The sequence below is a fragment of the Ambystoma mexicanum genome, chromosome 1p, assembly GCF_040938575.1.
Source record: "Ambystoma mexicanum isolate Mex_15411 chromosome 1p, UKY_AmexF1_1, whole genome shotgun sequence".
Classification (NCBI taxonomy): Eukaryota; Metazoa; Chordata; class Amphibia; order Caudata; family Ambystomatidae; genus Ambystoma; species Ambystoma mexicanum.
The window spans coordinates 1,375,474,636-1,375,618,814 of NC_090921.1; positions in this window are offsets into that span (position 1 = coordinate 1,375,474,636).

A 144,179-nucleotide genomic window follows, 5' to 3' on the forward strand; every position below is an offset into this window, starting at 1 on the left:
CCCGGTTTGTGATCTAAATCTAGTATTAAAATTCCTTATGTGTGTTCCTTTTGAGTTTCTTCACTCCTGCCGATTGAGGCTTTTGACATTTAAGACAATCTTACTAACCACTTTAATATCTGCCTGCAGGGTGAGCGAATTACAGGCATTATCATGCAAGCCACCATGTACACCTTTTTATGAGTACAACGTTGTGTTGAGAGTTAAGCTCACTTTTCTTCTGAAAGTAGTTTGTGACTTTCACATTCCACAAAAAATTGTTCTGCAATATTCTATCCACCTCCACAACCTAGTAAGGAGTAAGAAAGCCTACACAGAGTAGACCTTAAAATTGCACTTTGTTTTTAAATATCACTCATGACTAAAATAAGACAGGATGACCAACTTTTTGTGGGGTACACTGAATCTAAGTTGGGTCTGGCAGTCACCAAACAGACATTACCTAGATAGATAATCCTGTGTATCACAGAATGCTACAGGCTTGCAGAAAAGGATCCTCCGCAAGGCCGGTGAGCTCAGTCCAAAAGGTGTATGGCCACGTCTTCTGCCTTACAGAAGGGTGCCGATTAATGACATTTGTGCGATAGCCACCTGGTCTTCCATTTATACCTTCACAAACCACTACTGCCTGAACTCTGCTTCAGGTCAGGAGTTGGGGTTTGGGAATGCAGTTCTATATACCATTCATGACAAGACCTGAGAATTAGTATGCTTCTTTGAAAATGTGTTACTCCTCTTCCAAGCCTTATACTGCTTTGGGAGTCTATTTAAAGATGAGGAATTCGTGGGAGGACATAATCCATTTGAAGAACAGGTTACTTACCCTGGGTAACATTTTATCAACTGGATGTTCCTCTCACGTATTCCTTATTGCTCCTCCCAGCCTACCCCGTAGTAGAATTTCTGTGTCCTATACAGTCTTGGTGCAGCAGGTCCATCTTCCTGAGTATTCCAGTTAGGTGCTTAACCCAGAGCAGTTTATTCCCAACACATTCCAATGTTTGCCTCATCACCTTTCTGATACTTGAAAAAGGTAGGTCTTCTAATTTGTTATACGAAGAGCATAGGTGCTATTATGATCTTTGCTGATACGGGGAGTCTAGCAAGTTTATAGCTGCCCTGGGACAAATACTGGTTAGGTGGTTTCTAATGATGCCATTGACAATTCTGAGATGCCTACGGCTCCAAATATTTCCATATGCCAAACAGATGATCCATATAGAGCTGCACCTGCTATTTTCACATTGTAAACCCTCAAAATTCTATGGAGCAAATTTTCCTCCATGCATTTTCACCATGTGAGACATAGTTGCCTGAGCCTTTTTCATTTTACATACAGCATCAATTGCATGTGCTCTTCTCCAAGACCTGCTTTCGGCAAAGTTAAAGCCAAGATAGATTTGCTCAAGGATGCATATGATCAATGCTTGTGATTTATACCCATGATCTACACTCATGATTGTTTTTCAGGATACCGATTCATGATTGTCACAGATGGAACAAGAATTATACCAAGCCTTAGAGATGGTTCAAAGGTTTTAATTGAAATTATAGTGGGCCCTATAGCAGTCCCTCTCTCCCGTCTTGTATAGCACCTGCTCCCTAAGCCAGGTGTCCCTGACCCCAGGTTAGTAGTTACTGAATTCTGACCCCTCCTGTCTAAATCGCTGACTTGTACTGGTTGTAATGACCGATAGCCAGGCTTCCCTTTCTAAATAGACTCCCTTGGGGACTTCCTATGACTGTCCCTACTCTTTTTAGTGATTAGGTTTATTCAGGGGTAGGGACAAACTACTTGATTCTCTCTTGTGCCTACCATGCTCATATTCTTCTCTCCCTCTCTGTACTTCGAACTACTCCGCCCTACTCTAGTCTCATTAATCTCTCCTCTGTCCTTCTGATGACTCTCAGCCCCACCCTTTGATGTTTACTGTTCGCTCATCCTAATTACTACAACTTGTTACTCCCAACTACAACTCCCTCCTCCACACTACAACTCCCACTCCACCCAACTGCTACTCAGTCACCCTCTTTTCATCCAGTCACATCCACTTCACTTTCAGCCATTACACTAATTAATCTAACCACACTTGCCACACTAACACGCACACTCGCACTGCAGTACCACTTGCACTCACTAACCAATACCTCACCATCTCCAGAAATCACCTTCAAAGTCTGCTGCTCCGTCCTTCCTCCTTCTGGTCTCTTGTTCCACCATCTCCACCTCCTCTGATCTCACCCAAACAACCCACAATGTCCTGTTTTCTGTCCTTCCATTCATATTCCCCTTCTTCCTGCCATTGGTTCACTTCCCCTGTACAGTCTATCCCCATCTTTCCCCACTGGGTCGTGACATGATTAACAGAGCGGTTATGCCCCACCCCTTTTATCAGCGTGGGCCTGCTTTGGAATTCTGATTGGCCCTTTTTGTTCAGTGTTCACATCTGTGTTAGGGGGATCAGATCTGCAATCTCCCCAGGTAAGTTTAGTCACTTTATAGGTATAGGTCCTAGTCTGCTTACAATGTTGTGGTGGTCTAGGGTTTGAATTGCAGGTGGTGGCGCTGTGCTGCTAACGCTGCAGAGAATTAGGCAGCTCCGCTCGTTGCTGCATGGTGTTTTTCTGCCGGAGCGCTCTCTGCTGTCTTTCTACTTCAGGGGTGATACGCTTGTCACTACAAGCGTATCACCCCTGAAGGAGGTGGGTTGCTGTTGCTGACTCAGGCCCAGGCTTCCAGTGATGTTTGGAGTGCAGGTGGCACTGGAGGGATTTTTGCTCTCTGCTGCTTACGATCTCGGCAGATGGTCGTTTCTCTACCAACGACAGAGAGTCTGGCGACCCTTTTGTGTGGAGGCATGGTGTGAGACAAATGTGGACTGCATAACAGCATGGTGGTACAAGGGGCAGTAGGAACTTGAACCCTTCCAACTTCCACCGCCCTTCCCAAGGGAAGGACTGGCTGTGGATTGCTCCCTGGTAGGCCTCCCACCGCGGCTCAAAGTGGTTCCCACACCTTCTTCACAGGACCAGCGTACTTCCCTTGTCACAGTATGTGCTGGGTTTTATATGTCTTAAACCAAGCTGTGAAGCAATGTTGCGCTGTACAACAAGAGGGAACAGTGAGAGGGTACAATATATATGGATACAATTGTAAGGCTGGCCTATTAAGGGTACATTTGGAAGGTCATAGAGAGGAGGGACACAGAGGGTTACTGTCAGGGGATACAGGTTAGGGAAGGAAACACATGCTCTCCCTACACAAACTAGAGTAGGGTTTGCCCAAGATCAGACATTCCTTCCACCACTGTTGCACTCACTACTCTGTGATCCTTTTGACGGTAGTGTTCATTTGTGGGTTTGGGTCTAGCCGTCAAGCATGTACTGGCAACTAATTTAGGGAGCGCACACTGGGAATGCTGTTTTCAATGAACTCCACGTGCCATTACATGTAATGAGGGAGCAGGAGCTATGGACATTCACTAGCAGGACACAGAGCCGTACGTGGCATGCGAGGCTAGCACACTGGGTACCAGCACTCGTGACAGCAGCATTTGGTAAAATGGTGAGGCCCAGATGTGATGTGTGTGTGCACAATGAGGACACTTGTTGTGTTGGTGTCCTTGCAAGAGCGATGGTGACGTATCAGTTGCCATTATCCAGCATGAAGGAGCGCAACCTGTGGAGATTCACAAGCTGGCAGACGAATACCAGCATGAGAGGTGCCCACAGCGCATTAGGTGGGTCGCGGGGTCCCAGATGTATGTGCAGGTAGGTCACGTTACAATGCGGATGTGTAACGTTCATATGGCTGGGTTGCCTGTTGTTGCGTAGCAAGCCCAGTTATGTATGCGTGCGCGAGCAGCATTGAGGTTGGCGCATGCGCGTAAGATATTAAAGGCGGTGCCCCGGCAGTTCGCGCCGGCGACCGGAGCAGACACACGTCACCGGCGTCTTCTCTTTGGATGCCTGCCTGCGTGTGCGAGTGTGTATGTGTGTGAGGCCCTGACACGCCCTGTTGCCCATAACACTGGCGACGAGGGCGGACACGGAGCAGCCCTCCGCTCCGAAGGCATCGGAGAGAAAGAACGTCGCTTCGTGTGCATCGATCGTATGCATGCAGACCCGCACGCACGGCTGGCGGCCATTTTATTAATTTACTTCTGCACGCAGATTGCAGTGGTTGCGGCCCGAGAGAGTGCTCGTGCGCCATCTGCTTTCTGCACTGCTCCAGAACAATTTTTGGAACCACCACAGCCCAGATACCACAGGGCTGTGGTAAGGACAAAAAAGACAGTGTGAAAGCACTCTGAAGTTGACTGGTCACCTCGACAACTAACAGACAAGGATCACTGTGAGTACATCATGGGTGAAGAAAGAGAGGAAGATGAAAATGCTGTCGCCCCAATACCTCGCAGAATGCACAGTACTCTAGCCCCCATGCCTGAATTTGATACCACAGGCCCCCCATCTAAGCTAGGACCGAAGTGGATCACATGGGTCAAAAAGCTGGAAATGTTTTTTAGGGCCTCGGGAGAAACGGAGGATGAGGCGAAGATTGCCATCATGGTCTATTCTGCAGGGACTGAGGTTCAACGCATATATGACTCTCTCAACATTCCAGCAGCTAATTACGATGCGGTCAAGCAAGCACTCCGTGACCACTTCCTTCCTATGGTGAACGTTGACTTTGACAGGTTTGTCATGGGTGCTGAGAAACAATTGGAAGAGGAGTCGTTAGACCAGTTTTAAGCTCGTTTGAGACACTTAGCGAGCTCCTGTAGATGGGTTAACGAGGAAGAAATGGTTCGCAACCAGCTGCTGCAGGGTTGCTGCTCAGGGAAACTGAGGAGACAAGTTCTAAGAGAACCTGGACTGACTTTGCAGCAAATTCTGGACATGGGGAGAGCATACGAACTGGCGGAGACAAGAGGGGCGAAAATGGACGCTGCTACACGCTCCAGGAAAGAGGAAGAAGCATATGCAATAGGACGTTCGGCCAGAGGGACGGCAAGATGGACACCAAGGAGAAGTGAAGGGCCCACAACGCAAGGGAATGTCTCCTCGTGTTCATACTGTGGATACGACCTACCACATGCGGGAGAGTGCCCAGCAAAATCAAGAACCTGTGGTCGATGCGGCACATTGGGACACTGTGCGAGGATGTGCAGGGCAACGGCACCAGTAACAGTTTTGAGAGGACCAGAGAGAAGTGGTAGGACTGTCACTGGGAGAGTAAGGGGTGTATCCTCTGTCGAACAAGGAATGCAAGATCTCAATATCGCGGAAGAGGAGGAGGAGGAGGAAGAAATATTTTTCATCTCAAGCATTGCGCAAGGCCCTGGAGCCCGTCGACAACCCAGATGCACCATCAACATTAGCGAGATGCCAACTCCAGTCCTCATAGATACCGGGGCGTCGGTCTGCGTACTTGCAACCAAACATTACAATGCTCTTCCTGGTCCACCAAGGCTGACGAATTCCACAGCGCGAATCTACACATTCGGAGGAGATACACCTCTCCCCATCCAAGGAGTATTCATGGCCCCAGTCTCTCATGGTCAAAACAAAATAAAGGCAAGGTTTTTCATCATCAGCGTAAACCCACACTCCCTCCTAAGCTGTGCCGCGTCAGAAGCGCTAAACATTGTACACTTCACTCTTCCTGTGTACCTCACCGATCTGGACCGCATACTACATCGCTTTGAGAAGATCTTGACTGGTATTGGAAAACTCAAGGCTGAGCCCATACGGCTGCACATAGATGAGTCAGTGAGGCCGACAGCGCTTAAACATCGCTGCATCCCTTTTCATCTAAGGGAACAAGTTGTGAAAGAGCTACAGTCACCGGTGGACAAGGACATTATCGAAAGGGTAGATGGACCCACTCCCTGGGTCTCTCCAATTGTGGTGGCCCCGAAGCCGAAACAACCAGGGGCAGTACGCATCTGCGTAGATATGAGGCTGCCCAATGTGGCGATCAAACGAGAACGCCATCTCACACCGACCCTAGATAACATCGTCGGAGAGCTCCAGGGAGCAAGGGTTTTCTCGAAGCTAGACCTAAGATCAGGTTACCACCAGTTGGAGCTCCATCCCGAGTCCAGATACATTACTACCTTTACGACTCATGAGGGGTTGTATCAATACAAAAGACTTAGTTTCGGGATCTCGTCCGCAGCAGAGGTCTTTCAGAATGCCATCAGGGGGGCACTGTCAGGACTCAAAGGGGTCATCAACATGTCAGATGACATCCTAGTTTTTGCAAAGTCAGAAGCTGAACATTTGAAGCGCCTAGAGAACACCCTTGAGAGATTGTGCAGCGTCGGTTTAACCCTACACAAAGAAAAATGTGAATTTTTAAAGGACAGGCTTGAATTTTTCGGATTTATATTTCATGCTGGAGGAATTTCCCCAGATCTGGAGAAGGTAAAAGACATCCGAGACACTTCCCCACCAGCGTCCCCAGCTGAAGTAAGAAGCTTCCTAGGGATGGTCAATTATTGTGGCCGCTTTATCCGAGATCTAGCCTCTCTATCAGAGCCACTGAGGGCGCTCACCAGAAATGATGTGGCGTGGACATGGACAGGGAAGGAACAAAGGGCGTTCACCGCCATCAAATACGCCGTATCGGAGCAAGAAACAATGGCTTACTTTCACCCCGGTCGCGATTCGGAGATCGTAGTTGATGCTAGCCCAGTGGGGTTGGGAGCAGTCCTCATGCAAGCAGACCAGCAAGGGACCATGAGGCCCATCGCCTATGCCAGCAAAGCACTGACGGACACGGAGAGGCGTTACTCCCAAATAGAGCGAGAAGCCTTGGCCATACTATGGGGGTGTAAACATTTCCGAATATATATTCTAGGGAATCCAGTCGTTGTGGTGACTGACCACAAACCCCTCATCCCGATATTGTCTGGAACGTCGTCCAAACCGCCTCCGCGCATAGAAAGGTGGATGTTGGCCCTCATGGAATATGGGGTCAAATTAATGTATCGACCAGGGACACACAACCCGGCGGACTACCTATCGCGCCATCCGGGCACTGGGAGGCCCAGGGACTCACTGGAGGTGGCAGACTGTGTGGAAGCCGTACGCCTAGTGGTTGAGGCAGCACTGCCTGTTGCCCTGACACGTCAGGAAATCGCGGATGAGTCCAATAGCGATGAAGCATTCCGAAAGATAAAAGGTGCGGTGGACACAGGAGAATGGCGGGAGGTCCTCCTAGACAACTCCCGAAGGACTGCAGAAGCACAAAGGGATCTACAGGCACTCTGGAAGGCACGCCATGAATTATCGGTGGCGGACGATGGTATACTGCTAAGAGGGCACCAGATCGTGATACCAGGGGCGTTCGTTGTGAAAGTCCTACAGCTGGCCCACAAGGGACATCAAGGAATGGCCAAGATGAAAGCTTGTCTCAGATTGAAAGTCTGGTTTCCGGATCTGGAAGGCAGGGTGGAGAAATTTGTGAAGGCCTGCATCCCATGTCAAGCCGCAAGCCCTGTGGAGAGGGCGCCACCCATTCAGGCCATGGAAAGGAGTGACCGCCCATGGGGGACAGTGCACGCGGATTTCGGAGCCACGGGCCGAGGTTTATACTTTCTGGTGGTGACCGACCAGTGGTCACGATACCCAGAGGTGGAGTTGGTCGAATCCACATCCAGTGACCACACCATTCTGGCCATGGACAAAATATTCGCCACACATGGTTTCCCTCTGGAGATCTGCTCGGACAATGGATCACCGTTTCAAGGCCAGCGTTTTGCTCAATACTGTGAGGACAGGGGAATAAAGCATCGCAAAATAACTCCACTATGGCCGAGAGCAAATGGAGAAGTGGAGCGGTTTATGCAAACGCTCAACAAAGTGTTCCGCATATTGGTGAATGGGGGAGAAGATCTCCGGCGAAATCTGGTCGATTTTCTCAGAGAGTATCGCACGACCCCACATCACTCCACCGGAATCGCCCCCGCAGAAGCCCTTTTCAAAAGAATACTAAGAGGTCTACTACCCGAAGTAGAAGGAAGACTACAAGGAGAGATCGACAACCGCAACGTGCGCACCGAGAGGGCCATTCTGAATGAGAAGGAGACTATACGGCAAAAACTACCTGATAGGGCGATCGCAGTAGGTGACACCGTGCTGGTGCGCAACAGAAAGCCAGAGGGGAAGCTAGCGCTGCCGTATGAACCACAACCATTGAGCGTGACCCACGTCAAAGGGTCAATGGTCACGGCTGCCAACGCAAGAGGGACTGGTACCAGAAACATTTCGTTCTTCAAGCGCATAGAAACTGCGAACCCTGAGGCAACGGTCAGAGATGAACCTGATCAGAATACTGGAGTGCCGGTGGAAGAGGATGGGCCGCCAGAAGCTCCCTTGGCACCCAAGGACCCCGACGCAGGAGCACGCAGGTACCCGAGCCGGGCGGGGCGTAAGCCACCGCAGAGGTTCAAAGACTTTATTATGGACCCTACCTCGTAACTAAGGGCACACTCATAGTGAAAGTTGTGAGGGACCCTGTTGGTTCCTAATGTTTGCTAATGTTATTTTGTTTTGGGGGGGAAAAGGAGGGATGTTGCGTAGCAAGCATAGTTATGTACGCGTGCGCGAGCAGCATCGAGGCTCGCGCATGCGTGTAAGATATTAAAGGCTGTGCACCGGCAGTTCGCGCCTGCGACCGGAGCAGACACACGTCTCCGGCGTCTTCTCTTTGGAGGCCTGCCTGCGTGTGCGAGTGTGTATGCGTGTGAGGCCCTGACACGCCCTGAGGCCCATAACACCTGTGATGTTAGGGACATTTGCACAAATCTCCCAATGGCTGTGATTTCACAGTAGACAATAGTATCCAAAGGGACTGCTTTTCAGTTGTTCTTCCATCGCCACGTTGTCGGTACCTTCCTTTCATTCTGGTCACTGTGCATTTTCTGTGGATAACATGCATGCGTTTAGGTTGACGGTATATGAAAAGGACCACATAGCTGCATACCGTTTGGTGGACTTTGTGCTACATGTCGGTGAGGGACAGTTTCTGTGAAAACAGCAAGATCGGAATGGGATAAATTCTTCACAAAACAAGGCAGTTCCTTGTGTTTGGAGCTGGTGCCGTTTTTCCTCTTTTTCCAGGCTTTCATGAAAACGTTTATTCAGAATTCCTGTGTGAAGATTATTGAGAAGGCAACGTAGTCATGGAGAATCTAGCACCAGCACATGTGTTGTGGGTACTGGGCTTCCCTGTTTTCCCATAGGAACATTGGATTGCTTTATAGGAATTTCTAATAGCCACTTGGTGACAGGTTGGAGAATGGGAGCAAAGAAGCGGCACTTGTACATAGTTTGGGTTTGTAAAGTCAACCTATATTCACACATTAATGGATTCAGGTGGCGTTTGTGATGTTGTGGGTGCGGGCAGAGAGAGACTTGAAAGAGCAATTTATTTTTGAGCACTGAGCAAATATTGTTCTGGAATGACAGAATATGTTTTCAGAGTCACAATTAATTGATGAGACTATTGACAGTTGCATCACAGCCCTTAATTAATTTATTTATGTATTGTGCATTTGTAAGGTGCTTATACTTCAAGTAAATTGTGTTTCAAAGTGCCCACAGGGCAAAGAGGAGGGAACATGAGAAATAGGGCAATGCCTGAACCAAAAACATAAAATGCTTTTGTGGACCCATTTTCTGGGTTAAAATGGGCCACATTTTTGGTCAATGTGGGCCAGTTTGCTAAGTTACTTTCTAAGTGCTAAGTGCAAAGCCTATCGATTCCAAGGTTCAAACTCCAAAAAGCGGGGGGCACGAGCTTCCCTGTCCTAGCCTCAAAGCTTTGGAACCCTCTCCTTGTCACCATTAGAACTGAAGACTCATTCAACACCTTCAAGTTGAAAACGAAGTCTTGGCTCTTCGATCAGAACTGAGGCACTCCTGACTTGTGATATACGCCATAGACTGTCAGCCTGATGCCTCCGGCTACTTTGTTAATCTCTTGAACACGGCATATGTAACTATGACTATCGCTCCACTTTGCTACCACACATCTTTCCTTGATCTCTGCTCTTTGTATATTTCTTGTCTCTCATTGCCTCACCTGTTAACTATGTAGGTACCTATGTCTGCTTCTATTCATGTTTATAACTATTCATTCCAAAAAAAACTTTGTTAAGGGGACGTCATGGTTAAGTTGCCGTAACAATAACCTGTACACTTCAATAAAAAAAACTTTTCACACATGCCATTATGGTTGAAAGTAAAACCGGAAAACCCCTGAAATTCGCCAGTTATGGTCGGCTATGCAACCATAACTCACTCCACCTACGTGCATTGCTAAGACTAACACCCAGGACACCAAAATTGACATGACAAATGTCATTGGTGACATCACTGATGACATCACTTGTGCATTTACGTGTCAAGCAGAGCCTCCATGAGGGATTTTCATTATAATATTGCCAGAAAAGTGTTGGCGAACATTGCAGAAGTATCATATGCCAAATAGTTTATTAAGTAATGCATTTATAAAAAATTCCATTGCAATACTGAATTCTTTCAGTACATGAGCAACCTCATGCAGAAACATATGCATTGTCTGCAGCATGCGCTATAGAGGTGCAATATTCTAAATGTTCCCATTTTAACTATTAAATTAATATGTTTCCACTACAAATTTTTGCATACTATGACACATAAGCATCTATGAATGCTTCGCTTAGTGCTTATTTGAACTATTACCCTCAAAACACAAAGAGACCACACTGCATGCAAATACAGGGAACGTAAAGTAAGCAAAAAAAACCTGCAGCACTACCAGAAAGTGTTCATAACCGACCTAATTATCTTCATGCACAGAAAAGATTCTTGTGTTTCAAGATTCCTTCCACGCCTATGTATATGTATGAGATATGATGTAATGTACCGTAAGGACAGTACTGTAAGAACATATGAGAAGGGTTAGGACCACAAACATAGTCGTTTTTACTTTTCTTAATTCCTATGTCAGTAACGAAAAAAAGAGGGAGCTAGACAGGTGATGTTATCAGTGATGTCATCAATGACATTTGTCATGTCAATTTTGATGTCCTGGGTGTTAGTCTTAACAATGCATGTAGGTGGAGCGAGTTATGGTTTCATAGCTTACCATAATTAGCGAATGTCAAGGTTTTTTTTCGGTTTTACTGTGAAGTATAGGGTTCCTTTAAGAAAGGTTTGTTACTGAATATACACATATATATATGGCAGTCAACAAAAACAAAGGGCCTAAACATGTGATGTCATCAGTGATGTCATTAATGACATTTATGATGCCATCTTCAATGTCCTGGGTGTTAGTGTTAGCAGTGCAGAGTGGTGATGGCAGGTATGGGTGCTTAGCCAACCATAACTGGCAGGTTTTTTCGGTTTTACTTTCAACCATAATGGCATGCGTGAAAAGTTTTTTTATTGAAGTGTACAGGTTTTTGTTAGGGCAACTTAACCATAACGTCCCCTTAACAAAGTTGTTTTTGGAGTGAATTTGACAGGTTTTTAGGAGCTCAATTTAAGTAGAACATCTGGGTAATAAAAAAAATGTTGTAGTGAATGACACAGGTTATCAGTAGGGCAACGTAACCATAACTTTCCTTTAGCAAGGGTCTTTTGCTAAACATTATAGACCTTGCGAAGAAGCAACATGACAATATGCGGGCGTACAGCATGGTAACATGTCCCAGAAGTAGTACACACTCAACAGTAACATCTATGCCTCGTGCACAGTGTGGAAATAGATTTAGTATGAATGTAGGAACGCCCACCTTCAACATTTGCCTTACGCAACGTAAACATGTATTGGTATGCAGCGATGTTCCAGATTCAGTACACACTTAAGAGAAAAATCTATGCAGCGTAGACAGTGTGGAAATATATGTTATATTGATGTAGGTACGTCCACCTTCAACAGTTCCCGTACACAATGCCAACATGTATTGGTATACAGCAATTAGCAATCCACTACACATTATGTATCTTTAGCAAAAGTTGTATTTATCTGAAAATGACATCAGCTAAAGTGTAATAAACACTGTCAAGATGAGGACACGGCACAGCGATCTGGCAGTACCTTACCGGGCTCCTTCCGGCGTCCTGGCAAATTGCAGTACTGCAGACAACGGTCTAGTGTTGCAAGCAGCGACCAACCTTTCCATGGCCACGCCCCTCTACGCACGCAACGCTTATCACGAGACGGCGACGGCAGTTCAGTGCGTTGCTACTCTTCAAGGAGTTCGGAGACGCTTCCTTTCGGCAGAAGAATCCCTTCCTCACTTCCGAATCCCTCTGCCTGCACTTCAGGGCGGAGACGCCTCCTTTAACCACCAACGCTCACTGAGCGGGCAAAAGCTTCATCTCATCGCTCGTGATTATATACTCCGACCCACGTTCGGAGCTGAGCCTTACTCACCATCTTATTCCGGGGTTTTCTGGTTAGTTCCTACTAACATCCCGGGTCTGAAGTCGGGGGACACTCCTTTCCTCACTCAATGCTTATCTCTGGCTAGTTTTGGTTCCAGTAGTTCTTACTGATTACACGAAGTTCACTTACTACATTGAGAAGTAACATCCCGATCATCTGGAACCTCCCCGGGGAGCAGCTATCTGGACGCCTCGAACCCCAGCAGCTCTTCTCGGCACAGGGTTTTTTCCCCTACGGGGGTTTTCCCTGGAGGGCTCACCCCTGGCCTGGACTTTTTCGTTCCGGCCAGTGGAGGGACTTCTAGGTATTTCCTCATTTTCGCCATAAATCGCAGGGAAAGGACTCAGGTAGGTGTTTTCTGTCTACTTTCTGGCCGTGTTAGAATATTTATGTGATAATTATTACATAAAGGCATCTTTCCTTCCTAAGAAACAGTCGCATTTCTGTGATGATGAAGCATGAGAAACAGTGGTGCTACCGTACAAATGACAAAGGCACAAAAGTTGGTGCCGTACATCTACCGACCAGGGGAGTTGCTAGGTCTGGAATAGACCCGGGGCTACGCTGATGTTGGAACTGTTGGGACTGGGGGCTAGCTAGTCTTTTGGCTGTAGCTCCTGAGATTCTATCGGGGGCTACAACCAAAAGATCAGGGGCAATAGCCCCCTTAGCCCCCCCTAGCAACACCCCTGCTACCGACCCATATTACCGTTTGTTGCCTCTTTTCTCATTGGCGTTAGCAAATTGCCTTATGACCTGCCGTAACAACAAATGAAGCCTCCCGTAAACAAACGTAATAATGTGGAAATTACGACCGTTCACAGTGCAAGAAACATTTTTTTAAAAAAGTGCATACACTCCAAGTACTGCATATTTCTCAGTAGAATACATAGACGTAATAATTCTTGCCAGTAATAGTCTAAATGTGCAAAGCAGTAACGTGTGCTAATAATAAGGAAGATTACTTGTTGTAATCCGGGGCGGTTTTGGTGGGTCGGATTACAAAAGAAAAATCTTTTTCAAGATGGCCGCCATAGAAAGGGAAGGTGGTTATTTTGTACGTAGTCCTTCTTCACTTTCCATGGTATGCTGCAAAAAGCACAAGAACGTGACGTGACGCAGGACCTGTAAATAAAGATACAGCGAGGTGTACACTAATAATTTACATATCGAAATAATACACTGCACTGTAAAAAACGTGAACATTTTAGATTTCGTAAAGTAGGTTTATTTAACAGCAAACTGTCAAAGACCATGGGAGTAATGCCATTTTCAAAGCAATGTTAACAATGGTTGTAAGGGCGGCATTGCAAATGTTTATGTAGAGGAATACGTGGGTTGTTTCGCAAACAACATTTTTTCGGTTCTTGGTTAAAGTAGCCGCTTTGTTTACACAGTGATTTCCAAGAAGGCGTCATGAACTGCGGCCTACAACACCATAAGTGATGTGATGTTGCTGCGAATAGAGAGTTCAGCGTAGGGACAAAGCGGAATTAGGGTGTCATCCCACATAATTGTTATGGACAGGCAACCGGCCACGAGCAGTTGTACTTGCCGGCTGAAAAAGCCCACACTTGGCAACTGGAAGCCATGGCACAGTCAGTACGGCAATATATACCTAGGGGGGGGGGAAATGTTACAGGAAAGTACGTATCAATAAGCAATCTGGATCAGAAAATTTAAAAAAAGACACAAAAAATGTGCAAAGTCATACACAAATGTTAGTGGCCAAACATAACATTGTACTCAAAACATCTTAATGACCATGTGTAAATGTCGTAACAGGCTACAAAGGCAGAGAATCTGCATGCACCGTAAGAGAGAAAAAAAATGCCAACTGCCAGGAAGGCGATAATGTAGTTAGGGAAGCAAAATGAATGGACAATTAAAATATTATTACATCGCGTGATTTCAAAGAAAACCAAAATAGCGTGCAAATTAATACACAAAGCTATGTGGGCAAACATAACAGTTGAAACAAGAGTATTAGGGGTAAGAAAGGATGAGAGTAGGCATACTGTACAAATGTGGAACATGTGCAATCTCCAATATTGGAGGAAAAATGTAATAGGGCAGAAAGGTAATACATGAGTTATATGGGCACAATTAGATTTTTTGTAAAGTAAAAGTTAAGGGGCGGGACGCTGTAGAGTGGGCAAAAGTAAACTTACATAATATTTATTGTCTCCATTCTGTTTCTGCAAGTCAGACACCAATGTGTTCGCAGCGAAGATTCTTTGTCAACTGCTCTTGCATGTCCCTTACAAACTTTTTTACAACATAACCTTATCAATTGCTATTTTTTTCAACCCATTCATTCCGTGAATTTCTTCAAAGCTTTCCCTTTCGCTCAAGGTCAAAAAACAATTGCCCCTTATACGTTCACTGGGATGAGGGGGCGTATTGTGCGTCCAACCAAAAAAAGCAACTCATGTGACCTTCACTTAGAAGGCAAATACATTCTTACGTTGCATCAACATATTGAAATTCAATTATGAGAACCGCTACTCCCATGCACCTCCAGAATCACTGTTTTTTTAGCAAAGAGTGCAGATGTTGCCTTAGTTTTGAAAACTTTGGACTCCAGTCTGACGGCAATAGTATTCCGAAAACATTTTAACCCACACGCACTATTTGGTAATGGTACTGTGAGGACGAACTTCCATTTAAACGTATGACTTAGGTGACAAGAAAACTTCACTTTTTCAGTTTGTACTCCCAGTAGTGGGCACAAACCTTTTCCCCCATTCAGTCTAAGGTGAAAAGAGACGTTGTGAGGAACGATCCCCCTTATAACTTTCCACCTCCTGCACTAAACATCATCAAAATGTGCAAAGAAAATCAGAGTGTTTGATATATTTGTTTTTCACAACGTTGGTGAGGAATCATCCAAGGGGAACAGATTTGTAAGACACCCAAAAAGTGCTCCTCCTAAGTAAGTAGGAAGCACACCATAAGAACAAAGCCACTAATGTACCTGTGTAATATGCAGTAGTGGTTGTGTGCAGGACCTAGGCATGTGGATATAAGGCCATAAGTATGAGAATGTATGGGGGTACATTGGTTTATGACATCACTGCTTACAATGTTGTTCCTGGGTGCATGGCCTTCGGCCATGCTCCCAAGACTGTACACACTCCCCACAACCATGTAATCGGCAATCAATAGTGCAGGTGTATGCATTTTTCTGGCATGCTGCGGTGGTTGTGGCCAGGGGCTAGAGTCTTGGAAGTATGGCCTTCGGCCCACGGCCATTCATCCAAGACTCTAGCCCCTGGCCACAACCACCGCAGCATGTCACACCCATGGCAGCGTAGTAATCAGTAGCATACTCATAGTGTAATGGAAATGTAGTAACGATATGTACTCAATTGTAGCGGTTGCTAACACCACACGTGTTCTTACATCAGTTTAAAAGTACCTGGCCACAGCATGGACTGAAACACTACCCTTACTAGATCCCTCATTTTCTGCATGTACAAACATCCCAAACAAGGTGCGCATTAGAGAATACATCAGTAACGACTGTTGCCCAAACAAGTACAGTATTTTACCCATTTCTAACTATCTGACCCCCCCCCAAGCACTGTAGGAGATCGAAATAGGTTCCTAAACAGCAATTCTCATGGAAAATAGATCATTAACAACTGTCGGACAAACAAGTGCATTATGTAACCCAACTCTTACGCTGTAAACCTCCCCATGCACTGTAGGACAGTAAAACAGTTTCGGAAACAACATTTCGGCTCTGCTGACGACCGCTCTGTCCTGGGATCCAAGATGTCGGGCGCATCCACACAATCTGATGCACATTACGGCTCTCTGCAGCCAATCGGTGAAGACGTCGCGTGTCCGCGGTCATGACGCCACCCCTTGGCCAATCGGTATCTTGTCCGCGGAGCGAACAGGGAAGTGTGACCGCTGAGCGGACATAGATATCACTAATTTTTTTAGACACATTTTTGGGTCGTTTTAAAGGAAACTACTGGACGGATTGTCACCAAATTTACAAAAGCACGCTTCCCAGACCAAGGCCCTGCAAATTTGGTGAAAATCCGTCTGACGGTTTGACCTGTAGGCGTGCGCAAAGTTTTTCAGTCTATGGGAAAAAAATACATTTTGGGACCCCCCCATAACTTTCACCCCCCTGCACAAACAACACCAAACTTTGCAATTCAGAGTACACTTTTTTTGCAAAGTTTGGTGAGGATTCGTCCAGAGGGAGCGGAGTTATAGGCCGCCCAGAAAGTGCTCTCCCTATGTATATTTTGCTCAAGTTGCGCCCTGATGCCCTTGGGCCGGACGGTGCGGGTTACAATTAAACAAAATACAAATACAAATACAAATCATGCAGCTAGTAGTTTTGACCAGTGTTACTGAATAAATATTTCTTCAAATGCACGATTTGCATCACTTTTTATCAAGAACCTCCCCTTTTTATAGGAGCACCTATACTAACAACGAAGGGGAAGAAAGAGGCATACCTACAAGGCATGCTTGTGAGCATTCAGAACGTGGCGTGCAAGTGCTTTTTTCTATGCTTTTCTTCCACGTCCACACCATCCAGAAAAAAGTGCATGAAGATTGTATATTTTCTTGCTGTTGAAGGTTTTGTGAAATTAGTAATTGTTAATGAAAAGTGTCACCAAAATCAAGGAAGATGGATCGGCCTGGAAAGAAGCAAGAAGAGTACATTGGGTGCAAAGATCATGTGATTGTGTGGCGGTACACTGCAAATGCAAAAGAAAGTTTAGGGGGATTACATCGAATCTATTTGGTCGTAGGAGAATTGGTCGATTTCTTTTGTTGACAGGTTGATTTTGATGCATATATATGTATGCTGAGGAGACCCCCGCCGCCCCTCCCCATTAGCCCCTCTACAATAATTATTTCCGTAATCCCACGCCCCCAAATATATATGCAGCAAAATTCGTCCAAAAATCTGTGACCAATTCTCCTGCGACCAAATAGTCTGTGCACTAATCTGCCAATCCCCAAAGGAAGGCCCTGCAGTGCAGAGTCTATATGAAATGTGTAATTACGGGGCATTTTGTACACTTGTTCACAAGGGAAAAGTACGTTGTGAACTTGGTTTGTGAGTAGGAATTGTCACAGTCGGGATTATCAGATGACTCGAAGCAAGATCTCAAGTACCATGGTCTTTATTTTAAGAAACAGAAAATAGGGGATTAGAGTACGTGAGATTAATTGGTTGGGTTTCAGCACAAAGTAGTCAGGCTTCTCTGTGGTCCTTAGCCCTTCCTTCTCTCCTTTTGGACTCCACCAATCAGGCAGGAAAACAAGTTGATTACAGTCCCTGGGGTTATAGGAAAGGTTGGACTAGAGTATAAAATTGTCCCGGGCACTAGTGAAAAAGTGTCCCTTGTTGCAAATGTGCAAATGGCAATTCATCCTTTTTGTGACAGACTGTTTGAATAGTACTTGTTGTGGGCCGGCCTCCGGTCACCGGGCGGGCCACAGATGCCGTCAGGAGCACCTGACAAGGTAGACATGCTGGGGGCAACCAGCGGATCGAATGTAGGGGGAACACCCTGGGAGTTGTCTTGCCAACAATTTAGATTCAAATCCCCCAATATAATAGTATGAATGATTGACCTATCTAGTGAAATAAGGTGTAACATTTCCAGCAAGCCAGCAAAAAATATGTCATCAGGCATGCTAGCAATATTTCTGTAAACATTAAGTAAGGCAAAAACTCTTTGACCATGAAAGATTTTTACTAGCTGCAGATGTATTCCCACAGAAGCCCATGTAGCAATTGAAAGACCTGCTTTAATATTTACTGCGATGAGAAGGACAGATAAGGGACGACCTCCAGTTGGAATTGCCAGAATAAGTGACAGTACATAGCCGTCCCATACTGGAGGTTTCATTAGCCATGTCTCCTGCAACACTATGATCTGAAAGGATTCACACATCTCTTTAAATGCACTGGATAGATGGTTATGCCCTCGGGAATTCCAACTAATGATACTCATTATGTCAAACGAAATACATTGTAAGGATGATGGTTATTGTTGTGATCTCTAAAAGGCCCAATTTTCTCCGGTTTCGCGCTTAGAACCTTGGTAAATTTTAGGCGCGATGTTAGCTCTTTTCGTTTTTGGTAAGGCATTATGGGGGTCCTCTGCTAATAGAAAACCCATGTCGAATAGGAGCATTTTGCTGCCCCAAATTGAATTCCAAACGACTCCTGATGGAATCCAAAGTCTTACTTCCGAAAGCGGAGAGTCGGTTAGGAATTCAATCTGGTCAATATCAAATGTGGAGATGTTAGACAAATCAGCAATTTCACCAAATATGTTGAGTACACTTTGACGATTAAGATCAGATACCGGGTAGTTACCCTCTCTACATTTTAAAATCAGCGTGTGAAACTTGGCACGCTGAGGATGTAAATGTCGAGAGGGCAACCGAGGGTCATTTCTGCGAGGTGTCCATTTTGGAGAGGCCATAGTACCAGCTGTCTTAGATTGCCACTCATTCCCTTGTCTCTGTGTTGGTCTTGTTTCGCCTAAGAAGGCTTGGTTGGAGCGATCGGCCACGTCAGTTTCCCCTCGTGACACGATATTCGAGTAAGAAGGGTGCTCAGCTACTTGCGAAACTGCCATCGCAAGATTACACGATAGATATTCATCCACTCTTTTTTTCAGTTCTTCAGTCAGTTGCTGGTGTAAAGCAGTATCCAGCGAGCTTGTTTGATGAGGTAATGGTGCAAAGGAAACTGTTTTCGATTGTACTGGGGGAGCTAAGCCCAACTGTGAGGGCACGGGTAGACCCACTGAATCAGAATCCACTACCATCCGGCCATTAGTAGTTAAACTTGGTTTGCCACAGGTGAAGTTAATGGGCACTGAATTAGTTTTAGCAGTGGGCGCTTTTTGAACAGTGGGCGTTTTAGCAGTGGGCGTTTTTTGAACATTACGAAGAGCATGAACTAGCTGGGTGAGTGGAGAATGAATGACTGCTGACAGAATTTTGGTATTGGTATTCAGAATTGGAAGTGTTTTTTGGTTTGGAACCTCAGCCACTTTGACTCGATCAGTAGCAATTAGGGCAGACCCATGAGGCTGGTCTACTTCACACAGAGGTTCAAAAAGAAAGTTTGAAGTACTTTTGGCAATATTATCAGCGATTAGAGGCTGAACCTGGTTGGGAACCCCGGCAGCCTTGGCTTGTTCAATGGGATTTGGAACAGAAACAAGAAGATGGGGCACTGTGGCCACAGTTGATGTTTTGCCAAGTGCTTTAAAAAAAGCATTAAGAGTACTTTTTGGGTTTTTGGAACCAATCCTATTTTTTGATTTCTTGATTGGAATTGTTGATTTTTGTTTTTTCCTTTTAAGCTTGGGATTTTTGGATTTCAATTGTTGTAAGTGACTTTGACCAACCATGCAAGCGGCTTGCTCATTAGATCTCTCCACTTGACTGGAGGGGGTTGGGGGTCTATTACCTACAGTGGTATTTTGTACAGGCAAGCCAATTTCTTCTACATGTGATGTTTCAAGGCCAATAATACCAGGAATTGGCGGAAGAGGGCAAGGGCCACAGTGGCCGGGACCACCACCAGCAATGTTGCTATCGACAATGGTGTGGAGGTAGCGTTTGTACTTGCATCGTCAGCAGGTCTGGGTAACATTATAACAGTCTCCTCAGGGAATTCCTTACTTATGGAGGCTTTGGACAGCTGTTGAGTAGACAACCATTTAATCAATTCCTCAAATTGTAAGGTTTGACGCGTGACTTTAGAATCTAAGGATTCAAAAAGTTTACACAAACTGAACACTGCTGTATTAATTGCTGCATGAGCAGATTGTATCAGTAGCAAAGATTGTGGACTGTGGTCAGTAGGATAGGTTTGCGTGGGACGTGGGGTTGGTAATGCAAATGATTTGAGCATAGGTAAGGCGTTCGCATGCAACGCGTCCAGGGACGCCGAGGTGGCACTGGATATATATTCAATACCCCGAGTAGAGTGACCAGATCCATGTGTACTTGCATGAATTGAACGTGCCATAGAGTCAGATAATAGTTGGGGAAATGCTATTGGAGAAAAGGACAACCTTGCATTGTTTCCCCCTTGGTAATTTTTGGTGGATTCCATCATTGTCATGTCTGATATATGCTGTGTGTTGATAAGCATATATGTCTGATATATGCTGTGTGTTGACTCGATCAGTAGCAATTAGGGCAGACCCATGAGGCTGGTCTACTTCACACAGAGGTTCAAAAAGAAAGTTTGAAGTACTTTTGGCAATATTATCAGCGATTAGAGGCTGAACCTGGTTGGGAACCCCGGCAGCCTTGGCTTGTTCAATGGGATTTGGAACAGAAACAAGAAGATGGGGCACTGTGGCCACAGTTGATGTTTTGCCAAGTGCTTTAAAAAAAGCATTAAGAGTACTTTTGGGGTTTTTGGAACTAATCATATTTTTTGATTTCTTGATTGGAATTGTTGATTTTTGTTTTTTCCTTTTAAGCTTGGGATTTTTGGATTTCAATTGTTGTAAGTGACTTTGACCAACCATGCAAGCGGCTTGCTCATTAGATCTCTCCACTTGACTGGAGGGGGTTGGGGTCTATTACCTACAGTGGCATTTTGTACAGGCAAGCCAATTTCTTCTACATGGGATGTTTCAAGGCCAATAATACCAGGAATTTTCTAGGTGGCGAACCGTGCAGCACATGGACTTTCCCAATGTTCAGGGGGGAGAGAGTGTGTGTCTCACTTGCTGAGCTAGAGACTAGAGACACTGATAAAGGTATATCTGGTCTGGAATTTGAAAAGTTAAAAGGAAATCTTGTTTGCATAGTGCCAGACCGAGGTGTAGCTGATGAGGCAGTAAAAAAGGTTTGCAAAGGCAAAGCAAGTTCAGGGGGACCTTGTGAAGTTGGATTAGACTGACAAGCAAGCGACAATGGTAAGATGGAAGGCATACATGTTGTTAGTTTATAGGAAGTATAGGACGTCATTATATTAGGTGTATTGAGAACACAGTATTATAACACAACAGAAAGAATAATAAAGATGAATAAGTAAAACAGGGTAACGTTCAGCCAAAAAATAAAAAACGAAGAAAAAACAAACCATTCAGAGGTAACCACTCAGCTCTGCGTTGATCAGTCTAAAAACAGAACCCGAAAATAAAACCAACAAGAGAGCCAATAGGTGTTACAGCGGGTACTTCACCCAAACATTTAAATGTTTGTCCAAAAACAAAAAATCAGAAATGCATGTAAAAATAGAGCAAATCTTATCCAAAACTTAGCAAAACTTAGCCGCAACTCCGTGACTACGTGGCTAAGCGGCAAAGCGGTACTTATCTCGAGTACTTGCCCGAGATGCGCGTGCGCGATGCGCGTGTGTTAGAGTTCAAATACAATGTCCAATGGATGAGCCAGGTCAATCCGTGCCAAATGGAGGCGGGCCAATAGCAAGTGTCAATCACACTGATTCCTCAGACCTCTGCTCGTCACGGCTCTTCACAGCTTCACAGCTCACAGACGGCACTCCAAATGAAAAAGCGAACTGGCACCTTTATATCCGCTATGAAGGTGATTAGCCTTCATATCAGATAGTACAAGGAAATCAATCCTGGAACAGCTCTTGTACAGAAAGGAATAATGTACCAAGTACTTCTCTCTGGGGTGCGTAAACCTCCAAGCCTCCACGAAACACAACTCCCTCTGGAATTTATCAAGGACCAAAGCATTTTTGGGAATCTGTGGAGGATGGAGAGAGTTGTGTCTATGTCTGGATCTGAGACCATATTGAAGTCGCCACCAATGATCAATTCTCCCACTGCTATCACGGCTAATTTATGAGTCTTTCGAGGTGGGAAATATTCTTTGTTGTTTGGGATGTTTGTTGAGTAAATTGTGAGTGTGTTTACATATGGTTCCCACCGTATCACTATAAATCTTCCAATGGGGCCCTTCATAAGCCCACTGCACCTGAAGGGAGTAACTTTAGCTGTAAGAATGGCTGAGCTTCCTGATTTTTCCCCATTTGAGGCAAAAAACTGTACTATAAAGGTTCTGTGGCGCAGCCAGAGGTCATTCCAAGGGTAAAAGGTGTGTCTCTTGAATCAAGGCAACCATTGCCTCTGAATCTTGCACTCTCTTCAAGATGGAACCCCTCTTAGTAGGTGAATGTAGGCCCTTAACATTGAGTGTTATCATCATAAAAGTAGACTTCATAGATAAGGTGGGATTATGACTAAAGTAAACATAAGTAACCAAGCTAAGAGGGTCTATGGTTTTTTTCCCACCTGATTATTCCCCTGGATCCTGCAACGAAAACGATTAGACTTTGCAAATGCAACAGCAAAAACACAGTAAATTTCCCTTTTGAAGCAGGGGTGGGGAGGAGGAGGGTGGGAGGTACAGGGTGATACTCCAAACTGCCGCAATATGGAAAGCCAATATACAAATGTAATGCTAAAGGGCACTCCAAACGGGCCCAGAGATCCCAACTCCCACCTCCAACCTATGCTCCGCATTGAACATCTTTTAATAAAAATCCAAATTTTTTTTTGGTTGACTACAAAGGACCTTGAGGACAATTGACCACTGTAATAATACATTCCAGTGATATGTCCGATCAGTGGGTTGAAGTGTCGAAGTAGTATGATCATTTATCCATTGTCATTGACTTTGTCACTTATCCAGAGCCCTCTCCTCCTCTTTTCCTGTCCCCTAAAATACCCCCTCTAAGCCAGAATTTCAGAATGGAGAGTGGAGACCCCAAGGACATGCGCTGAGTCCATGGGGTCAACTGGATCATTTTGGGTGAAGAAAGGATGAGGCCTCCTGAAATGACAATATTGACCAATGCTTGTCTTTCACCAAGAAGTTAAGGGAGTAGGGAAATCCCCACCTATATGTTATCGGTTTAGATGAAGCCATCCAGTGACTTCTCAGAGTGATTTCCTCTTAAGGAGTGCTGATGCTGATGTATCTTGAAACATTTGGATATGAGCGTCTCTGAATTGGAAGTTAGGCTGCTCTCTTGCACGTCTCATGTTCTCTTTCATTGCATAAAAATGAACCCTTGTAATAATATGTGCTGGATTCATCATCTGGATGAGATGAGCTCTCTTAAGTTCCATTGCTGCATCATCAGGGAGCTAGAGCAAGGAGTGGAATACATCTTGTACATATTTGTGTAGGTAAGCACCTGAGACATGCTTGGGATTCCCCTGACCCGTATGTTGTTGCACCGGGCTCTGTTCTCCTGGTTTCTCCTGCTTTTGCTGCAAGGATATGTATTGGGCATCCAGTGCATTAAACCTCTCTGTAGGTTCAGCAAGATCTTCCGCTTCTCTTAGGTGCTTTTCAGCAGCTAGCATTCATTGATACTTTGTGTACATTCTGAAATGCTATCTTTGATATCTTTGTTAATTTCGGAAAGAAACTAAGTAGTTCGCTTTTAGTAGCAAGGGTGTTGTGCTCACCCGAGGTATGCAGTTCTGTGTGCACCTGTGCCATTGCTGCAGTTTTTTAGTGTTTATCTTGGGATCTAATCAGGGAAAGGGTGTCACGTTCCTTTTGTGGCTTGATGGATTTAGCTGCCATGTTTGCACTGGTAGATGGATGAGTGTGCTTATCACATATCCTCATAGACGGTACGTAATTTAGTAGGGTACAGCTTCTCTGTTAACCTCCTCGACTTGGGAGAGGGTCAGTGTGACTCAAATACCAAGTTTGAGCCTCACAGATATCTGAGGTTTGTTGACTTAGTGTGAGTTAGGCAATTTGGGGGAGGAGGTTGGTAGCAAGACAATGATTATTATAATTATAATTGTTCCTGAATAATGCACTTAATACCAGTGAGTCGTTTCTAAGCACGAGATCAGGATTCAAACCTGTGTTGCGTTGCGTTGTCTTGCTTCCAAGACAAACGAGGTGCCCCCGAGCTATCCTTCCTCACCTGATGCAGAGAGTTCTTGGGGTTTGCGTCTAGGGAACATCAATTGGTGCAAAGATGGATCCAAATTAGTCCCTGGAAATCATGGCCCTGGCCATGTGAGTGAGCTAATTCTGAAGCCTGAACCAGAATGGACGGCAATGAAGAACAACCTTCAGGCCACATGGCCCAGGCTTATGCTCAAATTCTGTTTCTTCTTCCCATGTTGGCTACCCCCCTTTGAGACAGCCCCATGCCATTGTCTCCTTCACTGCCTCTGCAGATCTTTTTTTGCTGCCTCCTTCTGGCACTGTTGCAGAATACTACGCAATGGAGCCTGATGTCGGGCAATCAAACATGGCCTCTGTGTCAACGGCACCAGGTTCCACACTCAAGAAGAGCGCCATTGGGGCCTTGGACACTGTGATTCAAACTCTCTGTCTCCATGACAGGATGACTTCATACCCCGGCTCCCTCCTCTGTCTCCTTTAACAGAGGCTAGGGTGCGATTGTCACCCGTCCTTACCATATGGATCTGGGGAGGAGGGCCTTGAGCTGCCAGCTATATCAGGTCAGTAAAAATGGGACCACAGGCAGCCTGGTCTTCATCTTGTGTTCTGATTGGGCGGCAGACATTGCTTTTAATTGTCCACACCTGGGTATTTGGTGCCATCTTCAGAGCCCAAAGCGAATATCATCTGCCACCGGTTCACTCACCTCTGAAATGCTGCCTGTCTCTCTGAGACGCTCAGGTGAGGGTCTGCCAATTCCAAAGCCCCAATCATCGATTTTCTTGCCCCAGACCTCCGTTTTTCATAGGAGGAGGGCAAGGAATGCCCAGGCCTGGTGGAGCAAGCTGGAGCAGTGTCTTACATGCACAGCTAAGCTATGTCCCTTCAGTTCATTTCTTACTCCCTTTGTCTGTTTTTCACAGTGATTGGATGGATGGTATCCTATACCTTTCCTCTGCTTCTCACGTTGAACAGGCTTCAGGGTTTGTCGCGCCCTTCCTCTGTTCCTCCCTCATCAGCCCTATAGTGTAGTTAGCTGTTGTTAGGTCTCTTCCACAAGCTGATGGTAAAGTGGACATTTCTTGCCAGGATTAGATCCTGTCACTGTAGAGGAGCCTGCCCAGACGCCCCTAGGGAGCTTGAAAAAGCTTTGCCATCCCTTTCTTGTAGGATACTTACCTCCACCCTTCTTGTCACTTCTCTACTTGTGAGCTTTAGCCGGCCCTCCTTGATGCCACACATTCAGTCCTCCTCCCAAAGTGTGTCCATCCCTTTCATGAAGTGGTCTTTCCTCGACTCCTCTGCTTTGGCCCAATCCTGCCTGCTGGAACCTTCCTATTCTGACTGTTTTCCTTCTCCTTATACACTTTCCCACCGCCCTCCTCTCTCTCCTCCAACTACTTCTGATGTTCTGCTTACTCCACCTCAGCTTCACCAATCACCTCCATCTGCTGTTTGTCATCCTGGTCCTCTCATTCTCCAACCACCACCTCCTTCTGCTGGTCACCATCTTTTCCTCTGCTTCCCGAACCACCTCCTTCTGCTCCTATCATCTCAAACACCCTCCTTCTCTCCCCAAACATCTCCTTCTGCCATCCCTAACTTTTGCCAAGTTGCACTAACTGCCTGACATATCTGTCTGAAAACACCCACACTCCCTGTGAGCCAACGTTTATCTTGTCCCGTGACCTCTTCCTGTGGACTGAACTCCTTCCAGGATGTGCACCTACTTCACCGAATGAACGAGGCACTGCCATTGATAAGTCTAATCTAGCACATCTGAGTTCAATGGAGGCCCAGCAAGTGGGACCAGCCTTTAAAGGCTGGGTTCCCCATTTTAGGTTATATTTGTGCCCCTTTTGCTGTTTCCATGGGGTTGCAGAGTCTGTAGTATTACGTTTACTGCTGTGCTGTGTTGTGAGATGCTTAAACACCCAGGGTAAGGGATTCATCATTCCAAAAACCTTGTGTGTCTGCTCCATTCTCAGAACAAGCGCAACCAGCCATGTTGGAGCCACATGACTTTACTTCATGAGGCACGCCGGGAATGTTTAATTGTTCTTGAACTTTGCAGTGGCTTTGGGGTGTAGTCATTCAGAAATCCCAATGCAGCTCCCTGAGTGGGCGAGCTAATCCTAGCACACTGCATGATACCTGATTTTCTAAGGGACAGTGTTGGCAACATAGTTTTGCTTGAAAGTGAGATGTTGCTTGTCCCCAGAGGCGTAGCCAGGATTGTCTAGCAAATGGGGCTTGATGCTAATGTACTTGGGCCCACTGCACTGACAAAAATATCTGTAAATACCCACACAGCGCTGCTGAGTGGGCATTTACAGATTTTGGGTGGGCCTTGCACCTCAGGCCCTACCCTGCCTACGCCTCTGCTTGTCCCTGAGGAGGTTTGACAGTTGAGACTGGCTCGCGGGAGGATTTGGTGATAAGACCAAGCAGGGTCGGACTGGGCCATAAAATTGTCTCAGGCATCAATGAAACAGTGGCCGCAGTTGCAAATGGCTATTCATTCCTTTTGTGACACTGTTTGAATAGTAACCATGGGGGAGTTTTTTGATAACATGGGATGCAAATTGTGCATTTTAAATAATATGCTGGTCAAAACTACTAGTCGCAGAGTGAATTAACTTATCAAACTGGCCCAAATTGCCCAAAAAGGAGGGGCTGCTCTGACCCAAAATACTGGCCCACACCAGCATTTTGTGTTTATGGCTCCACCATGAGCCTATTGCCTTATAGGCCAGTCTAGACCAGCATTCTCCAGGTCTCTGTGACTGTCCCCAGACACATGGCAGAACTATGTCAGAGTAACCAGGGCAGCACATTCCTTCTCCGAACCCATCATCTGCTAAATTGGGTGCATGACCACTGTTGGTCACCCCAGTACAATGCCCGTGAGTCATGATGGGGACAGGTTTTCTCCTTCTATCAGCCCCTTCCTCTCATCTGGATCGATCATTCAGTTGTTAGGTTTGATCCTATTTACCTTTGACACTTAATCAGGCCCTCTGGCTTATAGCAATTTAGCGTTCCCACAAAATGCTGCGACAAAGGCTGTTTTTTTTTTAAAAAGGGCAGTTTTTGAAAAAGCACCCACGAAAATTGCTGTTTTTGCAAAAACAACCATTTGAAAAAAAACCTCAAGGGCCCAGTTTCTCAAAACTTTTTTTTGACTCAAGAAATTAAATGCGCAAACACATTGCATCACTTGTGCAAAAAAAAGAGCAGCCCCATCCAAAAAAGGACATCTGAATGGGCGCATCTTATATGCGCCCTTTCAGATGGACTTTTTCACCCCTTTGCGCAAATCTGTCGGCATTTTCTGCGTATTTAAAAGCACATCCAAAATTGACAAGAAGCGCTTTTAAATGTGCAGAAATTGTAGGCAACTCTATGCGCCCGCTTTGAATAGGTTCACAGAGGTGACGGGGTCTTTACTAACTACAGCAATACTTTTAAGTGTGACAGCTGTGGACTCACATTTCTGTTTCTCAAACGAGATAGAAATGTGTTTTTTTTGGGTCACACATTTTGCAGTGCAGGCTATAAGCGCCCGTCACAGTGCAATGTGCAGGGGGCCTATATAACATTGTCGGGAGAGCGCTTTCAACACAAACATATTCCAAGCGGTTGCCCTACAGCTCAGCCCCGTGGAAATGCGCAGGTGACCTTTGAGAATAAGGTGACCTGCCCATTTCCAAAAATGGGTTACCTAAAAATAGCATACCCTCTGCTCTATTTTTAGATGCCCCATTTTTTGTGGATCTGGGCCAAAACCTACAGTTTTCAAAAATTCCAAAAATGTTCACAATATGAGAGGGAAAGTAGAGAAAGGGGGAGTGATGGATGAGCTGTGGAGTGGTATGCAAGAAAGCAGAGGCAGAGCAGTGGGTCAGCAGGGGAAGCGATGGGCAAGAGAGCAGATAAGAAGCTGTGGGGCTGTGGGCCAGAAATCAGAGAGTGAGCAGTGGTACAGAAAGTAGAGAGAGCTTGGGCTCAGGGTCGTCAGGGGGACAAAATCAGAAAGGGGTTGGCTGGAAAGAGGCAGTGAGCTGCAGATTGGGAGAAAGGATGAGGGAAGAGTGCGATAGAATGGGAGAAAGGATGCAAGATGCAGAAGTAGCACAACAGAATGAAGGACTGTATATTGCGTCAGGAATTGGGGAGCGTAAGGTGTGAGTTGGGAGTATTGTTTGGAGTTTGGCAGGGACTGGAGAGTACAAATTGTGACTTGGCAGTGTGACAGAGCATGTGAGTGTGTATGACTGAATGAGATGGTCGGGAATACAAGATTGTGATGGGGAATTGATGGTACGTGTGAGGTGTTTTGGTGAGAGGTGTGTGGGTGTTTGGGGGATTGGAGAACATAGAAGGGGAATATTTTCAGAATTGCAACTTATAATGATCAATACCTTTAATAATATTAAATAGGCATGCACATTACACCAAAAAAAACATAGCCAACACAAAAACCATCTCCCAAGCCAGAAACATCTGGGACTCTTCCTATTTAATTGAAACAAAAGGTACACATAATGACACTCGGCTCTATTGTAGCCTTGCACACTGCCTCTTTCCTGCAATGTACCAACCTTGCACCCTCCAGTCAATAGAAAATGTGCTGCAAAAATGCAGCAATAAAGGTTTGTGTTGTAAAATGTGCCATTTCATGTTGTAAAATGTGCCATTTGATGCTGCAATATTCTGGAGGTTCTGTCCTTTACACATACACGTTAAGGAGATGGGCCGACCCTGGAAAACCTTACCTTGGATGCTATTAAAGAACACTTTAATTTAAGTAATTATTGAGCTGTTAGAGCATTAGCTGGACATCAAATACAATTACATAATAGTCTCAATTTACAGATCATTTTAAAAGTTCTCTCTCTCAATCTAATAAGGACAAAAAGAAATCGGTTCATACTAGACTTATTTCTTATTACAAAATAAAAAGACATGCTTGCTCATCTAATTTTGACCTTGTAGTGAAAGAGAGACTTATACTGTTTACTAGGAAATGTAAAAAGGGATGAAAACAGTATTATTTTACCAATCTGACCTTATCTGAGAGCACTTGTATGAAATTATCCACACATTCTTGTGAGGAGAAACAAAATGAGGAACATGTATACAGATATTACAAATGATGTGGGGAATGTGATTTAGCTATCATTAAACATGGGTATGATGTTTGAGCCCCTTGATCAGTCCCAGTTCATCAAAGTTGTCTGGGCGCTGTCATAAATGTAAAAATAAAAGTGGTCCAACTCAGTAGACTCAGTAGACTCTCTGTTTCCATTTTGGACCCTTGCATTCCCATAGTAATTAAAAGGCTACCCTTAGTGCAATGTCATCAGAGAAATATGAAAACAAACATCCATGATTTCAGAAAATTGACAACACATCTTAAGGTTTGCCGAGGTTACAACCACCTTCTCAAAAAACGATCAGTAGACACCGCATATTTCTCTAATTTCCATTCGATTTCCCACCTCCTATGTGGGCAACATTAATTGGGCAGTGGCAAACTAAGTGCAGAGCATTGTGGAGACTAATCACATATTGGATTCTTTACAAGCTTGGTTTTGGACTTTGCTTGGGGCTTAGGCGGTTGTCATTGTGAGCTTAACTGACATATGACTGCAGGCAGATATACGGGGCACTGGGCTAATGGTGCGCCTCAATTTGTCCACAGCCTTTAACACAGTCACAGAGAAGCTTGAGCTGGCAGTCTAGCAAAAATAGCTCATGGCGGAAGGATCCAGAAATGGATCAGGTTCTTTCTTTTAGGACAACAGAAGATTGTTACATGGCCTTCTTTTAACTCCAAAACATGGCTACCGGAGTGTGGGGTGCCAACGGACTCTGTCCTTTCCCCCTTGTTTAATATATGCATTAGCTCTTTCCTTGGCGTGATTAAGAATTTTGGTTTCATAGTGTATAATTGTGCAGATGACACATTTTTTATTTTTCAGGCAACCTTCTGATAATGTAACAGCAGCCTTCTGGTCACCCATTGGTTGACCGTTGGGAGCAGCATCAAGTTTAAGTTTCTCTGCATTGCATTCAAAGCCTTGACAGGATCTTCACTGAGGACATTTGCAGATGTGTGCAATTTTGGATCAGTCAGAAGGCCTTTGTTTTGTCATGTCTAGCACAAAACTCAGGAGCATTGGGGATTGCCATTTTCAGATTTATGGCACATCTCTGTGTAACTCCCTCCCTACCTCCTTAAGAGGAACTCCCGTTTAGAAGAGCCTCGAAGAATTTTCACTATCCCCTAAATTCTCCTGGAGTCTGATGTTCTATGTTGAGACCTGCTTGCTAGCACCAGGAAGAGGCCACTGGTAGTGTCAGTCTGTGTCATGATCTCTGCTTCCAAAAGGTCAGGACTTACCCAACTCCCTTGGAAGCAGACCCATAACCCAGGTTCCGAGTGCCAACCAGTCCCAATTGGGACCTTTTGGACCCTGTCCTGGCGCCAGTGGCACCAGGCTCATAAATATGCCCAGTCCCAGCGCTGGAAGCGCCGGGCTCATAATGCTTGGGTGGACTTACCTGCAGCAGACCATGCTGCTTACTTACCTGCCAGTTGAGCCTCTAATCCTCTTCTGTTTGGGACTACTTTTCCTGTTGGGTGGGGCAGGAGCCACTCCCTAGGTTCAGAACACTGGAACTCTTCTGGAAAGCAGGAACTCTTTTCTTACCTAGGCGAGGCTGTGGAAGGAGACACCTAAGCACCACAGGAGGCTATTTAAACCACACCCGATGGATGAATCTTGCTTTGCGTTATTCTGCATCCTCTGCAGCAGAACGCTCATCGTGTCTTCTGCATCTGATCCTGGGCCTAAGGGAAAAAGGCTTACCATCCTGAATCCAGTCTTCAGCAACACCTATAAAGACAAGAAAGAACAGGTTAGCATTACGGTCTTCAGTGACAGCGCTTCTCTTACCTGGTCCATCGGCTGTCACCAAGGCCTCGCGCTGCATTCCGGCATCTGAAAGACAAAGGCTTACCTACTCTTCGCGTGCTCCGGAGGTCTTCGCACTGCATTCCGGCATCTGAAAGACAAAAGCTTACCAACTCTTCGCACGCTCCGGAGGCCTTCGGCGCTGCATCCCGCATCTGAAAGACAAAAGAAGGTGCGTTTAAAGACATTGGGTAACTTTATTACTCACGTGCCATTACTCCTTCCCACGCCGAACCCAGTGGGTATTCCGGCACCCTTCAGCAGCTCCGAACTTGTACCTGCAAGATAAATGGACAGTTAGTGCGTATCGTGAAGCAGGCAACAAGCGCTTACTTACGTGCTTCCAAGCGCTTCTATTCCTCACACGGGTTCCATCCTCAACTCACTTCAGCCCGTCATCCGCCATCGCCGGAACCCTGCAAAACAAGAGACATCATTACAAAAGACTTTTAAAGACATTTGAAATACTCGGAACTTACCGTTCGTGCAGTAAACGACGGACAGCAGTCCTCTGAGGTCAAGAGGCCTGCACCCTTATCCAGTGAAGAAACTGGTTACGGCACCCTGCCCCGAGGCAGATGGAGAGCTCGGCGTTCACTTACCTAAGGTGAGAGCGTTAACCTTTGGGGTTCTACAGGAGAAGAGAAGGGGAAGAAGAGAGAGACACCCAATAACCCCAGTTCATTACTCCCATATTTTCTATCTGCAGACATCTTACTCTTCGAGTCAGACATACAGTGCACAGCGGTCCAGCCCAAAGAGCCAACCGTGTGTTACACATCACCTTTGAAGATACGGTATTCGCCCAGTCAAGACCGGCGCCTCTGCGGGAATCAGGTGAGCGTTACAGAACGCAAAGACTACCGCAAAACTCCCGCCCAGGCGCTATGGAAACCTCGGATACCGATCAGCTAGCCCAGTTACTTGGGGAACTAAGAGCAGAAGTGCATGCAGCCCGTCAGGAAACGAACGCTCTAAGAAGGGAACTGATCATTTCCAAGGAGCGAACAGACGATCTCGCTAGACAATTGCTACAGTCACAAGCCGGACAGACCCCATTACCCGCATCAGGGGCAAATCTTCCTTCAACATCCTCTATGAATCCAGTGCAAATCAACCTACCTGGGAATGTACCTCTGGCTCCGCCCGAACGATTTTCTGGTGACCCAAAGAGGTTTGCAGTATTTATTAATCAGTGCCGGTTGCATTTCTTATGCCGGCCAGCAGCCTTTCCAACTGATCAAGCTAAAGTAGCTTTCGTGCTTTCGTACCTTAGTGGCAATGCGGCAGACTGGTCGATCCCTCTAGTTAATCAAGATGATCCGGTTCTCCATGATTTTCAAGCTTTTCAGCTCAGTATGGAAAAACTGTTCGCAAGACATTCACAGGGGCAGGCCTTGGACAATGAGCTTCTTTCGTTGCGACAGGGTAATCAAGACCTTTTGGCTTATATTGCGTCTTTCAACAGACTGATAGTGGAAACTCAATGGCCTGAGGACAAAAGGATTACGCTGTTTTATAGAGGTCTACTTGGAGAGCTCAAAGATGTGTTAGCCCAAGTAGTGAATCCCCCGCAAGAATGTTCGGACTATATAGACTTAGTCGTTCAAATAGATCACAGACTGCAGAACAGGAAGGCCGATCGTTCCAAGTTTGATGCTCGAGTATTTTCCAAACCACCAACTCCTTCCAAAGGAGTAGACTCCGGGGAACCCATGCAAATAGGGGGCCTGAAAGGACCACTCACACAAAAGGAGCGGGAAAGGAGAAAACAGTTGCAATTATGCCTCTATTGCGGAAACTCAGGGCACTTTCTCCGAGACTGTCCGGTGAAACCAGCCAAGAAGGCAGTAGGAGCTGCAGTTACCAAGGTCACAAACTCTGAGCAGGGAAACGACCTCGCCCGACAAGAATAGAGGTCCTCTTGCCGAGCGTTAAAACCAGTTCCGTGACCTCGCATTTCGTGATACCTATGGTCCTCATTAGCCCTGATCATCCGGATCGATTACATGCGATTGAAGCTTACGTCGACAGCGGTGCCATCGGCAATTATGTGGATCATGAAATGGTTTTGAGGATGAATCTAACTCTTTGTCCCAAGGCTGTAAAGGACGTCATTACTACGGTGGATGGTACGGAGATAGCCTCCGGACCAGTAACGCATACCACTCAAGAAGTGACGCTAGTAAGTCAAGATGGACACCATGAGAAGATCGTGTTCGATGTGATCAAGGCCCCTCAGTTCCAGATTATTCTAGGAATACCTTGGTTAGAGAAACACAATCCTCAGATCGATTGGCGAGCAAGAACGGTTCAGTTTCCAGAATGTGTCTCTACTTGTCACCCTCCACCTGGTGTTGCACTGGCAGCAATTTCTTCGGAGACTCCCCAGTTACCTCCCGAATACCTAGAATTCCAAGATGTTTTCCGGAAGGATCAGGCTAACTCTCTACCTCCTCATAGGTCTTATGACTGCCAGAAAGACCTGATACCTGGATCTACTCCTCCTTGTAGTAGAATTTATGCCCTCACCGAGCCTGAGAACCTTCACCTCCGACAATACCTGGATCAATACCTAGCGAATGGGTTTATTCGTCCTTCCAAGTCCCCTGCTTCTTCAGCTTTGTTCTTCGTTCTAAAAAAAGAAGGGGACCTTAGAACTTGTATAGATTATCGTGCCCTGAACCAGATCACCGTTAAGAATAGATATCCGTTACCTTTGATCCCTGAACTCCTGGACCAAGTCAGAAAAGCATGCATATATAAAAAGCTGGATCTTAGAGGAGCCTACCACTTGGTACGAGTAAAAGAGGGCGATGAATGGAAGACGGCCTTCCGCACCAAGTATGGGCTATTTGAATATCAGGTCATGCCCTTCGGACTTTGCAATGCCCCGGCCGCCTTTCAATATTTTATGAACGATGTCCTCAGAGAGCTCATAGATGTGTGTGTTGTTGTTTACATTGACGACATCCTCGTTTATTCTTCATCGGAATCTGAACATCGGAAACACGTGAAAATGGTCCTCGAGAGATTGCGTCAACACAAACTTTTCGCCAAGTTGGAAAAATGTGTTTTCAACGTGACTGAAGTTGAGTTCTTGGGATTCATATTATCACCTAGCGGAGTGCGTATGGATTCAAAGAAGGTCGATGCAATTCTCAAATGGCCATCACCATCCTCCGTAAAAGGTGTTCAAAGCATGTTAGGCTTCGCTAACTTTTACCGCAGGTTTATCCCCGAATTCTCTCGAATAGTCCAGCCCATCACCGCCTTGTTAAAGAAAAACAAAAGTTTTGAATGGTCTACCGAGGCGGAGCAAGCTTTCCAGAATTTGAAGACTAAATTTATCTCTGCACCAATTTTAAAACATCCTCGCCCCGAACGCCCATACATCGTTGAAACTGATGCTTCGAGCCTTGCCATGGGGGCAGTTCTATCACAAAAGGACCCAGTAACCAATCAGTTGCATCCCGTGGCATTTTGGTCCCGCAAATTCTCGCCTCCTGAAATCAATTACACTATTACTGATAAGGAACTTCTGGCTATCAAGTCTGCCTTTAAGGCTTGGCGGCATTATCTTCTGGGGGCCCGACACACCGTTATTGTGATTACGGATCACCGAAACCTGCAATATTTGAAAACCGCAAAAGCCCAATCCTCTAGACAACTCCGTTGGGCACTATTCTTTGCCGAGTTTGACTTCATAATTACCTATCGACCTGGTACAAAAAACGGTAAAGCTGATGCCCTTTCTCGGATGGGAGTGGAAGAACACTTGATCAACCCTAAACCTGTACCTATCATTCCCGAACAAAGAATTCTGGGTGTAATCGCCACACAATCCATAGAGGAAGTTAAGGATAAAGCCAGGCAACTTGTAACTCCAGCAGACATACAGAATTGGCATCTGCAGGGAAAGGACTTTGCAGTGAAGGACAACTTATTGTATTTCCAAGAACGATTATACCTGCCCAGCACAGATTTACAGAAAAAGGTAATCTCTTGTTATCACGATTCCTTAATGGAAGGACATCCCGGTATGGCCAAAACCTCAGAAAAGATCAAGCGCTACTTCTGGTGGCCGTCTTGGAAAAAAGATATCAGAGACTTTATAATGTCCTGTGGAGTATGCGCCCAAAACAAGAGTCAAAAGGAAAAACCAGCCGGCCTCTTACGCCCTATTGACATCCCACCTCGCCCTTGGCATACGCTTTCTATGGACTTCATCACCGATCTACCTCCATGCTCCGGATACAATACGATCCTAGTAATCGTGGACTTATTCTCCAAGATGGTGCATTTCATTCCACTCAAAGGCTTGCCAACAGCAACAACTCTGGCCCGAGAATTTCTCGAAAACATCGTCCGACTGCACGGTTTTCCTTCAGTTCTAATTTCGGATCGAGGTAGTCAATTCATTTCTCATTTTTGGCGAAGTTGCTGTCGGTCGGCTCAAATTGATGTGAGACTATCGACCAGTCACCACCCTCAAACCGACGGACAAACCGAGAGGACCAATCAAACTCTGGAACAGTATTTACGCTGCATGCTGCTTCAAACTGAAAAAACTTGGAAAGATATCCTTTGGATAGCCGAATATGCCTACAATAACTCTGTCCACTCGGGAACTGGGAAAACCCCGTTTTTTCTTCTGTACGGCAGTCACCCTCGAACCTCGGAGTTGGATCCACTCCAAGATCTTGGAACACCAGCAGTAGACTACCTGCATTCTACAATCACCCAAGCCTTTAAGGAAGCCGTTTCTCACCTTCAAAGGGCTAAGGAACAATACAAGAAAGGAGCAGATCAACATCGGAAGGAAGCCCCCCAATATCAAGTAGGAGATCAAGTCTGGTTATCCACCAAATATCTACCTCTAAAAGGAACACGCACATTCAACCCAAGATACCTTGGTCCCTATTCCATCACTACCATAGTAAACCCAGTAGCGGTCAAGTTGGACTTGCCCCCTCACATGAAGATACATCCGGTCTTCCACGTCTCTCTATTAAAACCCGTGCAACCTCAAACCTGACTAACTAAATCTCCAAAACCTATCCTAGTTGATGGAGAACTCGAGTTTGAAGTCAAAAGCATCCTGGACTCCAAGATCTCCAAATCTAAACTATTTTACCTAATTGACTGGAAAGGCTACGGCCCCCAAGAAAGATCCTGGGAACCTGCAGAATATGTCCACGCTCCTCGTCTAATAAAAAGATTCCATCGAACATTTCCTGACAAGCCCAAACCCCCGGAAACGCCCGGTTTTGGAGGGGCCTTGAGGGGGGGTGCTGTCATGATCTCTGCTTCCAAAAGGTCAGGACTTACCCAACTCCCTTGGAAGCAGACCCATAACCCAGGTTCCGAGTGCCAACCAGTCCCAATTGGGACCTTTTGGACCCTGTCCTGGCGCCAGTGGCACCAGGCTCATAAATATGCCCAGTCCCAGCGCTGGAAGCGCCGGGCTCATAATGCTTGGGTGGACTTACCTACAGCAGACCATGCTGCTTACTTACCTGCCAGTTGAGCCTCTAATCCTCTTCTGTTTGGGACTACTTTTCCTGTTGGGTGGGGCAGGAGCCACTCCCTAGGTTCAGAACACTGGAACTCTTCTGGAAAGCAGGAACTCTTTTCTTACCTAGGCGAGGCTGTGGAAGGAGACACCTAAGCACCACAGGAGGCTATTTAAACCACACCCGATGGATGAATCTTGCTTTGCGTTATTCTGCATCCTCTGCAGCAGAACGCTCATCGTGTCTTCTGCATCTGATCCTGGGCCTAAGGGAAAAAGGCTTACCATCCTGAATCCAGTCTTCAGCAACACCTATAAAGACAAGAAAGAACAGGTTAGCATTACGGTCTTCAGTGACAGCGCTTCTCTTACCTGGTCCATCGGCTGTCACCAACGCCTCGCGCTGCATTCCGGCATCTGAAAGACAAAGGCTTACCTACTCTTCGCGTGCTCCGGAGGTCTTCGCACTGCATTCCGGCATCTGAAAGACAAAAGCTTACCAACTCTTCGCACGCTCCAGAGGCCTTCGGCGCTGCATCCCGCATCTGAAAGACAAAAGAAGGTGCGTTTAAAGACATTGGGTAACTTTATTACTCACGTGCCATTACTCCTTCCCACGCCGAACCCAGTGGGTATTCCGGCACCCTTCAGCAGCTCCGAACTTGTACCTGCAAGATAAAAGGACAGTTAGTGCGCATCGTGAAGCAGGCAACAAGAGCTTACTTACGTGCTTCCAGGCGCTTCTATTCCTCATACGGGTTCCATCCTCAACTCACTTCAGCCCGTCATCCGCCATCGCCTGAACCCTGCAAAACAAGAGACATCATTACAAAAGACTTTTAAAGACATTTGAAATACTCGGAACTTACCGTTCGTGCAGTAAACGACGGACAGCAGTCCTCTGAGGTCAAGAGGCCTGCACCCTTATCCAGTGAAGAAACTGGTTACGGCACCCTGCCCCGAGGCAGATGGAGAGCTCGGCGTTCACTTACCTAAGGTGAGAACGTTAACCTTTGGGGTTCTACAGGAGAAGAGAAGGGGAAGAAGAGAGAGACACCCAATAACCCCAGTTCATTAATCCCATATTTTCTATCTGCAGACATCTTACTCTTCGAGTCAGACATACAGTGCACAGCGGTCCAGCCCAAAGAGCCAACCGTGTGTTACACATAGCCTTTGAAGATACGGTATTCGCCCAGTCAAGACCGGCGCCTCTGCGGGAATCAGGTGAGCGTTACAGTCTGCTTGTCAAAACTACATAGAATAATCACATCTATCACATTAGAGGTTTGTTTTGCCTGTCAACTGAACTGAGGATTTCTAGCAAAGACATCCATACTATCCCACCTACAGTATATCTCTGTGAATCACTGTGTGATCTACTCCAAGCCTTGGAAATGACTGCTTTGCTCTAAGTGGTGGAGCCCAGGGGAGGTATGAATTTAGGGCTTACCATTTAAGCATGTCCAGTAGCAAAAAAGGATAACATGCTTTGCGAAATCCAATTGTTTGGGCTTTTGTAGTTGTTCATGGCATTTTACATTTATAGGCATGCACATGTATTGACCTAATAAAAAATGGACTTTGCTCAATGAAAATACAAGCTTGAGTATCAGCCATCACATTACTATTATTCGATTAACTGTAAGGCTCTGCTGGCTAATAAAATACTTCTGGCATTTTAAATAAGCAGCTGAGGGGCAAAAGCCTGGTGCTTAGAGAGCTTGCTATGAAGGGCAATAAAATGTTTGAGATCTCTGTACCATCCAGCATGACAACATCAATGTTACAACACACCTTTTAGTCCACATTACCCAGGCAGTAAACGATGTACAACAGAACGTGTAACCACGAAAAATCAGGTAGCGTCTCACTCTGACTACCTGGGCCTCTGCTTTGATAATAAAACAGATATATTGGTGGCTTTCACGTGGAGTCTCCTGGGTTCCCCCAACCCTGAGGGAGCCCAGGAGACTCAAAGCGAAAGCCGCCGCAGTGAGAAATACAACATTGTTGTATTTGTAAATGCCACAGTATTTACAAATACAACAACGTTGTTATTCTGACTGCAGAGGCTTTCGCTTGGAGTCTCCTGGGCTCCCCCGGGTTCGGGGAGCTCAGCAGATTCCACGCGAAAGCCGCTGCAGTCAGAAATACAACGTTCTTGTATTCATGATTTCCATGGTTTTCCAACCACAGCAATCACAAATACAACAACGTTGTATTTGTAATTGCTGCACCTTTGCTTTTTGCCTTCATTTTACGTTTTCTGTGCTTCCCTGGGCTTGGGGAGCACTGGAAAGGTAAAATGAAAGTCAAGGCAGTCTCCTCAGCTCATGCAGCTCTGCTCTGGCTGCAGTAAGCAAAAGCTCCTAGTAGGGGCTTTTGCTGCTTGTTTAGTGCCGTCAGGGCAGAGCTGATGTGGCTGCCTGAAATGGCAAAATGGATGTTCCCATGTAAACGCTTTGAGCCTTGTTTGCTCAAAGGTTTACATAGGATCTTTCATTAAAAATATGTTTAAAGTATGTTTTAGATTATTGCCCATCTTTTAAGGCAATAATATTTTAGAGCACACTATTCCTTTAAATGCTATGGTAATGCCATAACCGCCGCATTTAAGGGTTGGCCCAATCATGAGCCGGTAAGTAGGAGTTTTACCTTCAGCTTTTTGCTGGAGATAAACATTTCCCCCTACAGCCTGTTTTTGGTTGTATTACCACCAGTGCAATTACCGCCACTGGTAATAGCGCCCCTAACCCAATTGGGAATGGGAACATACTGCTGTACCACAAGTTGTGATCTGGCACTAATAGCGCTGTACCGAATAGTAGTAACGCTATTTGCGCTGGTGGTATCCCGGCTGTATTACCGGCGGGATACCATCAGACTCGTGATGGGGCCCAAAGTGTGAAGAGTGTTGAGGTGCGGTGTGGACTGCTGAATCAGATTATGTGAGAGCTGGACTGAATTTACTGTGGCACTCAAGCGTATTCTATGGAGTGCAGCGCTATAGTAGGAAATGGAGCTAGTATAAATCAGTGTGCAAATACCAAGAGCAAATGTCTAAAGTTGAGGGCTCTACTACATGGTACATGTATGCATGTACAATGAATGAAATGCAGTCACATGCAAATGACATGTACAATTATGGTCTACCTGTATCGGTCTGCACCAAAGTCTTACTTTTAAAACATTCCAGATCAACTCAGACAAATGTATTAGCACTTGGGCTAATGATGCACATTCAGTCAGGTACTTTCATTGTATGATAAAGGGGGAGCACAATGAGTATGAAGACACCAACCCAGTCATGTGCAATACTCAAATGAGGGTACATGCAGCGACAGACTAGCATCCTTCTTTCATGTTATGTTGCTATGCTTTGACTATTAACATGAGGCTACGTGCCACGCTCTGTACAGTGCTTTTCTGCCACAACAAGGGCAACTCACAGAACTGAAGAGCAGGGAGGGAAGCTTTCAGGAACCAAGCCAACAAAGCTGAACACCAGTTCGCCGAAAGATCAGCAGCACTGAGGGGCCCCTCAGCAGCCCACCAGCTAGCCAAAGTAGAGAGAATGGGCATGAAACAGAAGTGAATGTGCCCCATAAAATGGACTTGCAGGCAAGAAAAAGTGTGACCCGGTCAAATTGTACAACTAGAAATCCTTTGAATAACAACATTTGGTAGAGGTTGTTGGTGTTGTAAGTCAGAAATGCAAAGTTGCCATGTTTGCAAATCCCTGAAAAATGAACAAAACAACATTTTTCCTTTTGTTTTTGGTTTCATCATTTATTTCATGGCTACCACAAGGATTTTATACTTGACCAAATCACCACCAAGGTATTCTCTGTCAGATCCCCCCAGGATTGTGCTTTTATGCAAAGTGCTTAAGGGCAAAAAGCCGGATCTGTGGCTCAGTGGACTAATGTATCCACTACCGGGCCCTGTGTTTGACCTCCTGGTCGCAGTTTCGAATCCCGGCAGGTCCACTCACCCCATCATCCTTCTGAGGTCGATAAAATGAGTACCATTAAGTTGGGTAACAATACAAAATCTTGTTATCTGTCAATAGTGCCAGGATGCACCTCTGGTGGTGAACATGCACTCTACAAATACAACTGTAATGTTTCAAGCCCTCTACAGTGTAATGGTGAGCCTGTGTGTGTTGAGACCATTCCCAAGAAAACAGAGGACAAATACCTTCTACTTACTTCCCTATTCCCCAAATGGCCAGGTTCCAGAAACAGGAGAGCTGGAAGGACGTATGGGCATATTCAAATGGTTGTAGGATTCCAACCATGTCTGCCCTAGGAGCAAAAGCCCCATACCAGGCTACCTGGAGGCCTGCTAGGACCTTTATGGGAATGGTTATAGTTGTGTGGGAGGCAGGAATCCTAATAGGCTGAGGAATGGGGTCTATGGGAGTTCATCTTCATAATCCAGTCTTTAAATAGCCTTCTCGACTTGAGCTGCAGTTACCATGTTACCAAATCGTAGGTCAAAACAGGGATGTAGAGAGTGGTTACCAGATTACGTTTTGAGGTCCTACCCTCTGTTCCAGAATGCTCTTTTGTATGTCAAAGCCCTGTGCTCAAGGGCAAGAGGACTCCACCCATCACAGAAATTGCGGTTTCCTTTCATTAAAAGTTGCCATTTCTCAGTGATAAAGGAAAAGTACTGATGAACGACAAAAACTCTGACAAAGAAGAAGAACCTCGATGAAGGACTCTATTTAAGGAAAAGGACTGCAATGAAGTGCCATGATGAAAAAAAAGGATTGTGACACAGGTGATGGAATCTGATGACGAAGCACTGTGATGAAGCAGAAAGAGAAGGGCTCTGACTAGGGATTGATGAAGTAGGAAGGACTGTGTAGGAACAGATCTGGATCAGTGAGAACGACTGTGACATAAGACTGATGAAGCAGAAGAACTGTGATGAAGGATTGACATAAAAGAAATGTGAAGAGGGAGAAGGACTGTCAAAGAACAAGGACTGTGACCAAAGTGAATATCTGCGATGAAGGACTGTGATGAAAGAGAAGGACATCAATAAAGGGCTGTGATGAAGGAATGCTGCAAATTATAAGAACTATGATCAAGGATGATGACAAAAAAGAGCTGTTTGCACAGTGGGCTGACAATGTAGAAGGACTGTGACACAGGGAAAGGATGATGACAAAGATGAAAGTCTGGGATGAATGGACAGAGTTCTACTAATGAAGTAGAGGGTGAACATTTTATCAGAAACTGGGCCTCATTACACGGAAGGCGGTAAGGGTTAACGGTCACTGGTAAGGGTACCGGTGACCGTTAACCCTTACTGCCTTGCTATGAGGTCCCTTTGCGGGACCCGACCTTAACGACTGGTGTAGACCAGCCGTTAAAGTTGGGACCCGCAAAGGGACCATGCGGCTAATTACCTCCTTCCCCATTCCCATTATGCCCTGTGGGGCAAATATGGGAATGGGGAAGGGCCATGGAGAAAGGGGGAATTACCGCCCCGCCAACCTTGGAATGGGCTGGTCATTCCCCTTTTCTCCATGGTGGTGCCGGTATGGTACCGGCGGCAACCACGGTACTAATAGCACCATGGTTTACCGCCGTCCGTGTAATGAGGCCCACTGTGTCATCTCTGAACACTAAGCTGGTGCTTTGGATCCACTGAGTTTCCTATTCAGTCATCACTGGTTGCAGAAAAGAATTTACTCTATCTGCTGTCATGAATTTTGCGAGTAAGGGGAGATCTGACCCACTCCATTATGTATTTCACATATTAGTTGTGAACATTCTAGGTTTTTTCTACTCTGCATGTCTTTGTAATGTGTTTTCATGTAACTTACTTTGGTATTTTGTTAGACCTTAGTCTGATGGGAGGAAAGACATTAACAAGAGTGAAGTAAAAGGGAGGAAAATGAGTTTATAGAGATAGGCTAAATGGGTTTACGAGTATGGATGCATATTTGTCCATTATATCTGGATTCTCCTTCTAAAGAGAGGTGACAGAAGGATATGTTAATGATGTTATTTGGAATTTGTATAGCACCTACTGCCATTGGTATCGCCTCGAAGGTCTTTGAGGATAAACGCCCTTTGGAAGACCGTACTCTGAGTTGAGAAGTAGTGGGGGGCATGGTAAAATGCGTGTGTGCATTTAAAGCCTGATCTAAGGTAGGTAGGGAATGGCTAGTTCCCTAACAGCAGCCCAGAGTATCAGCTTTGGGACCGGTGCTGTGTCAAATTGTGTGTATTCTGGAGCTGTGTCAAATTGTGTGTATTCTATGGGTTGTGCCGCTTGGGCTGAGTGTGATGTATGTTTAAGTTAGGGTATAGTCGAATAGTGTGTATGCCAAGTGTGTGCCCTATAGGGCTCAATTGCATTCCGTTGAGTGCAGTGCATGAGTGTCCGAAAAATATAGCAGTGGAGAGATTCACAGCAGCAAACTCACCTTTGGAACATTGCGAACACAACAGTGTGGCAAAACACAAACAGTGGCCAGCTCCAGAGTAGCAACCTAAATTAGGGGCCCCAGTGAGGCAAAATGCAAGTGTGGCAAAGTTTAGTTTAGTTTAGTTTGTTTATTTATAAAGCGCATCCGAACCCTCAGGTAACTGGGCGCATCGTCATGTGTACAGCAAGGTTACATATAGTTGCACAAACATTGTATAACAACAGATAGAGCGTACATTAGTCCAAGCTCTGAGTGCTTACATACAAGAGTAGAATATACCAAGAAAAGAGAGGTATGTACAAAGAATATGGGATGAGGAATAATAGTTACAGTGGCTAATGCGGACCAGGTTACAGGTTGGTCCTGAGTATGCTGTAGGTAGAGTAAGCATTGCTACGGGTGTAGAGCGGCGGGTAGCAGGTCATGATGGTGTTAATCTGGGTGTTTAGGCTAATAGCCAAGATTTTACCATAGCTCTGAATGGCCAGAATGCGACTTCCGATCTAATTGTAGTGGGGAGGGTGTTCCAACATTGTGCTGCAAGCACTGGAAAACTGGAACCCCCTGCTGTTTTTAGGTTGAAATTCGGGATCTTTAGTTGGTGTAGGTAAGGTGTTCGGGTGGGTCTACTGGGGCAGTGTCTAGAGAATTTGGCAGAAAGATACCGTGGGGCAGTGTGAGATAGGCACTTGTGGGTGAAGACCATTGTTCTTAGTTTAATTCTGTCACGGATCGGGCGCCAGTGGACTTCTTTTCTAGTCGTAGATATGTGCGCCTTGTGCGGGAGATTGAGGGCACATCTAAGTGCATTATTTTGCAGGATCTGGAGTCTATTCAAGTTTTTAGTGGAAGTGCCTAAGTAGAGTGTGTTACAATAGTCTAATTTAGACAATATCAGCGCACTAGAAAGGGTGAGGCAGCTAGAGGTGGAGAGAAAAGGCCTGCAGGCATTGATCAATTTATTGGTGTGTGAGGTAGCTGAGATGGTAGAATTTATTTGTTTCATTAGTGAAAGGGTAGAATCTAGATATACACCTAATGTTTTAACCTCTTTGGAGACTTTTATGATGTTGCCATCAATAGTAAAGGAGTGGTACCTTTGGTCCAGTTTGTTGAGGCGCGCTTGGGAGCCTACGATAAGCAGTTCTGTCTTATCGTCGTTAAGGCAGAGACTGTGTGTGGCCATCCATGTTTGGATTTCTGAGTAGATATCATTAAGCTTGGCAACATCTTCCTCGTAGCTACCAGTGAGCATTATGAGGACCTGGGTGTCGTCATCATAATTAGTGTAGCTGACACCTAGATCGTCAAGACGGTCAAATAGGAGCTTCGTGAAAATGTTGTAAAGTGTGGGAGAAATGCAGGAGCCTTGTGGCACTCCACATGTGATTGGGATGGGGTCCGCAGCCGCGGAGGGGGCGAAGACTCTAGTCGTTCTGTCAGACAGAAATGACTGGATCCACTTAGTGGCATTCTGGGAGAATGCAGCCGCCGAGGAGAGGTGTTGAGTGAGGATCTGGTGGTCGACCAGATCAAAGGCAGCAGAGAGATCCAACAAGAGCAAAATGGCCAGTTTTCCCTTGTCTTTGGCGTCATCCATTTGGATTTTTAGATCCAAGAGGGCAGTTTCAGTCCCGTGCCTTGGTCTGAAGCCGGATTGTCGCAGGCCTAGGAGATTGTTTTCTTCCAAATGTTGTTGTATTTGGAGATAGGCTACCCTGTCCAAAATTTTGAGGAGAAATGGGACTGTGGTGATGGGCCTGTAATTTGTGGGAATGTTGGGATCTAGATTCGGTTTTTTGAGCAGGGGTAGGACCCACGCTTCTTTGAGGTTGTTGGGGACCACTGAGTTCTTGAAGGAGGAGTTGATCAGAGAGGTGATGAGAGGGGCTAACTCATTAGTACCATCTTTGATGACGGATGCTGGGCAAATGTCACCTTTGCAATTGGATGGTTTGAGACTGGCGATTATCTTGATTACTTCCTCTTCTGTGATTGGAGAGAGGTGGAAGGATGGGCAGATAGGGGTTGTGTGGTTAATTTTGCTGCTGGGGTTCTGTAAAGAGGCGAGGCTAGCCTTTTTTGCTTTTATCTTAGTTTGTAGGAGGGCAATTTTGTTAGCAAGGGCGAGCTGGATATTGTTACACCAGGCCTTGTCTTTGATGCAGTCCTCTGTAGGGGGCAGTGGTGATTCAAGTTCTCTTAGTATAGAGAAGAGTTCTTTGGTGCCAGATTTGGCATTTTGTATTCTCAAATTGTAGATCTCTTTCTTGGCATTTAAGATGGCGGATTTGTAGGTGGCGGCATTGAAAGTGAAACAGTCCTGAGATTAAAGTAGAAATGTAAAATGGGAAATCTGGTCACTCAAAATGAAAGTGTGGCAAAACAGAAACAGTTGCGAGATTAAAGTATCCATCTAAAATGGTAAACTTGGTCCTAAAAAATTCAAGTGTGGCAAAATACAAACAGTGGTGAGATTAAATGAAGACGTCCCTTATCTGGAAGTAGCTGTAGTTCAAAGGGCAGTGAAAGTGCGGCCTGGTAAATCTGCAGTGTGCAGCGTCCCAGCCATTTCCATTTGGCTTGGTGACACAACATTATGAGGGGCCATAAATTACATTGCGGCTATTGAGGTAGAAAGAGCACAGGAAGAGAGGTTAACGCTCGAAGGGAAAAGAAAGGCACAGTACGCGCGCATGCACATTACAGTGAAAGAAACAAAAAGACTTTAAGCCTAGCGCACATGCACACATCTGAAAAGGTCTTTTAGGAAATAACGAGCATCAGACAGCATTCCAAACTGGGCCCAGAGAGTTTCTACCAAGACTTAAAAGACTGCAACCTGGAAATGTAACCACAGTAGTAGCAACAAAAATATAAGCAAAGGAGAAAAATACTTTTAATAAGTTGGTGTATCAAAGTTATAGGAAAACATACAGTTAGTAAGGAAATGTTAGATAGATTACAATTAAATAGCAAAAGACTTTAGGAGCAAGAAGAAGAATAAGGAACTACACAATTGACCTCTCAGCAGAATGCAGAGGTAGACAGGGAAAAACTGAAACACATTGTATTATAGGAAAATATTGAAGCTAACAATTTAGTACAGTTTAATAATGAACAAAGAGCCTTTCATTTTGCTGCAGATACCAGATTTCAGGAAATTTAAGAGAGGAGTGTCTATCATTTGTGATTTTATCCACTACTCCTTTCCCCATCCTGGGGTTTCCGACTCAGCTGTAAAGTCTGGGGTTGAGTAGGAAACATATGGTGAGGGTCTGTGGGATCAGCTTCAGCTCCTGCGGATTCCAGTTAACCTGCCCTGACAACCGTGGCACTGTGCCGCGCAGTGTTGACAGTGAAGCAGGTATTTTAACACCCAAATCCTTGACTACAGGGACTGGGGAGTGAAAGGGACATAGAGTAGGAGGCCAGAATGCTGGGGTCCAGAAGGAAGACACAGAAGGCTGGCCCACCACCACCACTTCAGTTTTATTCCCGTTCAACTCAAGCCAATTATTGGCCATCCATTCCCCCACTGCTTCCAGACAACTCCTGAACCTGGCTGATAATTCAGAAGAAGACAGGTCAAGGCGAATCTGGATCTGAGTGTTGTCTGCATAGGAATAGCAGAGAAAGCCCTGGGAGAAGATAAGTTTAGTCAGAGGCTGAATGTACACGTTGAACAGCAAGGGTGAAATGGCGGACCCTTGAGGGACACCACAAGTGAGAGCCATGGGTTTAGAGCAAAGAAAGTGGAGGAGAAAGGGTTTGACATGGGTCTGAAAGAAAAGAGAAAAATCAGGAGAGAACAGTACCCAAGAGACCAACCTCCATCAGATGACTGATCAGGGTGGAAAGGTCGACCGTTTCAAAGGCGGCAGTGCGGTCAAGCCACAGCAGAGCCCCTACGCCACCCTGATCATGAATCCGGGCCAGATTGTCGCTTGGTGGCGGTGATCGAAATCCATCCATTTCCTGCTTCTGCAGCTATCAGGGCGTGAGGGGCATTTACCAGAGCTGTCAGTGCTTCTTCATGCTCCCCGGCCGGGAGACCAAGCTCCACCTCCACCCTCCCACTTCACCCCTTCCGATTGGTGTTCCAAGCCATGAGACCCGGAAAAACATATCTGAAGCTCTCCCTCAGAGCAGCCTGCAAAGGGCACTGGCAAAAGGTGCTTCCTTGGGCACCTACCTTCCCTGTTTGCCTGTTCACCCTGGCGCCCCAGCCCTGGAGGATGCAATGTTATTTTTCATTTCGCATTGAAACATCTATTAACCACTCCAAGCAGTTGTTTAAGACTGTGCGTTCCCTATACTCAGTTCCTCCTGATCCTATCCCACCTTCTCAGGGTCCTTTTGATTCTCTGTCTACTTTTTTTTGTAGATAGGATTGACAACATTTGCACTGTTATCCTTTCCTCTAGAATTAGGTCGCTTCTTCCAGCTACTCTAGTGGCCCCCTCAACATCTACCACTCTATGGTCAACATTCCCCACCTTTTTAACTCATGATATCCTTAATGGCTGCCTCAAAGCTGAAATCCGTATTCCTGATGGACCCCAATCCACTGGGCATTCTGAAGGCTATCCTGCCACAAAGTGTGCCTTTGTTTATGGAAGCAATGAAGGCCTCTTTTCAACCTGTGCAGATCCCAGCCTCCCTCAAACATGCTACTGTGATAACTCTGCTCAATAAGCCATCTTTGGACCCTCCTATCCCAGCCAACCTTTGCCCCATCTCTCGCCTCCATTTTTTAATGAAGCACCTTGAAACCCTGGGTTGCCCACTTCACAATTCCTTCCTTGAAAAATCTAGTTTTAGAACAGGGCGAGGAGCCGAGAGTGTGCTCATCTCCATTGTGCTGTTTAGGGTCTGTGTTGAGCTAATGTGTGCACAGGGATTTCAGTGCAGTTTTTTTGTAATAGAAGACAGATATTGTCTAGTGTTAGGTGTGTGAGGGGTTCGAAAAGCTGCTACAGATATGCTTTTTGTCTGTAACAGCCAAAGCTTTACATTTAATTAATAGACACTGTGCATTGAAGTACAACCAGACATCAACGCATTAAAGTACATTCCAAAAGTTCCGTTAACAGCAAGACAACTGGTACAGTATTTTGACTGGAACTAATACTGGCTGGTTGTGTTTTCATTGTCAAATGAGCCCATTGAATTCCATGGAGAGTTTGATTCTTGCCGTGACTGTAAAATGTGTACAGAGTGCGTTACACTCACCAAATAAGGGTGAGGTATGATGTAAGTTCTATAGATTGTTGGGAGAAAGGAAATGATTTCAGGGTGGGTGAAACCCTGTAAATGAGGGAATGTTGAGAGCACAAGTGACCCAAAGTTATGTGTCAAGCCTTCATCCAGGTTCTGGTTTTGAACACTTTTAAAGCCTCATGACAAGTCTGGCGGTATTTCGGCGGTAATAGCGCTGGGATACTGCCAGAGCAAATAGCGTTACTGGCTGCTACTCGGTCCAGCACAAATGGTGCTGGATTTCGAGTAGCGGTAAGGCAGTAAGTTCCCATTCCCCCCATTGTGTTCAATGGGGTTAGGGGGAGCCATCAGCACCGACACAATTAGCGCAGGGCAAATATTGCAGAAAAACAGGCAGAAAGCAGGATTTTTACCTCTAACAACAATCTGGAGGTAAAACTCAAAATTTTCCTCCCAACTCGTAATACGGCCAGCCCTTAAATGCGGCAGTAATGCTGTTACCACCGCATTTAAGGGCTACTGCCCACCTCGTGATGTGGTCCAGATCTTGTCTACCCATATTTTCAAAGGGAAAAAAAAGAAACTACAAGATACAGCATGCAGTGTGCACTACCATGATTGGATGAAGGTTCCACGCATTTCATGGGGCCACATGGTTGCTACGCTCTGGTAGTAAAGGTCGTTGGAGGTTTGCATCCTTCTGACAGCAACTCCACCCACATTTGTATGCTGTGTTTGTAGTTTAGTGCCACTGAATCGGGCCTTGAATTGCCTAAAAATAAAAATCATGATATCGTCTTGTGGCTAAACTGCCACCTGTGGAACCTGGAGCCTTGAGTTCTACTCCTGTCTGATACACTTAAACAAAAGGTGTACTCCTCTTTAAATAATTTTTAGTAGGAAGTTCATTCCTGCAATTCCTCGTTGGCTGCTCCAGAATATATAGCTGTGCTTCTGCAACACACTTAACATAAATTACAACATAGTTAATACAACCTCCCTCTTAATCTGAAATTGCTTTCTGATTATTTCACATTTAGAAAACAACAAAAAATAAATGTATTTTCTGCCTGAATGTAATATCTTCCATTAGAATGTCATGTTACCGGCCTTAGTGTTAGGAAGCTTCCCAGCAGTTTTTGCACTTTACAAGTGGCATACCACAAAATGACCTTTATAAAATATCAAATTTTCGTGGGAGGTGCTCGTACAGAGTCCTGTTATTTTTTAATTTGCATTCAGGTATTTTGAGTTGTAGATTTCCATTATAAATCCTAGACTGCAAGTCCCAGAATGCATCGAAAACAATTTAACAGAGCAAACCTCTCCTGAAAGAAATTTGGCATGTTGTATAATAAACCAACTTTGAAAATGCACATATTTGCAAATCTACAATCTTCCGAAGCATGAATCTACAAAGAGGACAAATTAAACAGGAACATGCATAATAACTCTGGTGCATTGCTGGAAGATATAGGAATGGTAATGGTAATGGGAATGTTGGACTAATGTAGATAGTAGTTAATTGCATTATTGTATTGCTTTCGTTACTTACATGAAGACATCACTGATTCTCAAAGCACATTTGGACTCTTTATTTCTTTGTGAATTTTATCTGTGCATTACTGAAAAGCTTTAATGGTAAAACCCCACAATTTCCACTTTTTATGCAACCTGGTCCATAGGAAATCCAAAGCTCCTATTCCACCAGTATGGTGTCCATGCCTACCTCACTTTGTGTTGTCATTATGTATAGAATCTTAGCTCTCTAGTTCTCTATTCGACTCTAGTGATGAAGGACTGTGATGAAGGAGAATGATTGTGATGAAGGAGAGACCTGTGGCAGAATACTATGAAAAAGGAGGATTGTGATGAAGAAGGACTGTGCTGGAGGAAGACTATTATGATGGAGGCCTGTTATGATTGAATGTGATAATGCAGAAGGACAGTGACAAAGGGGAAGAGCTGTGAAGAAGGACTGCGATGAAGGAGGACTGTGAAGGACAGTGATGAAGGAGAAGGACTATGACAAAGGGGAATGGCTCTGATGAGGGGCTGATGAAGGAGAGGATCTGTGATGAGCGAGGTGTCACTGTGAACAAGGATTTTGATAAAGGAGAAGTACTGTGACAAAGGACTGGTCAAGGAGAAAGACTCTGAGGAAGGCCTGACAAATGAGAAGAACTGTGATGAGGATTGAAACAGAATGACGTTGATGAAGGATGGTGATGAAGGAAAAGGACTGTGATGAAGGACTATGGCAAAGGAGAAGAACTGTGATGAAGGATTGAAACAGAATGACGTTGATGAAGGATGGTGATGATGGAAAAAGACTGTGATGAAGGATGAAGACAAAGGAGAAGGACTGTGATGAAGGATTGTGACAAAGAAGAACTGTGGTAAAAAAGGACCTACAACGAAGAAGTACTGTGATGAAGGAGAAGGATTGTGGCAAATAAAGACTAGGATGAAGTAGAAGGATTGTAATAAAGGAAAAGGAATGTGAAAAAAGAGAAGCACTGCAGCAGGTAGTTAAACCTTGGGGCCTCGGTAGGAACTTTGCTAACCCAAACAGTTCACTGGAGGTAGCTGCACCCCCTTAATCTGGTGTTGCATGCTTCAAGGTGACGCAAACCCATTTCTTTTGTCAATTCTATTTTCAAGCTTTCTGGGTGCTGTATCCCATCACTGTTTATGACTCCAAGTATTTGTGAGCAGGTGGGTCATGTTAATAGCTGGCAGGGGGAGTTAGAGAGGTATGCCATGCTCCGCCGAAACAGTCACTTGATCCCCCACCCTTTTCCTTTCAGATCTGGCCATAACCTATATGCCCCCATCTTGATTCTCCTCCCACCATCTAGCGTTGTCTAGGGCCAAACTGGCCTGCCAGAACCTACTTACTTTTGCAGTCTATCTACTGGCTTTCCACAATCTCACCTTCACTTCCTGCTCATCTTCTCTCTCCCTCCACCTCCTGGCATGTTGTCTTCTCAAGTTGTCTCTTCCTCGCCATTATATTGTTCCCCTGATCCCTGAACGACTTTCCTTACCACCTTCACTACCACCAACACCTTGTGGTACACCTCCTTCTTCCTATGAACTACTCTCTTCCTCTCATGATGCTGCTTCTGTATGACACCCAGCCTCTGATATTCTCATCCCCTCCTCGCCCCAGGGTTTCACCCCTTCCTATTGGACCCCCTCTGCATATCCGGGCCTTCCTGTTATCTCCTTTTCTTGGACCCAACTGTATGCTGATGTTACAACCTCTTCTTGTCCTGTTTCCTTCTCTGCTGTGACCCCCTATTTCTTCATCTTCCTTCTCACCACCTCATTCTGTGAACTCTCCTCTCATCTGAAGTTACCACCACCTTCACCTTCGTAACTGCATTTTCCTTCTTCTGCCCACACTCACCACCTCAGGTTACAACCTCCATCTTGTCACTCTTTGATCTCAGCACCTCGTCCAGCTCTTCAATATGCCAAATCTCCAGTTTCTTCTGTCACTCAGACTCTGCTTCATCCACACCTCTTCAGTCTCCAGCCGTCTACAAATGTGACATTCCTGCTCCTGCAATCCACATTCAGCAATTGGGGCTGGCTGCATTTGCACTGTCTTCCCTTCTCCCTGCAGTGGGCCTTTCACTCAGACTCTGGACCTGTGAGAGGTAATTGAGTGAGAACTGGGATTGGCTGAATGCTCTGAGTGCCAATCTTGGGCATTTTTTAGTGCACACTTTTCAATAAAGACAATTATAGTTACACAGTTATATTTGTATATGGTTGTCAGGCTGTCATTAGCTTGAAAGGAACAAAGCTTGCAAAACAAACATGGAATGCATATATAGACGCAGCAGAACATCTTTGGGAGGTTTTCACTTTCCCAGTAACCAACCACTTTCATATTAGAGTATAGTGGGTCACTGAAATGCCACTGATGCACCGTGTGAACGCATAATTTGCAGATCCTTGCAAGTAAATATTACAATTGATGATATTTAACTTTGGGGGTCGGTATGGATAAACGTGGCCATTACATCCAGACAACCACCAACGTTAGCACGTATGTGCTGTTCGGTCCCAAGCATGCAATATTCCACTTTTACAAAATGGAGCTGCTAAAGTAAAGAGTAAAACGAGGTGAAATCATCTTTACCCTTCAGCCTTACGCTCTGTTTTTTGTAAACATTTTGAATGCTGTCTGCAAATTATACTTTGCATATGTCATTTAAAATGTAGTCTCTTGTATCAGGGTTTACACATCCAAATGCCTGATTCTGGAGAGAGTTCAGGTCCAGAAAACAGTGTGTTTATTCAAGTTGATTCATAAAAATGGACCCCACAGACAGAGAAGAAGGAAGCCTCTCCAACTGCCTGCACCACTAACCTTCCCAGCTTCTCCGGTTCCTCTATAAAATCCTGTGACCAACAGTTTTATGTTGACATATGAAAGAAAGATAGTGGGGAAAAGGGGTAATATGATAGCCTGAGGGCAGGATAGAAGGGAAGTGATCACCTAAGGCAATTTACCTGACAGAAGAGGTCATGGGTTTATAGGAAGACCCAAAATAGCTTTCCCCTTCTAGGGCAAGATAGAGATAGCATGCTGAAATCAAAACTCAAGATAGTTGGGCGTATTTAACTACTGAAAGTCACAACTTGTGATTTGTACCACACAGATCCATTTTCCAGTGTGACCATATGTGGCTACACATTGACAGTGCCAAATGGGCCAGATGACTCAGACAAACCTTTTTTCAACATATCAAGGGAACTTTAAATGTGCCCTTATCCCTGACACAGAATGTATTTTTTCTTAACAGGCAAACCTCTCATCATAGCTTGATTTGTTCTTCAGATTATGTTTATTGACTCTGTCTCAACATCAACCTTGAATATGAGACCTATTCTGCTCAATCCATCCAGCTCGGACAGAGATGAGCATGGGGCTTCCTCCCATTCAGTACCTCAAAGAAATGTAACCCTGGGCATCATTACGAGGTATGCAGTAGAGGGATAACGGGCCCGGTAGAGATGCCGGCCCCTTTATCCCTCTACCTCTCCATTACGAGGTCTCCTCGCATGACCCGCTAAGGACGCCTGGTTGTACCAGGCGTCCTTAGCGGGTCCCGCGAGAAGACCAGGATGCAAACAACGGGCCTGCCATTAACGGGCCCGTTGTTTGCATCCTCCCCATTCCCATTGAGCCCTATGGGGGTTCGAATGGGAATGGGGATGTACCGGGACCGGGTTCCCAGGAAGGGGAATTACTGGGCCCTCCAAGGTCGAAATGGCCCAGTACTTCCCCATTCCGGGAACCCGGACCCTGTACCCGGTATGGGGGTAGCCATGCCTCTAATAGCGGCATGGCTACCTCCATACTTGTAATGAGGCCCCCTGTGATGGCATATGGTGCCAATCTATATGCATAACCCTTCTGTGCGGCTCATGCTCCCCCTTACCACCAGCCGAAAAGGCCATCTTCAGTCTATTAATAAGTTATGATTTAACCTTTCAATTCCCTATTGGTCTGCTGGTAATGAGGTAATCAAATGCTGTCTTAAAATGTATGCTTCCAGAAAGCCCTAATTCCTTTGGAGATAAGCTGTACGCTGTTGTGAGTAATTAAATTGTAGGGAAACCCCTCATTCCTAAACACCTGCTCCTGAAAACATATCACTGTCTTGATATTGACATTGCTTGGTACCTTCACCTCAGGTCACTTATAGTATAGATCAATGACTGATATTATGTATCTATTTCCAAACCCTGATTTCATAATAAAACCTACAATATCTAGTGCTACCTTTTCCCACAGCCTTTTGGGAATGGTATGCTAGCCTAATGACCCCTAATTATCTTACAATACGTGTTACTATAGTTACACATTGCGCAGTGCTCAATCTGTTCCTCCTCATCGACATTCATGCCAGGCCGCCAATAGTTCTAACTCAAAATGCCCTTTGTTGTATTGATGCCCAAATGTACTTCATGAGCTATTGTAGGGTAGTGGAAAATAACTTCGGAGGGTCCAATCTTGAACCTCTCATGACCGTGTTACCAGCTAATGCTACTTCTGTCTTCATTCTCTTGAACCTGTTAAACCACTGAGAAACTTCAATACACTCATTCTGTATGCAATCCACCAGCAAGCAACAATCCTGATTTTATATGCCAGTCTCATCTACTCATTTGTACTTAGTGATTTCAGAGCCTGAAAGACCTGCTCCTCCCCTTCCATATCTTTCTGGCAGTGATTATTACTCACCTTCACCAAGCGGCGGGATAAAGCATCTGCTACTGTATTATATTTCTCACTGATAAATTGTGTTGACATATTAGAGCCTTGCACAATGAGACCCATCTATCAATCCTCCTTGAAACACCATCCACACCCTTCCCTTCAAACAATCCTTTAAGCGGCTTATGATCCGTTAGAACAATAAATGGCCTTCCCCACACATGCATTCGAAACTGCGGTAAAGCCCACACACATGCCAAGCCCTCTTTCCCTATTTTAGAATATCGAGGTTATGGTCCTTTCAGAGCCTTGGGTGCAAATGCTGCAGTCCTTTCTTCCCCTTCCTGTATCTGACGGTGTACCATTCCAAAACCAACTTCACTAGCATCTGGGTAAATGTTGATTATCTACCTATGGTAAAATCTGGCCAGTACCCTTGATTTCAAGATCTCCTTCTTCACAGCTTGACATTCACACTCACATTCTTCTGCCCGGTCTAAGGCTACACCTTTCGTTAGCCTTAATCTCATGTGCCGAGTTTTATCCATGCACCTTGCAATGCAATATTGGCATCATACTCTAACAATCCCAAAATAGTCATTAACTCCAACCTAGATGTAGGTGTTTTTACATTTTGAATAATCTTAAGCAAACTTTCCTTTGTCCTAATTCCTTCTGCAGACAACAAGTGGCACAGGCATTCTATTTCATGTTTACCAAATCTGAGAGTCAACCCTAAGTCTCTCAACACTCCAAGCACCCTATGCAATCGTACATCATGCCAATCCTTATCAACAACAAATGAAACAAGTCATCCTGATAACAAACCACACCATCTTCCTCCCCAACTATTCATAACATACGTTTTTGGAAAACACTACCTGCTGAGATCATCCCAAAGGCCATGCATCTGAAATTGAAAGACCCAAAAGGTGTAATAAAAACTGTTAGGTGCATAGAGTTCCCATGTAAATTGACCAGGCGGTATGCTGACACTGAGCTAATTGTGGAGAAGATTCTTGCGGCATCCGGCGTGTGCAGCTTTTCAGAGATGTTAGGCAGTTGAAAGCGCTATTCCACCACTTGCCTTTTCAAATTGTGGATGTCCATACGTATTCATACGGCACCAATTAGCTTCCTAACAACTACAATTGGCGCAATACATTCAGCAGTATCTACTGGCTTAATCACTCCTTCTCTCAACATATGCTGCAAGTCCAATCTCATTTCCTTTCTGAGAGTGATGAGAATGTCTGTCACTTTTTATTCAGTTAGCAAATGTATTTCATGGCTAACCTGTTTTAGTACCACCAACTCTCTGATAAATACTTCTGGGAACATGGATTTCAATGCATCATACTCTTTGTGCTGCTCTTGGACTCCCAATACGTAATCTCATCATTCTACAATACATGTTCTGAGTTTTTTGGATCAAGTTTTATTCCCAATTCTCCTTGATGTCCCACCCTAAGAGATTCCCACCACCTTTGTTACAGTAACTGTTGTAAGAATCACTTTGCCTCTGAATATCAACTTAGTTACAAATACTCCCCCACTATCTCAATGCAATGTGCCCCTTTGGTATTAGGACAGCTATCTGTGTGTTTGAGTACACATCCGTTAAATGTTTACCTCCAACATTCACACTTTGTAAGTTTTTAGTCAGAATCTTAGTCATTCAGGAGACAAACATCCTCACTCATCATGAAGTTTGTATAAGGTTTCTTTTCTGTTGGAGCAGCCCCACTTCTGAGATGAGTAAGGTTACATTTTTGCCTTCAAAATTATTTTCTGTCTCGCTGAGCATCTGCTTAGCAAAGTTTTTCACTTTATCAAAACTTGATCACTGATGTGTTCATCATATTCTTCTCTACTGAATGCACTAGAGGCAGCAAGTCCTTGTAACACAGTTATACACTTTTCAATCTATTCTCCTTCGTTTACTTCTCTTATTCCAAACCAATAGCCCTCTAATACCCCGTTAACATTTGGATTACAGTGTAAATCAAGTTCTCTAAGGCAATCCTGATAGCAGTTCACTATCTCGACATCCTGACCTTTATCATTGCCATTTATATCTAAGCCAGGGAGCCTCTTCAGTACTTCTTCAGTACTTCTTGCCCCAGTCGACAAGTAATGAAATAGTAACATTCTCAGTGCTGAAAGATGGACCATGTACTGTAAAAAATGTATTGCTGAAAACCTTCCTTCCAATCCGACTACTTAACTAGTGGTTCTCCTGATTTGGTGAGAGTGCTTCTATATTTTATCTTGATACCACTCAAGACTTCATTGATAGTTACACTTTTCTTATTCAAACCAAACAGTTAAGGGCAATATAAATGTATCTGAACATAGATATAGGACACCCTTCCCTTACAGAAGGACATGCTTAGCCTTGTTCACACCGTGATGTGATGGGTTGAGCTTCACGTTGTGGAGCGTTGTAGAGAGTGCTTTAATCTCTATGTCCTGCAGTGTTAAGTACGTTCTGGCCTTCGTAACTCAATGCTTGTGCCAGCAACGAACCTGCGCTAGTGCAATTGTGGAGTCTGTTCGTTGGGATTTGCTTTGATATCTAAATGTGTATCACGCTCAAAATGCTGGAATGTTTACCTCAAATGTGTTATTCAGTGAAATCTTTGTACAAAATCCAGTCTGTTGGGCCCAGTGAGTTGACTGTGTGACTAGTTGTACCTCGTCGCCAATTCTTGTATCTGGGTCCACCCATCCAAATGATCAAATCTGAAGACAGTTCAGGTTCAGCAATTAGAGGTTTTATTCAAGTTGAACCATACAAATGCACCCTACAGACAGAGAGGAAGGACGCTTCTCAAACAACCTCCACCACCAACCTTCCCAGCTTCTCTAGTCCTCTGTTGAACCTTGCGACCTCACAGTTCTATGGGGGCATGAAGGATAGAGTGAAAAGAAAGCATATGATGGTCCGGGGACAGGATAGAAGGGGAGATGAAGGTAAATTAAGTAAAAGTGACCACTTAAGGGAATATATCTGACAGAAGGGATCACAGATTCATAGGAAGGCCCAACACATTGCTATTGATTTCACCTATTTTTAGCAGGTGCTTAATCCAGGCCGATTCCATAGGCATCCATTCTTTTTTCACCTGCATCAAACTCCCATGCATGCCCAAAATTTTGTGTACTTTGAAGGTGGATGAGGGAAGCAATCAAAAACGTTAATTCTGCTATTTGTCTGCCTTCAAAGGGATTGAAAATGGCCCAGAACCATAAAGCAAGGCATAAACGGACTAGGCCTTGCTTTTACATCTTTGTTTACTTCTCAGCCCATTAGAAAATGACCACCTAAGTGACATGTAATTTGTACATTGAATGGATAATGCAATTTTCATTGTGGAATTTGTGTTCTTGAGCTCTATTGGAGCACATTGCACATAAGTGTAAAACTGCTCAGCAATCTTTGGACAATCCTTCAGGACCATAAAACGGATCTTTATCCTTTGTACATTTGTTTTGGAATCAAATATGTTTCTGTACTATGAAAACATCGAAAACCTGATACTGACCTTTCAAAATGCAGGTTTTTTAAAAAACAACATTTTATTAGATTTTACAGATTAATACAAAAAATCACAGTGCAGCAACAAGTACACGATAATTCATATTGTCATGTTTCCCCAAGGTGGTTGTCGAATACATGGAAATGTTAGAGGCTTCCTGTGTTTGTGGGAGACTGCTTTGGCACCATTCGGACCCCTTCTGTCTCTAGTTATGCTACCATTAGCTTTTCCCCATAGCACCCATTGTTCAGAGAAGCGGGCTATGTTGTAGCCATCTGGTGAGAGGGGGCCTCCTGGTAAGGGCTGGGAATTTAGCCGCAAAGCCGAAAAACGGATCCCAAGTGGTCAGTATTCTATTCAGGGCGCCTGCTCGGATGGCTGAAATGTTCTCACCCACTGCTATGTCCCAACATTTGAACCACCACATCCTGGTTGATGGGCCCCCTTCATCTTTCCATAGCTTGGCCATGGCAATCTTTGCCGCTAAGATCAGGTGGGTGCATAGGCTGGATCTCTGGCCTGACAATGGGTATGCGCCGCCCCCCGTCTCCCCCAGTAGAACAATCCCCGGATCCCAGGGTAAGGAGAGTCCAGTGATGTCTTTGATATGTTTTAATATTTCTCTCCAGTATGATTCTGCCTTTGGGCAGTCCCATACCATGTGGAACAGTGATCCGGGAGCAGGGCAACCGCACCAGGAGCGTCCCGAAGCGGTTGGATCAGCCTTCTGAATCTGGCCTAGGGTCTTATTGTATCTGTAGCAGAATTTATAGCCACCTTCCCTATTTGTGACGCATTGAGAGCTTTTGTGCAATCTCGTCCATATTTTCGCCCACTCTTCAATCTTTATTTCACGGCCTAGATCTTTTTCCCACTCCAACATGAATCTTTCTTTTTTCCCCGGGTCTGACCTGTCAAGGAGGCGATAAACCGCAGAGATCCTACCCTTGCTAGTTGGCGTGGTTAAAGAAAGCTCGAAAGCTGACAGGTCTCTGGCGCATTTTTCTCGGATTAGCCTACCAGACATCCAGTGCCTGATCGGAGCATAGTGGAATCTTTCCCATTCCCCTACTCCAAATTTTACTTTACAACGCTCAAATGTGATGGGGGACCCTTCCTCTAGGAAATCGCTAGTTCTAACCAACCCGCCATCTATCGAGGACTGGAACTCTCGTGGGTGTCTACCTGGTGAGAAGTTAGGGTTATTCCATATAGGGGTCAAAGGACCCAACGACCCCCGGAACCCCCATTTCCAGGAAGCCGTTTTCCAATACTGGCTCGTGACAACGGTGGCCGCCAATGGGCCGCTGTTTGCCTCTAGGTTTATGTTCGGTAGGTGTGGGAGGTCTGCTAATGGCACCGGGCGCCAGAGTTCTTCGATTTGCCTCCATTTGGGGGGGTCCGATTCTTGCACCCAGGTAAATGCATGCGATAGTTGGGCGGCTAGGGTATATCTAGCTAGGTCTGGGGTTCCCAGACCTCCCTGTGCCTTCCCTCTTAGCATGATTCGCTTGTTGATTCTAGGCCTCTTCCCACCCCAGACGAAGTCTAGGATCTTCTTTTGCAGCTCGGCTAGCACCGGGCCTGAATGTGTATGGGCAATGCCGTGCAGTGATAGAGCCATCTGGGAATCAGGTTCATTTTGATCACTGTGATTCGCCCAAACCAGGAGATCTCTTGTTGTTTCCACCTTTTAAGGTCATCCTGCAGGCTGTGTATGAGTTGTGGGATGTTGCTAGTATATAGCTGCAAGGGGTCTCTTGTTATCTGTAACCCCAGGTATTCAATTGAACCTTTAGCCCATGGGATTAACAATAGGGGAACTAGCGATTCTTTCGCTTGAAAGGTGAGATTAATATCTAGGGCAGTAGACTTGGATCAGTTCACCTGAAAACCCCACAGGGTACCAAACTCCCTGAATTCTTCCCACAGCGCTGGCAGGGATTTCTCTAAGGATGATGCAGTGATTAACATATCATCTGCATATAATGCTATTTTTATATTCGTGGTCCCTCACCGATATCCCCTTTATCTCCTCATTTTGTCTAATTCTGGCAGCCAGTGGCTCCATTGAAAGGGCAAAAAACAGAGGAGACAGCGGGCAGCCCTGCCTGGTACCCCTGGATATTTGTATGGGTTCTGACCTTATGCCATTGACCCGTAGCTGTGTTGTGGGATGTTGATAATTAGCCTTAACCCATGTGACAAACGTGGGGCCAAAACCAAAGTGTTCAAGGACTGCCCGAATATAACCCCAACCTACTCGGTCGAAGGCCTTGTGTGCATCTAGTGAGATCACTGCCGAGCCAACCTTTGTTTTGCGAGCACTTTCGATTAGATTTATTGTTCTCCTGATATTGCCATGGGTGCTTCTGTCCGGGATAAACCCCGTTTGGTCTTGATCAATTAAATCCGAAAGGACCGCGCTCAGTCTTTTCGCCAATATCTTCGTAAATATTTTGCTGTCATTATTCAAGAGAGATATTGGTCGGTAGGTGTCAAGAGATTCGGGATTCCTCCCGGGCTTGTATAATAGAATCGTGATCGACTCGGCCATTGGGTCAGTCGCGGAACCTGTAGATGAGAAGGAGTTATATAGCTTAGCTAACTGTGGGGCCAGTAATCTGGCATACTTTTTGTAAAAGTTTGCGGAGGGGCCGTCTGGGCCCGGCGCTGTGGGTTTCAGTGATTTGATAGCCTCGAGGATTTCTTCCACATTAATGGGCTCTTCCAGGGCTTCCAGTTGGGTCGAACTCCGAGTGGGATTGGCTCTTAGGAATTCCGGCAGCCCATCCAGGGCAGCGGGATCACCAGACATAATGGATTTATGGTGCTTCATTAGTTTGTTGATTTTCCCTGCGTCAGTGTAGTACAACTTCCTGTCGTCTCCTCGAATCCTTGAGATGTTGTTGCGGCTCTGCGTCTTCTTCAGTTTCTGCACTAAGACTTTGTTAGCTTTGTTCCCTTTGCTATAATAGAATTGTTTCGTATATGCTAGGGATTTAGTGGTGCGGTCGGCGCAGTGCATTTCTAATGCTAATTTAGCCTTTCTCAGAGCTCTTTCGGACTTCCTGGTGTATCGAGCTTTCAGTTCCGCTTCTCGTTGAGACACTTCTTTTTCTAGCTTGGCCATAGCAATCTTTGATATAGGTCTCTGCTCCGCTCCTGCACCTAATAGGGCTCCCCTGCCCACTGCTTTCATTGTATCCCATATGATGTTAGTAGAGGCTGTTTCCGTGGTGTTTTCTGCAAAATAGTTGGTTATTGTGTTTTCGATTTCCGATCTGATGGCTACGTCTAGCAGCAGGGAATCATTTAATTTCCAGTGATGCCGAGCGGGGGTTCTTTGGCCTGATATAGCTAGATTCGCAGAGACTGGTGCGTGATCCAAAATCATGCATGTGTGTATCTCTACGTTGTTTAGGCATGGGAATAATGTTCCGGATATCAAAATGAGGTCTATTATCGAGAAGCCTTTGTGCACGTTAGAGAAGTGCGTGTAGTCTCTTAAATTGCTGTTAAATAGTCTCCAAACGTCCACAGTCTCCATCTCCCTGAGCAGCTCGGCCAGAGCCAGGGCATGCGTGATATCTGCCGCCGTGGAGGGGAGGGTTTTATCGATCTCCGGGTTTGGCGTGGTGTTAAAGTCCCCCCCCCCGATAAACAGATGGCCTTCACGGAATGCTATGACGGTTGGGATAAGGTTCTTGATGAACTTGTTTTGGGCTGTGTTGGGGCAATAAATTGTGGCGATTGTAATCGGTAGTTCTTCGAACAGCCCCTTGAGCAGGAGGAAGAGGCCCTCCGAGTCTCTCTGTATCGTGATGTTTGTGAGTGGGACATTATCGCTTAACAATATTGCAACCCCTCTTTTTTTCGCTCCCGCGGTGGCGAAGTAGGCTCTTTTATATCGCTTAAATCTTATGCAGTGTTCATCTTCCTGCAGCAAGTGAGTTTCTTGGAGTAATACAATATCTCCAGCTAGATGCTCGAGCCGGTGTTCTATAGAGCAGCGCTTCCTTGGTGAATTCAAGCCTTGTACGTTCCAGGATAGGATTCGTATCTCGTTCAGATCAGCCATCGCCCAAGCGTTCCTGTTGCTTATGCAGGCTAGTCCAGTCCGCCACCGGGATTGCGGAAGTGATACACAAAAACTGCACTTGTGCTGAAACAGGACATGTTTTCGTAATCTCGTTGTGCACTGTGTTGGTACTTTGGGGAACGTGTCTTACTGTGAATGATGTCTGAAGCCGTGGAATCGTCCCACTCAAACCCCCAACTACCCCCCTCCCCCCACCCCCACGCAACAATGAACTGGTAGGAGAACCGGCATCCTACCGCCACTGGGGAACTGGTGGCACCAATGCTCCAACTGTTGGCCAACTGGGCTGCCGAATTCCGGTTTGATGAAGCTCTGCCAAAGTTCTTTCATCTCTCACCTAGAGTACTGTAACTCTCCTCCCTTTGCTGTGTGTCCGTTTCCGCCTCCGAAAGGAGTGGACCTGGCGAACAAGGATGGAGCCCATCAGAGCCCGCCGCGGGGGGGACTCAGCCCAATTCGTTGCTTTTCTTCGGGGGCCCTGGGGTCTGCGCTTCCTGTTGGATCTTGTCCATTCTCCCCACCTGTCAAACCTCCGGATGCGCGTCAGCTCCTTCTTCGGGGTCAGATTCTTCCCCTGCACTCTTTCGGCCCATCAGCCTCTCCGCTTCTTTCATTGAGTAAATTTGCCTCTGGGCCCCCTCCCATCTGAACTTCACTGAGGTGGGGAATTTCCATTGGTATGGGGTTTTCCTCTCCCGCAGCCATTCCGTCAATGGGCGCATCAGCTTCCGCTTTTGGAGGGTCTGCATTGCCAGGTCCTGATATAGAGATAGAATCGCGCCACGAAAGGTGATTTGCTGCAGCTGCCTAGCTTCCCGCATTATATCTTCTTTTATTTGAAAGAAATGTATTCTAGCAAGAACATCCGGGGGGAATTTAGATGCCTTCCTGGGGGTCGTTCTATGCACCCGGTCTAGCTCCAGGGGCGTGTTATCCGGTAGGGTGATGATAAATCGGAACAGCTCCGTCACATAGGATTTCAGGTCTGCGTCAGCGATCGAGGAGGGGATCCCTCTGATACGGATGTTGTTCCTTTGTGAACGGTTTTCCAAGTCCTCCTGCTTTGCTTCAAGGGAGTTGCATCTGGTTTTGAGGGCAGAAATTCTGTCCCTATCCTGTTCACTGTCAAATTTTTGCTCGCAGACCTCAGATTCCAGACCAGCGATTCGTTGTTCCGCTTCCCCCATCCTTTTATCTAAGGCGCTGATTTTCTCCGAAACTTATTCTCTCTAGTTAAAGCTGTTAGCAACTCCTGGAGATCAGACTTGGTGGCTGCCTGTGCTGTGCTGGGGCCTGCGCCTCCTGCGGCGGACTCGCCGCTCTCGGTAGGGATTGCCGGGGGGTCGGCCCTTTTGGCCCTGTCCGCAGCCGCTTTGACCATGAGGGTGGAGATATCGGCTTGCCTGGACGATTTCCCGCTTTTGGGCATGTTGTTGATCTCGGTGATGCTGTATCAATTGGCCCCAGTCTAGGTGGCTCTGCTACTTTTCGAGTGCCGCAGTGAACTCTGTATGAGTTTGCTTTGCTTACCCAAAGGGTGCTTGGCCACTGACGGGCTACCCTCGCTCCGAAGACCGGAGACTACACGGCCGATAACTGGTGCTGGTGCTGATTTCGGGCCCAGGTGGGATCGGAGGTCGGGATCACTATGTGCAGGGCCCGCACACAATGAACTTCATGCTGCTTAACGGGACCCCTACCCCTCCCGACTCTTCACCTCAGTCTTCTGGCCGATGCGGTATTCAGGTCTTTCAGGGAGCGGGCCCCGGGCCGGGGACTTTATTTCGAGCGGGGTTCGCCCTCCCGCCCTCGGTGCTGGGGCCCCCAGTCCCCCAACCGCTGAAGCGTGCGGACGCTCCCAGCGTATGGCGAAGATGTGCTGCTCCGCAGGGTGGTTGCAGGCTCCGGGTCATGTCGAAGGGGGGCGAGAAGGCAGAGTCACGGGAGCCACCCCCGAGCTCAGGACACCCCGCCGTGTTCAGCGGTCCCCCGCCGTCTGGGTGGGAGGGACCCGCGGGTGCTCCGAGGCCTCGGGGGACCTGGCCGACACACTGCACCGCACCGATGGAAAGCACCCACTCCGCTGCTAATACAATGTAAGTGGCACCCGTCGCTGCCCACGACGGGAGCCGGAGGTGCGTCCGGATGTTGCTTCCTCGCTGCGTGGGCTCGGAGTCCCGCCCTGATGTTTTAGCCTGCGCCTCCTCAGCCTGGGCCGTACGGCGGGCGCAGGACGAGCCTCGGGTGCCGAACAGCCACACGTATGTTTGCAGTGTGCGGCTCCAGTTCTCCACTCCACGGAGATATGTGTCTCTGGCGAGTAAGAACCCTCTGAGGATCTCAGCGCTTCTAGGCCAATTGGAAATGCTGATCGGCAGCTTCAGTCCAGGCGCCTTGGCTTACGGCCCCAATTCATGCCGTCAGCGACTCCGCGCGGCAGGAAGATGCGGCGGCCATCTTAGGAGCTGGGGGGAACTTCTCGGCTAAACCAGGCGAAAACCTCATGAATCGGCCACGGATCGAGAAGTCCCCAGCGCGACAGCCGCAGGGGAGCTTCCGACACATCCTGTGTCAGTTGCAGCTATTAACGGGGCCGCTGGCCGGTGTGAATCAGTTACGGAGCATTGGGCCAGCCGGAGCTCTCAGGAAGCCATGCCGTTTGCGCTGGCTCCTAGCCACGCCCCTCTCAAAACGCAGGTTTTTATTACCAGCACCCATTTTAGAGGAACGGTTTGCACAAAAAGACTAAATTGAAAGGCACTTCACAATTGGAGAAACAGTAGTGACTAAGAAAACGCACAGGCAATCGGTTTTCGCTATATTTTACTCTGTAGGTGATGGTTTGGGGCCAACAACATAATCAAAGACATTCTTACAAGGCTTTCATTTTTGTAATTCATTCGCATTTTCCAAACATGCTCCAATATGTAACTGCTTCCACTTACATTTGTCAAACCAATCATGAAAATGTATAGAATAAATAACACACAAAATATGATTCTAAACATATGTCTATTTCTAATGATTCAGCTGGATTACTAACAGAATACAGGGAAACTCATCCAGTAAATGGACGTTCCTGCCAATAAGGTACATCGCTTCTTAATCTCCTGTGAATCCTGTAATTGTTATATGCATTTACACTTAAATTCACAATCTAACAGTCTCGAACATGTATACATTTTTGATATCTCCATAGTGACTAAAGTGCATAGGGACATTTAATTTCCTATAATTGGTGTATCTCAGCCCTGTACATTTTGTACATACAAAACTAACTGGCTCATATCAATTGCCAGCTTAATCTACCGAAAAAGAACCAGATCCCTGTTTCTGAGGTTTTTTCTGAACCATTTTACGAAGTGCAAAGTGAAGAACTACTTATTCTGGCAACTAATTAGATGCATAGTCAAGAACTGTCTGTACACTTGTCTTGCTGGCTCGGTGCTGTACAATATAGGTCCAGTTATTGTCATCAAACAATATACACTATGATTTTGTCTAAAGTGACAAAGGGTTTTTAAGGAAGATCCAAGGGGTTATACTGCATCGAACAATAGCCTTCCTTGGTAGTGTTCATGAGAGAGCAAAGGGAGACAGAAAGTAGCATAGATAGATAGGTGTAACAAGGCATATATTATAATTTCGTATGCAAAAGAAAGCCCATAATGCCAAGATAGTTTACTTTTCAAGATGAAAACTATTTTTTTCAACAAAAGATCCTGCAAATCTGCATCAAACATGTCTTCAACTATCACACATTTTCACACAACTTTTAAAGAGATTTTGGCATTAACAGAAAGCTGTTCTGTTATTTCGATTGCGGGTTAGTTGCTAAGGATGGCTGTAATTAGTGCTGTATCATGTTTTGGAGTTGCACACCACCATGGTTGAGATATTGATTATTTATTAATTGTAATGCTTTATACAAACCCCCACCTGCCTCCAATGTAGATGTCACTGCTTCAGAGCATTAGGAGAAAAAAGGGATGGAGGAATTACCTATCTTCCGGGCAAGGGATTTGTTGGGTGGTTTAGGGCAGGCTGGGGTGCCCTAGGGTTAGTGTGTTAGCTGAGAATGTGTGGTCGCATTCCTCATACCCTGGTGCTAATGTAGATTGTTAGTGCTTGCTGAAGCCTTGGCAATGCTACTTCCGTTGGGGATAGGGAAGGCCCTGTGTCGTAGAGGAGGGGCTCTTTGTTTCAAGATCAGTTTGCAGTCACCGTTTTGTTAAGATAGGCTCAAATAGTTTTTGTGGAGTGTGGTTGCGGGAAAAGCATCCTGTAGTCAAATCACATGGATTCCACTTAGGTATTTCATTAGAAATACAAAAGTGAGGGCAAATTAAAAGATGGGGTTACAATAGAGATTAATCCAGAGGAACATCTAGTTAAGAACTAGGTTCACAAACAGTCCAGGAATTTGGCATTTTAAATTCTCCTTTTACTAATGTACTGTAACTGGATCTTGTATAGGGTGACCGCTGCCATTTGGGTGGTCTCTTTGAGCTCGGTCATGCAAAAAAGAGGGGAGGGGTGGAGTTAGTGTTGAGAAAAGTGAGAGACAAGCTGGGAAACCAGACAAGTTGATTTGATACATGTACATCGGAAGCAGCCATTCAAATGTATTGTGTCCTTCTACGTATTCCTCATCTTTGATATTCAAGTCTGCTTGTAGCTTGCTTCAGAATTTGTTTTTTCATAGGGTCGAGTGTCATGCAGAGCCAAGTCATGGCCCTCGATGGTTCCTTGTGACGTCAACGCTGGTGTATGAAGCACACGCACTGTCCATTACCAAACAAGACTTCTTCTGTTTAAATTCCGTCTCGTCTCAGAGTGGTGGTGCCTTGCTGGAGATGAGCCAATAGACAGAGATTCAAAACACCTTTACTTATAAATATATGATGTACTGAGTAAATGCTGATTGCATCGTAAGAATACTTATATTTCTGACTTTCGTGACCTAAAACCTCTCCGATAGGGAGTGGGATGAGACTCACGAGACTCTACAAAATAACATTGGGGACTCTGTCCCATCAAGAGTGCAGCATAGGGCTACCAGCTGGCAACGGCTGGTGTGTGTCTAATGTTTACTTGACATGCCATTTGATGGGGCTTCCCTGTTTGGTGAGAAGGTTGATAGTAGCCTGGAAAAACTGCAAGCATCTTGAGCTGAAGCAAAATCATTAGGGGCAGCAATCAGACAACCTCAATCTTCAAGTCAAGAATGGAGAGGATGTCCTTTTTGTTTTTATTCCTCCGTCTCTAGAGGAAGAGGCCAATTCTCATAACGGGGCCAGGCCAAAGAAGAGCCCTTCGTGGAGGTAGAGGTAGAGGAGGAAGAACTCCATGTTCAACACCCGCAGAGTTACCCTCAGCCGCAGGTGGTACTGCAAAATGACTCCCTCACCCACAAATCTGTGGTAGGAGGCAGAATGCCATATCGTCTCCGGAGTTGGCAAATCATAACTTCGGACGCATTGATGCTACAAACCAAAGCAGATGGATACTGTCTTCCATTTCTGAAGAGGCATCCCAATTGCCCACCAAAATCCAAATCAACCTTCATTTTAGATCCGCCTCTCCAACAGGAGATTCCCCTCCTTTTGGAGAATGGTGCAGTAGAATCAGTACCTTCTGCAGATAGAAACCAGGGTTGCTACTCTCCTACTTCCTAATACCGAGGAAGGACGGAGGAGTGCGACCCATCTTGGACTTGAGATGCTTGAACAAGTTCCTCAGGAAGGACAAGTTCAAAATGGTAACACTTTTGCAGATCCTTCAGGCCCTTCGACTCCAGGATTGGTTGGTGTCATTGGACCTTCAGGATTCTTACTTTCATGTGCCAATACATCAGAAGCACTGAAAGTTGGCGGTTCTCATCATCAGTTTCGGGTTCTGCCACTTGGCTCACCTCACCCCCGAGGGTCTCCACCAAGCTTATGGCAGTGGTGGCAACAAGTCTAAGAAGGTAATGGATTCACATCTACCCCATCCTAGATGACTGGTTGATCAGGACTATTTCTCCGCAATAGTCTCAGAATGATCTCAGTCCCACCTGCCACTTCCTCCGCGAGCTGGGCTTCTCCCTGAACTTCAAGAAGTAACACTTCTGACATTGTAAGGAAGGCATGGTATTAAACAGTAAGAAAGACACAATTGATCACAGTTCAAGGGAACTTATTGAACTTCAATTGGGTTTGAAAAATGACTAATCCTAAATCTAAAGATGTGAGCAAGCTACAACTATCAAATAATAATATGGCAGTCCTAGTCGTTTCTGTCAAAATAAAAGGGCCTATTCTAATAAACCTATTGCCAATCCTTACTTCTAAATACAAATAGTGTGGGAAACAATGTTATGCAAAATAAAAGTGTTCAAGAAATGATATGTCAGGATATTGAAACTGTTGGCTTCCCTTCCCCATGTTTTCAGCATGGGACAAAGCGGCACACTCAAGCTTAGCACACTCTCCGGTTTCTCTAGCATGAGGATGCAGCTCAAAACCACAACATCAGGGCCTTCTGTGCCAAAGTCTCTTTGTCATTCAAAGTCTCTTATTTCAGAGAGCCTGATGCAACACGACAAACATTAAAGTTCCTTTCTTCTTAGGATTTCACATATACAACTTCTGGGGTGATTTACTGTTTACCCCGGATGCCCCTATGCCGGGCTCAGACCCACTTTGTCACAAAATCTTCAATTGGTCTCCCTCCGCCAGGCTCGGACCACATATTTCACATACACATCTTCTCGGGTGATTTACTTTTCACGCCAGGTTCCACTCTGCCAGGCTCAGACCCACTTTAACACAAAACCTTCAATTGGTCTTCTTCCGCTGGGCTTGGACCACCTTTCTTTACTCCATCAAAACTGAAGACTTTCGACTGTGGGCAGGATTTTGCTTGACCCGTCGCAGGACGATTTTGATTCACAATTACTTGTTCTCTACTTGATATATCCTTTTTCTCACTTTCACTTTTGCCACTTCTCAGCTGGATACCTTACAGAGACCTTCGATTGAGCACCAACGCAGTGCCGGACCACTCTGTCAAAGGTATTGTATCTTGCTTTCATAGTTCTGTCACTCATCAGCAGTTCAACTTTACTTGTATCTCTTATCACATGCGTTTTAACAATATTCGTTTGAGCGCTCGCCATACAATTTTGCTGCTTGCAACCTTGGCTCCAACACAGACCAGTCTTGAATAAGTCTCCCCAACTCACCACCTGTGTTGATTTCACTGACACTGCTTTGTTCTTGGAGCCAAGGACAGTACCACAATGGCTGGTTATTCTCCCCACCTTGATAATTGACGCCTGGTTTCCTGGTCTTACGTCTTCTATTCTCGAGGTCTCTGGAAATTAGCGGTTCTTTGTCAAAAAGGTCAAGGGACTTTCCCTCCTTGCGATCCCCTTCTGTTTTGCTGTCTTTCCGCTCTCATTCTGCTGCCATCTCGAAACTGCTGTTTCCTCGTGTGCTTTGCCTCGCTCAGAGTGTGTTCGTGTGCTCTGTCTTTTATCCATGTGGGGAAGCTTAATGGAAGTCAGGTGTGTGTGATGGTCAGTAATTGCCTGACCTTGCCTGACCATTGTATTGGGACATGTCAGGTATACTGCTGGGGTGTTAGTCTGTTTTCTCTCATAGCGGGCTGTCTCTGAGAAAGTGTTCATGTTGTAAAAGTGGGGGGTAGAGTTCCTAAATATCCTACCTGGTAGGATAGAGTAAATGTGTTACAGGGAAGGGGATACTTTGTCTCACCATCCGGTGTCCCACTCCCACTCCCTGAAGACCCCTCACCCAGGTGATCCTCCCGCACTGGTCCACCCCCAGGAACTGGATCCAAAAGCGATGGCCGTGTCCTGGCCACCTGGATGACAGATCCCCGGGGACTAGTGGGTGAGGCACCTTCTGGTTTCCCACAACACCTGCACAGAAGCTTCAATTCATTAGAGCAGTACTGGATTCATCTTCGGGAAAAGCTTTGCCACCCGAGTTAAGGGCTCAACATCTTTTGCAGATGGTAACAAATAAATCCAGAGTGCCCAACGTCTTCCGGCCTACGACTTCCTAAGGTTGCTCTGCCTCATGGCATCTTGCATTTTTCTGGTGCCAAAAGCCCATCTGAGAATGAGATCCCTTCAGTGGGCTCTCAGATCCCAGTGGTCAAAATTCTCTGGCAGAATGACGGACCTTCTCCAGGTCCCAACAAAGGTCGCCCAGGATCTCCTGTGGTGGGCCAGCCGAGAGAATGTCATGAAAGGAGAACACTTTTGACAAACATGGCCGGAGATAATAGTTGTGACAGACGCCTCCCTCACAGGATGGGGAGCGCACATGAGAGATCTTTCAATAAGCGGACACTGGTCTCAGTCAGAGTCCAGACTCCATATCAAGCATTTGGCGTGGAGGGCAATCAGACTAGCGCTGATGGCCTTCCTGCCCTCAATACAGGGCAATAGTGTCTGCACTACCTCAACAAGAGAGGGGGCCTATGGTCACTGCCCCTATGTAGAGAGGACATGCAGCTCTGGTTCTGGGCACTGAGAGAAGGAATCACTCCTCTGGCAGTTCATCTAGCTGGAGAGAAGAACACAGACGCTCTGAGCAGGCATAGCACAATCTCCCATGAGTGCGAACTCGCTCAGGAATTCCATATGGAGATCTTCACCCTTTGGGGAACTCCTCATGTCATCAGGAGTTTGAGGAGGTTTGGGAAAACCATGATCCTGATTGCTCTGTATTGGGCCAGGAGAACGTGATACCCAGACCTTCTAGAAATGGCCATCTGCCCTCTAATTCGTCTCCCCCAAAGAGAGAACCTACTCTCGTAGGATGGAGGTCGCATTCTTCATACAGAGATCAGAACTCTCAATCTGCAAGCCTGGTATCTGAAAGGGTAAGATATAAGGATTGGGACTTTCCAGAAGACGTAATGGAAGTGTTGCTTTCCGCAAGGACACCAGCAACTAAATTCCTGTACTGCTGCCGTTGGAATCCTTTTTGCAGCTAGTGCAGGGAAAAGAAACGAGATCCTTTCACGTGTAAACTTCCCCATGTTCTGTCTTTCTTGCTCCATCTGACCCATTCTGGGTTGCAAATGGCCACAGTGAAGGGCTACTTAGCGGCACTATCAATCTTCAAAAGATTTCCAGATGAGGGTTAATTTTCAAAGTGATGATTGTGGTACAATTTCTGAAGGGCTTAATGAAGAGTTGATGTATGCAGAACGATGTGGCACGCAAACCATTCTCCTTGTTTGTTTTGTTCGGAGCTTGGTTCGTGTGACACAGTAAGCCGTTAATGTGTTGTTTTCAGTGGACCGGTCTGGCGGGCTCGCTTTAATAAACTTGAAGTTTGTACTCACCGCTGCCTCAGTTAATCTTCACATTGGCGACGAGGATCTGGGGGACCGCCACGGCGGTGAACAAGGAATATGCAGACCGCGATCTGCAGTAGGTGATCGGCCGGCAGAGCAGCAGCAGCCGCAGTGCTGCAGGAGTTCCTCCCACTCACGAGCCTTTCATGCTCTGAAGGACGCAGAGCGGCGGTGCTGCAGGGGGACGTCTCCCCAGCCCACGCCGGGCACCAGAATCAGCCGTGCTCCCTTGGCCCACAACACGGACTGGGTCCCGCCCCTCCCAAATCGGAACGGGGAGCGGCGACGGATCTCAGCTGCATACGAGGTGAGGAGGGGCAGAGGGAGGCAGCTACAAATAGACGTACGACGAGGGGGGCCGTCCATTCGCAGTGTACGTGTGTGCAGCTCCATCCCTCGATCCGCCCACAAGCCAGGAACACATTCTAACAAAACAAGCCCGACATGTACTTAACCAATTTGTTTATGCCCTCTCCCTTCATCTTCCATCATGGGATTTCAATCTTGCATTGAGATGTCTTATGGGAGCTCAATTTGAGCCCTTACATTTGTGTCATTTGAGGATGCTCACTATGAAAACGGCCTTTCTAGTAGCTATTGCGTCTGCCTCTACGGTAAGTGAGCTACATGCCTTATCTTCCAAACAACCTTTTACGCCCTTTCCCAAAGATGAAGTAATTGTAAGAGTTAGGTCATCTTCCTTCCGAAAGTTGTGTAAGAGTTTCATGTAGCACAACGTATTGTACTGACATCTTTTTACCCTTTTTCTCATCCATCAAAAGAGGAGGAGAGACTACATTGTCTAGACTCGAAAAGGGCACTAAGCTACTACATTACAAGAACTGCAAGTATTTGCCAAGATGATCAGCTTTTCATCGATTATGCTGCCCAAAGATTAGGCTTGGCAGCCACAAAACAAACATTCTCTAGATGGATTGTAATGTACATAACAGAGGGTTTTGTTAACAGGCAAAGATTTGCCTGTGGGTTTGAGGGCGCATTCCACTAGAGGGGTGGCTGCTTCTTCAGCTATGGAAAAGGTTGTGCCGGTGTGAGACATTTGTAGACTGGCAACCTGGTCAACCCTTCATATGTTCAGTACATTTTATTGTGTTGATTCTTTTTCAGGAGAGGAAGCCAAATTTGGCAAGGCTGTCCTCCATAATATTACCAAATAAGAACATTCTTGGCACCCACCACCTAACTCAAACTGCTTTGGGAGTCTCAAAGATGAGGAATACGTGGGAGGACACAATCCATTCGAAGAACAAGCTACTTATACGTGGTAACTGTCTTTTGACTGGATGTTTCTCCCACGTATTCCTCATCGCCCACCCATCCATCCCTTCTTGCCTGCCTAGAACTTCCGTGTCTTACACCTTCCTTTCTCACAACGTCAAGATTGTTTCCTCCTATGACACAGCATGCAAGTTAAAGGAGGGAAAAAACTAAGAGCTGAGGTAACGGTCAGTGCGTGTGCTTCATATACCTGCGTCGATGTCACGAGGGATACTACAGAGGCCATCTGGGAGCAAGACTTGATGCTGCATGACGCTCAATCCTATGAAAAGAAAATTCCGAAGCAAGCTGCAAGCAGACTTGAATATCAAAGATTAGGAATATGTGGGAGGCACATCCAGTCGAAAGAACGTTACCACGGGTAGGTAACTTGTTCTTCTATGTGTGCTAGTAAGATTCTAAGTGAGCTGGATTAGGTCGCATTGCGAGTCCAAGAAGTTGTTATGCTGCTTGGCCTCTTGCTAATAAGTACCGGCCTGTGAGCATGTGTGGGCCTGGGTGTATGTGTAGAGTGGACTGTAATCTGTAATCTGGTAAATTGGTGGATGAAGTGTAGAATTTGCAAGGTGTTAGTTCAGTGATGCAAACTGTTCAAGATGTCAATGTCATCACTCTTACAACATCCTAGGCAAAGGGTTGCTGCAAAATCCTTTATACATGGGCAATTCATTTACCCGCAGTCCCCATGTTTGCTTTTTAACCTGTGACAAAGTCAGAAGTATATTTACCATTGTGGGGTTTGGGCAGTGCTATAGCCAGGATTTCTTGACATGTGGATCTAAGGGAGAGATCCTCGCAAGATAGAAAAAAAACCACCTTCTTCAATGGAGTGTTTTCTCTAGCAAGCTCCCATAGACTAGAACAAAGTTTTAGCCTTCATTGTCTATTGTGTACATTTAACTAAACGTTTAGAAGATGCAATTCAACAAAATCCCCCCTTCTATTGTGCCAAAGCATAAAGTGATGGAAGAAGGACCAAAACAACTTCCAAGTTTTCAAGACACACAGCAAAAGAAATTGTGGATGAGGCCACTTGCTTGTAGTCATTGTCTGACATTGACAGGCAGCTTGTTGTGTTTAATGTTAAAAGAAATTGAAGTTCTACCAAACATTTTTGGGAATGTGTAACGAGTAGATATTATGGAAATAAAGCAGAGTAAAAATAAAGGCAAGTTACTTTTTGATTCCGTATGTTAGCTTGGAAGATTAGATAGGTGACAAGTGCTGTGTGGGGCTACGATGATAAGTTCATCTACTGGAATGGCAATCACTTGAAGATCCACAGTTAAAATGAAGACTTCTCACATTAAAATGTCAATCCAATGGTTATTTCTACTTTCATTGTACACAGGCTGGCACAGTGGAGTATCTATAATGGCAAGGGTGAGAGGGAACATTATGTGAAAAGTCCTATTTAAAGGGAATATGGCACACAATCTGTTTAATCAGCGATCCACATGTGCTCCCAAATTCTTTTCCGGCGAAACCTAAACAATCAAAATTCTATCAAGCAATACCTTCACTGCAACACAGTGAGTACAAGTAGCATCACAACATTTTATATGAACCAACAAAATATTATTATTTTATCGACTGAATTTATTTGAAAGAAATAGATGGTCAACTCATATATTCAGAATGCACGAAGATCTCTTCTCAAAATTAAGTATTTATTACAGTGTCCAACCCTGGGAAATGGTGGTCGAGTGGTCAACTGGCTGAACAGCCACCCAGAGATAGTGAATACTGAACCATGAGGAGGTATGCAGGGAATCCTAGCCCAGTCCCCACTGGCTAGGCTACTCACATGAAGGCAGGTTGTATTCAGTTGTTCACCAACCTACCTAAAACCCACCTAAAACCACGTATTACCTTCCTGGTATGCGGGACAGCTTCAAAACCCTTATGAATGCCACTAATCATAACGCTAGTATTCATAGAGAGCTATTCCAAGATCCTAGGACAAAACACCCAAAATAGAAATGAACACCTTCCCCATTATAAAAACAGAGTTGCAGCATTGTGAATTCATCTCAGCACAAATGTCAAAGAACAAATTAATGAGATTGAGTGAGACTTTCATAACCACAGGAAGTCTGCCGATACAAAGTTGCCCTTTACAAAAAAATACAAGAAAGGAAAACTTACACGTTATCTGGGAGAGGAACTGAAAACACCGACATTGCCTTCCCACTCCTGCTAGCTTTGTGGGTATTACCATTTCCCTCTAAAGAATGCTTCACATGAACAATGAACATCCTCCCCTGCTTACCAACATTTTTCCTGACTTTTGATTCGTACGCTGGTGGAAGAGAGGGGCCCTCTTTGAAGAAGGGAATGTCATCAGGGCTTCTCAGGACATCTCATACATGTTCAGGGTTTCTGTACAATCTTAAATGGTGTCAGGATTTAAAATAAGCTCTGGGCACCACCCTTCCAGCTCACATGACTAGCGGCACATGGCACAATCACAGAACAAACCTCCCAACACTATACAGATAGAACACATGTCCATAGGGACCACCGAAGGGTAGACTAGACCATAAAAGCCAGCGTTTTCATTCCGAAAGAAAAGAAGCTAGAGGAAGGTGTTTTTGAGGAGATTCGTAAAAGAGAGGTCTTTTGAGAGGAGAGCTCTGTATAGATTGTTGGAGGTTTGAAAGGAGGAAGGTAAGTGGATGAACAGAGATAATATCAGGAGAGAATTATATTGAGGAGGTTGGAGCGAGAAAGTTACCATCTCTAGACAGTTATATTCAAGAGGTTGGAGGGAGAAAGTTTCCACCTGGAGAGATACATTGGAAGAGGTGAGAGAAAGAGAGAAACGTTCCCATCTGGAGAGCTGTAAAGGATTGACATGTGACGGCCCTGTCAGATGGCCCAGTCCAAATGAAGATCATGATTGTCATAAAATCTTTGCAGTTTTTTTGGAGTGCTTTGGAATTGTAGCACATTCAGTTGTTTTCACTAAGGTCATGTGGCTAGGACCATTGATGTGTGCTCCTAATGCCCTTCCCTCCTTAGCACTAGTGCACTCCTCTTTGACCGGCATTTCCGCCTCCTCGCCTTTCCCCTGCACTTCTAATTACTGCACAAGCACATTCCAAATGATACAAGGCCTATTAGGACCGTTTTTTGTTATTCTTCATCCCTGTTACCCCCCGCCCTCCTCTTTGTCTTGTTGCACCTTGAAACACCATTCTTTTGTATAGGTGTATTATAAATACCCATAAATAAATAAAATAAATAAATAGAATGCAGTAAATACAGTGTCTACAATTCATTTTGGACTACTCTATTGCATTTTTCAGCATATGGCACAGGATCAATGATTTTATGGCAAGCGTGATCTTCATTTGTACTGGTTGTATTCAGCAGATTTTTCACTGATGAAGGACCCCTTGGTCCGAAATGGATTGGCTGTGTTGGCATTTGCTAATTATTATCTTTCACTAAATTGATCACAAATTGATCATTATCTTTCACTAAATTGATCACCTTGCTTTTCAATCGATGTGGAAGTTTCATAGTGTCTTGATAAGCTTGTTCTACCATTAATCAGCAAATTTAGATTCCTTATGGGTGTGCAGCCCTCACCGTAGGCTTTCTAGCCTTGCCCCTTCTTCCCAAACTTTAGAGATCTCTCATACTTATTACAGCCACATCAATTTGGTATCAAATGGAGATCATGATTGTCATGACATTTTTGCATTTTTGACATTTGAAATACTTGTGTATAGGCACGTTACAAATGCCATATCATATCATATCATAGTGCTTTGGACTGCAGTGCATTCCGTTGTTTTCACTAAGGTCACAGCATTAGGATCTTTGATGTGTGCTCCTAATAGAATGCAGTAAATACAGTGTCTACAGTTCCTTTTGGACTTCTTTCTAGCATGTTTCAGCATATGGACAGGATCAGTGATTTCTATGACAGGTGTGATCTTAATTTGGACTGGTTTTATTCAGCAGCTTTGGCCTTGATGAAGGACTTGTTGGTCCGAAATGAATTGGCCATGTTGGCATCTGCTAATTATTAACTTTCATTAAAATGATCACCTTGCTTTTTAAATCAATTCAAAGGTTTCATGGTCTCATGATCAGCCCGTTCTACTATTAATCAACTAATTTAGGTTTCTTAGGGTGTGCAGCCCTCACCACAGGATTTCTAGCCTTAGCCCTTTTGCCCAAACTTTAGATATAAGCTAAACCAGCAACTCTCATTCTTATTAAAGCCACATCAATTTGACATCATACATGTGTCAGCACTGTTAGCTCAGCTCAGCTGTTAAAGGGCTATGTATATTCTGGTCAGGAGACTGTATGGCTGAGCCTCTCCTTTGATCCTTTGTAAGGTTGGGTAAAACCTCTCTCCAGCAAGGCAGCCTTTCATCAGAAGCAGTGCGGGAAACAGGCATCAAAGGGCATACCCATCCCAAAAGGACTAGCTTCCCTCCTGGATGCTGCACACCAAAAGGACCTTTGATGCTAATGACAAGGGAATAGGGCAAAGTTAGTTTAGACATTGAACTCAGCATAGCTGGAGGAGTATTCCACAACCTTGTTTTGTTCTGTATCTCTCTTCCTTCCTGTCTCCTTCACTTCCTTTAGCACAAACTAGTTGGGGTGTGATGTCAGAAAGCAAAGACCATTTGTCTCAAGAACATGGTTTGGACCCAGTGGTAAGCACGATTTAGGACGCAGACAAGAGGTCATGGCAACAACTTATGTTTTTATTTAAACTAAGAATAGAAGGCCTGTTCTAATCCTATCTCTAAAGTGTTTCTTGGTCATATCTGAAAAGTAAATGAAGAAATGGTACTTATAAGTATTACAAACCTAACACAGTGCTCCTAGTCTAACCCAAGTCTGACTCTACCACTAATACAAATGACTAACATAAAGTTCACCTGAACAGTTCTCTAAAGGGCTTCCCTCTCAATAGCTAAAATGGTGGCTGGCTTCTCCCCCCACTAAAATATCTCTCTGAATGTTTCGAGGCCCTGTACCTGGTAGGATAATCAGAGTTCCAATAAGAATGTCATTTAGGTCTTCCTCGTTTTCTCATATAATAGTCTGATTACAGCCATCAAATCGTAATTCCTCCACTCTGGAGTATATCTTCTCTCAATCGACTTTGTAGTCAGTCATATAGCTCTCTCTCTCCACCTTAGTGTATCACTTCTTAACACCTTCTTTTGGTTTTGTTTCTTTCACCCCCTCTTGGGGTCCGGACACTATCCCCCTGCCATGGATTATTGTGTATTGTGTCCCTTACCCTATCCTGGGGTCATTTGGATTTCACCCCCCAGTCCCACTGGTGTTCTCTAGTCTCTTATCTCACCTTGGTGCTTCTTTAGCTGATCTTGTTGTCTGTATGCCTCTCACGTCACCCTGGAGTCCTTTGAATTTCACCCCGCCTACTGCTCTCTGGTTTCTCACCCTACTGTGGGGCACCTTCGGGTCTCTTAGCCCTCCTCCCTGCTCTCTGGAACAGCTGTGCACATTTTTGTTGTGGGGGCACTCCTCAGAGGAGGCATTCTCCTTAGCTGTCGTGGAAACTCTACTCGGCCTCTTCCCCGGTTTCCCACGTTGGTTTGTCGCTTCGGCCTCCCCTTATACCGGACGCTCATCGGTTTGTTGGCACCATGGACTCCGGGCAAACTTCTGGCTTGGGCAGTGCTTCTCCGCTCGCTTGGTTATTTTAGAGGTGGAGCCAAGTACCCCCATCCAAAGCTCCTCCCCCATGTTGCCTATATGTTGGGAGCCAGAGTGTGAGACACGTGCATTGCCAGTAAGAATACCGATACCAAATAAAGTCCTGGAAGTGAGATTCCCATTGAGAAAGTCATAAATGCATACACAACAATATGATGGCCATTTGAAGAAATCCCGGAGGAAGTGTGAAGACTGGTGAAGTCATGAAAAGCAGAGCTTACGCACCCAGAAGAGATGCAGAGACAAGAGAACATAAATATTCTATAAGCTCCAAAGAGGAGGTGTTAAAGATGAGCAACATTTCGGGCTCGAGATGAAGATTCTCATGCTACAGAAATAATGACGAATATATCAAGTCATTTTATAATTGGACAGATGGAGTAACAAAAGTAGACAAAGTATTCTTAAAGGCTTATTATGTAGTGAATAGATTGCAGCGATGCGCCAACGTATATACAGAAGAAACGTAAGGACTATGGATGATTCCACAACGCACTTTAGCAGAGTTGGATTCTCATGAGCAAAAAGACTTGTTCAGTGTGTCGCCATTCGAAATCGGGAAAACTTAACCATGGAGGTAAATCAAAGAAACGCTTGGTTGGATCAACACCAAGAAGTCAAAGCCACCGTGGGCCTGGATGTGCGTACAAACAATTACAGAACGTGTGAAAAGAATAAACCTTCTGTCTTAAATCAGGGCGACAACGTTGAAGACGTCCGAGATTCATAAAATAATAGTATTTGAAATGCATTAAGACTCGAAAACATGGTCTACAGCCACGTGGTCAGATGAAAATAGATACCATGATGAGCTGCATCGAAACCAAGAAGACAGAGTATGCTGTACTCCATCGTATTCTCAAGCATAGAGAACATTTCCAAGGCCTAGTTCAAAGCCTTAATTGACTAGTAGACTGCAAGAGTGATGATGGATGCCAGGGCTAAATTGGTGGGAAGCTATGGTTATGACCAGCCTACCAGCACCTGTGTGCCAGCCTGCGTGCTGCTTGCTTAGGTGGAATGTTGCAGAGGGATACAAGGGTGCCATCAAATTATAGAGGGACACGTAATAGAGAGCCCTATAGTTTGTATAACCAATGGGACGTCGTGCATTTGATGACGTTCGGAAACCTGCACTAGAGGAGGGCTTAGTTGCCCCACCTGATGTTAGACACCCAATCACCTTCCATGACAAGTATGGAACGTACACCTAGATGTTCCCTGTAAGCCTATCACCATCCCAAGTATATTTATGTTATTTGCAACGTAGATTGATGTCAATAATGACGAGTTTTTAGTATATAACTTGCTTTTTTTATGTGTTGCATTGAGTGTGAAGATCGAGCAAACGCGTTGATGTTCGTTGTAACTCCCTGTTTTAGATAATTGCTATTAAAACAGTCGCACTTTGCCAACTTCCTGAGTCAGTTTTGATTATTGATGTTTGAGTAATATTCTGCATCTCCATCTGTCTCTAGGTATTGTTTCCTCGTTTTAAAGGGCTGCGTCAGTAACCCTAGTTCACGTGGTAGCAGAGCTGATGGTTAAAAATCCATCGATCTAGTAAGCTTTAGAGTCCCGGAAATATCAGACGTCCTCCACCATTTAACTGGAAGAACGTGAGGCTCCCTGTAGATAGTGGCCATTTGTTTAAAAACCTTGCAAGTACAGGTGGTTTGGGTCCCTCGTTTTCAAGGGAAATCCCTTCCCGACATCTACAGGAAGCTGAGCGGACTTAAGGTTGAAGTGGCTGGTTTGTGGAGGAGACGATGCCGCGGGTCGGAAGTTGAAAACGTGAATGATGAGTAGGGTGAGTGAGGTGGCAAATTGTATGAGCACTGAGTGGGGAAGAGTGATAACGGGATAGAGTAATGGAGGGTTGGTTGGGTTATTTTATTATTTATTTAAAGACGAAGGGCGTCATAGTGTGAGATGATGAGCGTTACAGTTTAAGGTATATAGACGAGAAGCGATCTATATAGTAAGCCCGGTGACCTACGTCAAGGATGTTTAGAAGGAGCTCGTCCTGAAGTCCCATGAGGATGTATATAGGCTACAAACGATCAAGGCATCGTTAAAGAGGACAGCTCATACTCCATTGGAGTAATTTTTAGGGGCAGACATAATCACGAGGAGCGTGGACTAAGATATATGTGGGCCGGCCAGTCTGTCAAGTATTGTCTGAATATTGTATATGATATATGTGACAAAGAAATGAAATATTGAGAAAAAAGAAAATAAATAGACTATGGTGGAAACGATGATATTTGAAATTTGATTATTTATTTATTAGTTAACTGATGCTGTTCAGGGAATAGGTAGATTGAAGTCAAATGTGATATAGAGGCTTGGAGCTGCAACAATTGGTGCACGCCCATATTGTATTATTTTTCTGGAAAGTATTTATTTGTGTCAAATAACGGTAAGCAGTCACAGTCAATTGTGACTAAGTCATGATGGAGGATATTACTCGGCTCATACACTTGTGCAGACAGCTGCCAAAACACGCACCTAAGCTTAAACAGTACAGTGCAGAATGGGTTAAGGGTATGGCAGATAAGATGTTCATGCTATGGCCACAAGGGGGATCGCTGTCCAAAGCGGTCCTGCAACATATGACAACACAAATTCATGCAGCATATACGGGCAAAAAGTTAGAAAAAAGTTTAGCGAGCTTAGAGCTCTGGAAAATGTAGCAGGAGGAAAGGGAAGACCCGCCCTCTGAGGACTGGATGCCTAATAAGTGTAAAGAGGGGGCTGAAGAGACTTCTGCTCACCCTACCGTGCCTAAAGTAAATGGCGATAGTATAAAAGATGAAGGATTATATCCTTTGAGGGAGCTCAAGGCAGTGATGGAGTATAGTAACCCAACGTATAAGTCACCTCCATGTAGCAGCGACAAGAGTCCCAAAAAGACTCCAGAAAGAGATGTGATTCCTAAAGTCCCACGGGACAAGGAAATAAGAGACTGACCAGGCATGTCTCTAGACATAGAGAGAGAAATAAAAAGATGGAAAGGAGAGAAAGGCATAGCTGATGAGGTAGGGCTCATACAAAATGAATGGATAGGCGGTCAGATATTGCTCAAACCTGAGGAAGTAAGGCAAAAGGAAGATTAGATTGAGCAAGATAGAAAAAATGAAGAAAGAGAGAAACGATTGAAAGAGGATGAGGATAAAAGAAAGTAGACAGAGATGGGAACAACTGTATCAAGATGAGCAGATGAAAAAACAAGAAAGAGCAGAGGAGCAAAGAAAGGATGATAATAGACAAAGAGCAATCGAAGAACGAGATAAGCTAGAAAAGAAAAAGGAGGAAGAAGAAGAACAGAAGTGAAAGGATAGAAGGATACAAAGACAAAGAGATGAAGAAGTGCTTAGGGAAAAGAAGAGAGGAGAGGTGAAAAGACAAGAAGGGGAAAGGGTAAGAGAGGAAGCAAGGAAATGAAGAGAGCTTGACGAGGAAATAGAACTTAAGAGAAGATAAAGGACACGCGACATTGATCGCATAGAGAAAGAGTTATTGGAACCTAATCCAGTAGTCGCATGGGAGAACATAGAAGAATTCTTCCCGACACATGGACCAATGCCAGGTCTGTCTATAGCAAATCTCGAAGATGATTTTGATATAAGAAGCATTGGGGAGAAAATTGATAAGGTTTATCATGACATGAGGACCAAAAGTGAATTAAAAAAAAAGGGGAAAAACGATCGATTTGAAAGTACACAATCGCACGGTAAAGAGGGAAGTTCGCTTAGTCTCGAGCATAGGGCTTTGTCTTTGGACAGGCTGACTCTGAATAGAGATGAGAAAGAGGGAAGTCACACGGGTTGGGGACAGGGTATGTCAGATGAAGATAGAGAAACCTTCCGTGGGGAGGAGGGAACGAATGTATATGGTTCTGAAGGATGTTCTCCGATAGACAGAGAAGTAAGATGGTCAGATTTAGACCTACCTAAATCTCGAGCGTCAGAAAAACTCTGCCGCGGCTAGATCGACCTAAAGGACGGTCCCATATTGTGAGGGGGACTTGCCACCTTATGTGAGTAGACTAAGGTCATTACCAGGAAGAAGACGGTGCAGAAGCATTGTCCCTGCTCTGGACAGACAGACAATGGAGGATGAATGGCAATTTGGGATCTCACAATTCCCATTGTTAGAGAAAGGAGGGGTCAGACCACAGTATATTCCTTGGCCCCAGATGAATACGGGTAATTTAAGGTGTAAACTCTTGAGTTTGATGTCGGATGCCGGAAAATGGATCTATGAATTAGAGAAAATGACCGGAGGAAATACATTAGCAATAGGGGACATTAAGGGTCTACTAGCAGCTATATTTGGAGAGAGAGCTGATGACATTTGGTCGAGAGCAGGATATGCAGGTGTCACTGCTCAGAACACTGCTCACAACGGAGCATCATTTAATAATTGTAGAGCGGCAGTCTGGAAAGCGCTTCGAGTACAGTATCCACACACGTCGGACATGGGAGCTATAATGCCATGCAAGATACAGGAAGAGGAGGATCCCTTTATTTATATTAGGAATTTCCAAGAATTTCCAAGAGCAATGGAGCTTGGAAACACGTGAGCCGTGGGGGAAATCTATACCTGTATTCTATCATATATGATGTCAAATGCTGCCAGACAAGGTGCAGAGACAGCTCATGAAATTGGTGGGTATGGAGGAAAAACCTTGGCCAGAAAAACAGTTGATGATAGCGCATCATTGCTGTTTGTTTCAAGAGAAAAGCCAAAAGAAAGAAGGTAGGAAGCTTAAGGAGGCTAAGTTGGTACAGAAGAAGCTATCAAACTATGCTATATAAGGGGCAATGTTAACTAGTGGAGAAGTGCAGGGATTGCAGCAAGCAGTAGGTATGCCGCAGGTGAATAATCACTGGCAGTTCGATCAAGGACAGAATGGATTTATACCACGAGGTAGAGGAAACTTCAGTGGAAGAGGAGGTTTTCAGAACAATCAAGGGAACTTCCAGAATAACCAAGGTGGGTTTCATCAGAACGATAATCAAGGCATGCAGGGAGGACAAATTAGAAAGTGCCCTCCTGTATGTTGGACATGTGGAATGACAGGGCATATAGCACGAGCATGTGGGAGCCAAGGATATGTACAGAATGGGCAGTTCTCAAGAGGGGGGACTGCTTACCTGCCTGCATATGACACACAAAATAGGGATGGGTTTGCCCAAGATCAAAAAAGTGTATCAAGCTCAAGCGCCGAGAATACAACATGCTTTGCAACCACAGCAAGAACCATTGAGTCTGCCACATGGGCAGTCACAGCATGCACCCATGCAAATACAGCAAAGCACAAACACAGGATAGTTACTGACTCCTAGGATAGAGGGTGTCAGTGTCGAGGGAGGGAATCCTTTCACGGGCACAGGAATAAGCATGTACCCGCAATAGGACAGCTCATTCTGTGACTTGATGTGTTCAGTACTATCAGTAATGCCAAATCCTTAAGAAGAATCAAGGGTTGAGGTCACGAAAGGAGGCAGATCTTTTTCTTTTTTAGTAGACACAGGTGCAACTCACTCATGTATACAAGAGGGAACATTTTTACTCTCAGGTAATGCCATGAATGCTCAAAGTGTTACAGGAGCTACAAGTAGAGTTCCTTTTACTGAAGAATTACCAGTCTCTATAGGAGAATGTGATATGTCTGTACCATTGTTATATTCAACGCAGACATCAGTTAATATACTGGGTCAAGATTTAATGACATAGCTGAATATGACGATTTTGTTTACTGATGAAGGCATAGTGTGTTCAACAGCAGGAATGGAATACACTATTTAAATGTGAGCGAATTCATTATGGCATTTACAGGGTAAATAGCCATACAAGGAGTACCGTTAGAGCCAGAGGTATTTCATTATGGGGTACGTATTCTGTTAACATGGCTGCCTGGGTTAGTTGGTAAGACCATGAGTTTACCTGATGAGTTTCTCTTCAGACCATAGATCCCTATGGACGAAGAGGGGGGACAGATTTTTCCCTTAGAGTTGCAAGCAGCAGTAGTACGAGAGGTTTTGGCTATGCTCAAAGGATTTGATGCCAATGGCAGATCATGGAGCACAGTAATCGCTATCGGAGAAGGCTACAGATTAATTGACGTCACCAATGAGGAAATGTTTAAAGATCACCCATCTGATAATGAAGTGGTGTTCAGGATGACCATTACATATTGGGTTAGAGATCAGAAAAACGTGAGATCCCACAGAGAATGATGATAGTGAGACAGCGTCCTGCATTTTTTGATGAAGACACAGCAAAAGTGCTAGTTTCTTTATGGACTACGGGCCCCTATGATGTAGGCCTATTAAAAGGGGTTGGAGAAGTTAAGATTAAAGTGAAGCCAGGAGCAATTTTGCCTCGAGCATGACAGTATCCTATGGGCCTCATTACACGGATGGCGGTGGACCAAGGTGCTATTAGCTATTAGTAAAATACTGGCACCGCCTTGGTGGAAAGGGGAATTAACGCCCTATTCCAAGGTTGGTGGGGCGGTAATTCCCCCTTCCCCCATTGCCCTTCCCCATTCCCATTTTTGCCCCATAGGGCATAATGGGAATGGGGAAGGTGCTAATTACGGCACCGCAAATTCCGGTACCGTAATTAGCTCCCTGGTCCCTTTGCGGGTTGGTTTTTAATGCCTGCAAAAAGCAGGCGTTAAATTCCCCAACCCGCAAAGGGACCTCGTAGTAAGGCGGTAAGGTTTTACCGGTACCGGTAAAATACCGGTACCGGTAAACCCTTACCGCCGTCCGTGTAATGAGGCCCTATGTCTCGAGAGGCAGATGAGGGTATTTTTAAGACATATCAAACATGATGGAGCTACGTATTTTTGTGACATCAGAGTCACCATGTAATACGGCCGTGTATCCTGTCAAAAAATCGAAGGGGTGTTGTGGCGTTTAATTCAGGACATGCATCCAATTAATCAGATTGTAGAGGCCGAGTTTCCTCTAGTTCCTAATCCAGTAACGATATTATGTAGTATCCTTGTTGAGGTGCGATATTTCACTGTGATTGACTTGAAAAATGCGTTTTTCTCAATCCCATCGGATAAAGGTTTTCAAGATCTGACGTCATTTATGTTCAGACAGGCTAAGTTCAAAAGTACAAGATTACCTCAGAGGTACTGTGAGTCCCAATCGATTTTCAATAAAGTCCTACAGATGGACTTAAGCAATATTGATTTTCCAAGTACCGTGCTGTAATACGTAGATGACATTTTGGTCTGTAGCATGTCAGAAGAAGAGTGTAGACATGATTCAGTTCAGCTAATGGTTATTTTATCTGAGAAAGGATATATGTGGACAAAGAAAAATTGCCGTATTGCCAAGAAGAGAAGTTATACATAGGCCAGTTAATTAAGCATAAAGGAAAGAAGGTTACACCTGAAAGGGCTGAGGTCATTTTGAAGACTGCGAAACCGCACACGGTAAAGCACATGCAGCAATTTTTGGGACTATGCAATTATGTGAGGGCATGGGTATTTGATTATAGTTCATACATGAGGCCATTGTTGCAGGCCCTGAAAAAGTCCGGAAAAGATTGTATGGACTGAGGAAATGGAGGAAGGGTTTGACGAGTTGAAAAAGGCAATTTGCACAGCTCCTTTGGGGATCCTGAATTATTCTGAGGAATTCTTTTTATTCTCGCACACAAATGAAACAGTTACGCTGGAGTACAAGCCTTTAGCGTATTACAGTGAGATTTTGGACACAGTAATGAGTGGTCACTTCCCCTACGAACAATCTTTGGCACCCACCACGTTCGCTATTGAGAAGTCTGCCAGCATAGTAATTGGATGTTCCATGACGATGTTTGTTGAACATGCATTATTTGCTGTTTTGGAATAACCTAAAGGTATACTGACGTCTCAAAGAGCTTCTGCTTATGAGGTGGTCATATCGAAAACAACGGTTTTGTAGGAAAAGAGCAATTCAGCTGTTTCTGTAAATCAGAGAACTGTTTCTAAAGAATGCTCAAACTCAAAAGAGGGAGGGGTTGGGGGTTGGGATATTAGGGGTGTGGAGGGTCACCCAACTCAACGTACCTATCCCTATGGAAGAACACCCTGATCTTAACGGGAGTGCCTATCCCTAGGGAGCGTGTGTGGTAACGCCTATCTAACAGTGATAGAGGAGAGGACTAGCCCTAACCTTCTATACTGGTGGCCTCTGTTTTATTTCAGAGCAAAAATCACACAAAAGTCATCAATTTCTAATGCTCAATCTTCAGTATTGTAGGCAATTCCACTTTGGTGTTTTCAGCAATGTCCAGAACTGTAGATTAGATTCTGTAGCTGCCTGGGTGTAGTTGAAACGACCTGGGAGCAGGTCAACTGTTCGTATTCCGTATCATGTGTCAATTTTTTATATTTGCCCATAGGTCACATAAATAGGAAGTGCGGGCAGTTCAAAGTTTGGAAAAGCCTAAAAACAGGCGAGGTAAAGGGCCATGGGGCCGTGGGGTTTAAGAAAGGCTCTTATAAAACTACACACTCTCTCCATATGAGTGTGCGCGAGAGCGATTATATGTATTTCCTCTTATTGGAGATATTGGTTGTGGGTCATGAGAGCCCTCATGACCTCTGGGGTCGACCGCTTTCAATGGCGTGCGTGGATGGAGCCATCTTCGTCAGGACCTTGATTCCATTTTAAGATCAAATCTGTCAAGGAGTTTCCCCCTTCTCACCTTTGTCCGATGTTTGCCGGCGACTTCGATCGCTGCCTTCTTGCGAACGCTCCTGGTCTTGAACAGCGCTGCTCGAAATTCGTCTGGTTCCAGGTTGCGTTCAGTTCCGGGATCACGGAGTCTTGGAATCCGGGAGACTGGAAAGGCTAGAAAAGCTAGGAACCAGGAAGGGGGAAAGGAAAAGGAGTGGGTAATAGCACTGGGATAAAGGGATCAATACCGCGAGCTACGAACACACGTCTGGGCTACTCTGCAATAGCATTGATATGCGCAGAGCCGCGGAAGGCGTGGTCTATAAATAGACCACGCCGCGTTCAGCGCATGGAGCGAGCAAGGGCTTCAGCTCCGGACAACCATGTTGGGAGTAGTACGGAATGCAAGCCCCGTTGAGACAAGGACCAGGAAGTCCAAAAGGGGTATGATCTGAAGTTCATGACAGCATGCCTCCTCCGAAGGCCTTTCCCTCCAGGTTTGCCTGGGTGTATTAGGTGAAATCTTCTGAGCAACTGAGGAGCCTTGATATTTGAAATAGGTTCCCAGGTCCTTTCGCTAGGAGGATATCCTTTCCACTCCTCTAGATATTGAAGATGGCCCCTCTTATACCTGGAGTCACAAATCCGGGACACCTCATATTCCAGTTGGTTGTCAACCAGTAGAGGAGGTGGTCTGCTGGGATTTCGAGAGGACTGGATGTAGGGTTTCAATAGTGATGTTTGAAAAACTGGATGAATTCTTTTCCAGGAGTCAGGTAGCTTGATTCGGTATGAGACAGGATTGACAATCTCTTTGATGGGAAATGGACCATAGTAGCGGGGAGCCAGCTTGTTTGGTCGTAAGTGTCGGGGGAGTAGATTTGATGACAACCACACTCGGTCACCGACCGTATAGGAAGGACCTGGTCTTCTCTTGGAATCTGCGTAAGTGTTCTTTAGCTTCCCGGTGGATGTTGATAAGAGTTTCGATCCAGGAGTCAACAGTAGGTACTGGTGTAGGGTCAGGAAGAACCGAGAGTAAGATCGATGGGTGGAACCCCTGACTACAATAAAAGGGGCTGGTCTGTAGCGCTGAGTGTTCGGAGTTGTTGTAAGCGAATTCCGCAACGGGTATCAGGAGAGACCAGTCATCCTGGACCTTGGTAGCAAAACATCGGAGATATTGTTCCAGGGTCTGATTTGCACGTTCTGTAGCTCCGTTGGTTTGGGGGTGATATCCTGAAGAGAGGGCACGTTGGATACCTAATACCCGAAAGAGGTGTTTCCAGAATTGTGAAATGTATTGGGGTCCTCGGTCAGATATGATCTTGGAAGGAAGCCCATGTAGTCGGAATATGTGTTCCAGAAATATTCCAGCTAGCTCTGAAGAGGAGGGTAGTTTCATCAGTGGTGTAAAATGGGCCATATGGGTAAACAAATCTATGGTGACCATGATGGTAGTATATCCTCGGGAAGGTGGTATTTACACTATGAAGTCTTTAGCGATGATTTCCCATGGTTTAAAGGGTAGAGTGGGCTGCAGAAGAAGACCCGCCGGTTTCTTGTTATCATGTTTGTTTTGGGCACAGGTTATACAAGTCTGGATGTATTGCTGCACGTCAGACTTCATTTTAGGCCACCAGAACTGTCTCTGTATAAGACGGAGGGTGTTGTTGATACCTCGGTGCCCGGAATGGAGTGTGTCATGACAAAGGATTATTTTCTTTTGCTGTAGCTTCCGTGTAGGTATGAATAGTGCGTTGTCCTTGAATAAGTAGCCTTCCTTGGCTCTTAATTTCCAGAGATTTCGTGTTGAAATGTCCTTCCATAATTCCGAGGATTGGGTTTGCGATTGGACTTCTTCCAGGAGATTAACTGCTTGGGCTACGAATATCGTGGGAGAAAACATTTTAGGAAATGCTTTATCTTCAGTGGTCACGTAGTCAGGACGGCGAGACAAGGCGTCAGCAATCAGGTTCTGTGATCCAGGGACATGGGTAATGTGGAACTGATACTGGGCAAAAAAGTAGGCCCAACGTGCCGGACGACTGTTCCTGCACTCCAGTGAGTGTAGAATCTGAAGGTTTCGATGAACAGTACGGACTTGGACAGGATGTCTGGCTCCTAGAAGTAGGTGTCACCAGTCAGTGAAAGCTTGGCGAATGGCTAAGAGTTCCTTTTCCAGGACGGAGCAGTGCGTTTCACTAGGAGTTAAGGTTCTTGACAGATAAGCAACGGGGTGTTGTTGATACCTCGGTGCCCGGAATGGAGTGTGTCATGACAAAGGATTATTTTCTTTTGCTGTAGCTTCCATGTAGGTATGAATAGTGCGTTGTCCTTGAATAAGTAGCCTTCCTTGGCTCTTAATTTCCAGAGATTTCGTGTTGAAATGTCCTTCCATAATTCCGAGGATTGGGTTTGCGATCGGACTTCTTCCAAGAGATTAACTGCTTGGGCTACGAATATTCTGGGAGAAAACATTTTAGGAAATGTTTTATCTTCAGTGGTCACGTAGTCAGGACGGCGAGACAAGGTGTCAGCGATCAGGTTCTGTGAACCAGGGACATGGGTAATGTGGAACTGATACTGGGCAAAAAAGTAGGCCCAATGTGCCTGACGACTGTTCCTGCACTCCAGTGACTGTAGAATCTGAAGGTTTCGATGATCAGTACGGACTTGGACAGGATGTCTGGCTCCTAGAAGTAGGTGTCGCCAGTCAGTGAAAGCTTGGCGAATGGCTAAGAGTTCCTTTTCCAGGACGGAGCAGTGCGTTTCACTAGGAGTTAAGGTTCTTGACAGATAAGCAACGGGGTGTTCCGAATCGTCCTCCATCTTCTGCTTCAACACTGCTCCTTTGGCGTAGTTAGAGGCATCCGTTTCCACTAAAAAGGGTCAACTTGTATGGGGTTGAGCCAGTATGGGAGCTTGTGTGAACTCAGTCTTTAAACGCTGGAATGAAATTTCTTGTAAAGTTGACCAGACAAATGGGGTGTCCTTCTTTAGCAGAGCCACTATGGGTTGTACAATCTCGGAAAAGGTGGCTATGAACTTCCGGTAGAAATTGTCTAGTCCTAGGAAGGATTGGATTTGTTTCACGGACGTGGGAGTAGGCCAGGCAAGAATGGCCTTTACCTTTGAAGGGTCCATGCCAATCCCCTCTGGACTAAGGATAAATCCCAGATAGTGCACAGAGGTAACGTGAAACAAACATTTTTCAGGCTTGGCTAAAAGGTGATGTTCCCGGAGTCTTTGTAGAACTGCCTTAACATGTCCTTCATGCTTCTGAGGGTCCTTGGAAAAAAATATGTCGTCCAGATAGACAATGATGAAGAGAAACAACATATCAGAGAACACCCTATCCATAAAACATTGGAAAACTGCTGGGGCATTGGCTAGTCCAAAGGGCATGACCAAGTACTCGTAGTGGCCAAAGGGTGTTCTAAAGGTGGTCTTCCACTCGTCTCCTTCCCGGATACGGATCAAATGGTGGGCACCCCTGAGATCCAATTTGGTGAATATTACGGCTCCTCTCAAAGCTTCCAGGATATCCGAGATCAGGGGCAGAGGGTACCGATCCTTGAGAGTGCATTGATTTAAGCCTCTATAGTCGAGGCAAGGTCTGAGTTCCTTGGTATCCTTCTTGGGAACGAAGAACAATGAAGCACCCACTGGAGATTTCGAGGGTCTTATGGTGCCATTTTCAAGATTAGTGTCTAGGTATTCCCAAAGGGCCTTTTTCTCGGGTTCGGAAAGAATGAACATATTTCCGAAAGGAATTACAGCTGAGGGATCAGTCTCTATGGTACAGTCTTTGGGCCTGTGAGGGGCTAGGGCCTGGACTATGGCAGTAGAAAATACATAAGCATATCTCTGATAGGCCTCTGGAACTTGTATGATATTGGAAACCATGAGTGGTGTTTCTTGGTCTCTTGGTGGTTCTTTAGGAGTTACCGAGGAGGGATCCAGGGACAGACAGTGGGACATACAGAACTCTGAGCCCAGGAATAATGATCCTGCCGTCCAATTGATATATGGATTGTGCTTTTGTAACCAGGGCATTCCCAAGACCATGGGATAATGGGCTGACTTGATGATGTCGAATGCAATCCGCTCTTGATGATGGTTTATGGAAAATTGGATCTCTTTAGTCTGCTTATGGGCCCTGAAGAGAGGGGTCTTCCGTCAATTGCTTCCACCGGCTGCATGGTGTTTCGGGTCTCGTACGGAATATGATGACTAACCACCCAGTCTTGATCAATTAAAATTCCCATAGCTCTGCAGTCCACCAAGGCCAGAATGGGATAGGTCTTGTCTTTGGAGGGCGACAGGAAGGCCTGTAGTATCACCAAACTGTTTTGTCCAGGAGAGTTCAAGGATGGAATTGATGTGGAGCAAACATCTCTCTCCCGAATCTCTGCTCCATTTAAGATCGGGAGCTGGCGTTTCCCGAACGACGAGGAGGTGCCAGAGGACATTCCCTGACCAAATGTTTGTCTGAAGCACAATACATACACAAACCCGTATGGATCCTTCTCAGTCTTTCTTGAGGCGATATGGGTCCACGAAAGGCTCCAATTTGCATGGGTTCAGGTTCTGGGGCTGGACTTGGGTTTGCGTCCATTCTGGCTGTGCTCTCAAAGGACGTCTTGGGTGGGTTTCCCTTGGATTTCTTTCTTTCAGCCTTCCTTTCCTGGATGCGAAAGTCTATTTGCAAGGCCAGGTCCTTTAGTGCTTGGAATGAATTTGGTCTGGCCACCCTGGCCAGTTCATCCTTGATCTCTTCGTTTAGGCCTCTCCTGAACAGGGTAAAAGTAGTCTCAGGGACCAGTCTGCTTCCTTGGCCAATTGTTTAAATCTGGTCACACAAGTGAGCATATCTTGGGGGCCCTGTTGAAAGTCCAGCAAGCGTTCTTGGGCAGTATAGACCTGCTCTGGACGGTCAAACATGCCTTTAAGGGCCTGTATGAACCCATCGTAGGCGTCTGCCGGAAAGGTGGGATATGATGAAACCCACCTTGGCCCTAGGAGTCGAAAAATAGTAGGGCTTGAAGGTAAAATGGACCAGGCATGAATCCAGGAATCCGCTGAGTGTTTTTGCCAAACCATCATACTTGTCAACAATACCGCCCAACAGGGCACCCTCCTTTGTAGCAGAATCCCGGGATAAGACCAATTGTTTGAGCGCGGCGTTTTCCGCCTTAAGATTTTGAACCTCGGTTGATAGTTCTTGCATGCGTCGCATTAAGTCCTGCACAGCAGCCTCCATCTCGTCTTTAGGTTCAGTTGGGTGGCGTCTCAAACTGTCAAGGAGTTCCCCCTTCTCACCTGGGTCTGACGTTTGCCGGCGACTTCGATCGCTGCCTTCTTGCGAACGCTCCTGGTCTTGAACATCGCTGCTCGAGATTCGTCTGGTTCCAGGTTGCGTTCAGTTCCGGGATCACAGAGTCCAGGAATCCGGGAGACTGGAAAGGCTAGAAAAGCTAGGAACCAGGAAGGGGGAAAGGAAAAGGAGTGGGTAATAGCACTGGGATAAAGGGATCAATACCGTGAGCTACGAACACACGTCTGGGCTACTCTGCAATAGCATTGAGACGCGCTGAGCCGCGGAAGGCGTGGTCTATAAATAGACCATGTTGCGTTCAGCGCATGGAGCGAGCAAGGGCTTCAGCTCTGGATGGCCATGTTGGGAGTAGTACGGAATGCAAGCCCCGTTGAGACAAGGACCAGGAGGTCCAAAAGGGGCATGATCTGAAGTTCATGACAAAATCAGAAAGTTCAGGATGGCTGAACTTGGTCAGGCGTCTCCTGCAGGGAGACAGAAGGGGAGGCATGGAAGAACAACATATTGTTAGGGGAGTGTAGGCTGAAGCTGCTGGCCTTACGGTATAAGAGGTGGACATTCTTAAGACTCCAAATGAGTAAGAGGACAAATTAACCAAAACTATTGGTCAGAAGTTAGAGGAAGTTACTGGTGCCTGATCACCAGTGAAAAAAGGACTCATCATCAAGGGTAGGTGTGGAAAGTGGGGTGGGCTGATCAAGGGTAGAGCTGGGACCGCTCTCCCTCGTGGAAGCATGCTACATTTTCATGGTATGGCCAAAAAGCAGTTACCTCTGTACAATTGCATGTAGTGGAGGAGGTGCTCTGATCGTATATTGGCAGTCAAAAATGCTGAAAAAAAGAGACAGAAGTGTTTTGAAACTAAACATTAATGCTAGGAAATGGACCTAGGGTGCCAACATCAGCTCCAAAACAGACAAAATCACGCATCGCTTAGATGCCATGGAAGAAAGGCTGGAAGGTGTCGAGAATAACCAAGCTTCCATAGATACCCTAGAGGCACAGCTTGATCAACGGATGATGGAACTAGAACAACGGGAAGAGAATTTCAAACTCAAACTCTACGACTTGGAAAATCAGGAAAGAAGGAACAATCTGAGAATTTTTGGTATCCCGGAAAGAGAAGGGGAGACGGAGAGCGATCTAAGGAATACCCTACACAACATCAACAAACTCCTAGTCTCTGATGACGCGATTGACGAGCCCAAAATGGAGAGAATACATAGAGCCGGAGGTCCCCCAGGCAGACCAAGATCTGTACTCGCCCGATTCCATCACTTTCAGGACAAGACCAGGATCCTTGAAAGGGCGAAGAGCAGCGATTCGATCACTCTGGGAGGTGCCCAGATCTCAATATATAAAGACCTATCGTCCATGACGCTGGCACTCTGACGGATGTGCGGACCCCTTACTAAACACCTGAAGGAAAAGAATATACAATACAGGTGGGGCTACCCCTTCTCCCTCTCCTTCGGATACGATGGCAACAAAATAAAGGTAAGTTCGGAAAGAGAAATTAAGGCATGCATCTCAGATCTCCTTGGGCCACACACAGAAGAAAATGGCCAGGAAGGACCACAACGAGAAGATAGAGGATGGCGTATACAAGGCCCCAGAAGGAAAAGAGTGAAGGGTTTGAGGAAATTCCGAAGAGGTAACACCCCCCCCCCCCCCCCCGGGGGAGATAACTGACGATCCACAGCTTTGGTAAAATGACTTTTATTCCATTACACAAGTTAATGACCTGAATGCAGAAAGATGTACAGGCTTAAAACAAGGTCAGGACATGGACATGAGGAGAGAGATTAAAGGGGGCTCAATCAAGAATAAGATGTTATATTAAGCAAAGGGACGTGTAGTAATGGTCCCCACAGGTGGTTCGATGCAGGACCAGTGTTCTGATCTGGGTTCGATCGAACGCCACCAACTTGGAAAGGGAGGGGGGTGGGAGGGATGGGCGGACAGAAAATGGACGAAGGTTGTAGCAATATTGATGATAATTCAGAACATCCAGGACAATGTGGGACTCAATGAACACTCTACTTACTTGATACGGGTCACAAACATGTACCTAACATGCTCTAACGATGGCACCAGTTGAAGAGCAGAAGGGAAAGGACTCCCTTAGGATAGGAACACTTAACGCGAAAGGACTAAATTCGCTAACCAAAAGGTCACTGGTGGCTAGGGAATTTCAAAGATCGCAAATCGACATTCTTCTCCTACAGAGGACAAAGTTTGCCAAAGGCGAAGAACGATGTATTATCGGGAAACGAGGGGGCATGGAGTTCTGGGGCTCCGGGCCACTTAGGAAAGGAGGCGTGGGTATCCTGATCAAGAAGGGGATCAACCTGGAGGTAGATAAGACATGGTCTGATGTAGGTGGGCGAACCCTCTTGATAACTGGGAAAATCGCAAAGGTAAATGTAATGATTGCAGTGATATATTCCCCCAACATCGGACAAGTCAAATTCCTAGAGAAAACAATCCCCAAAATAATGTTGGAAGCCTCAGGTCAAATTATTCTGGGAGGGGACTTCAACCAATGGGCAGATCTGACCAAAGACTTGAAACCAGGCAATCCCGAAACGAGAAACCAAAATAGAGGTGACCTCAGTGAACTGCTCGACATGATGGATATGTATGATCTGAAGGACGTGTGGAGAATCAAACATCCTAATGAGAGAGGTTACACATTCTATTCTAACCCGCACAAAACATTCACCCGAATTGACTATATATACCTCACTAAGGAGCTCCTCGATATCACAACATACTCAGAAGTTATCCCGATAACATGGTCAGACCACGATATCGTCCTGGCAGACATAAAATGGATAGACCTACCCGTTCCGGGAGGGAAGTGGCGGTGTAATGAGAGTCTATGGAAAGATACAGGGCCTCATTAGGGGTCGGGCGGTCCGGAAATAATAGTGGCGGTTAAATCCGCCGCCACTGTTAATTCCGGACCGCCCCATCCCGAGTCCTGCAGGCGGGAGGTGATGTTCCTGCCAGGTGTGACCTGGCGGGTTTAACACCGCTCGCTTGCAGGCGGACGTGGAAACACCAGCACCATCACAAGATGGTGCCGGTGTTTCCACTTCCCCATTCCCATTGAGTCCTATAGGACTCAATGGGAATGGGGATTTAACGAATTGCGCCTCCGGAATTCCCGGGACACCAGGGTCGTAATGCCCTGGTAATTCCGGGAGTCATGGAGGCGGAATGGTAATACGAGTCCGGCGGTAACCGAGCCGGAAAAACCGGCTGGTTGCCGCCAGACTCGTAATGAGGCCCACAGTCTTTAAGACTGAATTGGAGACTCAAATTACTGAATACTTCAAACTGAATAATAATGGCGAGGTGTCCAAACAAACAATATGGGAAGCGGGTAAAGCTACCTGGAGAGGCATCCTAATAAGCGAAAGGTCTTCTAAGAAGAGAGAGCGAAAGATCATAGAACATAGACTCTGATCTGAAATATGTCAATTGGAGAGCGATATAAGGAGAAATCCAGGCATAGACCAGGATAAAATAAATGCAGCACAGTGCAAAAGGGAGGAACTACGACTGTGAGAACACGAACAAGTAGTGCGCAAACTCTGTTTCGTCAAACAAAAATTTTATGAAAAGGGGGACAAAGCCGATGCACCACTAGCTGCCAGACTCAAAGAGCAAAGGGCAGAGCGAAAACTGAAAGAGATAATTGAAGAAAACCCCTCCACAGCATATGCCCCCCACACCATCCCTGAGAGTTTTGCTAACTTCTTCGAGATGCTATACACCTCGGAAGCGAGTCCAGGCCAATCAAACACAGATCACTACCTATCCTCAATCGATATGCCCAAAATATCATACAGAGAATCTGAACTTTTGGAATCCCCAATCTCTGAAACTGAGGTCCAAGACGCAATTAAAAGATTAACCATGGGTAAATCCCCTGGGGAAGATGGCTACACCGCCGGATTTTACAAAACCTTCAGTGCACAGCTAACACCATTCCTGACAGATCTATTTAATGAGATAATAGAAACAGGAGAAGCCCCAGACTCCTTCACGAGGGCACTAATAACAGTGATTCCCAAGGAAGGGAGAAACCCTAAATATTGTGGATCATACCACCCCATCTCCCTACTCAACCTCAATGCTAAAATCTATACCAGGGTATTGGCCGCCCGTTTGGAAGTACTGATGCCTCACCTCATACATAATGACCAAGTCGGATTTACATTGAGTAGGCAGGGTATACACGCATTTCGCCGACCTATTTTTGGTCGTGGTACTTTTCATCGCCGGATTTTACATCGCCAGAAACCCCGTTTTTTTATTTTTTATTTTGGGGGGTGTTTTGTTGGGGTATTATTATAATAGCAAGTGGGGAGCCTGGTGGGGGAACGCCCCCAGAATAAAAAAAAACAAAAACAGGGTTTCTGGCGATGTAAAATCCGGCGATGAAAAATGCCACGACCAAAAATAGGTCGGCGAAATCACGTAGAAGCGTAGGCAGGGGGCGGATACTATGCGTAAAACACTCCATCTTGTCCACTCATCACACACCCTACCCGGCGACCATGCCCTACTGTTGATAGATGCAGAAAAGGCCTTCGACAGAGTAGAGTGGGAATTCCTGAGGGCAGTCTTGCGAAAGGTGTGAATTGGGCCAAGATTTAGAAAGGGAATTCACGCAGTATATACATCCCTGAAGGCATCAACATTTGTAAATGGAGAATACTCCAGATGGTTCGAAATGGAACGCGGAACCTGACAGGGATGTCCCCTCTCTGCAATCCTCTTTGCGCTCTCCCTGGAACCCCTGGCCCAAAACATGAGATCTGACTCCATGATAGAAGGTATGCAGTTGGGATCAAAAGAATACAAGGTAGCACTCTATGCAGATGACATACTGTTACACATAACCAACCCCTTGGCATCTGTCCCTCGTCCTCTTGATCTATTAGAAGAATATGGCCAACTCTCTGGGTTCAAAGTGAACAAGACCAAATCGATACTATTTCCTTTACAAGGAACGAAAGAGGAAAATGAAACTAAATTCCTACCCTTAGGCCTCAAGCTTGAGCACTGCACACTGAAATATTTAGGTATACAGATCACCAAAACTCTGAAGGACCTATACAAAGCTAACTTCCCTCCCCTCCTCCAGGGGTTCACAGACGATACAAAAAGGTGGTACAAACTTACGATTTCGTGGTTAGGAAGGGTCAACGCAATTTAAATGGTATGTCTTCCTTGATTCCTGTACCCCTTCCAGATTTTGCCCGTCGAGATACCAAATGGGTTCTTTCTAGAAGCTAAAAAAATTATGACCAGGTTCCTCTGGCAGAGGAGGAGGGCGAGGATCTCATACAACACTCTAACACTCCCCAAAGACAAAGGAGGGTTAGGTCTCCCTGACCTAAAAACATACTATAAAGCCTCGCAATTACGCATCCTCATCCCCCACTTACGTGACCACAAACACCTTCAATGGATTCACATGGACAACATTATCTTTCCCAAGCCACCGTATCGGAATGGCTATGGACCCCACACAAAAGAGTTCAACGAAGAATCAAAGGACACCCGATATTGAGTACCATCTGGAACATATGGCGATCAGGTAAAGAGATGCGCAAGATCACCACTTGGCCATCTCCGCTCAGCCATCTATGGTCTCCCGGCATAAACGACCACATACCCTATGTAGGTAGATTCCAATCCTGGTACGAGGCAGGCCTGGAAAGGGTGGGGCAATTGCAGAAAAAAGACACTTTCATTCCACTACCGGAATTAAATGAAGCCCTAGGAATAGGCCCATTATCCACTTTCCAATACATCCCGATAAAAGATGTCCCAACAAAACCTGAATGGAAAGACAAGTTGAAAAGAGAACTCACTCTGTTCGAAAAACTCCTAGACTCAGTCCGAAATGAAAAGTTTTATATCCGCAATGTATAAAGAACTAATTGAAGCCGGAGACGGGTCAACGGAACAACTCAAAAGCAGATGGGAAAGAGACATAGGAGACGAGATAAGCCCCGACCAGTGGGAAATAATGTGTAAAGCCGCATCCAAAACGTCCATATCCAGCCAATATAAATTACACGCCATTAAACTCCTACACAGATGGCAATATGACCCACTCAGACTCTCCAAAATGTTCCAAACAACGAGTCCAAGATGCTGGAGGGAATGCGGCGAGGTAGCCGACTACTGGCATATGTGGTGGAGCTGCCCTTACAAAAGGTATTCTGGGAGGAGGTCCTGGGGTGGATTAAAGAAATAGACAGCATACATAGTGACTCCTACCCCCACCTCATTCTGTTCGGTTTGGAGAAGTATGAAGATGACTGGATCAGACTGAAAGGACTATTCCCACATCTACTGCTAGCGGCCCGTGCGCTGCTGGTAATGAAATGGAAATCCAAAATAGTCCCAAGAAAAAAGGAATGGATTAATGTGGCAACCAACATCTACACAATGGAAATGATCACAGCCTCCCTACACAACAAAGCGTCGCAATGTGAGATCCTATGGTCGGACTTTCGAAATAAACACCTCCCAACGACCACAGACGCCCAACGTGAGGAAGCCCCAAGGACTTAATGCAAGCCACAAAACCTACAAATGGACATAATGAGATGGTTCAGACCCAGCAATCAAGAAAATCCCACAGCAGTAGATATATGACCGCTTTTCCCATACACAAAAAAAGGAAAGATGATTTTAAGATGTTCGCCCAACCAACGGGGGGGAGTTGGGAGGGGTCAGGGTTATGTTCTGTTAACTGTTACAACTAAAGAATGAAGACGCACACAACAACGTTTCAAAGTATAAAAGGAATCAAAACTTTGTTCTTTTAATGTAACCATGAGTCAGTAGTCATGCATTATGTAATGTGAATTTCCTTTGTTTAAAATCAATAAAACCAAATAAAAAAATGTAAAAAAGGAGGAGGTTGGCCGCAGGGCATTGGACCAAGAGTGTGAAATTTAGATAAACATTTATGATGGACTTGAAAGAGTGAAAGGGGGTCAGGAGGGCCTCCTACCGGGGCCACCATTAATGGGTGAAGAGGAGACAAAAGAGAGCATAGAGACCGTATGAGGGTCCGTAGGCCTGGAGAGGGAACGACAAAGAGGATGTCAGTGAGGGTAGAACACTCATGTCGGCTTTGGTCATGATGCCAGTAAAAATATTCACTTATGCAACAACATACACACAGTGCCCTCTCATTCAATAGTGCACTTAAAAGCATTTACATAGACACGACCCCAGGCATGCAATATACATACATGTTTGTGTAGCTTTTCCTTACCTGCATAATACCTCAGTTACTCCACAGCTCAGGACACACATGGCCTTCAGAGGTGCAGAGATTTGAAGGAGCACCTCCTACATTGTTCGGAACATGCAGTACCCTAGCATGCATGCCCAATGAGACTTGCAATGTTGGGGAAGCAACGTACACCTGGCCTTGCATGGCTGCTGGCATGTTCTGGCTGGGGTACTCTAAGCCAAGAGAAACCAGGTTTTCCTAACAACAAAGTCAGCCCAGGAGCTCATCTTCAGCTGAGGTAGAGGTGAGGGTTTTCACTGGGTCCGCTTGGCTCCTCCATAACGGGTGGCAGGTTGGTACCCTGTCGCTCGTTAAGAAAGAGCCACCTCTCAGGAGTGGTAAAGCAGCTGGTATTCTACAATACTGGACGCTATTTCAATATCACCAATCTTGTAATGAGGCACAAAGTTGTCTTGGTGACATATTTTTACATCGATGCATTTGCATTTTATATATCTGCATCAGTGCATTTCCATGTGTGCATTTACTTCTGTTTGGTACATGTTTTAGGGAATAGGCTAAACAAGGGCAAATATACCAGTTTAGTTGCATAAAGATGTAATGACATGGGGCCTCATTACGACCCAGGCGGAGGACCATGGTGCTATTAGCACCATGGTCCATGCCGGTGTCTGCCATGGCGGAATGGGGAATTGCCACCCCATTCCAAGGTTGGCGGGGCGGTAATTCCCCATGCCGCCTTGGCCCTTCCCCAGTCCCATTTTTGCTCCATAGGGCTCAATGGGAATGGGGAAGGCGCTAATAACGGTACCGCAAATTGCGGTACCGTTATTAGCACCAAAGTCCCTTTGCGAGTCCCTACTTTAACGGCTGGAAAAACCAGCTGTTAAGGTTGGGTCCCGCAAAGGGACCTCGTAATCAGGCGTTAAGGGTTTAACGGCGCCGACACCTTTTACGGCGCCATTAAACCCTTAACGCCAGGGTCGTAATGAGGCCCATGGTAATGTTGTCCTAGATAACAGGAATATACCAAACGTTGTGCCCATCATACGTTTGCAGGTAACCCTTTAATTTTTGCATAGAATTACTGCCAAACTTGCTTACCATTGCTCCCATTCAGTCTGTAGTATTTATAGGTGGATTACAAGTGGTGGGAAGGCACTCCTGATCCCCATTTTAAAAGTCCTTAGGACTCCATGGGATTTTTGAAGATTTACCACAAGCTATAATTTTGCTGCAGTAAATCTACCAATTTCTTGAGGTATAGTTGAAGATCTTTGCTGGAGTTGAACACTCCACCTCCAATCTTGAAAATCAGAGGTGCAGTAAAATAAGTGGTAACGCTGCAGGAGCAAGCAACGTTTCTTGGAATGCATTTACCACCAAAAATGTACTACACCGTTGAACCCGTACACGCCACATAACTAATCCCTACTGTTGCCACCCGCTGTACTTGGAAGGGGCAGGTGTGGATCGTTACCTCTAGTCCATATCTATTAGATTTTTGTATCTTCTAATTTGGATGTCAACCCAAGTCCCTGGGATCTTTGGAGCTCACTTCCCTTCCCTTTCTCTACTCTTCAGCTTCTTGTGACTTTTTTCTTTGTTTGGAATATTATTCAATATTGATCCATATCCAGCTCTTTGATATGATAGGGTATTTATAACATGCGTAATACCCACAGGTTTCTAAGCGCAGACCCGGGGATAGAACCTGTATTGATCCATGTCATCTTGCTTCCAAGGCAAGCATGTTGCCCCTGAGCTATCCTCCCGTGGCAATACTGTCCCCAGTGCAGTTTGTCATTGGAGGCAGGAGATCCTCACAAGATGGCATCCCCTTCATGCTTCAACTCGTTCTACTTGGCTGTTCTGTTGTTCATCTAGGACAGCATCATGAAACCTGTGAAGGACAAAAGCACCCCTCCTGGCCTCAATAGTCAGAAGAGTGGTATTTGATGAGGCTTGGCAGGCACATGATATACCATTCCTAAAACACACAGATGGTCATGTAAATGTTGATCTGATTTGGGACACCAACACGATGCCGGCCCACCTGCATTGGAAGGCTGGACCCAAGCACCTTCACCAATGTTCGCATTGCCCACATGATTTTCTAATCAATAGCATTCAAATGTATTGGGAGATTGCAGAGACCAGATTAACAAAGACCCTTGTGTTCGATGCCAAATTAACGTTTGCAATCACAACTACACTTCGCAAGGAAGATAGGCAAACATTTAGCCTGAGCGCCTCTCTGTGTGTCTACTTATTCGGGGACCCTGCCCCTTTATTTCTAATCACTGGTAGTCCCTCATGCTAACTGTCACTGTGGCGTCAATGCTAGCGAGACCACACCTTGTGAAAGCCTGCAGCCTTTCCTGGGTACTGTTGGGATAGGCTCTTTGTTCATAGATGGGGTGCAACTTGCAAGCAGAGGTGTAGGAAGGGTTGGGGCTCAGAAGGAAAAGCACGCCCTAAATCTCTAAATGCTCTCTCAGAAGCAGGTGCGTTAGTGAGATACAGACTCTCTGTCTCCACCGGCAATGCCAGGAACCTGGAAGGCCTCCCTGCTTCCAGGTTCCAGTCTGCGTGAAACGTGGGAGTCCTGCAGAGCAGACAAGGAGGTGCATCACATCGAGTCCATAGCTGAGCATTTTTGTATGTGTATATGCGTCCGTAGGGGATGTGTATGTATGTATGTATGCATGCATGTGAAGCAGTGTCTGCATTCATATCAGTTATTTCTCCTAGTACGAGTACGGTTGTTGAGAGTGCAGTGTGGATGGTGTGTATGGGTGTAAGTGCACGTGTGAATGAGAATATGGTGGATATGTTCAGGGTGCGCCTGTGAATAATTGAGAGAGAAGCTGTGTGGGTGCATGACTGGTGGGCGAATGGGTATGAACATTTCTGTGCGTGCAAAGCCTGGGACATTAGTGCAGGGAGCATGGATGTTTTCTTACATCACAATACCTTGTTTCACTGGCATTTTTGGGCAAAGCCAACTTGAGTGTTTTTGCACGGAGAAGGGGTTGGGATGGTGGGGTACTACATTGGGACAGGCAGCCTAGACTTTGTCTTACCGTGGCATGGCATTTTTACTCTCAAGGGCATAGCCAACATGATGAGGGTTCTCACATGGGCAGCAAGAACATGTTTTCTTACAGTTGCATGGTATTTTCTACTGGTGTGAAAGGCAAATCCAACATGATGAGTGTTCTTAAGGGGGGGCATTTGTGCAGCCAGCAAGGACATGTTTTATTACAGTTGGGTGACATTTTTTTCTGGTATTACATCAACTGGAGTATGTTCTTATTTAGAGGTATTGGCATATATTGGCAGAACGAGCGAGCATGGACATGTTTTCTTATAGTTTCTGTATGGTGTTATGTGGGAATACTCTCATATATTGGTCCATCCATCATGCATGGGCACAGTCAGCATGAACAACATTTTGTTACACTGGCAACATATTGGCATATTTTGTGCAAATTCATGAGAAACATGCCTTGGATAATGCTCCTGTACACTGCTGGTAACCGGGCATCTCATGGATTTGTTGACGTCTTGCCCTGCAAAACCAATGGTAAAGTATGCAGCGTTTTAACCAATTTTTTTGCAGAAAGTGTGCAGTAAAAGGTACAATTTTAACCCATTATTTGAAACATTTTCTTGGGAGGAGAACCCCCAGTCCATCTTGGTTGGTTGGCGTCTCCCGCTACGCGCGGTCGCTCCCACATAGTCATGGCATATAGTTATGCCCCTACAATAAAAAAATGTATCAGCCGCCACTTGCATTCAGTGCGACATTTTGCTCCATATTATTTACCTACGGAGGGCAAAGATTCACAGTTCTACTTAAAGAGGAAATTATCCAATTTCAAAACTTGTTCATCTAATCATTTTTACATGTTGAATTTAATGTTTTAAGGAAATAGGATTTGCTTAGCATAATTTGTTTATACCTGTTGCTAGATATAAGGAATTCATACCGTTTTGAGTCATTATTTTAGCTGAAATTTGCAGTTAAAATGTAGAGGGGAGGAAACCCCCTTTGCTCTCTGGGCTCCCCGTGTGGTAGGCCAAACTACATTAGCTTTAGGCCCCAAATATTTAACAGTCCTGGCTAAGCCTCTGTGCACCACCGTCTGTTTGAGTTTGCCACAAAGTTGTCCTTGGTTAACCCTAGGCCTGGTCTGGCAGCTTTTGTCGTATGAGCCACAGCAGAGTGACATATTGATATAATTCAATTTTCAGTGTAAATATTTCTGCATTAGAGTATCCTAGCTGAAAACCATATGGCCTGTTATAATCCTCTATTCCGGAAACAGCGAATCCTTTGGAAACATAGCAAATGCAAATAAAAGGCCAGATGAACAAAGCGCAAAGTGTGCCCGACACAAAAAACATTCACTGCTAGAGTGCTAATGCTCTCAGAAACGCTACTGCTGTGCTGAAAGCATTAAAACAATTGAAATATATCCGTGCATTTGGAAGCGCGTCATGGAGCAGTTCGGGACTGCTCTCTCCTCGATTAGGGGAACCTGTTAAGGATTTCAATCAGGCAACACACACCTTGGTCTCGGCCTAGTATGCTGCGCATGACTGAAATGCTTATCTTTATATATATATATATATATATAGGTTCAATTTTGAGATGGTACACCACTCATATCACACCCTCTTTTCAAATACCCCAGGTCACAATGGACCATGAACCAGGCTGGTTAGTAAAATACAATATTTATTTGTTTATTTTAAAATTCAAAAGAAAAACTTTAATATGGGGCAGCAAGCACCAATAGGGTGATAATTACAATGAGAATGTGAGCAATGCACTGGGTTTAACCTGCTAGTGGAACATAGCACAGCACAGCAGAATAGGAGCACTTATGATTTAGGAAAAATAGCACCCAAATTAGAATTCCCCCCGGCAATGTTCCCTCAACCCACAAATAATCAATTCTGAGTGGATAAACAGAAGCAGAAGCTAATCAGGACTAAGAAACAGGAAACGGAATGCAAATCTGACCCCCCCCCAAGTAAGAGAGAAAAATGGATTTTAAACCCCTTGCAATGTTATGAAATGACACTCGGAAATGGACAAATAAATAATGAATGTGTGTTAAAAACCTTAAAGCAAATATAATTCCTCAGTAAAGCAACAATGCAAAGACACTAACAATCACAAATAATGGATTACCAAGAGCATACAGTTCAAAAATGAGTGGAAAGTTTAAAACAGATTGCAGCAAAATGACACGTTGGAAACTTTGCAATTTGTCTAATTCCCGCCTGAAATTACCCAAATGGTTTTTAATAAAAACGGGTGAAATACACTGATTTGGAGTGCGATTTTGGTTGGGGGATAGAGGTATATCACAGGAACAATATGGAAGTGAAATTAAGTCTCTAGCTGGTAAATTGGATGAGTTATGCAAGATATAAAAAGGTGCGCTTTGAGTAAAACTGAAATGTGAAATAGGAAAGGAAATCAGTTGTGACAAGAACAGTTTTACTTTACACTATAGTATTCAGGCTAGGCCACCAAAGATGGACACAGTAAGAGCCAGGGTTGATTCACGATTTCAACCCTGTCACCCCAGCGGCCAACCCTGGCGGAAACCAGTCCGATCACTCGAAATAGGACTAATGGTTTAGGATTACACAAGACAAAATTACTAAAGAGATGGCGCAAGCACTAGACATCAAGGGCAGGGTTGCACAGATAATGACAGTTTTACAAGTTACCAGGATAAGGATAGGATGGCTTAGAGAGTGGGATAAGGACAAAGACAAGATATGCTATGGGTTTCTATGGGGTGGCGATTATACTCCCAGTCCACTTTTTAGTTTTGGGATTTTTGGACCGTCAACGGTTCTGGTCACTACACGGAAGCGCGCCTGGCAAACAGCTGGGCAGTTCCGGTCACCGGATGGCACTTCTGGACTGGCAATTCTGGCCACTGGATACTAAAGGTCAGCTGGATGGCAAGATGGCAGGATGGCATGCAGTTAGGGGGCAGCAAGCCAGGCTGGTTCAGGATGCTTCCCAAAAGAATACCACAGCTTTCAGCTTTTTAATGGGAGATTAGTGGGTTTTCAGAATTAAGGCCTTGGTGGAAATAGGATCAGCACTGCTTGGGTTTTGCAGTGGGCCCTGGAGTAGGGTCAGCAATGCTTTGGGCTTGTAGTTGGGATCTGGATGAATAGAACAGGAACGCAGCGCAGGAACGTCAGGAAGAGTGTGTGTTTAGAGTCTTGTCAGGGACTCTTATTTATAATGCATAGTGACATCATAGACTATATTGCTGGGCCGGGTTAGCTAAGCCTGCCTCTAAACAACTGGATTGGCCAATCAATGTTGGTTGCCTCCCCTGGGATGTGACTCAGTTCAGGAGGTTGTATTTTATGATGTAAAAAGACTTCCCACATTTTTTGCCAAAAATCTGTCATACCAGAATTTACACACTTGTACAGTTGTGGCACCTTAATAAATGACATAATCAGGTTACATATTTGATGTAGAACACATCCGTCTAATCCTGTAATCTGTGAGACATTGTTTTGTCCTTTTATACTTTTTTGGTCATTTTCAGTGTGAAATATTCAGCCTAAAATTCCATAACTTTATACATGGGTGTGGATTATCATAAGGGATGTATGTACAAAACTTTGCATTTGCAAAATGGATGCTTTTCTTGTAATCCGCAATACTTTGCCATTTCTGTCCCCAAAGTGTCAGTGAATTCTATCATGTCTTCAATGAAAGCCCATAAAATTATATTTAAACTATAACATGTTCACATTTTTAGAAATTCTTGCTGCAGAGATAAAAAGTCTTTAAAGTTTATTTATAAAATAGTCTTTGGAAGCAAATGGCAGTCCTTTGTCTTGTACTGGACCATTTCTTTTGTTTTTCAGCTGCCACCAACAATCACTTTCTCCACAGCAAGGTGGGGGGTTACAGCTTGATTGACGGTTTATTGCCCCCTTCCCCTCTTCACACTTCCTGGCCCTGGGAGTTCCATTGTCAGTGGGTTCAGCCCAGCCTAAATTCTTTCCAACCTAGTAATTATCAGTGGGGTGTTAGTCTTTGCTGAGAGTTTATGGTGTGGCTCCCTTCCTAGGGGGAAACTTTAACTCTGCCAACCGGAAAAACTTGTTTTTGACAGCTTGCAAATCCAGCCAAGGTGGTTTAAAACCTTTATTTTCTGATATTTGGTTGTGAATTAAAACAAACCTGTGGAATAAAATAGCCCATGTATGTATTTCCACCAGCCACAAACCCCTTCACATTGCTAGGTAATGGCAGGCTTTCCTTCAACAGTCTATTTTTTAGATGGGCATTTTTCTCCTTTAGTTTTGCCAAGCCCATTTTTACACATGTGGTGAAAACTGCTAGCATTTCCTTTCAAATTCGATTTTGCCATCTGACTTCCCAATATTGCCTTGCAGCCATGGTTATTTTCCTGAGTGAAGGGGTTTTGTCTGAAGTACAGATGCATTGAAAGTGACATGGCTCAGATAGCTGGAGTCTCTTTTGAACTACTGAGCTTTGATACATTTGTAAAGAAATGAACAAGTTTTCCCATGCGAGTAAAGGTGAAGTTCCTTGTTGATTTCTCTCAGAGTTGGTTTGACAGGGCCTGTCATTCAGAAATCATGCCTGGTTTTGCTGAGGCACAATGAGATACTGGGCATGGCAGGGTGTAAAGTAGTGAGCCAGAGACAAGGAGGTAAATTACCCAATAGTATTTATTTCTTACAGCTCACCAGAGGTTAAATGGTTGTGCACCCGGATTTCTCTTTATCAATTAACTTCACTTTAGTGTTCATATCAACAAAACCAAACTAAAGCGTCTTCTAAGTTGCTCAAAAGACAAAACTCAATGATTGCAATATTGCTTGTTCACAGATGAATGCAGTTCAAAATATGGATAACACAGCAATGGCAGTCTTTCTTTGTTCAAAGCAGCAATATTCAGCCCCGAGCGTTGTCCAACACTTCCGAATGGTTCCGAGCCTTTCTGTTCAAGCTCTGCGGCCGGTGCTCGGAGCCAGCCGTTCCGCACTGGCCTTCACTAAATAACCAAACTTTCCTTTCTCCGCCGTTGGGACTCAGGCGTCTTCATCTGCTGTGCAGTCGGATTTGACTACAGGTCCGGTACGGTACACTCCAGTGAGTTTTCCTTTTCTCTCTAATACGCCCACCGATATGGGGTACTGTCCTCGTACCATTCTGAGTCCACTCTGTCAGCCTCCTTCCACTCCTGCAAGACGAGAGACCAGTTGAGCTGTTTTCTGATGCTTTTAACCCCGGTGAGTCTCCTCCCCAGTAATTAGCGTTAGGCGTTCCCAGCCCTGGGCCCCTTACACCTGAGGCTAATTCACCTCTTCCCAGCTTCAACTTCACGGAGTTAGCTTTGCATTTAGCCCTCGCCTGCCCGGGGCCCCCATTATATGGAAACGTGGTTTTCCATCTTCCTTGTCTGATTTCTATTACCATTTTCTGGATTTTGTTTTGATTATGTATCCGTTGGGGCATTCTGGGAAATGTAGTTTGTGTCTTTTCTCTTGTATCTCTTATATTTGTATTGTCCGGTGTGATAGTTGATTGGTGGGGCATTCTGGGACATGTAGTCTGGGCTTTTACTTGTTCCTGCGTGTCTTTTAAACTTGTCATTATATGGTCTGGTGTGATCATAGACTCATCCTCCTCCCTCTTGTATTGTTCCATATTGGCCGCTATTGGTTCCTCATTACACAGGGCCTTATTAATCACAGTGATTTAAGGAAGAAAAGATGGAAATAGCGTCAGCAGCATTATTTTAAAGGTGAAAAGTTTTCTTTATAATGAAGATCTTTGGCTTTAAGCAAAGCAGTGCTGACTTTTCACTCCATTTCTTTTGTACAGGTAAGAACACACTGGCACGCTCAATTAGTGTGTCCCCTTGTTCCATCCTGCCCCTGTGTGCTTGGCAAGAAGGTGCAGTCATCTTTTTGTTGCTGCAAAAACGCAGATTTGAGGCCATAGTGCTCACAGGAGCCAGCACAGCCATTTTGCTGTTTCTGCACACATGCAGCTTTGTGATGTGGGGAAATACTGTTGAGTGGTTCAATATATCCCACAAACCCTGGGGACCTTCTTTCTCCCTTGCAAAGCACACTATGGGGTTGTGCTGTACATAGGCACCACATCCTGGGCATCGCACATGCACAGCGCCTGAGTATAAATGTGCATAATCTGGTAATACAAGGCATGCGTACAGTCAATAGTGCGTATAGTCAATAGGATGGTTGTGATAAAATCGTGGTGCATTTTACTGCGGCGGTACAAAACAAAACTGAATTTTTCGTATAATGAACATTTCAAATCCCCCTATCCCCTCTACCCACCACCCTTTTACCCCTTAACATACCGCACTTGCCTGTCTTCACCTCCCTGTGTCGGGCCTCTACCTGCAACGTCAGTTCCATCTCCCAATTATGGGTTGGAACTGACGCTACAGGGTCCCTTTTGTTTTTGTCCCCCCACCCCGCTTTCCATGTACTGGAAAGCGGGGGACAACCATGCAACCCCCACACCCGTAATGTCAAACAAGGGGAACGGGGGACACCCCTGCAACCCCTCCTACCCTCGTTCGACATTATGGGATTTTGTTTATTTTTTACAGCCCGAATTCGGTTTTCTTTCCCATTCCTTTTTTTTCTCTGTATTTTCTGCAATACCCAGTCAATAGTCATTCCCTCATCAGCAGGGCGCGCACACCCTCACACCCTCTGTAATGCTGATCAAACGGCACAATGTTATTTGTGCAGGAACACATATGTGTACTAAGGGGCTTTAGATTCTTATAAGGGCACTATTTTGTATATTTCTCGAACACCCACCAAACCAATAAGCTCAACATTTTATAGCAATCAGATCTCATCGTCCAAACTCGGCGTTCTACATGGATCAGTGCAGATTTATAGATATGATCTATAGTGTTTTAGCTATTTCGAGACAGAAATAGGGAGATGTCTATATACAAATGGCTCACATATATTAATGTCTAATGTTTAGCAACGTGTTCCAGTATACAAAAGATTTGCAAGATGATGGTTTAAAACACCACATGAGTGCAAGATATGCTGAATTTAAATCATGCAGTATCCAACCAGTTGCTCGTGGTGTTAAATGCATAAGAATTATTCCTACTTTGTAATATTTTATTTATAATGTTTCATGAGCTTTCTTTTGCAATAAAGCTATTCCATGTATGAAAATAAATAATCTTTGCATCCAAAATACATAATTTATGGCAAATGCCTTGCCTCCTTTGATTTTCTGTCACCCAGGATGATTTAAAATGTATGTATAAATCTGTGCAGTCTAAGGTCCATTACCTGCTGAGAAACAACAGTAATAATGACAAATGGACCATCCCTTCGTGCCCTCAGGCCAACAGACCTCAAATCCTGTGTTCACTGCTGAATATTTAAGCAACATACTGCTTGTTAGGCAGAAACTTGTGCAGTTCCCTTATGGACCACTGCAAAAGGCTTAGTACTACAGGTGTTGGCAGTAAACCCAATTGGTAGCAGTCTGTACCACCCAGATTTACCTGGTAGCTGTGGCTGAGCAGCCAGACTTCCCTCAAGAAGAGTTAGACAGTATGTAGAGTATACACATTAGGTACAGAAATACAGTAGCACAAGCAAACACTGACCAGAGCTTTGGTATAAAAGTATATTATTATTTATTTAAAAACACACTTGTAAAATACACTAACACTAATATGGCAAGCAAGTTCCAACACAGTCACTTAGAAGTATATACACCTCCCTTAATCCTTATTAGACACATCTTAATTAACACCACTTATTTTCATACACAGGTGAGCGCTTAACTAAAGATGGTACTCCAATAAGTTATCCAACAAAGGGAGGGAAACGGCAGAAAGTGAGAAAGCACACAACACAATACTTTAGAAATACTCAGCAAGGCAGGAAAGTCAAAGTCTACTGGTGAGCCAAAAGTTCAGAGGCCCTGTTCCCTCTTAGAGAGAGTGGGACACAAATGTGCCCAGGATCACAGAGTTTAAAAGGCTTGAAAAGTCTTGCAGAGAGTTAAAAAAGGAAGGGGTTTAGTTCAGAAAAGTTCAGTTAGCCAGCCTAGGGCCAACCCAAGTGGTAAGTGGAGGATTTAAGAAACACCCCAGCGGGTGCAGTTGTTCCTGGCAGCGGTGCAAGTCACGGCATCGTCTAGAGGAAGAGAAGATCTTGACGTGGAGGAAAGCTGAAGGCCCTTGCACTGCCAGGGAAGAAACCAGCCGCGGAGTTCTCCGGCTAAAAGGTACTACCCTTTTATTCGCGGTAGTGGAAAAACGTGGTATCCCGGTTGCCGGGGTGCTTGGCACAGGCAAGGCGGCCATGAGATGATCCGGGAAGGCGAAAAGGCGGGCAAACTGGTTATCCCACCAGTCAAAGGAAGAAGACTCTTCGGGTTGAAGATCTCCTCTGTCGTTGGAAGAAGTGGTGAGTCGGTTCAGCAGGGCCCCACCGGTGGTGTCGTTGTTGCAGGTCGGCTCAGCTTCTCCCTCTTCGGATTCTTTGGTCCTGTGGCGACGTCTGAAGTCCCAGTCCCCAAAGCCCTGCTTTTATGCAGAAAACCCCCATTCCCCAGTCCTAGCTGTCAATCAAACATGCTAAGTGGTGAGCCGGGCGGCTCACCACTGTGCCAATCATACAAGAGTGCGACTTGAGTTGCCAAGGCAACTCAGTCCAGGGTGCCTAAACCCCCCTCCCACACATCCTGTGTACCCATACAGAGTGGCACCTCTTTTGGAGGCTTCTGTGCAGAAGCCCGCCAAAAGTGGAACAAAGGGCTTGTCTTGGGTTTGGAGTTACAGAGGCGAACACAAACGCCATTTTAAAACCGAGTCCTGGCGAAAAGACCCAACCGGGGAATAAATATTAAATAAATAACCCGGCGGTATCTTTAACATTGCACCAAAAAGTGGTGCGTTTATAATGAATGGGAAAATCCCATAGGAAATATTTTTAAGGAATATTTCGCGTGGTAACCACTGCCACCAGCCAGAAACTCGACAAGGGGGGGCTGCACAGTGCCCCCTTGAAAACAGACCCAGGGATAATCTAATTAACCCCTTCCAGTACTTCCACAATATGATGGTTTGTACTGGTTCTGTTCACAAATTTGGACTAATAAAGCCAATGGTGACTTTACATGCCCTGGGAGACAGTAGTCAGTCCCAGGGTATGGAGTCTATGTTTGGGGGTCACTATGACACCCCTGTCACGATGCCTGCCCCCGGAAAGCCAGACCAGGCCCAGCAACCCCGGAAGCAGGCATCATGCCACTTGAAGCATGCCCAAAAACCCCAGTTAGGGGCTCTTTGGCTACAGTCCTGGCGCCTATGGCGCCAGGCTCATAAGAATAAAGTCAGTCCTGGCGCCATGGGCGTCAGGTTCATTACAGAAATCTTATCTGTTGCAGACCATGCTGCATACCTACCTGATGCAGACCATGCTGCACGAAGCCACAAGCCAAATGAGGCTTAAAGGAACTACTTTACCTCAGGTACTCCTTTCTTCTCGGGTGGGGCTGTGGAAGAATACTTACCTGGTACTTCTTCCAAGGCTATTTAAGCCACACCCGGACAGCCACACGTGCTTCGCGTTATTCTGCTTGCTGCAGCGTAACGCTCACCGTGTCTTCAGCAGCTCCAGTCTTCAGCCACACCCGCTTCAGTCCTGGAACACCTGGAACAAGAAAAGGAGAAGGAGAAGAGGTCAGAACAAAACCCTTACCTGAATCCTTGATCCAGCACATCGTCGATCTGGAAGAGAGAAGCCTTCTCAGGTGCATTGCCACGCACCTCGCAGAGCCGCGCTGAACTCACCAACCGAGGCTGCATTCCTTTACTCCTTCGCGAATGCAGCATCTCCAGGCCATTCTTCAACACCTGGGGGAGACAAGAACAGATAGGTGAGCAAGGGCAATACAAACCACCCCCAAAGACTTACCTGATTTACCACAGGGGGGAACTCACCTCATTTCGGGTCGGCGCAGTTAATTCTGCATCATCGCTGTACCTCGGCCCCAAAGGGGAGAACCACAATAGACTTACCAGGATCTTACCAATTGCCACGTGGTTTAAATCCGCAACCTGCAAGGAATCTGGCAGAGTGAAGATCAGACTTTTGAACTCTTACGAACAATTGGACTTAGAGTCAATACTGGAACTCACCAATTCCTCCACACCAGTGAAGTAACTGGTCGTCTACGCGCCCCTGCGCTCAACATAGGATGGAGAGCTCATCTTTCCAAATCTTCAGGTGAGATTAAGAGGGAACTTCAGGAGTGTTCAGTGGGCAGACAAGGGGAGTGGGAAGGCGGGTTAACGCTCAGATTACGGGAGGTTAATTCCCTTTCTCCATTGCAGAAAGATATTCGTACGAGTCCAACAAACGAAGCTAAGTGGGTCTGTCCAGTCTGTCATCTTGGCTCTACGTGTTACTCTGGTGGAAGCAACAGCGGGCCAGTCCAGATCGACGCCCCCGTGGGAATAAGGTGAGCGTAACACCCCTGTGTTACTGCACTGAGGGTGCTGTGTAACACACATCCCAAAAACACATGAAGCCCTATGGAGTAAAAGACCCCATAGCCCATAAAACACATTTCAAAGTCAAAGGATATCTCAAATCATGTCTAAGAGTGGGAGAAAAAGAGTCTCACTCTTAGCAGGAGAAAACAATAAACCCCAAAAATCCAGCAAAGCTGCTGGGGGACTGACTAGGTTTGGGAAATTAGCCTTAACAGAGAATTCTCCCTAACACTCGCCCCCCACCCCCAGACCAAGGGACAGGAAAATTTAATCCACTCCTGGATGAATCTCATACCTCTAGTCGGTTACAAACACCCTAGAGCGACCATCAGCATTTTGGTGGAAACACCCTAATTTATGTTCAGTGGCAGAGTCAAAGATTTTCCTTTGTAAGCTATATGACCTACAAACCCTTTGAGGAACATCAGTGTTTTTAAAGTTATAGGGGATCTGGTTGACCAGTCCCTCAGAAGTTGGATACAACGTCTGAACCTGTGTTCGGCTTTTTCTGGGGGTCCTTATAAAGGATTCCCTTAGATCTAGAGGGGTCTCCAGAAGTCCTCACCACCTCTCTGTTGGGAGAAGGTTGGGTTTTAGGCCTCTTGGTTGGAGGTGATGGAGATAAGCAAGGTACATGCTTCTCCTTCCTCTTAGATCTACCCTTACCTACTTTAGGAGTTTCACTCCCAAGACTAGGATTTGTGTTGGAGTCCTCTGTGGAAGATCCAACAGTCTGAAGGTTTTTGGCCTTAGACTTTTCTTTTCTGGTTTTCCACCAGCACTGAGAATTACCATTTCTCTTAGGCCTAGTTAGGGGTCCAGTAGGTCTATCCACCTCTTCCTCAGAAGCAGGGGGAGACAAAGACTCTAAAACTGGGGGAACAATGATGGAGCTTGGTTGGGGCTCCCATTTCCCTAACATTTTAGCCTGAAATATGCCTGGGTCAGGGGTCAACTTACCAACACCAGGGCTTGTAGTGGGGTTCTCAGTAGAGGTTCCCACAGGCTTCGAGTGGTTCCTTAAGGTGGCCTCTCTAGCCAATTTGGTTTGGTTCTGGGTCTCCATACCATATACAGGCATGGGGGTACTGGATACTACTCCTAGAGTTTTTAGATCATTCCCCAACAAGACTCTCCCAGGCACCTCAGTCTGAACACTGAGAGGAATCAACACTGTCATCTCGTTACACTGAATGAGGGCTGGTAGAATTGGAACCATTTGGACAGGGCCTCCAGACATCTTAGTGGGACCTTTGGGTGCCTTAGCAACATCCTCAGACCTGAAAAAGCTTTCATCCACTACCGTTCTGCTGGCCCCAGAGTCTCGCCTGCCAGGAGTATCCTGGCCATTGACAATAACACTGTCCACATAATATACTTTAGAGTTTTCTGGTATGGAGTTGTACACACTCTTATTCTGATCACTAACCAGACCCATGGACTCTACTGTTAGACTTTCTTGAAGACCCCAAGGTTCTTCAGCAAATACCTCAAAGTGAGCACTAGCCATTTGGACTTCCTCCTCTGGAGTGAAGGCTAAGGAGACTGTGCTGATCCCTGTAGGTTTACACTTACATCTGGGATCTCCTTTAATGTGGTCAGTTGCCCCACAGAGGTAGCATGTTCCAAATGCTCTCTGGAAGGGTGGCTTGGTCTGACCTCCTTCTGGTTTTTGACCAGAAGGTACACTAGCCTGTTGTGGTTTCCCTTGGGACTTACCCTGGTTATTTCGTTGTTTGGGGCCCTCTTTGGGTTGGGAGGTATTAGAAATCTCTTGGTTCCCTTTTGGTGGCTGCTTTCCCTCATCCTTTTCCTGAGTGACCCCTGAGTCCTTGTGAGTGGCCCTGTTGGCAACCCACAAGTCAGCAGCCTTAGCTAGCTCCCTGGAATCTAATTCCCTTGAATCAGCCAAGTGCTGTCTGAGCTCAGGAGAGCAGGTATCATAAATTGACTCCAACATTACAAAATTTCTCATTCCCTCACAAGTGTAACCCTTGTAACCCTTAATCCATCCCTCTAAGTTTTTCAAACACTCATTCACCCAGGTAGCCCAAGGGGTACCATCATTCTTTTTGAGGGTCCTAAACCTCTTAAGGTACTGGAAAGGGGTCTTCCCAAATCTAGCTATCAAAGCTAGCTTCACACATTCATAATCCTTCCTATCCTCCTGTCATGATCCGAGTCCACCTCCCCTTTCTCCTCACCTGACTCCTCCGAGGTAAGTTCGCAAGGGTCCGTCTCAAACTTGCCGGGCTTCTCCTTAGCCCTTGGCCCCTTGCCTTTCGGTGTTCTGGTCTTCTTTTCGTGAAGGTAAGGTCTGGCCCCTCCGGAGGCCACCTTGACAGAGGAGTGGAACTGTCACCGGGGAACCCCAGGGGGCCAGCCTCAGCTCTAGGGAAAAAGCCCGAAGGCAGAAAAAACCCTAGTCCGTAGATGGGTTCAGAAGACAGGTCCTTTAGATGGTACAGATCTTTAGGTTGCAGTTCCAAGATACCAGGTATGATGACGTACTCAGTGTAGCTGAAGGCAGGAATCCAAGAAGCAAATGCCAAGATACGGAGTGGAAGGGTATCAGACCCTGGGAGAAAGGTAGGTAAGGGAAGGTATAGTAAAGAAAAGATACACAGGAGTTAGATACAACAGGAAGGGACTACTGTGCCAAGTCAGGGAGAGGAAAGCAGGAATGCCCCAAGTACTCAGAAGCAGTGCTGAACCACCATGGCGGAGCGGAGAGGAACAATCCACCGGAAGGCAGCACGCCGAAAAGGCAGGAAGGTAGGATTAGATACAGGGGCTCAAGGGAACGCAGAAGCGGCGAAGCGCAGCGCCTCCGCGCCCGTTAAAGAAAGAAAACACCAGACAGAAGGGCTGAGAAAACAGCCGATAGCGAGACCCGCTGGGAAGCTCCTGTTCACGGGCGCGGAGCACAGTGCGAAGAAGCACCCTCGCGGCCGGAGTCAGGATGTAGACCAGGCAGCAGTGGCGTTAAGAAAAAAGGTAGATTGAAAGTTAGAGCGAGGGAAGAACAGGGAAGCGGAGAGGTACCGTACCAGAATTAGCGGCGGCAACCTCGAACTAAAAGTAGAAAGTTAGCGAGCACGAAGACAACAGTAAAGGTAGAGGAAAAGAGATACAGGGAAGGAACAAGGGGAATAAAGACTAGAAGAGTAATACACGGGATGGCGATAATCCAAAAGTCGGAGCGTTGAGAGAGTGAAACAACAGATACAACGCGCCGAGAAGTGGGCGGAGCCAGATTATATAAACTCCGGTGCCATGTTGGGTGAGGACTCGACCGCTCACCGCCGGAACCGCCAGCGATTCCAATGTTTCCAATCTTCGATCCTGACAGTATACCCCCTTCCTCTCGGGGTACCCCCCGGCTTGCCCGCGTGAAGGCGATGAAATCTTCTTAAGAGCCCAGGGGCATGAACATAGCTAACCGGTTCCCAAGACCTCTCCTCCATGGGATAGCCTTTCCAGTGAACCAGGTATTGGAGCCGACCTCTGTGGTATCTGGAGTCCACCAGGTATGCCACTTAGTATTCTTCTGGAACAGAATGTACCTGGGCTCGACTCTTGCGGATGGGTCTAAGGAACGGGTCTACCTTGTATTCCTTGAGCAAGGAGACGTGAAATACCGGGTGAACCCTTTTGAGATTGTCAGGAAGTTTGAGCCGAAAGGCAACCGGGTTGACCTGTTGGAGACCGGAAAACGGTCCAAGATAACGGGGGGAGAATTTTCCAGCATGAACCCATCTAGGAAGAAATCTGGTTGATAACCAGACTAGTTGTCCTGGTCCCCATGTAGGATTGGAAGCCCTACTCTTATCTGCCCATCTCTTCTGTGATTGTTGGCTGAGTTGGTGTGCCTTCTTGGCGAGTTCATGAACCTCCTGAAGTTCCTGTAAAACGCCGTCCAAAGCCGGAATCTTAGTGGCTAGGGAGCCAAACCCGGGTAGATGTTGGGGATGAAAACCATAAGTGCACAAAAAAGGACTCATTTGGATAGTGGTATGCAGGGTATTATTGTAAGCGAACTCAGCTTGGGAAAGGAAACAGTGCCATCTCTCTTGTTGTGTACTGCAGAAACACCTCAAGTACTGCTCAAGGCTCGAGTTTAACCTCTCGGTTTTCCCGTTACTCTGGGGGTGGTATCCCGAAGAAAGGGCTCTGTTGATACCCAGGGTTTGGCAAAGCGAAGCCCAGAATTTGGAGATGAACTGAGGTCCTCGGTCAGATACAATGGTCTGGGGTAGACCGTGTGGACGAACTATGTCTCGGAGAAAGTTTTCAGCAGTCTCAGAAGCAGAGGGTATTTGTTTAAAGGCTGAAAAATGGGCCAGTTTGCTGAATGAATCTATTGTGACCATAACCACCGTCATACCCTCAGAAGGGGGAAGATCGCCGATGAAATCCGTAGATATATGTTCCCATGGTCGTGACGGTAGGGAATGTTGTTGTAGGTGTCCAAGCGGTTTACCAGTTCGGTATTTGTTAGAGGCACAGATTGAGCAAGAGGTAACATACTGATATACATCAGTCTTCAATTTAGGCCACCAAAAGCCTCTTTGCAAGAGTTCATAGGTCTTTCTGATGCAGGGGTGACCCGACAAGGGAGTATCATGGCACCACGAAAGGACAAGCTTCTGGAGAACCTTGGTGGGAATGAAAAGGGCGTTATCATGATAGTACAGTCCATCCTTGCCTTGGATGACCGTGGCGGGTAGTTCTGTACCGGACTGATAATGAGGTATCAGATCTCGGAAAAAGGAGACAGTGGAGGCTAAGACTTTGAGATTGGGAAAAAGGCGGTCATGTCCATTGTAGGTTCCTGAACTTCGTGATAAGGCGTCTGCCTTTTTGTTTTCTGTGCCTGGGATGTAGGTTATTATGAAGTCGAACTGTAGGAAGAAATATGCCCACCGAGCATGCCGGGCATTGGTGCACTCCATTTGTTGTAGAACTCGGAGATTGCGGTGGTCAGTTCTGATCACGAAGGGATGGGTTGCACCCTGTAAGAGATGCCGCCATTCTTGGCAGGCTAACTTGATGGCTAAGAGTTCTCTCTCCAAGACGGAGTAGTTCCGTTCACTACTGGTGAGGGTCTTCGAGAAATACGCCACCGGGTGTTTGTAGCTATCAGCTGTCTTCTGTAATAGGATGGCACCTACTGCTCCTATCGAAGCATCCGTCACCAGGATGTATGGTATGGTCTGGTCCGGCTGTACCAAAATGGGAGCGGAGGAGAAACATTCCTTAAGGGTCTGAATAGCTCTCTTTTGTTCATCCTCCAAGGTAAACTTGACTCCCTTCTTGAGCAGGGATGTGAGAGGAAGCACTGGATTGGAAACAGTGGGTATAAATCTTCTATAAAAGTTGGCTAATCCTAAGAAGCTTTGTAGCTCTTTGATAGTGCTGGGTTCTCTCCACTCCATGATGGCCTTGACCTTAGTTGGGTCCATCTCTATGCCTTTGCCGGATAAAATGAATCCCAGGAAGGATACAGAAGTGGTCTCGAATTTACATTTTTCCGGTTTCACCAAAAGCTGGTGTTCAAGAAGACGTTGGAGTACCTTCCTCACCAGTGACCTGTGTTCGGTTAATGACCGAGAGTATACCAGGATATCGTCCAGATACACCACAACCGAGACAAACAACATGTCTGCAAACACCTTGTCCATATACCTCTGAAAGATGGCTGGGGCGTTGACCAGGCCGAACGGCATAACCCGGTATTCGAATAACCCGAAAGGAGTGCGGAACACGGTTTTCCACTCGTCGCCTTGTCTTATTCTTAGAAGATGGTAGGCGCCTCTTAAGTCCAGTTTGGTAAAATATACGGCTCCTTGCACCGCCTCCAAGATGTCTCAGATCAATGGCATAGGATACCGGTCTCTGATCGTCACCTTATTCAGCCCTCTGTAGTCGATAAATGGACGCAGTTCAGCACTGTCTTTCTTTGGTATGAAGAATAAGGAGGCTCCACAGGCTGATCTCGAGTCTTGAATGAGCCCGTTTTGGAGATTGGAGTCCAGGTATTCTCGCAGGACCTTCCTTTCTGGGAGTGATAAAGGGTACATCCGCCCGAATGGGACCACTGCTTCTGGTACTATGTCGATAGCGCAGTCTTCTGGTCTGTGGGGAGGAAGATCACGTGGTTGGATGTCTATGAATACCTGTGCAATCTTTGAGGCCACAGGTGTGTTGAGCCGTCAATCAGGTAGCAGGAACGCCGGAAGGACCCCTGACCGCTGCAAGGCAATGGTTAATGGTTAAACAGGAGCAGTGCAATTGATAAGGGTAACTGGTAACAATCAGTATTAACAAGGCTTACCCAGGAGTGTTGCAAGTAGGGTCCTAAATGTGGTAAGAGCCACAGATTGTTGGTGGTGGTGAAATAGGCGTTCTGCACGGCTAGAAGGTGGGACACACCTGGGTCTGATGTAGATGGATCAGCAAGGCAAGAAGGTCAAAACCAAGTTCCAAGATACTAGATTCAGAGAGGATAATCCAAAGGCAGTCCAAGAGAGTTCCAAGGTCAAGGTGCCGGGGAAACAAGGTGGAATCCAAGAAACAGAAATCCGAGGGGCAGGCAAGACAAATCCGAAGAACAGTCCGAGGTCGCAAAATCCGTGATCAGAAACAGGTAAACCAAAGCGCTACACAATCCTCAAGAGATCAGCTGTGAAGCGCTGTACCCACGTTGCCAAGGTGCTTTTAAACTGATTAAGTAACCACGTGATGTGTCTCACGGACGTGTGAGACGTGACGTGATCACGTGGTCACGGGACGCTGGATGTTCGTTGCCGTGGGAGTCTCCGTGGGCGTGACCAGCCGTGAGCGCGCCTCCATGGTAACTGCCAGCGAAACAAAGGACGGTAGACGCCAGGGCTACAGGCTGGTGTCCTCCTACGCCAGGCAAACTGCTGGTTCTTTCTATGTGGAGGGACTGCTCTTGTTGTTAGGTGTGGTGTGGGGCTTGTGGTTGTGCGGTTCTTAATGGGGTGAGCAACGGGAGACGTGACAGAGCCCCCCCCTCAAAGGCCCACGACCCCGTGGGCTGGACGGGTTATCCCAATGAAAGCGAGCAACCAGACGTGGGGCATGGACGTCCCGGGAGGGAACCCAGGAGCGTTCTTCAGGGCCATACCCCAACCAGTCAACCAGATACTGGAGGCGACCCCTGCAGAGACGAGAACCCAGAATAGCACTGATCTCATACGTATCCGGGGAGGACACAGAAACAGGGGCAGGAGATTGGACCAACCGGGAGGCAGAAAGACAGGGCTTGAGTTGGGAAGTGTGGAACACCGGGTGGATATGCCAGGAAGAGGGAATAGAGAGCCGTAGGGCTACCGGGTTCAGAACATGTGAAATCTTGTAGGGACCGACAAACCGGGGTAACAGTTTCCAGCAACCCGGGATCCGCAAATGGCGACAGCCAAACACGGTCCCCAACCTGATAAACAGGAGCCGCCACCCGTTTCTTGTCGGCCTTGGTTTTCATAGAGGCTTGGGCTTCCCGCAAATGAACCAGTGTCTGGGCATGGATAGATTGCAGATCAAGAGCACAGAAATTGGCGGCGGGAGTGGAGGAGGAAGAGAAATCGGGGAGAGGGAGAGAACGAGGATGCTGCCCATAGAGCGAATAGAAGGGGGAGAACCCTGTGGACGAATGCCAGGCATTGTTGTATGCAAATTCGGCCAAATGGAGCATGTTCAACCAGGTATCCTGATACTGAAGGGTCAGGCATCGCAGGTACTGTTAGAGAGCCTGGTTTACCCTCTCGGTCTGGCCATCGCTCTCTGGGTGGTAGTCTGAGGAGAAGCGGGCATCAATGCCAAGGATCTTGGTAAGGGCCTGCCAAAAACGGGATGTGAACTGTGTACCGCGATCGGATACAATGACTTGTGGAAGACCAAAGAGACAGAAGATCGACTTGAAAAATAGTTGGGCCAGTACAGGGGCTGAGGGAATCCTGTGACAAGGAATGAAACGGGCCATCTTAGTATAGGAATTGACTACCACCCAGATGGAGTCGTACCCTTGTCTGCGAGGCAAATCTGTAATGAGGTCCATAGAGACCGTATGCCATGGTCTGGGAGGAATAGGTAGGGGTTGAAGGAGACCCACGGGACGGCCCCTGCGTGTCTTGCACTGTGCACAGATGGAGCAAGTGTTTACATAATGTTGCACGTCGCGTCTCACCAACACCATCGCTTTACTAACTCCAAGGTGCAATGCTGTCCAGGGTGCCCATTGATGGCCGCGTCGTGAGACCAAGCAAGTGCCTGGTTACGTACATCGCTAGTGGGGAGGAGTAACTTATCATGTATGAAGGGCAACCCTTCCTGAAGTACCAAATCCCATTCTGTTAGTGCTTGTGGATGATGTGAAACCCAATGTCGGATGAGAGTTAGCATGGAGGGAGAAGGAGTGCACATGCATATGACATGACCTTCGTTCAGAAGAGTATCTGGGTATAGGGGCAAAGAATCCCCTCCGGGCGAGCGAGATAAAGCATCGGCCTTACCATGTGAAAGCCCTGGTCTATGTTTTACCACAAAGTAATAGGCGGCAAAAAACAGGTGCCAACACACTTGTCTGCTGTTCAAACATTTAAGGGAGGCCAGGTCCTGCAGGTTTTTGTGATCTGTGTAAACAACGGTTTGATGTTTGGCCCCAATGAGATGGTGTCGCCAGGTCAGTAATGCATCCTTAATGGCCAGTAACTCCTTCTCGGTGACTGTGTAATGGGACTCGGAAGGTGTAAATTTCCTTGAGTGGAATGCTACGGTATGCAACTGACCCGTGGAGGGACAGGGTTGGGAGAGCACTGCGCCTAATGCAAAGGAAGAGGCATCGGCCCCCACAACAAACAGGAGTTCGGGGTCGGGATGCTGTAGTACAGGAGCTGTGGTGAACCTAGCTTTGAGTGTTTCAAAAGAACGCTGATGTTCTGAGGTCCAACAAAACTGGACCCGAGGACTGGTCAAGGCAGTCAGTGGTGAAACAATGGATGAAAAACCGGCAATGAAACGCCGATAAAAGTTGGCAAAGCCCAAAAACGACTGGAGCTGTTTGAGACAGGTTGGAGCGGGCCAGTCGATGATGGCATGGACTTTGGACATGTTCATGGATAGACCTCCAGGTGTAATAAGAAAGCCTAGGAACTCTACTACCCTAGTATGAAACACACATGTCTCGGGTTTGGCGTACAAGGAATGTCTTTTTAGCCGAGTTAGGACTTCTGTGACATGGCCTATGTGTTCCTCCAGTGAGGACGGAAATATCAATATATCGTCTAGGTAGGCCACAACAAAAACATCTAAGACGTCAGAGAATACCTCGTTAACAAAATGTTGAAACGTAGCAGGGGCATTGCAGAGACCGAAAGGCATTACAGTATACTCGAACAGTCCTTGTTGAGTACAAAATGCCGTCTTCCACTCGTCTCCGCTACGCATACGAACCAAGTTGTACGCCCCCCGAAGATCCAACTTAGTAAAGATGGATGCCTTTGTCAATCGGTCTAATAGCGTGGAGATGAGGGGTAAGGGATACCGATTCTTGATGGTAACGGCGTTCAATCGTCTGTAATCAACACAGGGACGTAAATCACCCTCTTTCTTGGGCACAAAAAAAATCGGACTAGCAGCTGGAGAGCTAGAGGGTCGTATGTGACCTAAGCGTAGGGCTTGTTGGATGTATTCCTTGAGTACTAACTCTTCCGATGGAGATAAGGAGTATATTCTGCCCTTTGGTATAGTTGCCCAAGGAACCAAATCAATGGGGCAATCATAGAGTCGATGTGGTGGTAGGCCTTCTGCCGTGACTTTGTCAAAAACCTCTCAGAATTCATGATAGACAGTGGGAATCCCAGCTGTAATGGCCCCCACAGTGTGTGGGACGTTCATAGATGGATCTGTCTCCTCAAGGCTGGCGGAGGCTATAGCCCCAAGGACAGTGGCCGGGGATGAAATCGTAGCGGACTCGATCAAACAGAAGTGTTGGCAAACTTCAGATTCAAAGGTGACCTGTCCATTGCCCCAGTTAATCAAGGGATTGTGTTGTTTGAGCCATGGAATGCCTAAAATGATACCAAACTGCGGCGTGGAAATGAGGTCAAACGCTAGTGTCTCTTGGTGCGTGCTCTGAATCACCACTAACATTGAAGCATTTCGAGACAGAAATAGGGAGATGTCTATATACAAATGGCTCACATATATTAATGTCTAATGTTTAGCAACGTGTTCCAGTATACAAAAGATTTGCAAGATGATGGTTTAAAACACCACATGAGTGCAAGATATGCTGAATTTAAATCATGCAGTATCCAACCAGTTGCTCGTGGTGTTAAATGCATAAGAATTATTCCTACTTTGTAATATTTTATTTATAATGTTTCATGAGCTTTCTTTTGCAATAAAGCTATTCCATGTATGAAAATAAATAATCTTTGCATCCAAAATACATAATTTATGGCAAATGCCTTGCCTCCTTTGATTTTCTGTCACCCAGGATGATTTAAAATGTATGTATAAATCTGTGCAGTCTAAGGTCCATTACCTGCTGAGAAACAACAGTAATAATGACAAATGGACCATCCCTTCGTGCCCTCAGGCCAACAGACCTCAAATCCTGTGTTCACTGCTGAATATTTAAGCAACATACTGCTTGTTAGGCAGAAACTTGTGCAGTTCCCTTATGGACCACTGCAAAAGGCTTAGTACTACAGGTGTTGGCAGTAAACCCAATTGGTAGCAGTCTGTACCACCCAGATTTACCTGGTAGCTGTGGCTGAGCAGCCAGACTTCCCTCAAGAAGAGTTAGACAGTATGTAGAGTATACACATTAGGTACAGAAATACAGTAGCACAAGCAAACACTGACCAGAGCTTTGGTATAAAAGTATATTATTATTTATTTAAAAACACACTTGTAAAATACACTAACACTAATATGGCAAGCAAGTTCCAACACAGTCACTTAGAAGTATATACACCTCCCTTAATCCTTATTAGACACATCTTAATTAACACCACTTATTTTCATACACAGGTGAGCGCTTAACTAAAGATGGTACTCCGGTTGCCGGGGTGCTTGGCACAGGCAAGGCGGCCATGAGATGATCCGGGAAGGCGAAAAGGCGGGCAAACTGGTTATCCCACCAGTCAAAGGAAGAAGACTCTTCGGGTTGAAGATCTCCTCTGTCGTTGGAAGAAGTGGTGAGTCGGTTCAGCAGGGCCCCACCGGTGGTGTCGTTGTTGCAGGTCGGCTCAGCTTCTCCCTCTTCGGATTCTTTGGTCCTGTGGCGACGTCTGAAGTCCCAGTCCCCAAAGCCCTGCTTTTATGCAGAAAACCCCCATTCCCCAGTCCTAGCTGTCAATCAAACATGCTAAGTGGTGAGCCGGGCGGCTCACCACTGTGCCAATCATACAAGAGTGCGACTTGAGTTGCCAAGGCAACTCAGTCCAGGGTGCCTAAACCCCCCTCCCACACATCCTGTGTACCCATACAGAGTGGCACCTCTTTTGGAGGCTTCTGTGCAGAAGCCCGCCAAAAGTGGAACAAAGGGCTTGTCTTGGGTTTGGAGTTACAGAGGCGAACACAAACGCCATTTTAAAACCGAGTCCTGGCGAAAAGACCCAACCGGGGAATAAATATTAAATAAATAACCCGGCGGTATCTTTAACATTGCACCAAAAAGTGGTGCGTTTATAATGAATGGGAAAATCCCATAGGAAATATTTTTAAGGAATATTTCGCGTGGTAACCACTGCCACCAGCCAGAAACTCGACAAGGGGGGGCTGCACAGTGCCCCCTTGAAAACAGACCCAGGGATAATCTAATTAACCCCTTCCAGTACTTCCACAATATGATGGTTTGTACTGGTTCTGTTCACAAATTTGGACTAATAAAGCCAATGGTGACTTTACATGCCCTGGGAGACAGTAGTCAGTCCCAGGGTATGGAGTCTATGTTTGGGGGTCACTATGACACCCCTGTCACGATGCCTGCCCCCGGAAAGCCAGACCAGGCCCAGCAACCCCGGAAGCAGGCATCATGCCACTTGAAGCATGCCCAAAAACCCCAGTTAGGGGCTCTTTGGCTACAGTCCTGGCGCCTATGGCGCCAGGCTCATAAGAATAAAGTCAGTCCTGGCGCCATGGGCGTCAGGTTCATTACAGAAATCTTATCTGTTGCAGACCATGCTGCATACCTACCTGATGCAGACCATGCTGCACGAAGCCACAAGCCAAATGAGGCTTAAAGGAACTACTTTACCTCAGGTACTCCTTTCTTCTCGGGTGGGGCTGTGGAAGAATACTTACCTGGTACTTCTTCCAAGGCTATTTAAGCCACACCCGGACAGCCACACGTGCTTCGCGTTATTCTGCTTGCTGCAGCGTAACGCTCACCGTGTCTTCAGCAGCTCCAGTCTTCAGCCACACCCGCTTCAGTCCTGGAACACCTGGAACAAGAAAAGGAGAAGGAGAAGAGGTCAGAACAAAACCCTTACCTGAATCCTTGATCCAGCACATCGTCGATCTGGAAGAGAGAAGCCTTCTCAGGTGCATTGCCACGCACCTCGCAGAGCCGCGCTGAACTCACCAACCGAGGCTGCATTCCTTTACTCCTTCGCGAATGCAGCATCTCCAGGCCATTCTTCAACACCTGGGGGAGACAAGAACAGATAGGTGAGCAAGGGCAATACAAACCACCCCCAAAGACTTACCTGATTTACCACAGGGGGGAACTCACCTCATTTCGGGTCGGCGCAGTTAATTCTGCATCATCGCTGTACCTCGGCCCCAAAGGGGAGAACCACAATAGACTTACCAGGATCTTACCAATTGCCACGTGGTTTAAATCCGCAACCTGCAAGGAATCTGGCAGAGTGAAGATCAGACTTTTGAACTCTTACGAACAATTGGACTTAGAGTCAATACTGGAACTCACCAATTCCTCCACACCAGTGAAGTAACTGGTCGTCTACGCGCCCCTGCGCTCAACATAGGATGGAGAGCTCATCTTTCCAAATCTTCAGGTGAGATTAAGAGGGAACTTCAGGAGTGTTCAGTGGGCAGACAAGGGGAGTGGGAAGGCGGGTTAACGCTCAGATTACGGGAGGTTAATTCCCTTTCTCCATTGCAGAAAGATATTCGTACGAGTCCAACAAACGAAGCTAAGTGGGTCTGTCCAGTCTGTCATCTTGGCTCTACGTGTTACTCTGGTGGAAGCAACAGCGGGCCAGTCCAGATCGACGCCCCCGTGGGAATAAGGTGAGCGTAACACCCCTGTGTTACTGCACTGAGGGTGCTGTGTAACACACATCCCAAAAACACATGAAGCCCTATGGAGTAAAAGACCCCATAGCCCATAAAACACATTTCAAAGTCAAAGGATATCTCAAATCATGTCTAAGAGTGGGAGAAAAAGAGTCTCACTCTTAGCAGGAGAAAACAATAAACCCCAAAAATCCAGCAAAGCTGCTGGGGGACTGACTAGGTTTGGGAAATTAGCCTTAACAGAGAATTCTCCCTAACACTCGCCCCCCACCCCCAGACCAAGGGACAGGAAAATTTAATCCACTCCTGGATGAATCTCATACCTCTAGTCGGTTACAAACACCCTAGAGCGACCATCAGCATTTTGGTGGAAACACCCTAATTTATGTTCAGTGGCAGAGTCAAAGATTTTCCTTTGTAAGCTATATGACCTACAAACCCTTTGAGGAACATCAGTGTTTTTAAAGTTATAGGGGATCTGGTTGACCAGTCCCTCAGAAGTTGGATACAACGTCTGAACCTGTGTTCGGCTTTTTCTGGGGGTCCTTATAAAGGATTCCCTTAGATCTAGAGGGGTCTCCAGAAGTCCTCACCACCTCTCTGTTGGGAGAAGGTTGGGTTTTAGGCCTCTTGGTTGGAGGTGATGGAGATAAGCAAGGTACATGCTTCTCCTTCCTCTTAGATCTACCCTTACCTACTTTAGGAGTTTCACTCCCAAGACTAGGATTTGTGTTGGAGTCCTCTGTGGAAGATCCAACAGTCTGAAGGTTTTTGGCCTTAGACTTTTCTTTTCTGGTTTTCCACCAGCACTGAGAATTACCATTTCTCTTAGGCCTAGTTAGGGGTCCAGTAGGTCTATCCACCTCTTCCTCAGAAGCAGGGGGAGACAAAGACTCTAAAACTGGGGGAACAATGATGGAGCTTGGTTGGGGCTCCCATTTCCCTAACATTTTAGCCTGAAATATGCCTGGGTCAGGGGTCAACTTACCAACACCAGGGCTTGTAGTGGGGTTCTCAGTAGAGGTTCCCACAGGCTTCGAGTGGTTCCTTAAGGTGGCCTCTCTAGCCAATTTGGTTTGGTTCTGGGTCTCCATACCATATACAGGCATGGGGGTACTGGATACTACTCCTAGAGTTTTTAGATCATTCCCCAACAAGACTCTCCCAGGCACCTCAGTCTGAACACTGAGAGGAATCAACACTGTCATCTCGTTACACTGAATGAGGGCTGGTAGAATTGGAACCATTTGGACAGGGCCTCCAGACATCTTAGTGGGACCTTTGGGTGCCTTAGCAACATCCTCAGACCTGAAAAAGCTTTCATCCACTACCGTTCTGCTGGCCCCAGAGTCTCGCCTGCCAGGAGTATCCTGGCCATTGACAATAACACTGTCCACATAATATACTTTAGAGTTTTCTGGTATGGAGTTGTACACACTCTTATTCTGATCACTAACCAGACCCATGGACTCTACTGTTAGACTTTCTTGAAGACCCCAAGGTTCTTCAGCAAATACCTCAAAGTGAGCACTAGCCATTTGGACTTCCTCCTCTGGAGTGAAGGCTAAGGAGACTGTGCTGATCCCTGTAGGTTTACACTTACATCTGGGATCTCCTTTAATGTGGTCAGTTGCCCCACAGAGGTAGCATGTTCCAAATGCTCTCTGGAAGGGTGGCTTGGTCTGACCTCCTTCTGGTTTTTGACCAGAAGGTACACTAGCCTGTTGTGGTTTCCCTTGGGACTTACCCTGGTTATTTCGTTGTTTGGGGCCCTCTTTGGGTTGGGAGGTATTAGAAATCTCTTGGTTCCCTTTTGGTGGCTGCTTTCCCTCATCCTTTTCCTGAGTGACCCCTGAGTCCTTGTGAGTGGCCCTGTTGGCAACCCACAAGTCAGCAGCCTTAGCTAGCTCCCTGGAATCTAATTCCCTTGAATCAGCCAAGTGCTGTCTGAGCTCAGGAGAGCAGGTATCATAAATTGACTCCAACATTACAAAATTTCTCATTCCCTCACAAGTGTAACCCTTGTAACCCTTAATCCATCCCTCTAAGTTTTTCAAACACTCATTCACCCAGGTAGCCCAAGGGGTACCATCATTCTTTTTGAGGGTCCTAAACCTCTTAAGGTACTGGAAAGGGGTCTTCCCAAATCTAGCTATCAAAGCTAGCTTCACACATTCATAATCCTTCCTATCCTCCTGTCATGATCCGAGTCCACCTCCCCTTTCTCCTCACCTGACTCCTCCGAGGTAAGTTCGCAAGGGTCCGTCTCAAACTTGCCGGGCTTCTCCTTAGCCCTTGGCCCCTTGCCTTTCGGTGTTCTGGTCTTCTTTTCGTGAAGGTAAGGTCTGGCCCCTCCGGAGGCCACCTTGACAGAGGAGTGGAACTGTCACCGGGGAACCCCAGGGGGCCAGCCTCAGCTCTAGGGAAAAAGCCCGAAGGCAGAAAAAACCCTAGTCCGTAGATGGGTTCAGAAGACAGGTCCTTTAGATGGTACAGATCTTTAGGTTGCAGTTCCAAGATACCAGGTATGATGACGTACTCAGTGTAGCTGAAGGCAGGAATCCAAGAAGCAAATGCCAAGATACGGAGTGGAAGGGTATCAGACCCTGGGAGAAAGGTAGGTAAGGGAAGGTATAGTAAAGAAAAGATACACAGGAGTTAGATACAACAGGAAGGGACTACTGTGCCAAGTCAGGGAGAGGAAAGCAGGAATGCCCCAAGTACTCAGAAGCAGTGCTGAACCACCATGGCGGAGCGGAGAGGAACAATCCACCGGAAGGCAGCACGCCGAAAAGGCAGGAAGGTAGGATTAGATACAGGGGCTCAAGGGAACGCAGAAGCGGCGAAGCGCAGCGCCTCCGCGCCCGTTAAAGAAAGAAAACACCAGACAGAAGGGCTGAGAAAACAGCCGATAGCGAGACCCGCTGGGAAGCTCCTGTTCACGGGCGCGGAGCACAGTGCGAAGAAGCACCCTCGCGGCCGGAGTCAGGATGTAGACCAGGCAGCAGTGGCGTTAAGAAAAAAGGTAGATTGAAAGTTAGAGCGAGGGAAGAACAGGGAAGCGGAGAGGTACCGTACCAGAATTAGCGGCGGCAACCTCGAACTAAAAGTAGAAAGTTAGCGAGCACGAAGACAACAGTAAAGGTAGAGGAAAAGAGATACAGGGAAGGAACAAGGGGAATAAAGACTAGAAGAGTAATACACGGGATGGCGATAATCCAAAAGTCGGAGCGTTGAGAGAGTGAAACAACAGATACAACGCGCCGAGAAGTGGGCGGAGCCAGATTATATAAACTCCGGTGCCATGTTGGGTGAGGACTCGACCGCTCACCGCCGGAACCGCCAGCGATTCCAATGTTTCCAATCTTCGATCCTGACAGTATACCCCCTTCCTCTCGGGGTACCCCCCGGCTTGCCCGCGTGAAGGCGATGAAATCTTCTTAAGAGCCCAGGGGCATGAACATAGCTAACCGGTTCCCAAGACCTCTCCTCCATGGGATAGCCTTTCCAGTGAACCAGGTATTGGAGCCGACCTCTGTGGTATCTGGAGTCCACCAGGTATGCCACTTAGTATTCTTCTGGAACAGAATGTACCTGGGCTCGACTCTTGCGGATGGGTCTAAGGAACGGGTCTACCTTGTATTCCTTGAGCAAGGAGACGTGAAATACCGGGTGAACCCTTTTGAGATTGTCAGGAAGTTTGAGCCGAAAGGCAACCGGGTTGACCTGTTGGAGACCGGAAAACGGTCCAAGATAACGGGGGGAGAATTTTCCAGCATGAACCCATCTAGGAAGAAATCTGGTTGATAACCAGACTAGTTGTCCTGGTCCCCATGTAGGATTGGAAGCCCTACTCTTATCTGCCCATCTCTTCTGTGATTGTTGGCTGAGTTGGTGTGCCTTCTTGGCGAGTTCATGAACCTCCTGAAGTTCCTGTAAAACGCCGTCCAAAGCCGGAATCTTAGTGGCTAGGGAGCCAAACCCGGGTAGATGTTAGGGATGAAAACCATAAGTGCACAAAAAAGGACTCATTTGGATAGTGGTATGCAGGGTATTATTGTAAGCGAACTCAGCTTGGGAAAGGAAACAGTGCCATCTCTCTTGTTGTGTACTGCAGAAACACCTCAAGTACTGCTCAAGGCTCGAGTTTAACCTCTCGGTTTTCCCGTTACTCTGGGGGTGGTATCCCGAAGAAAGGGCTCTGTTGATACCCAGGGTTTGGCAAAGCGAAGCCCAGAATTTGGAGATGAACTGAGGTCCTCGGTCAGATACAATGGTCTGGGGTAGACCGTGTGGACGAACTATGTCTCGGAGAAAGTTTTCAGCAGTCTCAGAAGCAGAGGGTATTTGTTTAAAGGCTGAAAAATGGGCCAGTTTGCTGAATGAATCTATTGTGACCATAACCACCGTCATACCCTCAGAAGGGGGAAGATCGCCGATGAAATCCGTAGATATATGTTCCCATGGTCGTGACGGTAGGGAATGTTGTTGTAGGTGTCCAAGCGGTTTACCAGTTCGGTATTTGTTAGAGGCACAGATTGAGCAAGAGGTAACATACTGATATACATCAGTCTTCAATTTAGGCCACCAAAAGCCTCTTTGCAAGAGTTCATAGGTCTTTCTGATGCAGGGGTGACCCGACAAGGGAGTATCATGGCACCACGAAAGGACAAGCTTCTGGAGAACCTTGGTGGGAATGAAAAGGGCGTTATCATGATAGTACAGTCCATCCTTGCCTTGGATGACCGTGGCGGGTAGTTCTGTACCGGACTGATAATGAGGTATCAGATCTCGGAAAAAGGAGACAGTGGAGGCTAAGACTTTGAGATTGGGAAAAAGGCGGTCATGTCCATTGTAGGTTCCTGAACTTCGTGATAAGGCGTCTGCCTTTTTGTTTTCTGTGCCTGGGATGTAGGTTATTATGAAGTCGAACTGTAGGAAGAAATATGCCCACCGAGCATGCCGGGCATTGGTGCACTCCATTTGTTGTAGAACTCGGAGATTGCGGTGGTCAGTTCTGATCACGAAGGGATGGGTTGCACCCTGTAAGAGATGCCGCCATTCTTGGCAGGCTAACTTGATGGCTAAGAGTTCTCTCTCCAAGACGGAGTAGTTCCGTTCACTACTGGTGAGGGTCTTCGAGAAATACGCCACCGGGTGTTTGTAGCTATCAGCTGTCTTCTGTAATAGGATGGCACCTACTGCTCCTATCGAAGCATCCGTCACCAGGATGTATGGTATGGTCTGGTCCGGCTGTACCAAAATGGGAGCGGAGGAGAAACATTCCTTAAGGGTCTGAATAGCTCTCTTTTGTTCATCCTCCAAGGTAAACTTGACTCCCTTCTTGAGCAGGGATGTGAGAGGAAGCACTGGATTGGAAACAGTGGGTATAAATCTTCTATAAAAGTTGGCTAATCCTAAGAAGCTTTGTAGCTCTTTGATAGTGCTGGGTTCTCTCCACTCCATGATGGCCTTGACCTTAGTTGGGTCCATCTCTATGCCTTTGCCGGATAAAATGAATCCCAGGAAGGATACAGAAGTGGTCTCGAATTTACATTTTTCCGGTTTCACCAAAAGCTGGTGTTCAAGAAGACGTTGGAGTACCTTCCTCACCAGTGACCTGTGTTCGGTTAATGACCGAGAGTATACCAGGATATCGTCCAGATACACCACAACCGAGACAAACAACATGTCTGCAAACACCTTGTCCATATACCTCTGAAAGATGGCTGGGGCGTTGACCAGGCCGAACGGCATAACCCGGTATTCGAATAACCCGAAAGGAGTGCGGAACACGGTTTTCCACTCGTCGCCTTGTCTTATTCTTAGAAGATGGTAGGCGCCTCTTAAGTCCAGTTTGGTAAAATATACGGCTCCTTGCACCGCCTCCAAGATGTCTCAGATCAATGGCATAGGATACCGGTCTCTGATCGTCACCTTATTCAGCCCTCTGTAGTCGATAAATGGACGCAGTTCAGCACTGTCTTTCTTTGGTATGAAGAATAAGGAGGCTCCACAGGCTGATCTCGAGTCTTGAATGAGCCCGTTTTGGAGATTGGAGTCCAGGTATTCTCGCAGGACCTTCCTTTCTGGGAGTGATAAAGGGTACATCCGCCCGAATGGGACCACTGCTTCTGGTACTATGTCGATAGCGCAGTCTTCTGGTCTGTGGGGAGGAAGATCACGTGGTTGGATGTCTATGAATACCTGTGCAATCTTTGAGGCCACAGGTGTGTTGAGCCGTCAATCAGGTAGCAGGAACGCCGGAAGGACCCCTGACCGCTGCAAGGCAATGGTTAATGGTTAAACAGGAGCAGTGCAATTGATAAGGGTAACTGGTAACAATCAGTATTAACAAGGCTTACCCAGGAGTGTTGCAAGTAGGGTCCTAAATGTGGTAAGAGCCACAGATTGTTGGTGGTGGTGAAATAGGCGTTCTGCACGGCTAGAAGGTGGGACACACCTGGGTCTGATGTAGATGGATCAGCAAGGCAAGAAGGTCAAAACCAAGTTCCAAGATACTAGATTCAGAGAGGATAATCCAAAGGCAGTCCAAGAGAGTTCCAAGGTCAAGGTGCCGGGGAAACAAGGTGGAATCCAAGAAACAGAAATCCGAGGGGCAGGCAAGACAAATCCGAAGAACAGTCCGAGGTCGCAAAATCCGTGATCAGAAACAGGTAAACCAAAGCGCTACACAATCCTCAAGAGATCAGCTGTGAAGCGCTGTACCCACGTTGCCAAGGTGCTTTTAAACTGATTAAGTAACCACGTGATGTGTCTCACGGACGTGTGAGACGTGACGTGATCACGTGGTCACGGGACGCTGGATGTTCGTTGCCGTGGGAGTCTCCGTGGGCGTGACCAGCCGTGAGCGCGCCTCCATGGTAACTGCCAGCGAAACAAAGGACGGTAGACGCCAGGGCTACAGGCTGGTGTCCTCCTACGCCAGGCAAACTGCTGGTTCTTTCTATGTGGAGGGACTGCTCTTGTTGTTAGGTGTGGTGTGGGGCTTGTGGTTGTGCGGTTCTTAATGGGGTGAGCAACGGGAGACGTGACAGAGCCCCCCCCTCAAAGGCCCACGACCCCGTGGGCTGGACGGGTTATCCCAATGAAAGCGAGCAACCAGACGTGGGGCATGGACGTCCCGGGAGGGAACCCAGGAGCGTTCTTCAGGGCCATACCCCAACCAGTCAACCAGATACTGGAGGCGACCCCTGCAGAGACGAGAACCCAGAATAGCACTGATCTCATACGTATCCGGGGAGGACACAGAAACAGGGGCAGGAGATTGGACCAACCGGGAGGCAGAAAGACAGGGCTTGAGTTGGGAAGTGTGGAACACCGGGTGGATATGCCAGGAAGAGGGAATAGAGAGCCGTAGGGCTACCGGGTTCAGAACATGTGAAATCTTGTAGGGACCGACAAACCGGGGTAACAGTTTCCAGCAACCCGGGATCCGCAAATGGCGACAGCCAAACACGGTCCCCAACCTGATAAACAGGAGCCGCCACCCGTTTCTTGTCGGCCTTGGTTTTCATAGAGGCTTGGGCTTCCCGCAAATGAACCAGTGTCTGGGCATGGATAGATTGCAGATCAAGAGCACAGAAATTGGCGGCGGGAGTGGAGGAGGAAGAGAAATCGGGGAGAGGGAGAGAACGAGGATGCTGCCCATAGAGCGAATAGAAGGGGGAGAACCCTGTGGACGAATGCCAGGCATTGTTGTATGCAAATTCGGCCAAATGGAGCATGTTCAACCAGGTATCCTGATACTGAAGGGTCAGGCATCGCAGGTACTGTTAGAGAGCCTGGTTTACCCTCTCGGTCTGGCCATCGCTCTCTGGGTGGTAGTCTGAGGAGAAGCGGGCATCAATGCCAAGGATCTTGGTAAGGGCCTGCCAAAAACGGGATGTGAACTGTGTACCGCGATCGGATACAATGACTTGTGGAAGACCAAAGAGACAGAAGATCGACTTGAAAAATAGTTGGGCCAGTACAGGGGCTGAGGGAATCCTGTGACAAGGAATGAAACGGGCCATCTTAGTATAGGAATTGACTACCACCCAGATGGAGTCGTACCCTTGTCTGCGAGGCAAATCTGTAATGAGGTCCATAGAGACCGTATGCCATGGTCTGGGAGGAATAGGTAGGGGTTGAAGGAGACCCACGGGACGGCCCCTGCGTGTCTTGCACTGTGCACAGATGGAGCAAGTGTTTACATAATGTTGCACGTCGCGTCTCACCAACACCATCGCTTTACTAACTCCAAGGTGCAATGCTGTCCAGGGTGCCCATTGATGGCCGCGTCGTGAGACCAAGCAAGTGCCTGGTTACGTACATCGCTAGTGGGGAGGAGTAACTTATCATGTATGAAGGGCAACCCTTCCTGAAGTACCAAATCCCATTCTGTTAGTGCTTGTGGATGATGTGAAACCCAATGTCGGATGAGAGTTAGCATGGAGGGAGAAGGAGTGCACATGCATATGACATGACCTTCGTTCAGAAGAGTATCTGGGTATAGGGGCAAAGAATCCCCTCCGGGCGAGCGAGATAAAGCATCGGCCTTACCATGTGAAAGCCCTGGTCTATGTTTTACCACAAAGTAATAGGCGGCAAAAAACAGGTGCCAACACACTTGTCTGCTGTTCAAACATTTAAGGGAGGCCAGGTCCTGCAGGTTTTTGTGATCTGTGTAAACAACGGTTTGATGTTTGGCCCCAATGAGATGGTGTCGCCAGGTCAGTAATGCATCCTTAATGGCCAGTAACTCCTTCTCGGTGACTGTGTAATGGGACTCGGAAGGTGTAAATTTCCTTGAGTGGAATGCTACGGTATGCAACTGACCCGTGGAGGGACAGGGTTGGGAGAGCACTGCGCCTAATGCAAAGGAAGAGGCATCGGCCCCCACAACAAACAGGAGTTCGGGGTCGGGATGCTGTAGTACAGGAGCTGTGGTGAACCTAGCTTTGAGTGTTTCAAAAGAACGCTGATGTTCTGAGGTCCAACAAAACTGGACCCGAGGACTGGTCAAGGCAGTCAGTGGTGAAACAATGGATGAAAAACCGGCAATGAAACGCCGATAAAAGTTGGCAAAGCCCAAAAACGACTGGAGCTGTTTGAGACAGGTTGGAGCGGGCCAGTCGATGATGGCATGGACTTTGGACATGTTCATGGATAGACCTCCAGGTGTAATAAGAAAGCCTAGGAACTCTACTACCCTAGTATGAAACACACATGTCTCGGGTTTGGCGTACAAGGAATGTCTTTTTAGCCGAGTTAGGACTTCTGTGACATGGCCTATGTGTTCCTCCAGTGAGGACGGAAATATCAATATATCGTCTAGGTAGGCCACAACAAAAACATCTAAGACGTCAGAGAATACCTCGTTAACAAAATGTTGAAACGTAGCAGGGGCATTGCAGAGACCGAAAGGCATTACAGTATACTCGAACAGTCCTTGTTGAGTACAAAATGCCGTCTTCCACTCGTCTCCGCTACGCATACGAACCAAGTTGTACGCCCCCCGAAGATCCAACTTAGTAAAGATGGATGCCTTTGTCAATCGGTCTAATAGCGTGGAGATGAGGGGTAAGGGATACCGATTCTTGATGGTAACGGCGTTCAATCGTCTGTAATCAACACAGGGACGTAAATCACCCTCTTTCTTGGGCACAAAAAAAATCGGACTAGCAGCTGGAGAGCTAGAGGGTCGTATGTGACCTAAGCGTAGGGCTTGTTGGATGTATTCCTTGAGTACTAACTCTTCCGATGGAGATAAGGAGTATATTCTGCCCTTTGGTATAGTTGCCCAAGGAACCAAATCAATGGGGCAATCATAGAGTCGATGTGGTGGTAGGCCTTCTGCCGTGACTTTGTCAAAAACCTCTCAGAATTCATGATAGACAGTGGGAATCCCAGCTGTAATGGCCCCCACAGTGTGTGGGACGTTCATAGATGGATCTGTCTCCTCAAGGCTGGCGGAGGCTATAGCCCCAAGGACAGTGGCCGGGGATGAAATCGTAGCGGACTCGATCAAACAGAAGTGTTGGCAAACTTCAGATTCAAAGGTGACCTGTCCATTGCCCCAGTTAATCAAGGGATTGTGTTGTTTGAGCCATGGAATGCCTAAAATGATACCAAACTGCGGCGTGGAAATGAGGTCAAACGCTAGTGTCTCTTGGTGCGTGCTCTGAATCACCACTAACATTGAAGCAGTCTGGTACTCAATGGGACCAGAGACAAGTGAGGTACCATCGACCGCTTGTACCGGCTCTGGACACTTTTTCTTGATCAAGGGTAGATTAAGGTCGTGAGCCAGCGAAATATCAATAAAGCAGCCAGTGGCCCCAGAGTCAATCACAATCTGTACTGAGTGTACCAAATCTCCGGCTGGCTTCAGCTGGGCCTGGACCGTAATCGGTCTGATGGGACCAAATGCAGGGTCATTGGGGGTCAGAGAAGGACTCGCCCGTACCCCCATGCCTAGGGGCGAGCCTTCTGAAAACCTGATGTTTTATTTTTAGGGCGGCGAGGACATTCTTTAACATAGTGCCCTAAAGTACCACAGTAGAAACAGGCGTTATCGGTTCTCCGACGTTCCCGTTCGGCCTGAGTGATGGGACTCCGGATCCCGCCAATTTGCATGGGTTCCGGAGCAGAGGCGGATGGGGCTGAGGGTGTCTGATTGGAAAAAGCCGTCTCTGCTTTCCTCTCAGACCTGCGAGCGTCCACCTGTAGGGCCGGATCCACTAACTCAGGGAAGACTGAGGGAAGAGCCGGCACTACAGAAAGAGCGTCTTTCATGTGGCTACAGAGACCATGGTAGAACACTATGGCTTTCTTTTCTTCAGGCCACGAGGTCTCTGCAGCCAGTTGATTGAAACGGGTGATGTAATCAATCAGAGTTTGTTTTTCCTGTGTAAGATCAAGCAATTCCAGGCCTCGGGATTGTGCCTTATACCTGGTGTCAAAAACTTTTGCCATTTCTGTCACCAGTAGATCGAAATTGTATAGAGCAGGGTGATCACTCTCGAATAACGGGTTGGCCCAAATGGCCGCTACACCTGACAGGTGAGAAAGAAGGAAAGCTGCCTTGGTAACAGAGTCAGCATAAAGCTGGGGTCTACACAAGAAGTGAAGTTTGCACTGGTTGAGAAAGGTACGATATTTCCTGGGATCCCCCTGATAGCGTTCGGGGGCAGCAAGAGGAAAGGAGGTTGGAAGAACCACTGGAGTGGGGACTGTGGTTGCTGTGGACGGATGTGCAGGCGGATCTGGGGGGGTGGGGTCGCCGAACTCGGCATCTGCGGGTAAAGGGGCACGTGTGCTTTGTAGGGCATCGAGTCTATGGTGGATAGCCGTTGTGGCTGCGGCCATGTCGGTCCTAAGGGCCGCAACCCTTTGCATTAGAACGGCCACAGGGTCCCCGGAGGAGGTATCCATACTCTGGACGACCAGGAAGGCTTCACAGTCTGTTCTGATCTTGATGGTCGTGCAGATTATTGAACCTCCGTCCCCAAGTACCGCACAGACAGAAAGGATACACTGTCTGTGCAATCTTTGAGGCCACAGGTGTGTTGAGCCATCAATCAGGTTGCAGGAACGCCGGAAGGACCCCTGACAGCTGCAAGGCAATGGTTAATGGTTAAACAGGAGCAGTGCAATTGATAAGGGTAACTGGTAACAATCAGTATTAACAAGGCTTACCCAGGAGTGTTGCAAGTAGGGTCCTAAATGTGGTAAGAGCCACAGATTGTTGGTGGTGGTGAAATAGGCGTTCTGCACGGCTAGAAGGTGGGACACACCCGGGTCTGATGTAGATGGACCAGCAAGGCAAGAAGGTCAAAACCAAGTTCCAAGATACTAGATTCAGAGAGGATAATCCAAAGGCAGTCCAAGAGAGTTCCAAGGTCAAGGTGCCGGGGAAACAAGGTGGAATCCAAGAAACAGAAATCCGAGGGGCAGGCAAGACAAATCCGAAGAACAGTCCGAGGTCGCAAAATCCGTGATCAGAAACAGGTAAACCAAAGCGCTACACAATCCTCAAGAGATCAGCTGTGAAGCGCTGTACCCACGTTGCCAAGATGCTTTTAAACTGATTAAGTAACCACGTGATGTGTCTCACGGACGTGTGAGACGTGACGTGATCACGTGGTCATGGGACGCTGGATGTTCGTTGCCGTGGGAGTCTCCGTGGGCGTGACCAGCCGTGAGCGGGCCTCCATGGTAACTGCCAGCGAAACAAAGGATGGTAGACACCGGGGCTACAGGCTGGTGTCCTCCTACGCCAGGCAAACTGCTGGTTCTTTCTATGTGCAGGGACTGCTCTTGTTGTTAGGTGTGGTGTGGGGCTTGTGGTTGTGCGGTTCTTAATGGGGCGAGCAACGGGAGACGTGACACAACCTCAGAAAATCGAAGGCCGGTAGATGCTGGGCATTCTGGAACTTTGTTACCATCTGCAGAATGTGGAGAGCTCTCACCTCGGGAGGCGAGGCTTTTCCCGAGGAAGTATTCAAGACTGCTCCGATAAACTGGAGCTTTTGGGATGGTATCATGTGGGACTTCTTGAAATTGAGGGAGAAGCCCAATTTGTGAAGTAAGTGGCAGGTGATCGAAAGATGTTCCTGAGCTTGTTCGGGAGAACGTGCTCTGATCAACCAATCGTCCAAGTAGCGGTAGACGTGAATTCCCCCCTCTCCTAAAACTCGCTTCCACCACCGCCATTAATTTGGTGAAAACCCTCAGGCGGAGGTTAACCCGAAAGGCAGAACTCATAACTGATAATGAGAGTTGCCAATCGCGAACCTCAGGTACTTTCTGTGCTTGGGATGGATTGGCACATGAAAGTAAGCATCCTGAAGGACCAATGATACCAACCAGTCTTGGAGTTGTAGAGCCTGAAGCATCTGAGAAAGGGTCACCATCTTGAACTTGTCCTTCCTGAGGAACTTGTTCAAGTTTCTTAAATCCAAGTCTCAATCCTCCGTCCTTTTTTGGGATGAGAAAGTATGGGGAGTACCAACCCCTGTTCCTCTCCGCTACAGGTACTTGTTCTATAGCACCTTTCTCTAGCAGGGTTTAAATTTCCTGCAACAGGAGCGGGTCTGGAATTTTGACGGAGTTGGCTCCCGGTGGATGATTCTGAGGCCTTTTTTGGAAGGGGAGACAGTAACCTTGAGCTACTGTTTCCAGTGCCCAAGCATCTGAGGTAATGCCCCGCCATTCCTTCAGATGCTGAGAGATCCTGCCTCCCACTGGTGTTTTGTGTAATAAGGTCTCAGAGAGATTTGGAGGCGGCTGCAGGAGCGGCTGAGGGCATAGATGCCGTTCCTGAGGCTGGTTTCGCACCTCTTCCTCTTGCACCCCAAGGGAAATTTCTTTTGCCTCTTTGAAAAGCCTGTCCTCTTCCTCTACCAAAAGAGGAGTAGTATCGAAAAGAACGACCCCTCCAGGAATATGTGCCGGAATAGGGTTTCTGAGGCTGGCGCATGGAGGCACTAAGAGATTTAGCTGCCACTTTCGAGGTCTCAAGTTTTTATAGGCTTTCATCAGCCTTACTGCCAAATAGCCTCGAGCCATCAAAGGGCATGTTGAGAAGTAGTCTGGCCTGCACATCTGGTGCAAACCCTGACTTCCTCAACCACGCAAATCTGCGTAAAACTGTGCTTGCAGCCATGGATCTGCTGATACTATCAGCAGTATCCAGTCCAGACTGGAGACATTCCCCCAATGCCTCCTTTCCGTCCTTGACAATACTCAGGAAGTCTTCCCTTTCCTCACCTTCCGGAATATGATCAGGTGCCGCCAAAATACAGTCCCGCAGGGTATGGGTGAACCTGGCCAGGGTACAGGTGACATTGGTTGATTTAAGGGCCATGCTACCTGAAGTGAAAACTTTACGGGCCCAAGCATCAACCTTTTTATCCTCTCTATCCGGAGGGATAGTGGGATATGCAGTTTGTTTAGATGTAGATGCTGCCTGAATAACTAGACTTTCTGGAGTCGGATGCCTGTTTAAGTATTCAGGATCAGAACCAGCTGGTCTGTATTTCTTGGGAAAATGACTGTTTGCAGCAACAATACTTTCAGGATTTTCCCAGTTCTTCTCCACTGTTCTTTGAAGAGCCCTGTGGAAAGGGAGAACTGGATCTTTTTGAGGACCTCTGACAATTATGTCTGTCATATCATCCTGTTCGAAAATGGGTGAAGTGTTACCCCAACCCATATATTCAATTACTCTGGTCATAAGACTCCTGTACCCTGAGTCTGCGTGTTCTGCAGGATCAGGTCTGGCAAACTCTAATTCTGGTGATGTGTCAATGCCACTAGCAGAATGTAGAGTGTCACTAAGGTCCCTCAATTTAGATTTGGGATCTATGAGTTCCTCAGGAACTTTTTTTGTGCCAATTTGTACTCCAAAAGGAGAGATTTCATCCTCCTCTGAGCCAGATTCCTCATGAATTGAGGACATAGACTTAAAAAAGTCTGATCTGGGTAATGGAGTAAATCTCCTTTCTTCCTTGACAATATTTGTCGAAGGAATGGAAAAATCCTTCGAAGTTGTCGAAGGAATCTTCGATGACTTCGACGAGGACTTCGACACAGGCATCGAAGACACTTTTGGCTTCGATGTCGAAGCGGTCGACGCCAATGGCGTCGACAAAGTCGTGGAAGTCTTCGACGACTTATGTTTTTTATATAGCACCGTAGAAGTGCTCGACTCTCGAAGAGTCCTAGACGACTTGGCGTCGACTCGAGTTTTTCGTGTATCCTCGACACTACTGGCTTTAACCATAGTAGTTTTCGACTTCCCTTTGTCGTCCAATGGAGTGACTTTAGGGGTATGGCTCTTCTGAGGTTTTTTCGAGGGGGTCGGGCCACATTCTCGAATACCTCAATCATCTTTTTTCGAAATTCCTCCCATTTTATGGGGAATCCGATTTTGTCGGACATCGAAACTCTTCTGTCGATGACTCGGAAGATGACGAGGGAGATCTATGTTTTATGTTTTTTGAACACAGTCTTTACTTTAGAGGCTTCCCTCCCCACCGACAGTTTACCTCTCCTCTCACGAAGGGCCTTCTCTGTCATAGACTGACAGGAACCACAGTGGTCGGTTTTATGACTTGAACTGAGACACCAGAGACAAACTCGGTGAGGATCCGTAATCAACATTTTTGATCCACAGTTGATGCACTTCTTAAACCCAGTCTTGGGTGTCGAAGGAGTAGAAGAAGACGACATTTTCCACAGAAAATCTCAAAGCGCGCCGTTCTCGATAGCGAAGCGATCGGAAAAACCGAACTGAAGCAACGGGAGCGGCTCAAGCTATTTATACCATCGGTGACATCGACAGAGTACGGAGCCCGTCGAGGGACAGTCGACGCTGCAACCTCGAGCACAGCGCCCTCTGCCGAGAATGTTTTTTTCCAAATCAGCGAAGCTGGAGATAACAAATTATCATAAGATGAGGAATACGTGGGAGGACACAATCCCCCATTCGAAGTTTCAGTTCACAGCATGTCTTTATTATTATGTTGTTAATGTATTACAATATAACGTATGTCATATAGTATAAGCAATTTCTCATATCATGTATGCATTTCAGAATGTTGTGTGTATGAGCTTTTCGGATGTAGCATGCACATCTCCCCATATAATATACATAGGTTGCTATGCAATGTATGCATTTTCATCTGCACTACATGCCTTTCAATATAACATTGAGGCATCTCAATATACTGTGTATATATCTCAGCATATATTGTATATATCTCAGCATACAATGTATACATTTCAATATGTAATATATGTAGCTCAATATACAGTACATGCATCACAATTCACAATTAATATATCTCAGTGTGCAGTGTATATGTTTCAATATACAATGTATGCATGTCAGCATACTGTATATATATATCTTAGTATATAATGTATGCATCTCAATATATTGTGTATCTAGTTCTTTATATTGCATTGATCTCAAAATACTATATATACATCTCAGTATACAATGCATGTATCTCAGTGTACAGTGCACATGCATACATACTTCAATATATCATATATGAATTTCCCTGCACAGTATATACCTCTCTGTATGCAATGAATGTATCTCAGCATGCAGTGTATCTATTTCAAAATATAGTGCGTGTATCTCACTATACAGTATATACCTCTCAGTATGCATCTTAGTTGGCAGTGTGTATATTTCAGTATCTAATGTATGCATCTCAATATATGATTTATACATCTCAGTATGTGATGTATACATTTCAGTGTTCAGTATATTCCTTTATGAATCTTGAGTTATGTCCCAAACAACCCCTATACTCTTTTGTGTCAAAAGGCACAATCCAGGTTGGTTTTCCAGTTAACTGAATAGTATTTCAATTGTTTAAAATTCTTGTCCGAACAATGCTAGAAATTGTAAGAGTGCATGCTGTTGTAGCGCATTCACATAATTTATTTCGAATGGATTGTGTCCTCCCACGTATTCCTCATCTTAGATATATCCTTACCTTCAGCTTGCTGCTTTGGAAACATTTTTCCAGAGGGCGCTCCTCTCAAGATTGCCGCGTCAATGTCCTTCGGCGGCATCCGTCGAGCACCGAAGTCATCCACTGTATAAAAGCCTTGAGCGCGCCCTTTGGCTTCAGTTCCGTTTTTCCGTTAGCTTCGCTTTGGATCGTTTCAAACGGCGCTTCAATCTTTTGTGAAAAGGAAGCTATGTCGTCGTCTTCGAACCCTTCCACACCGAAGATGGGATTTAAAAAATGTCTGACATGTGGAAAGAAAATGTCTTTGACCGATCCACGTAAAAACTGTCTTTGGTGCCTCGGTTCCGACCACCGAATTAAAGATTGTGGTTCGTGCCAGTCGATGACCCATAAGGCCTTAAAAGAACGTAGAGGTAAACTGGCGATGGGGGAGGGTTCATCGAAGTCTACTTCGAAGGGGAAAGACTCAGCCGAGTCTTTGAAAAAATATCATAAAAAATATAGGTTGAGAAGTAGATCGAGAAAGTCTTCTTCGTCATCCAAAAAGACAAAGAAAAGACAGCATTGATCTCCCTCATCTTC